Below are 144,179 nucleotides of genomic sequence, written 5' to 3'. Positions count from 1 at the left end.
CAGGAAGAAAATTCCAATAATACCTTAAAAGTTTTATTTAAAAAAAAAAATAATTCTCTGAATTTATTTGAATTCTTGTAAATATTTTCAAAAAATGAGTAAAAATCTTCCCCCAAAAAATCCTTAAAAAAATCTTAAAAATTTCCCGAACATTTTCAACATTTTGGGGAAATTTTTGAACATTTTTTTTGTTAAAAAACAAACAAAAAAAAGTTTTAAAAAAAGTTTCTTTAAGAACATTCACACAAAAAAAATCGCTGGATTTTGGTTGGTTTTTTTGTGAATGTTCTTAAAGAAAATATTAGAAGTTTTACTGATATATATGGAATCACTAGATATTTTTAGGATTTTTTTGGAAGATTTTTACTCATTTTTTGAGAATATTTAAAGAGAATTTTTTGCCAAAATTGGGGGATTTTTTAAAATAAAACTTTTAAGGGAAACTTTTAAGGAATTATTGGAATTTTCTTCCTGCAGGTTTTGTGAATTTAAAGTTTGAAAATGTGGACATCAGAAGTTTCACTGTTAAAATATATATTTTTTCCACATTTTCACACTAAAACGGGTCAGGAAAAATCCCGAACACAGTGGTTTCTGGGTGAGAAGCAGGAATAATGACATGTTCCTGGGCTACAGATCGGTTTATATATTAGCATGATATTTATGAGTGAAACTATGAGTTTATTGTTTTTTCTATTCTAAGCGGTACTTCCTTTCTTTTACACTGTTCCTGCAGATGTCGTTTGTGATAATTTGATATGCAGATAAACGAGCAGATTCCTCACTCGCTGCAGAAAGCTGCTCCTCTGCGTTACCCACAATGCATTTCCACTGTTTGCAAAAAAAAAAAAGAAGAGATAAACCCACCAGACACTGTTTTAATCACTTCTGCAGTCACTGATATCAACTCCTGCTGCTTAACGATGTCTCTATGTAATGGACTATAAGGTCTTCCTTCTCCAGGTCTTAGTCTGGATCTTTCTCTGTATTATCTGTAGACTTGTTTGTTGGTGTCTGGTGCTATCATGGTGTGTGTAGCCTGCCCCCTAGTGTCCGTTGTGTGTACAGAACCCAAACTGTGGTATGATACTTTAATATATCCACATGGAAGATAGCAAACTGGCCTTGTAAGATAGAAAAATGTTGATTTTGCAATCATGAGATATGATTTTTATGATGAGCTTCTGGTCTGGTTTGTGTTGCAGCAGAAACTAGACCTGTGAGTGGATTTTAGATGTATGGAATCATTGTCGTTGTTATTTATATACCTTCTTTATAGAGATGTAATTAACTGTTTAAACTGAACTGAACTGACTGATGCCTGTAGAAGGGACACTGCATTTTGACGCCACGTCCAGGAAAACGATCCAAATCTGAACTGATTTTAGCTGCAGCGGGGCGATGGGTAAGTTCTGGACTCCTGAGCCGAAGGTCAGAGGTTCAAACCCCCATGCGGCCGCTCTCGGGCTTTTGGCAAGGCGATTAACCCTTCTTGCTCCAGGGATGCCGCATCATTGTTGATCCAATTGGGATATGCGAAAAACAGACTCTCCCTCTGGGGGCTAATGAAAAAGTAGGATGCACATATGCACCGATTCCTGCACGTAAACAAGAGCTAGTCGAGTTTAGACGTTGACTTTCATTCCACGAAATGAAAGTTTTCTTCTTGGTAGTGACGTCAAACTGTGAGCGTCCCTTTTAAGCCGGCTGCTGTTTTGTGCTTGAAGTTGTATGACCCTATGTTAGTGGCTAACGGCTAACGCGTTCGACAGTGGAGTGGTGGAGTGAGAGAAAGAAAGAAAGAAAGAAAGAAAGCACAATGTTGAATATTATTATTATTATTATTATTCCTATGTATTTATGTGCAAAGATAAGCTGATATGTTGTGGTGGATTTTTATTTTTCTTATAAATGTAGCTTTGTATCATTCATGTTCTGCTGAAAAAGGACTCATCCTCCATGTTTTTTTGTACAACGGTGAAACTCTTCCAGTCAGAGTGTTCGTTGTTGAACGGTCTCCAGTTGTTGTATCCCAGCCATGTGACGCACCCGCTCAGTGGGAGAGGCTGTGTGTGTGCGTGTGTGTGTGTGAGTGAGTGTGAGAGGTGTGTGTGTGTGTGTGTGCGTGTGAGTGTGTGAGTGTGTGAGTGTGTGAGAGGTGTGGGTTTGGGGGAAAGCAGAGCTGTGTATTTAGCGGTACAGGTGGTGTGTAGAGCAGGTGGACGGCCAGCGTCAGCACTGGAATCCTCCCAGCTCTTTGTGAAACGTCATGTCAGATTGTTTTTGATTAACACAATAAAAATATGCAGTTACTTCATGATTTGCTGGTTGTCTTTGTTCAATGGACGACCGCCAGTTCTTCAACTTATGGGATAGACCAGGGGTGTCCAACATGAGGCCCGTGGGCCAAAAGCGGTCCTCCAGAGGGTCCAATCCGGGCTTCAAAGTGGAAAAATTCCAGAGAAGACATTAACTGCAGATTGTAAATTAGTAAAACTAGAAATTTAAAATAATTTCTAGACCATGACAAGTTGTTTGGATAAGAAAGTAAAATACTAGATTGTTCTTTGTTCTTTTTTTGTTACTTTCTAACTTTTTGCCTCTTTTTTGTCTTATTTTGTGTCGTTTGTCTCATTTTTTGTCATTTTGTGTCATGTTTTTGTCATTTTTTGTCTCGTTTTTTAATTTTTTGTCGCTTTCTCATTTTGTTTCTCATTTTTGTAAGATTTTTCGTTTTTGTTGGATTTTTTTGTCTTTTTTGTCTGACTTTTGTCGTTTCGATCATAAAGTACTTGTTCATTGTTCATTTTTTAGTCACTTTCTAATGTCTCTTTAATTTTTTGTCACTTCTTTTGTCTTTTTTCATGTCGTTTGCCTCTTTTTGTCATTTTGTGTCTCATTTTTGTAATATTTTGTCTTGTTTTTGTTTTTTGTCTGACTTTTGTCGTTTGACTCATGTTTTTGTCGTTTTGTACTTCCTTTTTGTCTAGCTTGTGTTTTTTGTCTTATTTTTGTCATTTTGTGTTTTGCTTTATTCGTTGTTTTGTGTGTCATTTGTCGTTTTGTTTTCTTTTGTCTCGCTTGTTTTTTTAATCGCTCTCGCTTTTTGTCATTTTTTGTCTTGTGTTGTTTGTCCATTTTTTGTGGTTTTCTAACTTTTTTGTTTAATTTTTTGTCTTATAGTGTTGTTTTGTGTCGTTTGTCTCATTTTTATGTCATTTTGTGTCTCATTTTTGTAAGATTTTTTATTTTTGTTGTTTTTTTGTCTTTTGTCTGACTTCTTTTGTCATTTTAATCATAAAGTAAAATACTACAGGTTGTTCTTGATGTTTAGAAAATGATAATTCCTTAAATGTGAACATTTCTGCACTGAAACAAAGGAACCATTAGGAGTTGTGGTTATTTATAGGTTGTTATGCTGTGGTTTTTCTGGTCCGATCCACTGGAGATCAGACTGAATGTGGAACCTGGACTAGGATGAGTTTGACTCTCCTGGGATAAACTAAAGAAAAGCAAGAATGAGTCACAGTAGGAACAAAGTAAAGTTCTGTGTTTAAGTGAAATTGTACAGGGGCTTTCCTTGAATATTTCTATTTCATGTGGTTTTATCCATAAATACGTCTCATGGGGAAAGTGTGTCAGTAAGTGGAATGGAATTAAAAGAACACCAAGGTACCAGCTGCTTAGTAAATTCAGATTTTATTCTTGCTGGAGCAACAAAAACTTAATGGATAGAATTTAGTGAAATATTACATGTGGCATTTATATTTTGTGCCTTATAAATAACACACGTAGGAATGTGTACAAACAATTGCATTGCTAAAGGGGCAGTGGTGGCGCAACGGCTAAGTCTCTGGACTACTAATCAGAAGGTCAGAGGTTCAAGCCCCGATGTGGCCACTGTTGGGCCCTTGAGCAAGGCCCTTAGCCCTTCCTGCTCCAGGGGGCGCTGTACCGCGGCTGACCCGTCGCTCTGACTCCCCCAATTGGGGAGAAATGCGAAAATCAGAATTTCTCCTCGTGGGATTAATAAGGGATAATAAATAAAGATGAAACTATCAATATATGAAGTTTAGCTCAACCTAGAAGCAACAGAATTAAACTGCTGTTGTTCATCCAATAATATAGTCTAATAATGATCATTCTACCGATAATAATGATAATACTAATGATAATAATGATGACAGTAATAAGAATAACCATCTGAAATGAGAATGCATGTTATAGATTTTACTGAACAGATTAAAATGGTTAATTAAAAAACTTTACTTGCATTATAAACATGTAATTGTTGATTTAAATTATATAATTTTATGCTAATGATGTTAACACATACATAATAATAACAGATCATTTTTATAAATGTGTAACAGAGACGTATCCATTCAGATCATCATCTTTTAATTAAATTTGTTCAATCCAACTTTGTTCCAGCTCTGCGTTCTAGACTCTGCAATTGGAGTTTTGACCACATGGTGGCAGTAGAACATCTACAACTCCACTGACTTTCCTGGAGGCCCCTGGGTTCATATCCAGGACTGAAGATGTTCTCTCTGGTGGTAAGAACACTTGAAAATGCAATGCTGTTTATAGTACAACTGTAGAAAGTTTAAGTAAAAAACATGTTAAATGATCTTAATAAAACGAAAAACATCGCAGGAAGTGGAGTTACTAAAAGCTGCTGAGAGCTGCTGAGAGCTGCTGATCACTGAAGGGGCCATAGACTGACATTATATGGAGCTGACCATCTGTTCAGGTAAGGAGGAAGGTGTGTGAAGGTACAAAGTTAGACAATATTTTAGTTATTGCATCATTACAGCAAAATTAACCTAAATTAATGGTGATATCGTCCTGAAGATCAGTCCTGAGATCATGTTTTGAAACTTTTATTCTCATCTCAGAACCAGAACCTTTACAACTTCTGGTTTTGACCCATCTAGAAACAAATCCTGAGTCTTTTTGTTAGAGACCAAGACTGCCATGCTTTCACTAAACTGCCTGTGTGTCGTCTAATTTCCATCATCATCACTATGATTGTTAACTTCCTGCTTTAGATGCAGCCAATAACCTGTTTACAGCTTTCACGTGGTCTTCAGGTTTTATTTTGGGATTAGTTTTGTTTACTTCCTGTTCCATATTAAAATGCCTTTCATTGTGGGTCACTTCTGTTTTTACTTCTTCCCTTTGTCTGTTTTACCTCCTTTTTTGATGTCCTGATTACTTTAATCTGAATCTGGCGTAGTTTTCTGTATGGACAGTCCATCAGTCTTCTCTGTTCTTCACCTGTTCTCCTTCTTATTCTCCTCTTTTTTCTCCTTCTTATTCTCCTCTTTATTCTCCCTCTTATTTTCCTTCTTATTCTCCTCTTTATTCTCCTTCTTATTCTCCTCTTTAATCTCCTTAGTCTCCTCTTTATTCTCCTCTTTATTCTCCTTCTTATTCTCCTCTTTATTCTCCCCTTTATTCTCCTCTTTATTCTCCTTCTTATTCTCCTTCTTATTCTCCTCTTTATTCTCCCCTTTATTCTCCTCTTTATTCTCCTTATTATTCTCCTTCTTATTCTCCCCTTTATTCTCCTCTTTATTCTCCTTTTTATTCTCCTCTTTATTCTCCTCCTTATTCTTCTCTTTATTCTCCTTCTTATTCTCCTCTTTATTCTCCTCCTTATTTTTCTCTTTATTCTCCTTCTTATTCTCCTCTTTATTCTCCTCCTTATTCTTCTCTTTATTCTCCTTCTTATTCTCCTCTTTATTCTCCTCCTTATTCTTCTCTTTATTCTCCTTCTTATTCTCCTCTTTATTCTCCTCCTTATTCTTCTCTTTATTCTCCTTCTTATTCTCCTGTTTATTCTCCTGACGTTCACCAGTCTGGTTCCTCTCTTGTTCCTAGATCTGGATTGAGTATTTCGTTTTTTGGACCTGTCTACTTCCCCTGTGATACTCCGGCATGATGTGCTCCTTGTGCTCACCAGGCTTTTTGTTTGTTTGGATTAGTTCTTTAGTATCCTCTGCTTCTATACCTGGATCATCAGTTTGTTTGCTCCCCTGCCAGTCTGTTCATCATCTTTTTGTTCAAGTTTTATTTAACTTTGTCCTTTTTTGGTTCCCTCATCCTGCCTGCCCGAGTGTCTGCATGATCACCTCCAGACAACAATTCAAAGTTTTTCTCGTATGGTTAACGCATCGTAACAAGTTACTTTTAGATATTTCACCCTCATGTTGTCTTCGGGTCTAAAATGACCCGTCACTGTGTTTAATAGCACAGAAAACCCCCCGAATGACCTTTTTTCAACTTGAAATTTGATGACTTTTCCTAAAGTGACCCAACATTAGAAAAAGTGAAACATTGTTTTTTTTTAATATTTTCTGCACATTTCTGGTGCTTTCTTCAGATCTAGAAGTACTATCTCTGGCTAAACAAGTAATGTTTACATCCATGCAGCACCTTCAGCAGCAATAACAGTGATGATAAACCTCAACTTTAGTAAAGACAACGGTTATAACGTGTGATGTCATAAAAACTAGTGGCGTCCACTGATTAAATCCAGTCTTTCTGGAAGAGGAAAAACCAGACATTCACTAAGTGTGTGATGCAGGACAGATTGTTGCTTCATGTAAAATAGATTTTTGTTTGAAAATTCAATGAAGCTGCTTTATTTTAGAGGCTCAGAGGAGACGGGTCATTTTTAACCCTGAGGATAAGAGGAGTGTTCAGGATGTTAAGAGAGCAGTCTTTCCATTTGGGACCAGTCTCTCCATTTTATGTCAGATTTTCTAATACTTTCCTCCAACCAGCCTTTTCTTGGGTGTTTGTGTTCAGATCTACTGTTCCTGTACTTCAGTTGGAGACACTCACACTTGGACTGCTTTTGTGCAACACTTCTGGGATTTGTGTTTTTGCTCGTTGACGTTGTTGAATGATCCAGTCAAAAGTTCCCACTGACATGAAGTCAGGTCTAACGTTGACCAATGAAGTCATTGCTGCCTCCCTGCTTACTTTAATTCTTAAAGTGTCTCTGTGGGGGATATTTTATTCCTCCTGGGTTCAACCCTTGAATAAGAAAACAAACACACGGCTGGGTCATCCGTAAATTCATGATTGTTAATGTGGAGAATGAAAGCACATGTTTGCGGTGGGGAACAGACCTCACTCCTCCTTCCTCCAAGGTAACTGCATTCATAGGAAACACAAACTCTTCTCCTGTTGGCTCATATTGAACAGTACTATCCATCAGGTATATGCTATCAGTAACAGCTTGTGTTAGGGTGTAATCTGGTTCGTGTTCATGGGTCCGGATTCCATGTTTGACTGGATCTGTGTTTTGCTCACAGCAGAATCAGTTAAAGATCTGATCCTAAACCCTGCTGGTTCTGGGAAACGCAGCCTAGTGGAAGAGGAAGAGGAAGCAGCTTTTAAGTGACTCACAGCTTTGTTGCTGCAGACTGAGGAGGATATTCACTCAGTCACGTCGAACACAAACACGTTTGGTTTGGCTAAAAGTCTGCAGTGAATCATTTGACAGACGACGTAAGACGACAGAGGCACAGCAAATAAAAAAAATAAAATCACACAGGGAAACATTGTTAGGATGCTTTTGAACTGTGCTATAAACTGTAAGCTAAACTTGACTCTGAGCTGAATTTTATCCCACATTTCAAAAATATAATGAAAATAGTTTTTTATCACCTTAAGAACCCGTTTCTGTCTCAGGCCCACATTACACCAGTCTTACAGTCGTTGCATCAACTCCCCGTCCACTTCGATTTTAAGGTTCCTTTGTTAGTTTTTAAGCGTCTCAATGGCCTCTTATTTATCTGATCTGCTTTTACCATATAGACCCTCACGGATCCTGAGGTCCTCCTTTTATCCAGACCAGAAGCCAGACCTAAAACCACTAGAAGACCTTTCCTGATGCCGGAGGAGAAGACAAGCAGCTTTGTACCTTTGCGGTAAGAAGACTATGGCCGTTTCTCAGTACGTAACTGTCCGGACTTACGTTCTGACGTACTCATGAAACGTCATCATCGAGACTGCATTGGACCAGACTAGTGGCATAGATATGAATGAGTTGATAGGACACGTCCATAGATATGAATGAGTTGATAGGACACATCCATAGATATGAATGAGTAGATAGGACACGTACATAGATATGAATGAGTAGATAGGACACTCCCATAGATATGAATCAGTAGATAGGACACGTCCATAGATATGAATGAGTAGATAGGCCACGCCTAGTGATGCTGATCGAGGCTTTGTTGAAGCTTCGACACTTCATTCAAAACATGGTTCATTACTCGAGGCCTCAATGACACACAGTGCTCGAGCAGGACATCTAGTGGTCAATAAAATTAAGTGCAATCAAGACGTGGTCGGTTCATGGATTGTTTTGGATTTGATTCACCAAGCACACATTCCTCTTTGACTACACTACATGATTGTATGGGTTCTAGTGGACACAAAAATAATATTACTAGTAATAATAATGACAATAACTATTGCAGAGCATGTTTCTTATTTGCCATGTTTGTCTGTAACCCTGGATACTCTTCACTTATATTCTGTGGTATGAAACATTTAAACGGTGCTGCTACATTCATGAGATGCTCTACAAATACAGACTGATGTCATTTTCACATGGGGCTGGTGCAAATAAAGATTATATGGATTGTTATGGATTTTGGCAAAGTATGTCTTGGGGTTTATTGGTAAAGAGGTCAGTAAAGAGGGTGTGTTTATGTAACTGGTTATGAGTTTTTATTGAGAAATAATTTATCAACAGTTTTGGGACTCAAGCAGTTCCTTCTTTTACTCACTATCTCCCCAGCCTTAGAAAAAAAAACCTGTTCACACGGCACAGATGAGACTGAGGTACACAGGAAATGTTTGGCTCCATTGTACAAGTTTGGGTAAACGGTTTTGTGGGTTGCCCAGTAAGCCAGTGGGTCTGCCGTTCTTTCTACAATTGCATTCGCTGTGGCGCTTTGCATTTGCCAGGCTCTACTTGCGTCTTCGTCCAATAGGCTCCACAACTGAACTGAAAAATATTGAAGATCATCATCATCATCACCAGAAATGTCAGTCATTCCCTATTCAGAAGAGAAAAAAAATACCTGTGGAAGGTGCTGCTGGTGGTGGAGGACGAGGCTGTGGTGATGCTTGTGACGTAGATGACTGCTGCTTGGTATTCTTTATGTTAATTGTTGTGCATTCTGTTATTAAACGTTCTTTCACACTGGCTGCCACTCTGATTGGTGAATCCAAAATTTTTGAACTGCAGAGCCACAAGTGTAGCAACAGTCAGTGAACTGTTTTTTTCTTTGGTTTGTAGTCTGTCAGCTAAGCACCTGACAAGGTTCTGTGCCAGGTGTTGTGTCATGGGGGTGGTGAGTTGGGAATATATATATATATATATATATATATATATATATATATATATATATATATATATATATATATATATATATATATATATATGTCTTATCTATATATAATATATCTGTCTATCTATCTATTTATCTATTCTCTACGAAATACGAAATCTGACATACTACTCTCTCAAAGCAAATTACGGCAACAACAGGAAAAAAAAAACAACCTACTCTGCGAAAAACAATTCAAATGAACGACACTAAACAGGGATCTCCTATCCCGGAACACTCGATCCCGCTGAGTGATTCACATAACAAACCGAACCAATCAGATGATTCGAAGCATTTGAGTGCGTCAAACGTCACTGAAGTGGTTCAAACGTCATGAGTCACGTGACCAAACCACGCCTCGGCACAGTGGCTCGATACGTTTGCTTCATGAGCTACAGCGCATGTGTCGAAGCCTCGGGTATCAGAGGACCATCACTAGACACGCCCCTTTGAGCTGTTACAGCGAGGCTAAGCTAGTGGGGGCAAAGTTTCAGTGCATTCCGTTGATGTAGACGGTGTGAAAACGGAAACAAGTATGCCGGCTCACTGTGCTGCATACAATTACACACTACGTCGTACGATTGAGACAAGGAAACTCGGAATGACTTTTTATAGGTAAGAATATTTTTTTGCTCTTTTTTCATTATGAAATCTTGTTGAGAGCTTCTAGTCTATGAGAGCTAACTAGTTAGCCACTAGCAAAACGCTAAGGCGAGCTAGCAGCTTGACAACCAAATACCAGACGATTTTAATGGTAGCTGTAGTATAGTTGTACAAGCAGTAGTAGTAATACTAAAAGTACAAGCAGCAGTAGTAGTATAAACAGCTGTTAGAGTCGTAGAAGTAGTATCAGCATTTGTAATAGTATTACAAGTTGTAGTAGCAGTGCCAGTATCAGCAGCAGTAGTTACTGGTCCCTTTATGCTGCTAAAACTCCTCTGACCCAGTGGTTCATCAGAACCTCTGGGGATGTCCTGTGGATTCTGTGGATCCTGTGGGTTGCAGGGTGGGTCCTACCTAGACCAGGCTGATCCTGGATCATCCCACAGATGCTCAATCAGATCTGGATGTGAGGAGTGTGGAACCCAGGTGAACAGCTTAGCTCTGTCGTGTTCCTCGGACCACTCCTGACCACTCCTCCGTTTTAGTTTGTCCTGCCGAGGCTGGCAGCTGGCATCAAGGACTGCTGTTGCCATGGAGACTAGGGGGTTGTTTGTCCTGCAGTGTTTAGGTGGTGGTACATGTCAAACATCCACATGATTGTCAAGGTTTCCCAGCAGAACGTTGCATTAGAACAAGATGATGGATGTTGTTCTCTTCAGCTGTCAGTGGTCAGAATGTTGTGGCTGATTGGTGCATCTGTCTGCCTTTATTCTGACATCCAGAGTTATATAAAAGTGGAGTATGTGTGCAGTGTAGAACAGATTTACTTTATTGGATGCAGTTTTAGTGGTTCCATCAGAGAAAATCATATCCATATACAGATTTGTATTAATTCCAGGACTTGTTCAGTAAAGATTATAATAATAACTACATCAGATAATTCTTTGTAGCAGTTGGAATTTTGCAGACTGAGAGATGGTTGAGAAGGTTCCAGTTCATGTTTTAGCAAAATATGTTATAATAGAAGATGTTTATTGTCATTGTACATGAAATTATCTGCAAACCAGCAAAGTGCATCAGTCTGAGGTATCTAAAAATAAATTAAAGAGAAATGCTTCTAAAGCCAATAATAAACAGAATATTTTGAGGGGATATTCTAAAAAGGAAAGAAAAGCTCCATTCTCACTCCTCTCAGTATAAACTGTCATTAAAATTGACTTTAAATTTAGCTTCAACACGAGATAAAAACATTTACTTTCATTACTGATGTCAAGTTTTAATAACGTTCACGCTACTTTCATAAAATGATGAATAAATAAATTGTATTTGTGTGATCTGTGTTTGATTCTGTCTTTTCTCCTGTCATCCAGATGTTCAGAGGGAGATGATGCCACATCTGGTCCAGCCGATGGAAGGTCTTGAAGTTCTCTGACTGGCCTGGACTGAAGATGGTCGTCTCACTGGATTTAAGGTTCAGATGCTCAGTAACAAACTCCACCAATGTGCCAACAGGGAAGCTTTAGGTTTATTAAATGTTGCTATGAAGGTTTCGCTGTTTTTCTTTGTGAATACAGTGAGCTCCAACTGAAACTTGAATTAGAACTTAGAAGTAAATCCTTCCACCTGAAAGCATTTAGTTGCATTAATAACCTCATAACATTCTAATTTTTATTCCAGTCTTGGTTGGAAATAGAATCTCTGTATTGATTCAGGTAAAAACTGAACTTCACAGCATGTTGGAGCAAAACAACCAGATGAAAACTGTGATGGTGTTGGATTGTCAGACTGTAATGTTGCAGCTCAAAGCAGCTTTTCTATCTCAGTTCATTCTGACATTCAGCTATGAATCAACACAGCAGATGGTGATCCATGCTGTGGAAGTCTCACATCTCCTGATTTAATGGAGCTGCTTTGCACTTTTTACACTGTTTATTCACCAACTCTTTATTTAATAAAAGTCCCATCTAGTTTTTATGAGGAATGTGATGTTTTAATTTCTCTGTGAAAAACTGCAGTCTAATGGAACAGCTGGAATTGTAACATCTGTCCTGATATTGATCATGAAGTATTGATCAGAATACTTATGGTTAGCAGTCATCCCTGAAGTTTTACATTAAAATCTTTACTTGTGTTGTGAACTTTGGTAAGAAGCAGAAACTTTAGCGTTGCCATGGATACATGAGTGTTAAATTCTGTCCATGTTTCCATTTTGGGAAATTCAGTCCAGCAGATGAGTTTGTTTTTACTGCCAGCTACCATTCAGTCTGAGATATTAAGAATAAATAAAGGTGCATAATGTGGAAATGAACAGATTTTATTTTTTTTTATTCCTACAGCAGCTGCAGGTAAAGTTTCAGAATGTGGAGGAATTTAGTCTCACAATCACAGACAATAAATATTATCTGAAAGTCGGGTTATTGTTGTTTATCAGCACAATACAAAAAGATTCATGTTAGAAATATTCCAGTTAAGACTCTAGAATATCAGGATTTATGTGAATTTACCTCAATAATATGAATGTTCAGGTTAAGATTGTGCAGTGATATTTATTATGTGAGTTTAGCTGATTAAAGTTTGACTCTGTACTACAATATTATTTATTATTTACATCATTATTATAATATTTAGGGTCAGACCCTACAGTATTGAGATTAAGAAATCAAATATTCTATAAAATGTACATACACTGAACTCATTTGGATATATTTAAGTGAGATTCTACAATATTATTTATGACACAAATCTATCTAAATCAAAATTTTAATCATTTTTACTCCAAACATTTACTGGACTGATTTAAATATTAAAATCACTCCTTTCTAATCCTCTGCTGTACGTTCAAACCTGAGGCCTTAAATAGAAACACACAAGTATCTGATTGAAGGAACTTCTGCAGAGTCCTGGTTCCAGAACATGATGATAGAATTATAGACAAACTTTAACAAAACATCCAGAATTGGAGCTCATATCTTTGGCAGCTGTAAAGTTTCTGCTCCTTCAAAGTTCACAACACAATGAATGAATTCCTAAAACACTCTCAATGCTGGAGAGCGTTTGATGCTGAAGCAGTGATCAGTTTTTCTGTTTCTTCTCTGGAGATGCACAATGAGGGACGTCTGCAGAGACTGAGAAAGAGTCTCACCACATCCTGACATGAGGAAAAAGACTTTATTGAAGACTACAATGAGAAAAACTATCAGACAGCAGACGGCTGCATTCAAGGTGAGCTCTGAACATTTGATCTGGAACAGGAATTCAATAACGGCAGCATGAGCTTCATTTCAGTCTGTAGCTGCTGAATTCATGGATGAATCATCTGGCACTAGAGAGGAAGACCATCAAACATCCACATCAGCTGATGGAGGTCCAAGAGTCTCACCCAACAAACAACCTACAGAGTGAAGACCTCCAATCTGATTGGACGGCCTCCTATTCAGCCACATGTGTGAACAAATGGCTCTAAGCTGATTTGTTTTCTAAAATAAATCTAGTTTGAGTCCTAATCTATGCCTGTGTGTTTGCTGCTTTACACCGCTGTTAACAGTTTAGGCTGTTAGATTGTTCCAGATAAGACAAGTACAAGATTCTTCAGAGCCGTTCTACCACGAGCCTGACAGGAAGAACTCCAACATCTACTGAATGTTCCTATGGTCCCCTCAAGGCTACAGGAGGAGTCCTACGAGGACGAGCCGGTCCACCTGATGGTGGCCAGTCGCTGCGGTTCAAAGCCATCACCGACTACATGGACTTCTACTGGACCACACAGAGGCCTTCAAACCGGACCAACAAGTTCAGCGACTCCCCGACTCGTGGGTCTGAGGACGCCGCCGAGCCTCGGTCCAGCCGGCCTCCTGTCTGTGGGTGTTTGAGTGCTGAGAGGTTTGTGGATGCATGTGAACGTTCTGTGTTGAAACAGCAGCTTTGGACTCAGTAACACCGGGAAAAACCAAGAGCTCCTTTATTTGTGACTTCCACTAAAAAAACTGATGAAAATAAGTTTGCCAGGGTTCTGACTGATAACAGATTATTAAATAATGAAAATAATCCTTTAAATATTCCTTTAAACAATCCATTTAGGTCTACATTTCCTTTACACTGACTTCTTGGTAAATGTACAAGTATTTTGGGTGGAATATACCATTAAGCCCAATGTTCAAGGGTTCTTCTGGGAATATACCATTAAACCAACCTTTTAGGTAAATGTTCCAGGATGTTGGGTAGAATATACCATCAGATCAACCTTTTAGGTCTACATTGGAAGATTTTAGAGTAGAATATTACTCCAAATCATCCTTTAGGGCCACAGTTAAGGTGGAATACTCCTTTACACCAAGATTCTTTGGTCTACATTGAAGGATTTTAGGTGGAATATTCCTTTGAACAAACTTTTTCAGTTCATGTTCAAGGATGTTGAGTGGAATATACCATCAGACCAACCTCCAAGGTCTACAGTAGTGAATTTTAGGTGGAATATACCATTAAACTCACCTTTTAGGTCTACATTGAAGGATTTTAGGTGGAATTTTCCTCCAAACCGTCTTTTAGTCTACATTTAAGGATGTTTAGGATGGTATATTCTTCCAAACCAACTTCTCAGGTCTACATTTCAGGTGGAATATTCCTCCATACTAACTTTTTTGGTCTACATTGAATGATTTTTTCTAAACCACCCTTTCAGGTCTATATTTGAGGTTTTAGGTGGAATATTCCTTTTAACCAGCCCCTCAGGTCTCTTTGAGGATTTTGGATGGAATACTCGTTTAAACCAACATTTTAGGTGCATGTCCAAGGATTTTTGGTGGAATGTTCCTTTAAGGTGCATGTTTGAGGACCTTGTAGATGGAATACTTCCTGAAACCAACCATTTAGGTCAGCATTCAAAGATTTAAGGTTCCTTTAAACCAACCTGAATTTCATGTATTGATTATTATTAGTCCAGACTAAATGACAGAAATCCACAACTGTAATTTTATTTCAGGACTCGGTTATTAAATGTCAAAACAATCCATGTGACTCTAAAAACTCAACAGCTTTACAAACTCTAAGATTAAACTCTCCATGAGGATCCAAAATAAGCTGGACTTCTATATGAGAGCTTTAATTATTCTTCATCTACTTCCTGAAAAGTTTGATCAATAAAAAAGACAAAAACTAATATTTTCAGCTGAACTAAAGACAGACTTTGTGATTTTTCTGCTCACATGTTGTGTTGTTGTAAACTTCCTCTTTCAAATAAATATCCTCCTAACCCCCTGGAAACCAGCGTTTGTCCTGTTTTTGTGTTGCTCCTTGGTGACCCTAGACAACCGGGTCGTAATGTTTTTTGAGCAACACACCATACTATGACGTTTTTACAATGATGGTTCTACTATGGAACCAGTTTGATATGTTCAGGCGTTCTTTGTGTGAAAACTCAGAGGTTTCAGGGATCAGAAGATGGTTTTCAACTTTCTTTGTTAACTTTCTGCTTCAACTTTAAACTACATTTCCTTGACTAAGCCAGCCCTCTGGACTTCCAGGAAGCTGTGTTCCTATTGGCTGTCCAGGTGGCAGCTTGGTGTTATCAGGAACACCTGAGCAGCTCAGCGTCTTCCTGCTTTATTTAGCTGCAGCCAAACATTTCCTCTGTTTCTCTTCACCACTGAACTGGGTTTGGCTTCGTTGCTTTGATTTGTTCTTTAGGCGTTGGCTTGCAGCTTCCAGCAGTAAAATCGTCTTTAATGTGTTTCTTGGTGTGTTTTAGGGCTTTGTACTGGATAGTTGTCTTGGTAAATGTGGTTCTTCAGCCACAGTTAGCACATGGTGCTAATGTGTGCAGTGATTAGTGGATTTGGTGCAGCTGAGTTGTGTCTTTATCTTGGCTGTATTGATTCTTCAGAGGTTTCTGGTCAGACACATTCTGTATTCTTGTTTGAGAACCAGCGTTGGTTGTCCAGAAGGTAAGAGTTCCTGTCCTGATTCTCTGTTCTCAGAGGTTCTCTGGTAGGCTGCAGGAGACTTTAGTGTTTGGGTTGTGCTAGTTTGGTTTTTGTACGGTTTCATTTGGACGACTATCTTGAGGCCCCTCCATGTGGTTTAGTGAGGTTTTCTGGAACAGTTCTACAAAGCAGCCTGCAGCAGAAGAGACTTTGAGAGTTTTTAGGAAGTTCTGGAGAGCAGACTTTAGAGCAGCAGAAACATTTGTCAGCAGTTTGAGCAGGAGAAGGTGAGCTTCAGAGTAGAAATGAGATGGAAACCTTCTTGATCCGTATGGTGAGGTCCTGTACCAAGAGTTTGAGCAGGTTGTGAAGAGTCTGTAGTTCTCTGGTCTGAAAGCACAAGAAGAGTCGACTCATTAAAGGAGAAAACAGGAGATATTGTTGGTTCTTCTGTCGCTCTGCAGCTTCCAGTTTCCTTAGACTGAATATCAAGTTTATATTTTAAATGATTTCACATGTGAGCCCAAGAAGACTTCAATAAACTCCCTCCATCCCCTGGACACAACCCATTTTATTACCATGTTAAATCTTTTTTTTTTTAAAAAACATGTTTTTGAGGTTTAATCATAGTTTTAGCATAGTTTTTTTTCTCTTTGCTTGTTTAGTTTTGTCATCTGTGTAAAAGGTGCTAAACAAATAAAGTTGAATTGATAAACTGAATAACTGACTAACTCATGATTGTGACAACAGAAGTATTTTCATTGTTATTTAAGGGTTTGTTTCATTTTTAAGGTTGGGGTTAAAATCTTCACAGAAAAAAAGATTAAAGAAATAAACTACTTTTAAAAAGCAATTAAATCAAAGGAAAAAAGCATTTAATACAATAAAACTTTAAAAGAAAATTAAACATTAAATACAATTAAATTATATTAAACAGACAAAATCTTTAATTAGGTAATTAAACAAGATATAAAACGTAATTATGAAATTAAACAAAATTTTTAAACAAATAAACATTAAAGATTAAATATTTTAAATAATTAAACATTGAAAAAATACAATTAAACAAGAAGAATATTAAACATTCAAAAAATATTAAACATTTAATTAGATTATTAAACATTTAAAGGACAAAGCATTTAATTGAAAAATTAAATCTTTAATTAGAAAATTAAATGTTAAAGACAATAAAACTTCGAATAGGAATTAAACAGAAAATACAATGAAGTATTTAAAAGAAAATTAAACATTAAAAGGTGGTAAAACATTTAAAAAGAAACACCTCAAAGATTTAATCGAAAAATTAAACATTGGGAAAGAATAGGAAATTTTTCAAACAAGCCGATAAAACATTTAAAAAAACAATGAAACATTAAAAGGACAAAACATTTTGAAATCAAATCAGACATTAGAAAAGAATAAAAGGTGAGAAAAGAGCAAAACTAAACATTTAAGAAGAATCAAACTAAAGACAAAAGATTTGAAAAGACACCAGTTAAACTTTAGAAGATCAAATTAAACAGAAGAGACAATAAAAGGATCAAAAAGAGCAAAAACAGATAAAGGTCTTGAAGCGTTTTCTAGTCTGAAATGAAAACATCAAGATCTTTCTTCAAACATTTCCTCTTTCTATGTTCTTGGTTTGATTGTGGACAGATTTACTAAGAACTCATTTCAGAAAACTGATTTCCAGATAAAGTCTACTAGTAGTTGAAGGCAATGATCAAACTAATGTTACCTTTCGATCTCCACAAATCTTACTGTTCAGTGAAGAGAATCAAAGTTTGTTGAGGATTTCTAAAGAACCCACAGGTGAAGGTCTGAGAAGAACTCAGATGGATGATCTAAATGTGAAATCAAGATTCATGGTCACAAGTTTTAAGGCTTCTGTTAACCACAAAGTTCAAACTAACAGAGAAGTACTGAGAAACTTTTAAAACTTCAGTCCTCAGAGTGTCTGAAGGTTCAAACTAACAGAGAAGTACTGAGAAACTTTTAAAACTTCAGTCCTCAGACTGTCTGAAGGTTCAAACTAACAGAGATCTACTCAGGAACTTGGAAGATATCAGTCCTTGGACTGTCTGAAAGTTCAATCTAACAGAGAACTACTGTGGGACTTGGAAAATTTCAGCCCTCAGACTGTGTGAAAGCTCAGGTCCTGAGGACTCGGGAGGTGTGGAGGCTTGAAAAGTCTTGGAACTGAGGGTTCCACCCTCCAGCACAAAGGCTGAAGTCCAACCTCCTGAGAAAAACGGTCGAGTCGAGACTCGAGTTAAAAAAAAACTCGAAAACGACAAAAAATAGATGATAAATGCGCAAAAACCAGAAGATTTAGTATCTGAGCGAGTAGCTCAGGGGGATAAGAGATGGGCTACCAAGTGGAAGGTCGCCGGTTCAAGACCCGCCACCGGCCTTTTTCTTTCTTTGTCTTTGTCAGAATTTTGAGAAAACTTAAGAAGGGTCTGGTCTTGAACCAGCGACCTGCAGCTCCACAGGCAAATCCTTAACTCACTGAGCTACAGATCAGATGAAAAGAAATAATTTCGTCGTCCCTTTGGCATCGTAGTTCCTCAAGTGACCACATGGGTGGAGCCAAGGCGGAGTCTGGGTGGAGTCAGGGCGGAGAGTAGGCGGGGAGGTGGGTGGCGGCCTCCCCCCTCTACTCCCCCACCGCCCACCACACCTTCCCCCGCCCCACGAGTTCTTCGAGTCTCCACGAGTTCTTCGAGTCTTCACAGGTTTTCCCCAGTTTCTGGACTTTCCACCAGGTCTGATGCAGAACAACTTGTCATGAAGAGGTGTTGAAGTCGGCCAGGATGGACTGACTTTTTACAGCGACTAGAAGGAAGACGACTAGAAGAGCAGGTCTTTAACTACCTTCCATAAAATCCATGGAGTCGCTCCAGAGAAATGAAGGGAGGTCAACTTTTATCAACCTCCATCCACATGTTCAACTTCATATCTTTACTTGGACATTTTTAGCACCACAAACCTTTAGTATCACACTTTATTATCATTTATTAGGACTTTCATGGAATCCACCACCAGATTTACTTTTTCTTGACAAACTTTATTCTTGTCGTCGTGGGACTGCAGTATTTAAAACTCTTCCTTCTATTTGACCTCATGTTTATTAGTTTTAGTGGAGAAACTTATTTTAATTGTCCATTAGTCTCTTAAAAACCAAATAATAAATTGGATTAGTCAAGAGCTTTAAATTTCTTACTTTGTCATATTTTAAATATGACAAAAAAATATAAAAATAAAGCATCTTGAGACTATTTGACCTGTAATTGGCGTTATATCAATAAAATTGAATTAAAATTGGATGTATCTTGTAATGTTGGAGTAATTCAGCCATATATGTTGGAAAACACATTTTCTTTCTCCATTAATCTGTTGATTGTTTTCTCCACTAATTCATTTCTTGTTTTGCTTTATAAAATGTCAAACCCAAATATATTCAGTTTACTGTCATAAAAACCAAAAAGATTTAAATTCATGATGCAGGTATCAGGCAGTTTTTCACTTTTTATCTTAGTTTAGTCAGAAAGATAGTTGATAATGTGTGAATTGTTGCAGCTTGTGAGCCGTGAAAGGTTTTAATCTTTGGGGCAGAGTGTCAGAAAACATTTAGAAACCAACATCAACAAAACACTCAACAAAGATTTGAACATCATTAAAGAGAAATCCAACTTTTGCATGACAACGTCTAATTAAAGGACATTTATTTCCAACGTAAATGTGTGATATTCATCCTCTGGAGCTTTCTCTTCACATCGTCTTCCACCTGGACTGGTTTGGTCGGGAGAATGTGCAACAAACATTTGAAAAACTGCACTTTAACATCAATGAATGACACTGAAGTTTAATCTCTACATAAATGAGACTGAGTCTGGATGTGCTGCTCTGTCATTAACTCCTAAGTTTAGGGAAAGTTCAAACAAAAGAGGACAGTTCAGATCAGACTTGAGAATGAGCTTATTCTGAACAAACATCTCAGACTTTCTGAGCTTCAGCACCTCTAGCAAGATATTTTAACAACAAGCAACTCAAGAGATCCACAAGTTGGAGAGAGTTAGCTTTAGCTGAGCCAAAGAACATGTGGGACGCTAACCTAGCAAACATTTCAGACTTTTCTCTGTGAATTCTGAGAAATAATTTTCTATTTAATGACAGAGCTACACATCTTAACTCAGTCTCATTAAAACAGACTCTAATTCAGTGTCATCCATCCATATTAAAGTGCAGTTACCCAAAATGTTTGTTGCATGAGCTCCAACAAAACCTGTCCAGGTAGAAGTCCACTTTGACAAACAGGAAGTGGACGATTCCAAGCAGATTGATAGAAGGGGGAACCGGACTGTACTAAGTGTGGTCGAGTATAGAGGGGTGTTTTGTGGGTTTTTAAGGCTGATAATGATTATTAGTGAGACATTTGGAGTAGATATTCATTTGCAGTAAATGAAGGTATTTAAAATCTTGGAGTTAAACTTAGAAGAACACAAACTCTAACAGAAAACTTTGTTGATATGTTTTTGTTTTGTTTACAGATGTTAAGTTAAAGGAGTTTTATTCGTGACTTATAACCAATCAAATCACTCCAGAAGACAGAGCGACCACAGGTAGATAAAGGTTCAGAGCCAAAGTAGCACCATTTTTAAATGTATTTATTACCGTAAATCAGTAAAAAATAAAATACTGATAATCAGTAAATCAGTCAGCCCACAATTACTACAATTCTACAGTGGATGTGTCTTTTATACAGTATATTATGTGTACACTATGTTTATTTCTTCCTCTGTTGTTTTCTGGATTGTACTCAGCTTCATGCCTTCGTCCATCCGGCCTCCGTTGACTCGTCCCGCCTGCCGTCTCTGGAGCTGAAGCTGGATTGGAACAGACCAAAGTACAGTCCAATCACGATGCCAGCTGCCTCTCAAAAGGCTCCTTCATCTGGCAGGTGGTTGCACTTCTTCTGAGGGGAAGCTGAGCTGGCCCGGTAGAACTTTGGAGATGTGTTCCAGTGGTTGGTGGATGTGTGGGGAGATAGAGAGGGACCTTTGAATTGTTCACAAAGGAAAACAGGAACCCATTGGTAGTTTTAGTTTAGGATGCTACTGCGGTGTGATTTTGGGTTTTAAGAGGTGAACAGGAAGAGTTTTTTTTCGTATTGATGATCTTTTACTTTGTTCCTGGTTGGAATGCCCATCAATGTCAACGTGAAGTTCACTTTTAGTTCTGTTTATTTTTATTTTACTGTCAACCATTTGCTTTTAACCCCCTCACATGTTGTGTTGTTGTAAACTTACTCTTTCAAATAAATACTCCTCTAACCCTCTGGAAACCAGCGTTTGGACTGTTTTTGTGTTGCTCCTCACCTACTTCAGACAGCCGGGACAGAACAACATTTTGTGGACTAAAGGCTAAACTATGATGTTTTTAGAGCGACATGCTATGTCGAAAAAAAATGCAATTTTTCAACATGGTGTAGGAACATACCATATGATGAAATAGTGTAAAGGAGGACGTGAAAAACACTCCAGAAAGGTTTTCTTAAAAAAAAAATCATCATGAATTTTGGTGCAAAAAAACACCATAGTATACTATGTCGAAAAAAAAATGCGATTTTTCAACATGTTGTAAAAACGTGCCATATGATGAAATAATGTAAAGGAGGCTGTGAAAAGCACTATGGTAAGGTTTTCTTTGAAAAAAAAAAAATCATGAATTTTGGCGCAAAAAAAAAACGCCATACCATACTATGTCGAAAAAAAATGCGATATTTCAACATGTAAAAACGTGCCATATGATGAAATAATGTAAAGCAGGCTGTGAAAAACACTCCAGAAAGGTTTTCTTTGACAAAAAAATCATCATGAATTTTGGCGCAAAAAAACGCCATAGTATACTATGTCGAAGAAAAAATGCGATTTTTCAAACATGTTGTAAAAACGTGCCATATGATGAAATAATGTAAAGGAGGCTTTGAAAAATACTATGGTAAGGTTTTCTTTGAAAAAAAAATCATGAATTTTGGCGCATAAAAAACGCCATAGTATACTATGTCGGAAAAAAATGCGATTTTTCAACATGTAAAAACGTGCCACATGAGTAAATAATGTAAAGGAGGCCGTGAAAAACACTCCAGAAAGGTTATCTTTAAAAAAAAAAAAATCATCATGAATTTTGGCACAAAAAAACGCCATAGTATACTATGTCGAAAAAAAATGCCATTTTTCAAGCATGTTGTAAAAACGTGCCATATGATGAACTAATGTAAAGGAGGCTGTGAAAAGCACTATGGTCAGGTTTTCTTTGAAAAAAAAAATCATGAATTTTGGCGCAAAAAAAAACGCCATACCATACTATGTCGAAAAAAAATGCGATATTTCAACATGTAAAAACGTGCCATATGATGAAATAATGTAAAGCAGGCTGTGAAAAACACTCCAGAAAGGTTTTCTTTGAAAAAAAAATCATCATGAATTTTGCCGAAAAAAAACGCCATAGTATACTATGTCAAAAAAAATTTTGATTTTTTAAGATGTTGTAAAAATGTGCCATATTATGAAATAATGTAAAGGAGGCCGTGAAAAACACTATGGTAAGGTTTTCTTTGAAAAAAAAATCATCATGAATTTTGCCGCAAAAAAACGCCATAGTATACTATTTCGAAAAAAAATGCAATTTTTCAACATGTTGTAAAAACGTGCCATATGAGGAAATAATGTAAAGGAGGCCGTGAAAAGCACTATGGTAAGGCTTTCTTTGAAAAAAAAAATCATGAATTTTGGCGCAAAAAAAACACCATAGTATATACTATGTCGAAAAAAAATGCGATTTTTCAACATGTAAAACGTGCCATATGATGAAATAATGTAAAGTAGGCCATGAAAAATACTCCAGAAAGGTTTTCTTTGAAAAAAAATCATAATGAATTTTGCTACAAAAAAACGCAATCGTATACTATGTCGAAAAAAAAATGCGATTTTTCAACATGTTGTAAAAACATGCCATATGATGAAAGAATGTAAAGGAGGCTGTGAAAAACACTCCAGAAAGGTTTTCTTTGAAAACAAAATCATCATGAATTTTGCCACAAAAAAACGCCATAGTATACTATGTCGAAAAAAAAATGCAATTTTTCAAACATGTTGTAAAAACGTGCCTTATGATGAAATAATGTAAAGGAGGCTGTGAAAAACACTATGGTAAGGTTTTCTTTGAAAAAAAATCATCATGAATTTTGGCGCAAAAAAACGCTATGGTATACTATGTCGAAAAAAAATGCGATTTTTCAACATGTTGTAAAAACGTGCCATATGAGGAAATAATGTAAAGGAGGCCGTGAAAAACACTCCAGAAAGGTTTTCTTTGAAAACAAAATCATCATGAATTTTGCCACAAAAAAACGCCATAGTATACTATGTCAAAAAAAATTTTGATTTTTTAAGATGTTGTAAAAATGTGCCATATTATGAAATAATGTAAAGGAGGCCGTGAAAAACACTATGGTAAGGTTTTCTTTGAAAAAAAAATCATCATGAATTTTGCCGCAAAAAAACGCCATAGTATACTATTTCGAAAAAAAATGCAATTTTTCAACATGTAAAAACGTGCCATATGATGAAATAATGTAAAGGAGGCCGTGAAAAACACTATGGTAAGGTTTTCTTTGAAAAAGAAATCATGCATTTTGGCGCAAAAGAAACGCCATAGTATACTATGTCGAAAAAAAAATGCGATTTTTCAACATGTTGTAAAAACGTGCCAAATAATGAAATAATGTAAAGCAGGCTGTGAAAAACACTATGGTATGGTTTTCTTTGAAAAAAAAATCATCATGAATTTTGGCACAAAAAAACGCAATCGTATACTATGTCGAAAAAAAAATGCAATTTTTCAACATGTTGTAAAAACGTGCCATATGATGAAAGAATGTAAAGGAGGCTGTGAAAAACACTCCAGAAAGGTTTTCTTTGAAAACAAAATCATCATGAATTTTGCCACAAAAAAACGCCATAGTATACTATGTCGAAAAAAAAATGCGATTTTTCAAACATGTTGTAAAAACATGCCTTATGATGAAATAATGTAAAGGAGGCTGTGAAAAACACTATGGTAAGGTTTTCTTTGAAAAAAAATCATCATGAGTTTTGCCACAAAAAAACGCCATAGTATACTATGTCGAAAAAAAAATGCGATTTTTCAAACATGCTGTAAAAACGTGCCTTATGATGAAATAATGTAAAGGAGGCTGTGAAAAACACTATGGTAAGGTTTTCTTTGAAAAAAAATCATCATGAATTTTGGCGCAAAAAAACGCTATGGTATACTATGTCGAAAAAAAAAAGCGATTTTTCAACATGTTGTAAAAACGTGCCATATGAGGAAATAATGTAAAGGAGGCCGTGAAAAGCACTATGGTAAGGCTTTCTTTGAAAAAAAAATCATGAATTTTGGCGCAAAAAAAACGCCATAGTATATACTATATCGGAAAAAAATGCGATTTTTCAACATGTAAAACGTGCCATATGATGAAATAATGTAAAGTAGGCCATGAAAAACACTCCAGAAAGGTTTTCTTTGAAAAAAAATCATCATGAATTTTGCTACAAAAAAACGCAATCGTATACTATGTCGAAAAAAAATGCGATTTTTCAACATGTTGTAAAAACGTTCCATATGAGGAAATAATGTAAAGGAGGCCGTGAAAAACACTCCAGAAAGGTTTTCTTTGAAAACAAAATCATCATGAATTTTGCTACAAAAAAACGCAATCGTATACTATGTCGAAAAAAAAAATGCGATTTTTCAACATGTTGTAAAAACGTGCCATATGAGGAAATAATGTAAAGGAGGCCGTGAAAAACACTCCAGAAAGGTTTTCTTTGAAAACAAAATCATCATGAATTTTGCCACAAAAAAACACCATAGTATACTATGTCGAAAAAAAAAATGCGATTTTTCAACATGTTGCAAAAACGTGCCTTATGATGAAATAATGTAAAGGAGGCTGTGAAAAACACTCCAGAAAGGTTTTCTTTGAAAAAAAATCATCATGAATTTTGCTACAAAAAAACGCAATCGTATACTATGTCGAAAAAAAATGCGATTTTTCAACATGTTGTAAAAACGTGCCATATGAGGAAATAATGTAAAGGAGGCCGTGAAAAACACTCCAGAAAGGTTTTCTTTGAAAACAAAATCATCATGAATTTTGCCACAAAAAAACACCATAGTATACTATGTCGAAAAAAAAATGCGATTTTTCAACATGTTGCAAAAACGTGCCATATCAGGAAATAATGTAAAGAAGGCCGTGAAAAACACTCCAGAAAGGTTTTCTTTGAAAAAAAAAATCATGAATTTTGCCACAAAAAAACGCCATAGTATACTATGTCGAAAAAAAAAAGCGATTTTTCAACATGTTGTAAAAACGTGCCATATGAGGAAATAATGTAAAGGAGGCCGTGAAAAACACTCCAGAAAGGTTTTCTTTGAAAACAAAATCATCATGAATTTTGCCACAAAAAAACGCCATAGTATACTATGTCGAAAAAAAAATGCGATTTTTCAAACATGTTGTAAAAACGTGCCATATAAGGAAATAATGTAAAGGAGGCCGTGAAAAACACTCCAGAAAGGTTTTCTTTGAAAAAAAACATCATGAATTTTGCCACAAAAAAACGCCATAGTATACTATGTCGAAAAAAAAAAGCAATTTTTCAACATGTTGTAAAAACGTGCCATATGAGGAAATAATGTAAAGGAGGCCGCGAAAAGCACTATGGTAAGGCTTTCTTTGAAAAAAAAAAGATGAATTTTGGCGCAAAAAGAACGCCATAGTATATACTATGTCGAAAAAAAAATGCGATTTTTCCACATGTTGGTAAAAAAGTGCCATATGAGGAAATAATGTAAAGGAGGCCGTGAAAAACACTCCAGAAAGGTTTTCTTTGAAAAAAAAAATCATCATGAATTTTGGCGCAAAAAAATGCCATAGTATACTATGTCGAAAAAAAAATGCGATATTTCAACATGTTGTAAAATTGTGCCATATGATGAAATAATGTAAAGGAGGCCATGAAAAACACTCCGAAAGGTTTTCTTTGAAAAAAAAATCATGAATTTTGGCGCAAAAAAAGCCATAGTATACTATGACGAAAAAAAATGCGATTTTTCAAACATGTTGTAAAAATGTGCCATATGATGAAATAATGTAAAGGAGGCTGTGAAAAACACTATGGTAAGGTTTTATTCGAAAAAAAAAATGAATTTTGGCGCAAAAAACCGCTATAGTATACTGTCGAAAAAAAAATGCGATTTTTCAACATGTTGTAAAAACGTGTCATATGATGAAATAATGTAAAGGAGGCTGTGAAAAACACTATAGTCAGGTTTTCTTTGAAAAAAAATCATGAATTTTGGCGCAAAAAAACGCTATAGCATACTATGTCGAAAAAAATGCGATTTTTCAACATGTTGTAAAAACGTGTCATATGATGAAATAATGTAAAGGAGGCCATGAAAAACACTCCAGAAAGGTTTTCTTTGAAAAAAAAAATCATCATAAATTTTGGCGCAAAAAAATGCCATAATATCCTATGTCGAAAAAAAATGCGATTTTTCAACGTTGTAAAAACGTGCCATTTGATGAAATAATGTAAAGGAGTCTTTGAAAAACACTACGGTGCCGGCATACTTGTTGTTTCCGTTTTCACACCGTCTACATCAACGGAATGCACTGAAACTTTGCCCCTCTAGCTTAGCCTCGCAGTAGCACGCAGCTCAAAGGGGCGTGTCCTATCTACTGATTCATATCTATGGGAGTGTCCTATCTACTGATTCATATCTATGGGAGTGTCCTATCTACTCATTCATATCTATGGACGTGTCCTATCTACTCATTCATATCTATGAGAGTGTCCTATCTACTGATTCATATCTATGGGAGTGTCCTATCTACTCATTCATATCTATGGTATCTATGCGAGTGTGGACTCGGGGAGCCATATAACCCAGAATGCATTTTGCGCCAACCAGCGGGAAAAGCAGAAGAGGAAACTTTCAGAGGTAACAGAAGCCACGACGACAGTCCCCGGCCACGGCGATAGTCCCCGGCCATGGTCACTCCTGGCGGTAGAAATCGCCGCAGAGCGGCAGTCACAACTCCCTCCGCAAAACCGATTCACCTCACACAGTCCGGGCTATTACAACAAATTAAAGTTTCAGACACTACGCTGGAAAATCCCCAGGTCTGCATCCCGTTTCCTTGCCTCACAGAGAGCTAACGCTACGTCTATCTCCCTCTACAGCCAGCGTGGAAAAGAAACGTGTACAGCGCAGTACAGCTGCCAGACAGGCTAGGCTAAATGTGCTACATGTACACATGTAGGCTAAAATTTTACTTACACACAGCTAAACCATTAAACCCTGGCCACACAACTTTTAAAACGTCTAAACAAGCTATATGTAACAACAGTCCACATACATTTCATGTACTGAAACACACACACTGTCTGAGATAAACAGTGCAGCAAAATTATGAATATTCACTGTGGCTAAACAGTAGCATTTCAATTTTGAACGAATTATAAATGACAGAAAAATTATATATATGAGCTTACCTATTACAACAAATAAAAGTTTCAGACACTACGCTGGAAAATCCCCAGGTCTGGATCCAGTTTCCTGGTCTCACAGAGAGCTAACGCTGCGTCTATCTCCCTCTACAGCAACACAGTCCTGCTGCCACCAAGCGTTTGTCACTGCTGCAAAATGTTGAAAATAACAACAGCTCATAATGAAAAGAAATAAATGACTTCACCTGGAATTTTATGTCTGATTACACAGTGAAATAGGAAGCTCATATCATCTTGATGACTTACTAAATGCTATTATCTACATGAAATGCTTAACATATTTAATACTTAACAAATCATACTGATTCAAATGAACTTTTAAACATGTGCAAAACATATGAAATATTTTTATAACTTTCAAGATGGTAACTTTGAGGTGTGTTACACACGTGTGGGTCTTCTCCAGGTACTCCGGTTTCCTCCAACAGTCCAAAAATATGCTGAGGTTAATTGATGATTCTAAATTGCCTGTAGGTGTGAATGCGAGTGTGATCGTTTGTATCTGTAGCCCTGCAACAGACTGTTACCTGTCCAGGTGTCCCCTGCCTTCACCCGAGTCAGCTGGGATAGACTCCAGCCCCCATGACCCTAATGAGGATTAAGTGATGTATAGATGATGGATGGATGGATGGATGTTCAGGAGATGTGTGTCCAGGTTAGACAGCTATAACCAGACGTTCAGCGCTCACTGTAGCTGCCGAGAGCAGCCGGCAAGACTTTCTGAAATCTGCCGCTGGCTCTGATGGTTCTACAGCTGTTAAACGGGGATTGAATTGCATGAAGTTTGGTTAACACCTGTGCAAACTACTGTTAAATCTACTTGCCTCCTAAATTCATGTCCAAAGCGTGAAGACCTGAGAAGTGAAAATGTGCTAATTAATGCTAACTATCACAGCTAATAGTGAACTGTGTTATCTTTAGCTAAACCAGATGGACAGTTGGGTTATCCACGTTTTTGTTCCAAATTAATTTACTGAACATTTCAGTTACTTTTCAACTACTTAAACTGAAGTTGAGCAGAATTAAGTAAATAATATATTTTTCCTGATATGTTTGACAGACAATGATACAGGGAGGAGACACAGAGCACTTTTTCATGAATAGAAGTCAGTAGGACAGAGCAGGACAGAGCAGGACAGACTGACAGCTCCAGAGAGGACCAGGATCAGTCTGAATGCAGCCAGGGACCATCATGTGTTGTTGAGCCAAACATCCAGGACCAGAGCAGCAACCATCAAGCTCCAGGTGAAAATACAGACATGAGAAAAGCCATGCACTTGTATTTATACCATACACTATTATTTATTTTTTCTGTCAAAAATCACCTGTGCACCACCATGAACAATGACAGACTGAGTGACCTTGGGGTGCTCAGTGTGGAATCCAACAGAGCCAAGGCCTTGGATATGGATGAGTTCATCTGGTTGTTTACTAGCCCACATGGAAATCACAAAATACAGTTGTGTTGAAGTGGTTTTGCCTCTAAAAAAAAGAGAATTTGAAGTTGCACTAGACTAAAATGCTTAAGAACCAGAGCTGAGCATGAGGTACTTATTAAGACTAAATAATGTTGCTCACTGTGAAAGATTAAGAGCAGCTTTGTCTGATTTCTATGCAGAACACTGATTGCTGAGCTGTGCACTATTAAATGACTTAAGAATATGGAATATTGTTAGTTTATTATTGTTCTCAGGTTTATTGTTAAATGTATAGAGAGTTGCTTACTGTATTTTATTGTATTTGATTTAAGAATATAGAAAATTGTTAGTTTATTATTGTTCTCAGGTTTACTATTAAATGCATAGAGTGTAACTTACTGTATTCTATTGTATTTTAAAATTTACATTACTGCACAGAACATTTCAGATTATTTTACCACAGATCAAGGGAACAGATTGTTATTGTTCACTGTGTAGTGGGTAGTTCTCATTCTGATTTAGACTGATTAGCATACAGAACCCTGTGATGTTTATGGTTTACAGCTGAGAACTGGTTGCTAAAAGTACAGAATATTATTTCTTGTTTTATGTGTGATAACTGGCAGTAAACATTCTAAGAAGTGGAAATTGACAGGGTTGTAATAGTGCTGTTCTTGCACAATATTTGTCACTTAATTGCCCTCAGGATGCTGTCGTTGAGCTACTAGTTTTACAGAACAGTCAGATGTTGCAGCTAAAGATGCTGTAATTCACATAAACAAGGAAACAAGTCCATCATAATTTGAATGTTAACAGTCCAAAATGAAAAGGTCATATACAGCTTTCCTATTGGGTTAAAGAGCCAAAAACAACCCACATGAAAAATACTTTGTAAAAGCGAGAGGTCGGTAGCAGATTTCATTTTTTAATAAAACTTTTCGGTGTCCCCCCAAAAACATCTGTTGTAGCCCCCTGTGCCCTCCCACTAAAATTAATCTGGATCTGCCCCTGCCACAAAAAAGACCACAAAAAGATACAAAACCACAACAAAAACACATAAAACTACCACAAAAGATACAAAATCACAACAAAAACACACAAAATTACCACAAAAGATACAAAAATGATGACAAAAACACACAGAACTACCACAGAAAGATACAAAAACACACAAAGCTACCACAGAAAGATACAAAATGGTGACAAAAACAGAAAACTACCACAAAAGATACAAAGTGATGAAAAACACACAAAACAACCACAAAAAGATACAAAATGACAAAAACATACAAAACTACCACAAAAAGATAAAAAAAATCACAACAAAACCACAAAACTATCATAGAAAGATACAAAATCACAGAAACACACAAAACTACCACAAAAGATACAAAATGATGAAAAAAACTCAAAACTACCACAGAAAGATGCAAAAGTACAGCAAAGACAAAACGTTCACAGTCCTAATATTTTCATCTGTTTTCATGACGTACAACTGAGCTGTGTGTGTGTGTCTGTGTGTGTGTGTAGGTGTGTATTTATTATATATGGAAGGTGGAGTTTTTCTCAGGTTTTCTCTTTTTCTTGTAATGTTTTTAACTCTTTGCACTTAGCACTTTGTTGCATTTTAGTCATATGAGAAGTCCGACATAAATAAAGTTTGATTGATTTATAACCAAACAGGGAATCATTGTTGGAAGACTTTTGTATTGTGCTATAAACTGTAAGAAGTCCAACATGAAGTCCGTCTTGTTCAGTAGAATCCCAGATATTTTTTTCTTGTTCTTTGCCGTTAGGAGCCTCATCCTTCATCCTAACATCCTCCTTAGCTGCCGTCACACACACATTCCTCTACACGTGTAAAACATTCACATATGTTCAAATATTCACCGACACACACAAAGCAGCATGCAGTCACCAGTCATAAACACATGGAAATGAAATTGGATCCATATTACTCAAACTGGCAACCCATTAGTTCCCAGTGGTTTCAGTGTGTTGTAGAGCGGCTCTGCTGAGGTCCACGGGGTCCTAATTCAGAGCTCATTTCCGGGAACTGGTTTTACTGGGTACCACTCACCATAGTGTGTGTTTTTTGGACTTTCTGGAGCTTTGTGAGGACTGACTTTTAGACCTTAAGAGTGAGGACATTGGAGAAAAATGTACAGTTTCTCACTTTTGGCCTTTCCAAAGAGCATTAAAGGGTTAAAGCAGGGGTTTCAAACTATCTTAGTCCAGGTTCCACATTCATCCAGTCTGATCTCCAGTGGACTGGACCAGTAAAACCACAGCATAATAACCTATAAATAACCACAAGTCCTAATTAGAATCACAGCTTTCTGGAACTGAACAATCTAGGATTTTACTTTATGATTAAAACGACAAAAGTCAGACAAAGACAGAAAAATAACACCAAAAACAACACAAAATATTACAGAAACGAGACACAAAACGACAAAGACAAGAAAAAAAAATAAAATATGAGACAAACGACTCAAAACAAAAAAGAGACAAAAAAACTTGAAAAAGTTAAAAAGCGACAAAAAATGGGCAAGTGACAAAAAAATTACACAAATGACAAAAAGGACAAAAAATGACAAGTGAGAAAAAAATGACAAAAAAGTAAAACACAAGTGAGACAAAAAAACATGAGAAAAACAATACACAAACAAGCAAGACATAAAATGACAATAAGACAAAAAACAAACGAGACAAAAAGGAAACACAAAATGACAAAAATGAAACGACAAAAGTCAGACAAAAAAACCCAAAACTAAATATTACAAAAAGACAAAATAACAAAAAAATGAGACAAATGACATGAAACAAAACAAAAAAGAGACAAAAAGTATCAAAGCGACAAAAACATGGACAAATGACAAAAATGAGACAAAAAAACACAATCCAGACAAAAAGGAAACACAAAACGACAAAAACATGAGAGAAACAATAAAAGTCAGACAAAAAAAAACAACAAAAACAGGCAAAATATTACAAAAACGAGACAAAACGAAAATAGAACAAAGAGCAATCTAGTATTTTACTTTCTGATCAAACAACTTGTCATGGTCTACAAATGATTTTAAATTTATAGTTTTACTAATTTACAATCTGCAGTTAATGTCTTCTCTGGAATTTTTACACTTTGAGGACCGGATTGGACCCTCTGGAGGACCACTTTTGGCCCACGGGCCTCATGTTGGACACCCCTGGGTTAATATGTGGATTAAGCAGAGGAAGGATGGAGGCACAAACACTAAGTGACTCGTACTTTGAGTCTTGTGCAGCAGTTTGCAGTACATCTGTGGTGATATAAATGTGTGTATTTTCAGTGTGTGTTTTCTTTGTGCATCTTCATCCAGGTACAGATTTGTGTGTGTCTTTCAGGCAGGTGACTCTTTTTCTGTCTTCACTGGAGCAAAACATTTCCATATATAGTCCAGGGTATCAGAGTGAAAGCTGATATCACCCCAACACACACTAACGCACTCTTTACCCAGCAGCATGTTTATATTCGATTTGTCGCAGCACTAAATAGAATTGAGGCTTTTAAAGTCCCTCCCAGGACATTCAGTACCACCTTAAACAGACTTTTATGGAACGAGTCGAGTCCAGTGCTTCACTGAGCTCATAGTTCAAACTTTAGAAAACCAGAAAGCTATTCTGACCTAAAAATAATTCAACTGATGGAATTAGGAGCACAGATTATGAGTAGTGTGAGAAATATTTTGGAATTCCTCCTGAATGAGCTCAGATCAGATCATTTCTAAGACAAACATTTCATATAATCTCATATCAGCAGAGGGATTTTACTCCAGTATTATAAATACCTAAAAACACACTCAGTGTTTAGCAGGTTTTAGATGTTAGGAACCATCCACACTGCAGTAAATATGATTTTAGGATCCTCTTTATTGCTTTTATGAGAAAAAGTCGCTAATAATGTTAACTCAGACTTTATTAAATTAAATTTTATTGCTTCTTTTTATGGTCTTCTTAACAAAAAAAAACAAAACTTTATTACCATCTGTTCTTGTGACTTAATGAAAATGAAAAGAGAATTATTTGTTCAGAGTGATGTGGAGGTTTTAGTCCTTCAACACCATTATAAATCTTATTGTAGTAACTACTGTGAAATCATTTCATCTTCAGACATTAATGGCTTCTCTAATATATTATATTATATTAGGGAGGATTATAATAAGTGTAAATAAAGTTTTTGAGGGTGTTTTTTTATCTACATTAACTAGATAAATCACTGAACTGGCTGCAGTTGAAGCATGGAGAGCCTGTACATGGGTCAGAGTAGAATCTACAGGGGTTTAAATTCCATGTCTCTAGAAAAATGCTTTGAAAATGACCACAAAACCCAAAAGAGTCTATTTTACATGTATTACATATTCATGAAACCTTCTATACTATCCCACAAGAAAACAAAGCCTGGTAAAAAGTTGAAAAGCCTTTGAAGAAGAAGAGCTGTGTTACTTTCTCTTCAATAAAAAGATTTTATGGATCTAGTTATGTTTATGACACAACATCAGAATGCTGCAACAACTGGACATTGAAGGAAAGTATTCCATCAACACACCAGAATTATATGTTTTTCTAAACTGTTGTGAGCCTGTAAGTCACATGGATTCATTATGTATTATTAAAAAGTGTGTTTAGAGTCTAAACTGTAGAAAGGTTCCAACTGCATGTACTTCATTTAATGAGGATTAATACTATTTGTGCTATTTCTAATGGGGGTTTATAAATGAGAAACAGGTATGTGTTAGGCATTTGTTGTCTTGCACAATGAATTTGTTGCAATTTCAATAAACCATTAGAATTTGTGAATCAGTGATATCATGCAACTGATTCTAAAGCTGTAGTAGTTAATGAACTTATTGAGCTGTAGGGGATAAATCACTGTAGAATAAAGAGAATACACTCATTGTCCACAACATTAAAACCACCTGCCTGAAACTGTGCAGGTTTGTGCTGCCAGGTAAATATATAACTGAGGGACTTTTTGTATCATAGTCGACATTTTTGCTGTTTTCAGGCCTAAAAACCAACCAAACACCACGTGGCATTTTAGAGAAAGATTCTTCTAAATATTATATATACAACTGATTTCTAAAGATATTGTAGTAAACCTGTTGACTACTTTATATTAAATAAGTCAGAAAGCCTTGGAGTCTGGCCAGTCTTTTCTTCAGGAGGAAATGACATCATATGGAGCAGGTCATGTGATCTGGAATTAACACACTTCCTGGAGAGGTGTTTTTGTAATGAGGAACTTAGTGGAAAGGGATTTAAATTGTTATTTTCCATATAAAATTTGACAAAAAGGAAATATGTGTCATGATTATCTCAACTTAATAAAAGAACACAATCCAAACTATTTCTAAATCAGCTCATTTTATTATTGTTTAGCTCATTAGAAGGTAGTTGGTATTAAATTCAGACGGTTATTTAGTTGACATTTTAGTGATATCCAGTCAATTTTTATTAATAAGTGATTATTTCCATGATAAATAATTATGGAATTTGTAAAGACATGATCATAATGAACATAAAAACATTAGTTTAACTTTTAATAAATATAATCCATGGACTTCAGTAGTCCCTCAGTTATAGATTGACCTAGCCAAAACAGCATGTGTAAGGTCTGCTGTAATGATTATGGAGGTGATTTTTAAGTAACATCCACATAAATGCTGTGGTTCTTCAAAGGAATGTTGCACTGTAATGAGATAATCAATGATACACTTCATCTGTCATCGCATTAAAGCTGCTGTTACCGAAATCAAACAGTGAACCATTTCTGTACAGTTAAAGACATACAATACAATAACTTTATTAATCCCCGAGGGAAATTCAATTGTCTGGGTTCTCATCTGTTGAATAGTTTACTGACTTTTCCAATAACTTAAATAAGTTTAAATGTTACTCTAAGAATTTTTTGTGTATAAACAGAATCTCAACCAGAGAGAATAAACCAATCAGTATCAATTGCCTTAACTGCTAAATCATTGGTTTTGTCCAGTGGCATTGGATGAAATTTCTGTGATTCTTGGAACATTTACGACAAAAATTTTCTGCTTTTATTTTAATTGAGGCAAAATGTCTCGTTTCATGTAAAATCTCTGTATCTCATAACTAAATATCATAAGGTTGCTGATGCTTCTGTCTAGTGTTCAGTCTGACTCAATAAAAGCCATTTGGTCATTTGTAATTTCTCAACACAAACACTACAAAATAGTTGACAATCGCATAAATAACATAAAATGAACTCTAGCTTGCCCATCTTCCAATATACACCACGCAGCCAAAACATTAAAACCAACCAGCTAATGTTGCATCAGTCCCACTTCCTGTTGCCATCGGAGCATGGACCTCAGGAGGTGCTCTGTGATTTCTGATACGAGGACGTCAGCATCAGATCCTTTGGTTCTTCTGGTTCTAAGTTAGAGCTTCCATGGACTGGGATGTTCTGCTGGGATTCTGGACTCTTTGGGTGCTTTGTTTATGTTCCTCCAGCTGTTCCTGAGAGTTCACCGTGTAGAAAACCACATCATCCAACTGGTGGATGCTGCTGGTGTCAGTGTGTATCATGCTGGGCCTGAATCTGTGTTTAGGTGGATGAAAAGTAACATCCACACAAATACCAGGACCCAAGGATTCAAGATGATCCACGCTGCTCCCTTCACCTCTCAGTGGTTTTAATGTTTTGGCTGATCAGTGTATATTTATAGTGAACACCCCCCCCCCCCCCCCCCCCCCACACACACACACACACACACACACACACACACACACACACACACACACACACACACACACACACACACACAGAAACAGCCTGACAGGTCTAATGATTAATGAGCCTAATTAAGAGTAATTACCCCGGTGATTAGCCTCAGCAGGGTGACATAAAGGAGACAGAGCTCCACCAACCGACCAGAGGAACTCATTCAAACAAACACAGACCTGCAGGATCTGTGGTGATGGAAACCCAACAACTTAACAACAAACACGCAGGGAATGGTTTCCATAGAACACAAGTTTAGACATGAGAGAGAAAAAACAAAACATTAAGTTGAAAAAAAAAGGACATGCATATTTAGAAACCAGAATCTTTCACCAAGACCAATGCCTTGTCTCACAGTTTTTACATTTCTGTTAAAGTGAATAAAAACAACTAAACTTAACGGGTTCTTCCTTCAGCCGCCTCCAACGTTCATGAAATCCAGCTCGGTAGAATTTGCATAATCTTGCTGACAAGCAAATAAAACCCAAGATCCACCTGTTGCTTCAGATATGTGCTGAAGTTTAACGGGTTCTCCGTGTGTTCCATCTCTGAAAGCATCCATCAGCCTTTACAGAGGAATAAAAGAATTAAAACCAATTACAAACAGCTTCTCCAAAAGCTTGCGTGATGGAACGTGCAGAGAAAGTCCACCAACAGTTTATTGATCTCCAGTTATTACAGCCCAGTCCGTGTTATCAGTGTGTGCACGTAGAGAGCAAACTGCTTTAATATAAAAGGTTTGCAGACTAAAAGTGTGCATGTTTGTAGAAGTGAAGAGTCCCCTGAACAACATCAGGTCATTCTATAGCAACGACGGGCTGCTGCGTCCCTAAATCACACCTCATCTGATTGAGTTTTTACAGAGAAATCGGGGATTAAGCGAAACGTCCCTGCCTCATTCCTAAGTGATGAAATAGGTGATTCATAAGTGCTTCTAACATCGACATATGGCCACACAATAGTTCCAAAATGACTCCCCTGCCTCTGTACTCATGAAAAACATGAGCTTTTATAGCTACCTGGTTGGCGATGGTTAAAAGAAACCACTGGTGTTTGTTGGAAAGAGGCAGAATGCAAACTGGATGTCTGTAGTCGGGCACTTTGGGATGTTGCTGTGCTAAAATAGTATAAAACAGAAGTATTAACACTCCTCTGCAATATTACTGAAATGCCAATTGATTCAGTTCTGATTCCTTACAGTAGCTGAATCCCTTCAATTAAACCAGCAGGGTATTTGCTCTTCTGAAGACAGTTCAGATTTACTGTATTAAAAATACAGGCACTAAAGTAAGAACTCAGAAATGACTTTTGTTGCCAAACAACTCAGACTGAAGGTTTCAGCAGCTCTGTCTGGTGCTAAAGTAGCTCCTTCTAATTAAAATACCAGGAAAAGAAAGCAGAAGACGGTCTCTCTCTGGTCGGCAACACCTTCCCTCCCTTTTATCCCCATCACTCAGCCACTAGATGGCTTAACTCAAAAAGAACAGAAAATAAGGGGAAAACAATAATCCTGGCTCCTATAATGTATATTATTACCCAGCCTCCATCCTGATTTCAAACACTAAACTGTCCTTCTGCAGGAAGGATCCGTAATCAACCAACTATTCCATGTTCAATATCAGACTCTTTCCTAATAGACTCAATCTGGATCATCACAGTTCAAGTGCAATATTTCTGGTGAAATACATCCGTTTACTTAGTCCATTTTCTGTTAATCTTTCTTATTAGTCTACAGTTTACATCTTGTACTTGTGTTAATTTTTGTTATTTTTAGAATTTTTTCGAGACACTTGACAAACACACTTTACATTTTGTACTTTGCATTCTTTATTTCTATTTTACTACTAACCTCTAATCTGCATTTTCCACTAACCTGTTTGTTTTGTACTCTGAAATAATTTTATCTTAACTGACGTCAGAGCTGAGTGTTTGTTTGTGATGTTTTTAAACGGAATGAAAAGGAACACATGTTGCTCCACATGTTGCTAGGAAACGATGCATCACCAGTTTAATTAGTTTGATTAGCAGCTCCCTGGATCAGTCCCTGTTTACGGTGTTACAGAGTTTATTCCTCTCCTGAAAACTACCAAAGCAGCAAACATCTGTAAACCCTGAGCAGATATTTGACTGAATATACAAACAACTCGACTTACATGGAATAAATAACCACAACAACGAGCTCCCTTTCACCAACAGATAAACTTGTTTTCTGCACCAGCTATGTCTGGCATGTGTTTATTTGTGGGTGGCAGGACGAAGACGCACATAAACGTCATTAATTCTGCTCTGAACTATGTGTAAGTCCCTCAGGAAAGTCTGTAGATGTGCAGACTCACAAAAAGAGTCAGAATATTCATCAGGACGACTCTCAGGGCATGAATCTGTATGTTGGACTGGACTAAACACTTGCAGGCTGCATGACTTCCTGCTGATCACGGAACTCCGTTAGGAAGGAAGAAGCCGAGCGACCAGCGGAACAACACACATGAAGAATCAGTTAACCCCGTCTGCACAACATGAGTATCTCACATCACAATTCCAAAAAGACATTTTCCCCCCACGTTGCAGCTGTTTATGCTGGGAGGCTTCAGAAAGAAAAAAACGTAGTTGATTGAATCACATCATGGGTGTGGAATGGAAACTACAAGAGGCAAATAAATGGAGCCTGATGGGGTGAAAGAAGGTGCAGCCTGAAATACACACCTGGTGGACTTTATCCTTACTGCAATATTTTCCATGCATTTATTGGATTAAATGGAGTTTTTTGTCTGCATGCTTGTAAATTCTTTACATTTGTGCTTCAGCAACATGTTTCTGATCAAAATGTCATTCTACTAAAGTTTCATTGAAGTGCCTAACAGAGAGAAGAGAGTTGAATCGACGCTTTTACAGCTTTAGCTGTGTTGTAGGGTGTGTTTGAAAAGGTTTGGTCTCAGGTGGGCCGTTCCAGAGGTGCCACATCTGTTCCAGCTGCTGCAGCCGTCACATAAAAACACTCCGTCCGTCCTCTCAGACTCATGGAATAATCAAGACAATCTGGATCAGCAGCAAAACACAACTACAGCACTGATCTGAACCCTGAAGAGACCAGGAGGTGAAGCAGGGCTGAAGGTATATTAACCACAGGGAGGTTTAAGGTCCTAATCCTGGTTAGGGTTTGATATGTTTTCAAAAAATGACCCATGCATAGGTTTAAATGGTACTCCTGGTTAGGGTTAGGTAAGAATTTAAGCCCAGGTTCACAGTAGACAACCGTAGCAGCGAGGTGCAGGCAAGGTGAATAACTATATAGGAGTTCCCCCTAAAGGCCTCTACACACTGTGTGATTTTACCAATCCTGTAAGTTCCCACTTTGCTCTGCTGTACAACATGAATCTAATAATCTTTGGGCACGATGTGAAGTTTGCTCTGTGCTGATTAACGATGAAAACGCAGCTGAATCTCAACCTACGATGTACGTGAGTCGACGTGAACGAAGAATAAAACATCATCAGCGTGTGCCATCCATCCATGAAAAATAAACAACTGAAGCATAAACGGAGCTCCTACAATCACAGGGAAACTAGCCAAACATGAACCCTACAATCACGGGGAAACTAGCCAAACATGAGCCCTACAATCACAGGGAAACTAGCCAAACACGAGCTCTAAAATCACAGGGAAACTAGCCAAACACGAACCCTACAATCACAGGGAAACTAGCCAAACATGAACCCTACAATCACAGGGAAACTAGCCAAACATGAACCCTACAATCACAGGGAAACTAGCCAAACATGAACCCTACAATCACAGGGAAACTAGCCAAACATGAACAGATTTAATTATTTATTTGATATCATAAACCAAGTACTGTGGTCGCTATTTACAGCGGTGTTTGTGTATTTTTGCTAGCTGCTAATGCTAGCTTACTAACTTGGGATCCATCTCCTTCCATGCTTGGTCCTTTTTGTCCAGTTGTGGTCTGAGCTGGAGGACACGTCTAAAAGGCTTCTGCTGCCACAACTCTACTAGTCTGTCTTCTCTGTTTAAATCCCACATCCTTGTTTTGATGCATTTTGTCTCCATAAATCAACTATCTGGGTTTATTGATCAGTACGTCATTTCATCCTGCATTTCTATTGGTTAGTTGTCGTAGACCTCGTGCCGTTGCAACGTTTGTGCCTACGATAAGGCCTTCATCTGGCTACAGTACGCTGTATTCTAGCTCTGTCTGGAGCTGCTTCTGTTGATCAGACTTCCCAGCAATGATCGATTAACATTTGGCATGCAGTTTACTTCCTCCTTCATATAACCAGGTGTTTGTTCCGTGTTTATTCCGCTGTGAGTTAGAAACGTCATTCCTTTGTCTAACAGTCCATCAGCTTCTAATACCTGAGGGATGACTCAGACACATGTGGTGCTGCTCAGCGTCGCAGCAAACATCTGCTTAGCGGTCAGATAATGTTCCTGTATTTGTTGAAAAGGATGCTGCTAATGCCAGGAAATGAAAACGGCCCAAACATCAGCTGCTTCTCCTGATGTCAGGCTTCATCAACGCTCTGCTGCCAGCAGTGAATCACTGCTGGAGGATCAGGAGGGGACATGAATACACTCAGCCTGGATTCTGGACAATCATCTGAACTGCGTTAAGATGTGACCCTCCGGTTTTAGAATAAAAAGCAGCTAGAATGTTAATATCAGGGTTTTCATCATTTAAATACCTGCAAAATAGATGCAGGAGGTCTCATTGATCCATGGCTCCTGTGTTTGGCAGGGAGGATGTAAAACCTCATTTTCCTGATTCGTATTTCACTCTAACTTTGGTCGTATCTGTGGCGTAGCCAGGTTCCAACTGTTCCTTTGGTGGTTTCTGCTGTAAAAACTTTTCTTGCTTTAGTTCGTTAATAACAATAATACAGGTTATGAGCTAGGCTCCACTCATGAGTCAAACAGTTGCTTTCTTTTCTTCCTCTTTTATTTTGCAATGATTGCAAGGTCATGGAATACAACGATGGCAACTTAGGTGATAGGTTTAGTTGATAGGGTAAGTTGATAGGTTTAGGTGAAAAACCTTTAAACAAAACACAAAAGAAAAATGTTCACAATATTGCATTAGGCAGATAGTAACAGCCATTCCCCATGTACAATTTCACCTCGTTAGTAAATGCCACTCAATTTCCCTGCATTTTAAAGAGTTGATTTTAATCACATTTTAACAAATTTTACTCAACATTTCTATCAGACTTTTTAAACTATTTTTATACTTTTTAATTCATATTTTTAAAATTATTTAAAGTGCATAAAGTGACTTTTAAAGTGCATTCCTTTCCAGATACAATAAATAAACAAATAAAATAAAGTGCATAGTACAAACTCACCATTACAAACAGAATGAATTAACTGGTCTTTTAACCTTAGCTGGAAAACCTCTAATTAGCACCAATTAGCCTGCAGTCTTATTTTCAACTGAGCAATTACAAACACACAGCAGTTATCGGCATCCAGACAGAAAGTTAACAACCCGCCGCTCCGTGGCTAATGCTAATGCTAACACGTTCTGCAGCGGCTCACATCGGCAGGTTAAACAGTCTCCCAGATCTTTCATGATTCTGCTCTTACCGGCTGCTACCCAGATTTCTGTAGATGAAGCAGTCCTGCACAGTTTGCCGCAGATCCTCACGCTCACAGCCACTTTGTTTGAGGAGGTCATTCATTCGCCTTCCTTGTCAGTGCTGCGTGTGTCCCTTTTTATGCTGCAGGTAGCAAACCTGCAGCCGCAGATTGGTTCCGCCCCAGCTGAGTGGAGCACCTGTGTGAATGCTTCTTCTTTCTATCAGACTTCAGCTTCTTCTTTCTATGAGGTTTCAGCTTCTCCCAGTTTGACTTGACAGTACTGGTTCTGTTTCTCCCGAATGAGTAACACCCCTTAGATACAGAAAACAGAAGTTCCGCAGATTTTCCCTTTTCATAGGGAGGAGGTCACATTTGGGACACAGCTGTTAAATAGAGGTGATTTTGCTTCTGTGTGCTAACAGTTATTAATGACAGTCTTGAAGTTCTGCACTGGGGCTTGATAAGCCAGAAGTCTGGATTTAATAATCAGCTGCTGCTAATAGAAGCCTTCTTTAAAATGGGAGCTTCTGATTAAAAAGTGTGAAGTCACTGAGATGCATTTTGGAATAGTTCATTTAGGGGATTAAGGGAGTTCGATTAACACCCAAAGCTAGAACACACAGCTGCATCAACATCAGCAGGAACATCTCCGGAGACTTCAGATCTTATTTTTCACCTCCGAAAGTTTTCCCTGGGAAGTTCCAGAACGGTTTCTCAGTCAGATTTAAGTATTAGGAAAAAGCTGAATAATGACTTTTTCATCATTTGTTGGTTGCAAAAGATGAAAATATTTAACATTTTGAAGCTGTACCTGCAATCACACATCTTTCCTCACAAAAACGTGGTTATGAGATTATTCAATCATTAAATGTTTTCCCAAACATAGCAGGCTGCCATAAAAGACCTGGACTATTTTCAGATGGTTTACAATCAACTATGTGTTGTGGTTTTCTTGTTACCACATGAAAGAAAACACAGAATGATTTACAGGAAAAAATTTACCAAAGTTCTCCATTAATGGAATCCAGAAACAGATCAGATTGAACAAACCCAGTTCATCCTCAGCACAGAAAACCATCCAGAGTGGATTCCATTCAAACGCCACATGATATACGCCATAATATCAGAGGACAGTGGGTTCTGCAGTTTGGTTCAGATGATTTGAGCCATTTTGCTTTTATTCGACGGTCAGCGGAGAAAGTAAACATGTAGAGAAAGAAAACGGGAATAAATTCAGTAAAAAGCTGGCAGTCCCTGAAACCTATAGACTCTGGGTAGATTCCTGATTTTTAATATGCATTTATCCTGCTCTCTAATATTAAGAGCTTATAAGACCCCGGTGCTTCTTTAAACCAATAAGAATTATTCTTGGATGTGATGGAAAAAACTAAACAAGCAGTTTTTTGGATACGAATTCTGTCAAACATGAAACATCTGTGCAATTAAAATGTGTTTTTCCAACTACAATTCCATTAATGAGAGAGTATTTGATGGAAGCCGTGTTTCTGTTCAGGTTTAGAGCCAACAAATACTTCTTATTTATCATTTCAAAGTGAAGTTTAATGTTTCTGGACAACCGATGACTGATTACTACATTAGCAAAATTATAATTAATATCACGTGTTTCTATCATTAAGGTTAAAGTGGGTTTTCCCTTTTTTTCTTCACTTCTCACTTGGGATTAAGGTCATTATTTGACTAAACTACATTCATCATTAAGTAGAAAATCATTCTGCTGTTCACTTTTCCAGCCAAGTATTTTCCTCCTAGATGTTTATGTAACGCCAGAGTAAAGCCAGATTATTCTGTTATGAACTTTGGAGCTGAACTCTTATTTTCATTGGGAAAATCTGAGGACTCCCTCTAATCGCTCCTCCCTCCCTTCCACTGGTAAAGTCATGTCTTCATGGATTTAAACAGTTTCCACACCATTTTAATTTAGCATCATTTCCAGCTGAAGCCAGGAATTCCTCTGTGGTTTCAGTGAAGAAAACATGACAGACGGAATGCATTCATTCCTTCAACATGAGCAGGACTGAGGTTTCTGTGGTTGTGGGAACATCAAGGAGGGGCAGTGAGTGATGAACGACGCCGGTTTGAACAGTGAAAGATGGATAATATACGATCCCATTGAAAGACTGTGTCCGGAGAGATTGTGCTGTAATGACACTAATGAATAATGTGTTGTTTTATTGAGAGGCTGCAGCAACAATAGTTCAGACTCCTAACAGGTTGTGACACCAAGAAATTCTTCTTTATTTCTTTTCTCCCCCCCAGAGGACGACCAGGACTGAACATTAAAAGACTGATGCTCGGACTTTGTTTCCCCACGAGGTCTTCATCCACCTCCAGTCACTTTTTCATTTCCTCGGCTTCCTCTCAGTTTATCGTCACTTTCCTCCACATTTTGCCAGCCTTTGTGCCATCTTAGTCTACCCTCCCATCCTCCTCCTAATTACTTCCATCTCTTTTCCATCCTCAGAGCCTTCAGGACTTCCATCCCTCTCCTCCTCCATTCTTATGTTTCCCACTCTATAGATAGAAACTGCTGTGTGAAGCAAAATACATTTATTATTGTCAAGTTAATTATAATACCAGAGTAGAATTTCCATAAACAAATGCTGCATCCATCATCTTAAAGTCTCACTGGTCATTGATTAAACCCCTAAAAGCTTATCTGTTTGTCAAAGTTACATATTTTGCAAGCGTTTCCATCAAAATATTAATTTCATTTAAAATTGCTCACATGTAACTCCAAATTAGTCAGAACTGAAGAAGCCTCTTGGTGGAAGGTAAAACATCTTCAAGAACCTATAAGAGAAGTCCAGATGATTTCTACTGAAGCTCTTTTGACCTGGATGACTGAGAATCTACACAGACATCTTGTGCCCTGGCATTTATGTGACTGTGCTTTGACTCGTACCACCCACCATCAGACAGGTGCTACAGAAGTGTGAAATCAGACGGACAGAATCCACGACATCTTCACCCTCAGCACCAGCTCTCCTCCAGAGCTCCTTCAGAAGTTTTTCTTGCATGGTGACTCAACTGAAGCAAATTTTACACATGTGCCATATTCCTTCCACCCCTTGATAGGTTTCATTTTACTCCAAGGGATATTCAGTGACTTGGACAGTCTCTTGTATTCATCCCCTGAATTAACTTTAACACCCTTTTCACAGAGTTGCTTAGTGCGTTTGTCTTCATGGTGTGGTTCTATGCAGGAGTGACGGGACCTTCCAGATACAGGCGTCTTTATACTACAGTCACTAAGACTCATTCACTGACCTCATAAACTCCATTTTACCAACTGTGAGACTTAGAGCACCAACTGGCTGCACTTGTGTTGAGCTACAAAAAGAGTCACTGTCAAAAACCAAACAAGTATGCATCAGCCTACAAATACACAAAGGTTTTCAGACTTGATTTTTTAAAGTGCTGCTGACTGAACTCCCCCAGGACAACCTGCTGTAACTGTTGATCGTGGATATTTTCCTTTTGGAGAGAAAGTTTTACAGAAAAGCAGAACGTTCTAAAGTGAGATGTCACTTCATCTCCACATGAATCCTCATCAGTCATAATGGAGCCTCACATCAGTAGCCAGCTCCCTGTGGATTGCTCAGGTATGCCTGTTTCTTAAACATACACCGTTTCTGCTTAGATTTGACTGGTAATGGTTAACTTCTAAAACTCAAAAGATCCTCTGAACAACCTGCAATCACATATATTTAAGTCAGAAACACTGCAGCCAGATTGCTGTTTGTTCACTGTGAAGTTGGGATGTTTTACATAAATCCTGAAATAAAATACGGGTCTCCAAAGAGCTACAGAGCTTCGATTACTGATAGTTTGTAGAAGTGGAATAATCTGGTGCCAGACGCAGGCCTGAAATAACAGCTCGTCTAAACAGATAATCATGAAAGAGAGCAGAGAATGAGAGGAAGTTATCTACAAATGCAGCAGAAAGCATAATTTGATGAAATGGTTTGATCTGTCACGCTGTGTGGACAGAGAAATGATGAAATATTCAACCTGGTTCATAACAGTCAACAAATACGATACAAAAAACATACCTTCTCCCTGTAGATGAGGATTATTCCTACAGTCTCTGCCCAGATCCAGTCCTGTTGGACAGTTTCAGAGTGACAACAGATAAACAAGGTCATCCTCACTAACAAACAAACCAAAGATTTAATGTGGGTTGAATAATTAGACCTCTGTAGTGGAAACAGCAACCCAAGGCGAGGCATGGTCTGCAGTCAGAGGCTGATGCTTTCCAGCTCACAGACATTAAAGGAAAACCTGAAGCCTCTAATCAGGATCAATGAGCTCCAACTGCTGCAGTGGATCAGAAACAGAATAAAAATAAACTGAAGAGGAAACGTGTTTGTAGTCCAGCAGACGGACAAAAGGCCAACATGTTGAAGGAAAACTACCTCAGACCCATAATGCTGTTTAGAGCCGCTGTAATAAACCTAAATCAGGTTAGAAAGCTGCTTTCTCCAACAACTTTGAGGGTAAAATGCATTTAAACTGACAGTGGTACACAGGATTGTGGCTTCATGCATCCTGGGAAAGCAACAGGAGCGCAGCATAGTTCTGGTTAAAGGAAACAGAAACGAGGTGAACCACTACCAAGATAATATAACCTTATTCCAGACGTGCAGCAGCTGGAGCAGGAAAACAACCATGTTCAGTGTTTCCTGCTCACTTTTAAAAGATGTTTATTGTCCTGGGAACTGCAAATTTTCAGCAGCAACCTTACCAGTGAATGTTAAACACATTTTTATGTATTTAAACATAGTTGCTGTCATTGTAAAAACAATTCTTTATTTTTGTTGTCTGGCTTTTTATTGGCAAGAGTCCCACTTAGCATTAGCAGCTAAACATGGCATTATTAGAGTAATAACAGCCATTATGTCTATTACATGTGTCCAAATCAACTAATTTAATGCCATTAAACCTATAAATGAGTTATTCTGATGCATTTTTGGCAAGTTTAAGATCTAGTGACTAAACCGAGAAACCATATGGAAGCATTAGACGGTATACATCTATGAAGAAAACCTGGAATGAAGTGCAGCTGATAAAGCTTTGGATTTTCTAATAACCCAACTGTTTAATAGAAAGAAAACTTGGCTGCCATCCATACAAGTGATAAAGCAAAATGAGTAGATTTAATCATGAATTTTAGCATTCTGACAATAAAAGTACATGAGTGATGGGAGAAAGGAAGCAACCATCACCGAAGGAAAAACTGTAGAGTGTTGGATTTTCATGAGTTTGTGCATAAACTAAAGATGTTTTACAAGGTTGAGGATGGCCCTATCTTTGTGTCTGCCAGCTGGAGACTGTAGTAGCCGTGGAAGTTAATTTTACTCCTGAAACACGAAAGATGTGTCTACACTCTTGGTACCAATGGATGGGATGTTATTTTCTTTTAGGAATAAAGAGTCTGAACTGGAAGAATTTTATGAAAAGGAATAAACATAACTGCTCTAGCCAAAAAGACTAAAATGGCAGCCTGGTGTTTGACTAGAAACCATTTGAGAACAGGTTACAGATTTCAATAGCTGTGGAGCTAAAATGAACAGTTTCTGCAGAAATTATGCACAACTATTTATTCTATTAAAAGAGATAAAGCCTTTTTGACAGAAGAACCCAGAAGTGAACCCGTCAGACACCTGCTTTGGTTTGCTGCTGCCTAATGAAGTGTGACTGGACACACAACACACCAATTATTCGGACTAAGAGGGTTCTGCTTTGGCACATTTCACAGATACAGACCTGAAACCAGCTGCTGCTTTAGTTAGTCCAGTTCAGGTCGCTGACTGGAGGAACTGGAAAGAACATAGAGTCCTGCTGCAGCAACAACTTAACGGTTCCGTCAGTGGATAGAACACTTCATGACTGATTGGATTGGAGGAATCCAATCAGCTCCACCTCCAACACCTGAACTCACCGACTGAACCAGGCAACCAAGAGTCTTTCATTCAAAACAACTCTAATCCTAGAAGTAAAACTCTTTTTACTTTGTTTCATGACTTGTTGCACATGTGAAGAGTTCAGTGTTTACATTTAAGAAAACCTGCAGTGAACCTCATGAAAACCTTCATGTTTCACCTCCTGTTGGTTTTCTTTGCTTTTGATTTCTACACATCAGTAGTTTCAATGAAGTCTCCAACCGAGGCCACTTTCATCCCTGCACACATCGCAGATTGACATCAGTATTTGACATTTTGAGGTTTAATCCGTCTTTGTGCTTCTCAGCTGTGTGTGAAGGAAACCCGTGCAAACATTCCCTCTGCATTTGTGTGTTTAGCGGCTGCAGTAATTGACGGGGTGTGAAGTCGTTTAGTGGGTTCGGTTGCAGCTCCGGGTTTTATGGGATGGTCTGTTTGCCGGAGCGACAGGCAGCCATTGTTACCCCACGTTCCCACAGATGTTGCAACCCAATTACCCCAATTACCCTCCAATCACACGCATGGCCAGACGGAGCAACTGGGTAATGTAACCGTGGCCACCGAGGCCAGGTCTGTAAATCTAAAACCACCTGCACACATGTCCTGCTGTTATGGAGACTTATGAGCGTGTGCACAAACAAAGACTGCAGATACCACCAGAACTTCTGCATTGAAATGTATGTGATATTAATGCAGTGTTTTCCACCCACAAGATCGGTTTGTAGACAAGCCTACAAGTTTTCAAATTTAAACTGCCCTTAAAGCCCAGAAACAAGGTAAAATGACAGCAGGCCTGGGAAATCCAGCCTCTTCTGCCCTGACTTTAAGCAGCAGCTGGCCTTGCTGCAGGTGTGCAGTCTGCACGTTGTTGATTCAGCATTAAATAGAGCATATCTGGGTTTCAGTGCAGTAAACGCTATGGTTTACAAGAGCGGTTTGTTTCAGCGAACCCATGTTTGTCTCTGTCACTGGCGCCATTAGTCTCATTCTGCCAAAACACAATCTTTTCCCCTCAAACAGAGTCTTCAGTAAAACACCCAGTCAGGGATCATCTTCATGTTAAAAATCATCAACTTTTAATGATGTTAAATGGTGTACAGGGTTTATAGCATGCACAGTAGAAAGACACTTTAATAAATACACATTTAAATTAGGCTCTTTTTGTCAGAGAACCACAACCAGCACACACTTTTACAACGTAATGAAGATTCTTGCACGTTTCAGTCAGAATTGTCTGAAGTTCAGCTGAAGGGTTTGGAAGTAGTCTAGTCTAACCGACTTTATTAGTTTTTAAGAAAAATGGGTTCAAACTTTTGGGTTTTCAAGAATGGTCTAACATTGGAAGCGCTGCTGTAACACTGTATCTGGAGTGAACCACTCTCCCAGAAGTCATACTAAACTCAGTCTGGGCATTTTAGGGTTTATTCCACCCTGCTTCAAACTCATTTCTGCTAGTTGAACCCTTCAGGATGAAAATATTCTGCATCAGCCAGACTGTTGACAAGTTTCTGGGCCTTACAGTCACAGATAAATCCCAACTAACTCAATTACAACCTTCTCTTTGCTGTTCTCCCAGTGACTGGCGCTCCAGTTGGGTTTATATAGACTAGCTGCAGTGAAACCAGCAGTGTTTAAATGAAAGACCAGATCCATCAGGGAGCTCATCAGACGCTACAGCTGGCGCTCTGAATCCAAAAAGACAAACTGATCATGAGCTACAGGAAGTCATAAGATTAAGTAGAAAATATAAAAAGCCACATGCAAAACCACAACACTGTGCAGCTGTACACAACTAAAGATGCATTCAGTGGATTTACATTATCTGTGAACGTGCACACTCACGGCAGATTTCTGTCTGCAGCTACTAATTCCACGTGTTAAATTAAACAAATTACATGTCAAGCAAGAAAAAAAAAACCAAAAATGTCAGTGTTTTCTCTGGCGGTTCCATCTTATGATGTTTTTATTGTAAAATGGAAGCTTGTATGTTCAGATATTCACACATTAAACCGTTTTATTCACAACCTGGAGAAGAAGCAGACAAACGATTCCGCTAAATTTAATTATTTATGCAACATAAAAATATAAAATGCTCAGAAAAACATACTTTATGCAGGTTTATTATTTAGTTTTCAGTTTTGTTACCCTGCCATCCCATCATGTTCTCTTAGTTAACAACACATTAGAAGCAATATTTTTAGAGAAATCATCACGAGTACAGCCTATTAGCCAATCTCACGCTCTCCAAACTGAAAATAAACTACAAGTTAAACATGTGCTGAAGTGTGCTGCACTAATAGGGATTAAACTGTCTGATTATGTATACAGGGTGATGAAGGGTGGAAAAATCTGTTTATTAGGGATTTTAAAATGCAGCCTTCATAGGATGCTTCCAGTAGAATGTAAAAAGAACTTCACTCCTCTGGTTTCATTTCTCCTCTGGGAAACTTTCACATGCCATGAAGGTCAAAAAGGGCTGCAGAGTTCATCGGCGTTATTGTTGCTTCCCGACTGATTCTGAACAATGAAAGGAATCCCGGAATAGAAACACCATTCAGGAGGTAAGTTATTCATAGAATGTCCTCCATATTTTAGCAGGAACAGCTGCTGTTTTGGTGGATTTAATGTAGGAATTATTATTACAGTTCTAAGTGGAACTATCTAGAACAGGGGTGTCAAACATACGGCCTGCGGGCCAAAACTGGCCCTCCAGAAGGTCCAATCCGGCCCTCAGAATGACTTTGCAAAGTTTAAAATACAGTTAAATTTGAAATATTTTCCAGACCTTGATATAGTATTTTATTTTATAATCATAGAGTAAAATGTGACTAAATGTTGTGTTCCTTTCTAGACACTCTGTGATCTGTAATGTGGAAATGATAAACTGAGGCTGAATGTTGCTGAAATTTATTTTTCTTAAGAAAATGCAGGATGCTCAGAGTGTTTTGTAAAAAGATAGTCCATTAAATGTGAGCATTTTTTGCACTAAAACAAACGGAAACATTCAGAGTTGTGATTATTATGCTGTGATTTTACTGATGCGGCCCACTGGAGATCAGACTGGACTGAATTTGGGCTGAACTAAACAAACTAAGATGAGTTTGACTCCCCCGGTCTAGACTTCATGATTTTTTGCTGTAAAACACGATGACTTTACCAGGAATGAAATGTTCTATATACACTGAATAAAAATATAAATGCAGCATGTAACATTTTATTGAATTTGAGTCCTTCTTTTTAATGTAGGGCAGTAAGTATTTCTGCTACCAACACATCTCTACAGCAGAACAGACATCATGAATCAACCAATCAGGAGCAGACTGAAGGTGGGATCATCGACCTTAAATCTAAAGTCAGTAACGAATCACACATCTGCAACACATGGAGTTAATGAGGTCGTCAAAGCTGTTGTCCAACGCTTCCTGAAGGACTTGGTGAAGTTAGAGGACGCTGGAGACAAGACGATGTTGTTGGACACATGACAGATTATCTGTAGTACCAGGATGTATGAAAGGATTTTTTATATGACAAATGCAGTTTTTGTAGAATATTAATGTGCATCAGGCAGGCCATCAGATTGTTCTCATCTCTATCGTTTCATTTGAATAAAGCTGCATTTTTAAGGTGGACTTTTTATCATACTGGAGTATCTTTGTTCTGGTCACACTATCAGATCATTGTCCTTTAAAGCCACATCTGACTGGGCTGTAGATTCACCAGTTGAATGACTCAAAATTTTTATCCTTCTTGGTTAAATTGAACCCTTTTCTAACCAAAACAACACAAATTACATTTAGAACTTTTTCTCCAAGTTAGAAAAGATGAGTATTTGGATGCTGCATTTATGTTTTTCCTCAATGTAAATGTAAATCCTGATGCCAAACTTTCGTCATTCATTCGAAATGTAACATGCAATGTTTTGAAAGAATCGGTCTAGAATAAATCAAACTGTATTGACACTTCTGCTGACAAGTTTTTAATCTCTTTTGTTCCAGAACTGCCAAAGATGTTGGTCTAATGCACATGCAGCCCTCAGGGAAAATGAAACTCTGCATTACTTCTCATTGTACAGTTCCTGTTTTTCATTTTTTAAGGTTTTTGAGTCAAGAAAAAGAGGTCAGTTATTTTAACAAACTGTCCAAAAACGTGTTTACGTTGAAGTAACTGTGTTCTAATGACCTTAGTGATTATGACGGTGGTCTGATGGCGCCAATTGGAGGACTAATGAGTGTGGAGTATTTGGACAACAACGTTGATTTCTCATTTTATTCCAATAGTCAACATTTGTTTATATACTTTAACCATTTAATTTCTATCTAACCATTTATTGTTGTAAAAACGATGATGAAAATCACTCAAACTAGTCTTTCTCTGCAGCACACTAAGATGTTTAGTTCTTGAATCTGATCAAACTTTAACAACAGCAGTGTGGAATCAGTAAACTGATTTATTTATTAACAGATCTGGTGCAACTCTGTGGTGTCCTGCTGGTAGATGTGTCGTTCTATAGGACTTATTATTTTTATATAACGTGGAGAATGTGTTACTTTTTCTCCCATCTGAACCCAGTTTATCCTCCATGTACGATCCTCTCACAGTTTATTTTTCATTTCCAGCCCCTCTACTGCTGACATATGTCCTCCATCTCTCCTCTCTTCTTTTTTTCCACCTGTTCATTTGGAAGAGAACGTTTTTCCAAAACCATAAAAGTAATATTTCTACAACAAAGCTGGAGACAATAACCGTGTGGATTATACTGCGTTCAGAGCATAAACCATCTCAGAACTAGTATTTACAGAGCACAGAGCCGGCCATTACACTCTACCCTTCTATTGTTCTCTTATTATCGCTGGAACGCTTCGGCTCACAGAGGAACTGTGGGAAAATGAGTTTAGTGGATGATTAAAGTGTGAGGTGAGGTCACCAGAAAGAGGGCGGCTTGTAGAATTTCTTCTTGTGGCTGTTTTTTAGATCAATGCTGGGAAAGAAAACAAGAATTTGTAAATGTGTCCTTGGACTCTGGTAACTTTTGACTGTTTTCTGGCACTTTAAAGACTAAACAATAACCTGAGTGATTAAAATAAGTGTGAAAAATTAACTAATCATGAAAATGTTGATTTTTCTCGGTGGATTGGCTTTAATGTCACTTTGTCAGATGTAGATTCTAAGTCACCTGTCAGGGGTGTCCAACATGAGGTCCGCGGGCCAAAAGCGGTCCTCCAGAGGGTCCAATCCGGCCCTCAAAGTGTAAAAATTCCAGAGAAGACATTAACTGCAGATTGTAAATTAGTAAAACTATAAATTTAAAATCATTCCTAGACCATGACAAGTTGTTTGGATCAGAAAGTTAAATACTAGATTGTTCATTGTTCTTTAGTTGTCTTGTGTCTCATTTTTGTAATATTTTGTCTCGTTTTTTTTGTTTTGTCTGATTTTTGTCATTTGTCTCATGTTTTTGTCATTTTGTGTTTCCTTTTTGTCTCATTTGTTTTTGTCTTTGTCATTTTGTGTTTCACTTTATGTGGTGCTTTGTGAATCATTTGTGTCATTTTGTTGTTTTTTTTGTCTCGCTTGCATTATTTGTCTCATTTTTTAGTTGTTTTGTTTCTCATTTTTGTGATATTTTGTCTTGTTTTTGTTGGTTTTTGTCTTTTGTCTGAATTTTGTTGTTTTGATCCTCCAGTAAATCCTCTCTGGTTCAGTTCCAGATGACTAAATGTTGTGTTCCTTTGTAGACACTCTGTGATCTGGAAGTTGTAATGTGGAAATGATAAACTGAGGCTGAATGTTGGTGAACTTATTTTTCTTAAGAAATTTCAAGTTGAGGGGCTGCACAGTGGTGTAGTGGTTAGCACTTTCACCTTGCAGCTAGAAGGTCCCTGGTTCGCGTCCCGGCTTTCCCGGTATCTTTCTGCATGGAGTTTGCATGTTCTCCCTGTGCATGCGTGGGTTTTCTCCGGGTACTCCGGCTTCCTCCCACAGTCCAAAAATATGCTGAGGTTAATTGATCATTCTAAATTGCCCGTAGGTGTGAATGTGAGAGTGATTGTTTGTCTCTGTATGTAGCCCTGTGACAGACTGGTGACCTGTCTAGGGTGTCCCCTGCCTTCACCTGAGTCAGCTGGGATAGACTCCAGCCCCCCCATGACCCTAGTGAGGATTAAGCAGTGTATAGATAATGGATGGATGGATAATGGAAATTTCAAGTTGTTCGTGATGTTTTGTAAAAAGATAATTCCTTAACTGTGAACATTTTTAGAATGTTCTTTTTTGCACTAAAACAAAGGAAACACTGGGCTGAATGTGGAACCTGAACTAAGATGAGTTTGACACCCCTGATCTAGGACAAGAAAGTCCCAACAGCTTCTTCAGAAGACAACTGGACCAAAAAGTGAAGTCCACTTTCCTTCTACTGAAGCTCTCTGGGTTCCTCAAGAAGGTAAATACTGGAGATCGTCTGTAACCAAAAGCATTAAAAACAAGCCATTGTGAAATATCCCTTCTAAGGACTGGATAGAAGGGATTTCTAGCTGGTGTTTAATGGAAAGTTCAGCCCACTGGGGTAAAAATAAAGCAGTTTAATCTGTTGAACCATCAACAGTCGTCTCATTGTGAGTCCAGTTAGAGCTAGCTTATGTAAGAGCCTGTATGTCAATGTATAATGGAAAGATCAGTGTCTAAACCTGTGTGCTTCACTGGTTCCTCTCATAAATACGCTGCAAAGTCAGTGATGAGCTGCAGTCAAATGTGAACATTTCATAATAAATCCAAGCTAAGAGACACGGACCATTAAAGGCAAAGTGGGAAGGAAATGAGTCCAGTGATTGCAGTGAAATGCATCCAAAGAAGTCATGGAAATAAGTGTGTGAACAAGTCAAAGAAGACAGAACATTGTGATGTATGAGTCTGCTGTCAGTAAAAATCAGCCGACGGGTGTTTCTGTTTCTGTGAGGGTCGCTCAGTGAAGAATGACTCGAGAAATGAAAGTAACTTCTGTCTTTTCAGTGATAATAGAACTATACAAGCACAGAAGTGTGAGAGAGGAAGGAGTCCTTGGTAATCAGGATTTTAGAAAGCATCCTCTTCTATTGATCAGTCATCCTGTCTGCAGCGACCTGTTCAGTTCAGCAGTCTCTTGTTGCATTTGTCTTTCCAGACATATGAACACATCTGTCTTTTTCAGGGCCGACAGCTTGAACCTCGATCTGCATACATCAACTTTATACACCAGCTTAATAAAAACTTAAACCCCTACATTCTGTCTGCGGTGACACTAAGTGAAACAGCATTCAGGAGAGTTTTAAATCAAGTTGTGCTTTCCTCAAGAGTGTTTTTTAGAACTTTATACACTAAAATTGATCCTGTTAAATGGTCAAAACATCTACTTTGTTCTTAGAGATCTGAGTAAGAAGGTTTCAACCACTACAAAGCTCTTTCATGCCGGCCCTTTGAGCTTTTCCTGAACCATATTCTTTGTCTCTTTTTCCACTTTCAGTTCTTTTTGTTCCACCTCCTCTCTTCAGTAGCCCTCCTGTGCTCGTAGATCTCGTGGCGTCCGGTTGCGTTCTCCAGAGCTCTTGCTTCGAGCCTTCCTGGCACCCTCCTGGGCCTGCCGGTATTTCTCCAGCATGCTCTTGTGCTTCCTCCTCAGCTTGTCGTTGCACCACATCCTCTCGCAGTAATCCTCCACGAGGGGCAGGTTGGACGGTCCGATCAGCTGGATGACGTCCTTGAACCACGAACGCGACTGGCTCATCTGGCTCGATGAAGCGCCCCTGCTGTATGAGCTGCACGGCATCCAGGCCCGGTAGTTTCCTCCAGACCGGTCTTTAAACGAGTCCGAGAGGCCTGCGTTGTCTCGGGCCATGAGCTCGTCCACCGTCTCCCCTGGGAGGACTTGGAGGGTGAGGCGGGCCAGGGTTTGGGTGAAGCCGTGCTCTCTGGAGTGGCAGATGTAAATGCCTTCATCCTGATGGAAGAGACGACGGAACAGAAGACCCTGGTCTGTAGACATCACACGATCATCCAGCTTCACCTGGCAAAGAGAGAGCATATGTATTTGTAGTTTAGCTTCATATTTGATGCAACAACATACTGGTGTCCTGACAGGATTTGGAAACAGATGTGGCTGAAAGGCAAAGAAAACTTTAAGACTCTCTGGAAACATTGAGTAATTAACCCTTATCGACTTCCACTTGAGTTTATTCCTAAAAAAACAACATGTATTTTTGTTTCGGACTGAGATTTATCTAGTCAAAGGACACAAACAAGACACTGTTGGAAGCATGCATAGTTGTAAACAAAAGATTAAATACACCAAAATTGATAGTTCAGGTTGCTGTATGTATATTTTTGATCCAGTAGATTTTGTCAGTTTTCAGAAAAAAATCTACAACAAATCTACAAAACAACCTAAATCCGTGATTTCTTTTTTTGACAGATGTGTTTCACTCATTACATCATAGAAAATTAAGAGCTGTAGTTGTCATCGGAAACTGAAGACTGCTGTGATTTATAAAGTTTTTACAAGTGTATGTAAATTTTTTACATTAAAACCTAAACAAAATCAAGTACAAGTTCATTTTTAGATGTAAAAATGGCTGCATGTGCAACTCAGTAATGTCCTTTGTAGAACTCCACATGCACAAATTTTAAGACGTTAAAAGCATAAATTCAAAATGTATCTACAATTTTTAACCCTTCATAAATTTTTTTCCAAATATCTGTAAAATAACGATATTTTCTGCAGATTTAAGGACAATAACAACCTGTTAAATTTTTTTTTTAAAAATACAGATTACTGTTTTGGATGCGGACATTATTTACAGGCTTGATCTGGGGTTTTTTGTAAATTAATACTCTGTTCTGTGAATTTTCAATTGTTCACCGCACTTCAACAAAACTGTGAAAATCTGTAAAATAACAGTTAAAAATATGCACATTTTTTCTCAGATAACAGCAAACATCCTGAAAGCAGTGATATTTTTGCTTAGTTAAATACAGTTAAAAACAGTCAGTTTACAGTCAAACAGTGTAAAAGAACAAATTAGGATCTGTAAAGATGCATTTTTTGATGTAATTTACACATTCACACAGTTTTAACATAAAAATTAATATTTTTTTCTGTGATTTTATAGGATATCATCTGTAATTTCTTCAAACAGGTAAAATTAGTGAAATGCCTCTAATTTTTGAGGAACATCAAATCAAATCTATGACCTAAATCTGCATTCTGCCACCTCGGCAGCTTCTAACATCTCTAGTCTTTGGTTCCTCATCCTTTAGCTGAAACACTCTTTGGTGTATTTGTCACCTCCTACCTGGACTACAGTATCAGAGTCTCTTCTGGACTCTAATAAAGTCCTGGACAGGCTGAAACATGTCCAAAACTCTTCTGTCAGGGTTCTCATCTACACTAATTCCCATCAACTCCAGATTCATTCACAAATACTGGACCCAATATAGTCCCTTCACAGAGATGTCCTTTGATACCTCTTTGACCTCCATCACCTCTACACCCTGTCACGAAATGTTCACCCCTCAGTTCCCATCTCCAGGTTGTAGACTCAAGGGTCAAACAGTCTGGAAAGCTTTGGACATCCAAAACGTAGAGGCCCTTTGTGTACTCTGTTTTATCTATTTTTCTGCTTTCCTTAGGCACCTCCATAAAAAATAAGTTGTTACTACTAAATTTGAAAGAAAAATACAGATATGCATGCTTATTGCTTTCTGTTTGTTCAAAAGTTGCCCTACATATGAAGAAACCTCCAGTTGTGACCATGCTTTGACCTGAATTAGTGCATGTTTCTTTAGACTAAACACCACAAGCGCTTTCTTTTAAACATTCCCGTGTCTGGAGAAAAAAACACCGAAGACCTCCCAACAGAGTGTAAACAAAGTAGAAAGAAATCAGGAGAATTTGTCCAAAAGCATGTAATCTCCCCTTCCCAGCATGAGAACAGAAAGAAGCTGTTGTATTGTTTTCTCAGCTTGAATATAGCGTGAAACCAAGTTACTGTTGGTTTGTATTCTTTTTCTCACGTTTTCTTTCTTTCCTCACCAGCCTCCACTCTACAACCTCTGTTCATTTACACCCTGTTCCTACATCAACCCCTCTATAGAGTCGACCCTTCAGCTCCTCTAACTATCCTTCAGTGCCAACACAAACATGGCAGGCTTGTTGGCCAGAGTGGCAGCCAGATGTTTATTTGCAGGGAAACGGGAGAGGGGTGGTAATGCTTTAATGCTTACATGGCTGACTGAGGCCCTCAGTGAAAGTCAGAGGAACGTAAACCTCCACCAGATGAATGATTGCTGTGGGGTGTGGGCACCAACGGAGACATCGTTTTCGAAGTAGCGCTTTAGAGTGACTTGGCAACTCAAGTCGCAGCGGTGAGTCGACGCTGAGCGACAGCTACAGTGGCATGTGGTCAAGGCTTGTAAAGAATTCACTGTTTATCCAAGAGAAAGGCCAATTGTGCATTTTGCTTTGAAATGGAACCGCTTAATTCCAGCCATATATCAAATGGTTGTCAAATGTGTCAACCACGTGCCAAATTCACACTCAGATCTGACTTTTAAAGGCAGTTCCACGGGCTAGATGTTTCATTTGACCCAACCCAACGGTCACCCAAAGGGAAAACAAGGCCTTTTATCAGCTCACCTCTTCCTTGCGGTCGTCGCGTTGGACCAACCAGGAGACAGAAGCTTGAGGAGACCGAGGAACACACTCCAGGAAGGTGCTGTTGTTCTCAGTCCCGTAGACCATCTTGTCCTCAGTCACATCCAGGTCTTCTTGGTGAAAGGGAAAGGAACAGAAAGGTTGTGAAAGAATGAAAATGAAGATCCAGTCCATAAAGCCCTGCTGAGGTAAAGGCCTTAACTTTCCCTGACTGATATCAACCAACAAAACTCACTGGCATCCCATAATTTTCACCCCTTGTCTCTGTTTCCACCTCCAGGTTGTCGATTCAAGGCTCCAACACTCTGGAACACTTCTGGCATTCAAAATGTAGAAGTGCATTGTTGTTTTATGCACTATTTGTTTATTCTGTCTATGTTATTGGGCACCTTAAGTACCTTGAAAGACGCTTCTAAAAAGTTAAAGTAATTACAAATAAATTTGAAAAGGAAAATCTGAAATCGTTTGATGAAATCTGAAATCAGTTGTTCTCAGTCCTGTAAACCATCTTGTCCTCGGTCTTATTGTGAAAGGGAAAGGAACAGAAAGGTTGTAAAAGAATGAAAATGATGAACACAAAACAACAAAAGCGAGAAACAAAATGACAAAAAACATGAGACAAACAACAAAAGTCAGACAAAAAAAGACCAAAAATAAGGAAAAATATTACAAAAACTAAACACAAAATGACAAAATAAACAATGAACAATCTAGTATTTTACTTTATGATCAAAACAACTTGTCATGGTCTAGAAATGATTTTAAATTTATAGTTTTACTAATTTACAATGTGCAGTTAATGTCTTCTCTGGAATTTTTACACTTTGAGGGCCGGATTGGACCCTCTGGAGGACCACTTTTGGCCCACGGGCCACATGGTGGACACCCCTGGGTTAACCTTTATGCTCCAGTTTTGAGTATAAACTATCTTTAAGGATCCATCTCTGGAGACTAGGTTTGACTCCACTCAGCAAAGTGTTCATTAATCATCTGAGTACTCATTTAGAATAAATAATGTCTGAATTTAGGATGAAATTTCAGTCAAATGCTTCTTGAATTCTCACTGACACGTCGACACAAAGGACCTCTGTGGAGCCGAGGTTCACCCAGAGGCTCTGAGGAGAACGTCTTTCATCACTTCAGCTCCAAGCATCCATTCAGGTGAGCAAACACACACTCACACACTCCTTCTGTCCTGCCTCTGAACTACCTAATTTCTCTTTTTCTTGTCTGTCTGTCACCACTGTTCATTTCTCCCCTTCATTTGTCTTCTTCTGGCTTGTACTGGAAGTTGGAGCTTATTTGTCGACTCTTCCTTGAGGCCAAATGCCTCTAGATGTCCAGACCAGTGAGAGATGAGCTCCAGGTTGTGTTCTACTTCTGCTGTATGTTCTGTATGTAAACAGACACGTATTTCTGTTCTAATATACGGTAAAACATCTGTCGCATACGGCTTCAGATAAACGGACTGGCCTCCTCACATAAACAGTCTGTAGCTTTCATCTGAGGAAAAACCTCACAGACTAACAGACACATTTATACAATCCTCCTCTAATAACAGCCGTCTTTGAACTGCAGATTTCTACAGAAGAATCATGGTCCGATCTGCAGCTAAATGTTTGGAGCTGATGTTTAGAGTGAGGAGGACTCCACCAGGAGGAAACCTCATCTCCAGCCTCCTTTCAGGGATGGAGAAAGACCTACAGATACTACAAAGTTTAAAACATGACCTTAAAACCACACTGTGGAAAAAAAAAATATATATTTTTATGCCATTTTCTTTTATATTTTACAAATACTTTTACCTTATTTTTGAAATATAGAAAAATATTCACAAGTTTACAAATAAAATGTCAATTTACATGTAAAATTGTAATGTTTAACATGAAAAACCATTAAATTTTAGCTTAAAAGGTAAGTAAATGTGGAATTATAGGTGAACCTGCTTGATATTTGTACTTTTAGACACAGATTATGACAATTATGAGAAAAATAATTATTGGTTTCTATAATTTTAAATAGATAAAGTAAAGAGATATGATTCTGTTTTCATCAGAGTATAATATGTATGTAAGATGGTTTCAGCTGATTTATTATTATAAATTGCAGATGATTTGCTTTTACACACATAAATTATCTTCATTAAACTTTAAAAAGCCAAAAAAATGTACATGGTGTTTAAGACTGAACCTTACGAAAAATTTAAATGTCTTTATTTTTGTGCTATTTTACTGTGTAATTTAGGTCCCCAGCTGCTTGAACATCAGCCACTTTAAACCTTTTATCCCCCCAGGCTTCTATAAAGAAGTCTCTACAAAGTGTATTTCATCCAGATGCAGAATGAGGAACCTTTCCAGAACCAAGTCACTTTTTAGATGACATTAGTCTTCAACTCTTTCTTTCCCTTCTCATTTTAGTGCAGCAGTTGGAACGTCCTTACCTGAATCTTCTCACCAATAAAACATTTGTAGCTCATTATATCTCCAAATGTTGCTACTAGCACTGATTAAAATGTTATAAATAATATATTTGATCTGTGCAAAAACAAACAATAAAACACCCAGTAAAGAAGGGGAGCTGTGCTGCGGCTGTGAGGTTACCAGACAAGAAAAAATAAACAGAATTAATTCAGTCAGACAGTCCTTACCGCTGAGATTCTGATCCACACACTGCAGCGCCGGGTTTCCATGTCGGATGTCTTGTCTGCGGAAGCGGCGTTTGCTGTTGGGAACGTATCTGGAGCAGGACGATCCGTCCCAGGCGCAGTACGGATCTCTGGCCAGGCAGCACTCAGCGCAGGCTTTACCGTACATCTCACAGCGATGCAGCTTCACCTGAGCAACACCTGCTGGAGAGCCCACGTACAGGGCTTGCTGTTTGGATGCATTAAAGAGAACGTGAGACATGATGAAGAGAAGTTTATATTCACACTGAGACCATTAAAGTTAGTACAGCAGGTCCTCCACTTACGTCTGTTCCTACAGATAGATGTACGTCGCTTTTCACCGTAAGTCGGAACTCCGGTGAAAATGTAACCAAATCCGTTCCGTGCATCACGATATCGATCAGTTCTTCATAAAGTCATGAATACCAACGACTTTCATGCATGTATGAATCATTTTACTAGAAGATAACAGAACATTGTAGCTGACTGATATTGTTGAGGTTTCAATGTTTATTGTTCAGTTCCAGATTTACCTAATGTCAGTGAACGTGCCATGTTTAGTTAGCTCACCTCTGATTGGCTGAGAGTCAGCAGTAGAGAGAGCTGGGAACGGCGGCTAATTCTGGAGCTAAGTTATGGGGTTTTTCTGGTTATTCTGCCGTTGCCTACGGTCCACAGTAGCCTGTGTGAAGGTTCAATAAACCAGCAGAGAACCAGATAAAGTCTCACTCATTCATCACAGAGGGTCGCTACAATATGTTGACCTGTTTTTACAACTTGACCCATGTTGGTCGGTGTTTCCTCCTGTTCCCAGCGTTTTATTCTATCTAATTTCACTTCCATGGAGATGCTTTCCTTTTCTTCCAAGCATCAGAAGAGTCTGACTTACTCTGGGAGCCATAATGAAGGACAAAAAGTTAGTGAATGTAGCACAATCCAAGGTGGAGTACAACCAGAGAATGGAAACAAAGCCATCTGATAGCACCACGTGACGACTTATTCATCCACTCCACTCATCAACTAGTTCCATGTAACCAGTTCTGATGTAACGATGAAACGCTGTAGGTCGAGGACGCCGTAAACCGAGGACCTCCTGTAATTACATTCAGTTCATCTCACCCTTTTTACGGATATGTCCATTGATGTAATTGGAGTTGGAACCTGCAACAATGGAAATGATTGAAGTTATTCAGAGTGTTTCATGATCTGTGAAAAGACTTACAATGAAAACTCCCCAACATATGAAGAAAGGCAAAGAGAATTATGAATGTGATAAGGTTCTGAAACAGCTTCTTAAAATACTTTATGACTCTACATCGGGTTCTTCTCTGTTGACTCCAAAGATGCTTAAAGAGACACAGTGAAGGAAATGTTATCTCTAATGATGATTGGTCTGCTGCGTCAGAGAAGGAAGCTGAAAGTTGAATATCTGGTGGAATAAACTCACCTTAAAGACTTGCAGCTCCTCCAGTGTGACCTCTTCTGTCTCCAGACTGTTTCCACTGTGCAGAGCGATGACCTTCAGTATGGTACCCACATCTGGAAGACAAGCAGACATTTACTATGAAGGAAACAAGAAGAAGAATTATGCTTTTGCTTTTACCCCTGTGTGTTCAGTTTGTCCGCTGGACTGGATGTAAAGGAAGTTTTATCACTTATTTTACAAAAACAACTGGGCAGTCGACCAACAGATAAAGCTGGGATTGTGTTTTGGAAATGCAGTTATCTAAGTCCGGAAAGGAATGGATCCACATGTCCTCACCTGTGCCAATGAACATGACATCATACTGCCCGTCCTCCGCCTCCACCCGGTCCACCACGATCTGCTTCAGCTTGTAAGGAATGTTGGCTTTGACGAGCACAGGTTGGCGCAGGGCGGGAAACACCGGCCGCCACATCAGCGGGTGGCTCCGAGCAAACTGCAGCACCGAATCAGGGAAGTCCTTGGTGCTACCGAACTCCTTCCCCGGCTGGTTGGTGATTTTACTGGGACACTGTGGAGTGACGAAGGACACAACTGATATTTATCAGATTAAATCCTTGGTCTGGATAAGGGAAATGGAAGAAAGCAGTAACAGAAGCAAACAGAAGGAAGAGTTTCTAGAAGAAATCTGGCCATTTTCCACACTGACTCCACATTCCCACCATTTTCCACCAAACCCAGAAAGCACTGTGGCCTAATTATGGTATTTAAACCTCCTCAAAGAACTCTCATTAGCAGTTTTATTGTGCCTGAAAACTTTGGATGGAAGTTCACAACCAGTTTTACTGTTTTTTGCCTGGAAACATCTTTATAGAAGCTTGGATGGTAGGAAAAAAACCTGAGAGCCTGAGATGTGGTAGAAGTGGGCTGAGATGTTTAACCTACAGAACTGAGAGGACTGAACAGAGGCCAGATGAACATTATGACCTTGAAGGTTCATGATTCAGAGCTGTGATTCTTCATGAAGCAGCCAAAGTGTTTGTCACGGAAAACTACTTTTTCACAAATCTGCAGCGCAACTGTTTCACACATTTAACACGACTGTGGGTCAGAAAACTGGAGAATGATGGAAGCCAAAACCACAGGAGTCATGACTTGTTTGATTCTTCCTCCAAAGCAGCCAGATTTATGATTCTTTTGCCTTCCAGATGCAACCTGCAGTGCATATTATAGATTGAATGGAGCAAAATGAGGAATGAGGGTCAAACTGTATCTTTACGGAGCTCCAGGTCTGGTATTAATATGCAAACTGACACCAAAAGCAACAAAAAAAGGAGCTTCTGGGACTGATTTGTCGAGCTTGACTTGGAAATATGCTGTGAACCCTGCAAGAGAGCAAGACTAGATTAAATCTGAGGAGCAAAAATGGGTGGAACTGTGAGTTTTATGAAAATTTCACACAAACCCAGAAACCTAAGCAACTAAAACTGAATTTCATGGAACTTGTGGTCGGTATGTTGAAGACATTTAAATGAAGGAAACACCTTCAGTAAAGAAAAATCTAAGACTAAAATGAAAGATGCCAAAAATCATGAATTAAGGATGAGAAATGGAAAGAAATTCAACTGAGATAGATGCTCTTAGACAAAAAAGATCCATCAGAGAACAGTTGTTGTCATTTGAAGGTGTTTATAACTCCTACAGGCTGATGTTGCTGTTCCAGACTCTATTTCCAGATGTTAGTGGTGGAGAAACTTCACTCTTAGTCCTTGTTAGTTTGCTGTAGTGGATGTTTATTGGTATTCTAACACAGAGTTTGAGTCTGTGAAGGTAAACGGACCCAGAACGTGTGGGACATCCACATTTTAAACCAGGGGTGTCCAACATGAGGCCCGTGGGCCAAAAGTGGTCCTCCAGAGGGTCCAATCCGGTCCTCAAAGTGTAAAAATTCCAGAGAAGACATTAACTGCAGATTGTAAATTAGTAAAACTATAAATATAATAATTTCTAGACCATGACAAGTTGTTTGGATCATGAAGTAAAATACTAGATTGTTTATAGTTCTTTTGTTGTTTTTTGAATAGTTTTTTTTGTACTATTTTGTCTTGTTTTTTTCTTGTTTTTTTTGTCTGATTTCTGTCGTTTGTCTCATTTTTTGTCGTTTTGTTTCTCGTTTTTGTCGTTTTGTGTTTCATTTTTTTGTCTCGCTTGTGTTTTTTGTCTTATTTTTGTCATTTGTGTTTTGCTTTTATCATTTTTGGACTCATTTGTGTAATTTTTTGCCTCATTTTTGTCATTTGTCCCTTTTTTGGTTGCTTTGTAACTTATTTGTCTAATTTTTAGTCTCTTTTTTGCTTTGTTTCGTGTTGTTTGTCTCATTTTTTGTCGTTTTACGTCTCATTTTTGTAATATTTTGTCTTGTTTTTGTTGTTTGTCTTTTTTGTCTGACTCTCTGATCATAAAGTAAAACACTATATCATTCAGTTCCAGATACCTGTGATGAAATGTTTTGTGTCTTTGCAGATAAACTGTCATCTGGAAGTTGTAATGTAGAAATGATAAACTGAGGCCGAATGTTGATGAAACTCAACTTATTTTTCTTAAAAAATTTCAGGCTGTTCATGATGTTTAGTAAAAAGATAATTCCTTAAATGGGAACATTTTCAGAATGTAAGTTCTTGCACTAAACAAAGGAACCATTAGGAGTTGTGGTTATTTATAGGTTATCATGCTGTGGTTTTACTGGTTTCACTGGTCCGGTCCACTGGAGATCAGACTGGGGTGGATGTGGAACCTGGACTAAGATGAGTTTGACAGCGCTGATTTATAGGGATGGTCAGAGAGTAAGGAGGGGACCGTCAGTAAATATAAGGTGAATAGAGGTTAATTTGGTTGCTAATCAGTAACAGAATACAACAAAGAACAAAAGGTGGGAGAATCAGGGGGTCTGGCAGACAACAAAAGGTAAGAGGAGGTCAGACAAACAGTAATAAATGATGAAAGATAAGAGAATTGTGGATAACCGTGGAAAATGGAAAGAAGGCGTAACAATAGAAGGTATCTGTAGCAGAAGGTGCTATTTTCTTCATCATTACAGATGCTGTTACTTCTGCTTATCAGAACAGAAACTGATCCACACAACAATCCTACCACGTCTGGATTCAATTTCAGAGGGGGATCTGAGCTGTGCAGGGAGGTTCCTCTCTAAAACTACTGATGTATAATCACACATTCCTCTGAGTATGTTTAATAAATGGCATTACGTATAATTTACTGCAGAGTGGAATGTTTCAGCTCTCCTCTCCAACTCACTGCCTTGAAATGTTTCCCAAAGCATTAAATTAGTTTAAAGTCAGTGTGTGTTTCATGATAAGTTTGGCAAGAAAGCTTTTAAAACTCACCAGCTTGTGTAAATGTACTGGTGGAACAGATAGCAACCTGTTTTTATTGCATGTGTTACACACTGGCTTATCATAGCTGTTCAACCGCCAATATTTATCCTTGACATGTCAAGCTGCTGCTCAATAAATCAGCCGTCTGTTAAAGTGGAACAGTGTGTTCTCACCGGAGCTCTGTTGCAGCAGGTCGACTGATTTCAGCCTCCAGATGAGAGCCAAGAGGAATTAATGACAGGCTGAAGTATGGAAGAGATCATTAAATTCCATTATTACATGCATGAGCTCAATATACATACAATATCTTAGATCTTATCAAGATTTAGGGTATATCATATATATATATATATATATATATATATATATATATATATATATATATATATATATATGATATATGATATATATATATATATATATATATATATAATATATATATATATATATATATATATATAACCCAATCTGAACTGTAGCCGGGAGGCAGGAAGATATGTTGATGCTGCTCTAATTTTAGAAATGACAGCTTAATAAAGATAAATTCATGTAAAACATTCCACAGAAGTGATTTTTCTTGTCAAAAGTTAGTCCTCAATTTTGGAGAAACAGTCAGGTAGCTGAACTTATGGTACCAGATTAAAGATAAAAATAAAAGATGAGGTTTCTGAATCCAAAATGAGGCTTTTACTGTTTAAATGGATGTGAGTCGATGACATCCAGATAAATCCACTCAGCTCACATCTTTATTAAACTCCATCCTGGGTTCCAGGTGGGATTAGGACTAAAGCTCTGCTAAATCTGCAATACAACCAGAAGCCATCATTCTGTCTGACAGATTTAAATCGTGTTCAGAAACATTTCAATCTACGGTAAATATCTGGGAGGATAAATCCACTAAACCTGCCTTACATTCACTCTGACTGGACTTTTATTTTCCAAAGAGATGATGATGAGTGTCACTAAATAGCACAATTAAATCTTATTTTAAGATTTTTGTAGACGGTAAAAACTGAAATGGATTTCTGCAAAGTTTTACAGTTTTTAGCTTCTTTAAATACTTTATTTAAATACTTTAAATGAGCACAGAAGCAGATGTGGACCGTACAGATTGCAGAATGTCTTCCTGATACTCATCTACCAGATGGATTAGCAATAACTAATGATAGTTGTGTAGTTTTAATAAACACAATCCAACTCTCCATCTTTTCAGAAACTGGTCCTGTTGCAGTTTGACAGAAAAACTAAATCTTTCCATCAAAGATAAAGTCACTCCAATCATCTGTTGTGGGCATTTCTGGCTTTTTCTGGACCAAAAAGTTAATAGAAATAATTAATATTAAAGACTTCCTAATCTTAAATGGAAAATCCAAATAAAACAGTTTGTGCAAAATTTCATAAACCTCCTGCCAGTAAAAATAATAATAATAGACTAAAATATTGAGTCATGATTAGCCTCAGAAAGCCCACAGTGTCACTGGAACTTTGCACATCTTTTCAACAGTCTACAACTCATAAATTTCCCTTTCTATGCTTCTTTATTATCATTTATTATCTTATTTTATCTTACCTACTTTGGAAGTGTATTTGAGTGTCTTGAAAAGCACTATATAAGTGTTATGTATTATTATTATTATTATTATTATTACCATTGTGAGTGATGAATTATCTTATGAGGTTTTTTCCAAAACTCTCTCCATGAAGCTGAACTTGAAGTTTTGCATTATAGCAAAAATAAATCAGTTACAGAGAAAAATCCATGAAAAGTATTTCATATTCCAACATCTCAGGTGCAATATTTTAGGTTTATGTGTAATAATTTAATTTCTTTTGTAATATTTTGCTTTCATGTACAACATTTGTCAGTGTGATGTGTAATATTTCACGTTCAGGTGTGACGCTACTTGAAGATCTTACTTCATCTCACACACATTTTCTATAAAAAGCTCATTCCATTCATCTCCTGAAACATATTCTGAAGACATTGCTCTGTTAGACCTGCTTCCATATCTGCATCTTTGAAAAGAAATCAGGGAAAAAGCAAAACCTGAGAGTAAATTTCACTCCAGTCCAGTCCAACGTCAAATTAAAGACCATTTTAGTTTCATTCTTACCTTATTACTACTATTTGATATTACTTCTGTATAATTACCAGAATGAACTTCTACTGCTCTTTTCTAGCCTTATTTGAGTTTATTTATACATTTTCTGTACTTATATCTTATTGCTTTACTACTTTTCAGGCATTGCATTTCTTCTATTGTGTCATTTTATGTTCCTTCAGGATGAATAAAGTTTTATCTTCTAATGAACGGGATTTTAAGCTTCTGTTTGCTCCACAGAGACAGATGTGGGTTGTTGGTGATCTGACAGTTTAATAACCGGTCAGAGTGAATATTTTAGCTTTAAAACTGCAGGGAAAGAATGTGAGCCTCCTCAGCAGCTTCCACTGAATCATCTCCTCTTTATTCTTCCTTTATTTCCTCCTTCTTCCCTCTTTCTCTCTCTCTGTCTTCTTTCAGTCTGAGGCCCAAACATTCCAGTTAATCAGAGCATCAGTGGAGTGAAACCTCAGAGGTGTCTGCTCTGTTCTCACATTGTTCCTGCTGTTCCTGCTGCCTCCATAGACTCCTGTTCTCTCTGGTAATGAGCTGGAATCACAGCCTGGTTGTAATCGTGCATGTATGTTGCTGAAACACGCGTGTTTGTGTGTTTAACAGGACTGAATGCAGTGATGTGGTTGAGAGAAGATGACGGAGCTCCGCTGAGAGTCGGGATGTAAACCAGGAGAAGGTCTGAGCTGCTTACAGCCTCCACATCTGGACCAGAGGTTTACTTTCTACACCTTGTCTTTAATGCTTTTAGAGATTCAGGGATTTTTACAGTTTTCATTCATTCATTCTTTTTTTGATCATGGATTTAAATTGATCAACAGATAAAGCTGGACCAAAGGTTGGAAACCTTCTACACCTCATCTTTAATGCTTTTATAGCTTTCCGTTTCATTTAATATGTTTCCTGCTTTGTTTTTGTACAACTCGTGGGCTCCACTGTGGTGGAGATCATCACATTATTCAACAGAATCAGTCCTAAAACAAAGCTGCCTTATAGCGCCATGTGACGCCGTATTCATCCGCTCCACTCATCACCTAGTTCCAGTAACCAGTTCTGACATAACGATGAACGCTGTAAGTCGAGGACGTGGTAAACCGAGCACCTCCTGTAGTTAGTAAACAGTGACTCACCACGCCTGGCCTCGGATAAGGAACTCGGCCTTCATAAGCTCCCCACTGGTAGTCAGGACCTTCCTTATGAGCAAACGGTCCGTTGAAGGCTTCTCTGATGTCGGCCATGCGGTAAACACACACAGCAAAGCCCTGGAACACGTTACTGAGGACAACAGAAGGGAAATATAAATGTCTCATCATGCTGGATTAACTCACCATGAAGATCACCTTTACATCCGTTCAGCAGGGCGGGAAGTTAAACCACCGGATGTTAACAAGAAATTAGATTTTAAGATGGCACTGGTTTAGATGTAATGATTGATAATTCTCTAGAAATATCAAAAAATCATGCAGTTAATTAAATATAAGCAGCATATAAGCAGCTCTGGGAGTCAGGATGGAACATTTTAGCTAGAAGCTCAACTAAACACCTAAAAATACCAAGGAGAAGCTTCTGAAACCATCATTAGACCACTGGGACCAGTTTCCTGCCTCTTCTGTTGCAGTTTTTGGTGAAGACACAGCTTGTATATTTTTTGTTGATTCTTTTGCTGTAACTGTCTTCATCATCTTGTATTTCTCATGTTTTAGGCATCGTTGAATGATAATTTAATCTGGATTATCTGTAGACTTTATATATATACAGCTGATGCACCAGACAGTGGTGACTCAGAGAATGCTGTCATCAATCTGGTGTGAATTCTGGCATTTTTGCAGTTTCCGTTCATCATATTTCTTGTATGTATTGAACTATAATTAGACTTTTTCATGTCTGATGCTGTAACTATTTATCCCTCTTATTACCTTCAAATTTATCCCTGGGGTCAGTTTGACTCCAGCAATTAAAACCTCCAGAAAATTATTAGAACTAAAATTGTTCCCCAGGTTTGTGTGTCGGGTTCTTTATGTCTTTTTGTTGACTACTGAGTAAATAACACCACTCCCATCCAGTCCCCTCATACATCCACAATACCAGAAATGTGCAGATCACAATAAAATCCCAACCGAAAATTACAGCGAGATCTCTTTTTGGTGTTTTAATGACTTTGTATTACTTCAAAGCACAAGTTTTTGTTCTCTATAACATCTGGAATGAAAAACGATTTCTGTTATCAAGAATAGAAACATAAATTATGGTGAATCCAGGAAAAACCAACACAATTTCAAAAAGTTCAGGGCCTTAAAGGTTTTTGAAGATAATAAAATTGCATGTCATAGTGACTTCAGTATCATCCAACACAACCAGAACCAAGCTGTGTAAACCAGGAATGTCCAACATGAGGTCCGTGGGCCAAAAGTGGTCCTCCAGAGGGTCCAATCCGGCCCTCAAAGTGTAAAAATTCCAGAGAAGACATTAACTGCAGATTGTAAATTAGTAAAACTATAAATATAATAATTTCTAGACCATGACAAGTTGTTTTGATCATAAAGTAAAATCCTAGATTGTTCAGTTCCAGATAGCTGTGATTATAATGTGGAGTTGTGGTTATTTCTAGGTTATTATGCTGTGGTTTTACTGGTCCGGTCCACTGGAGATCAAACTGGACTGAATGTGGAAAATGAGTTTGACACCCCTGGTGTAAAATGTTGATATTTCTTATATGTTTTAGAGCTAAAAGCCTCAAAGAACTGTGATACATACAACGTGTACAGGACGTTGAAAACATATCATCATGTTAATTTTAGTTTTACCCAGCTGTGCCCATTAAATTAGGAAAAGTCATTAAACTAAATCATCAGCGTTGAAGGCCTGTTGGTTAGTAATTAAAACAACTGCTGGTCGAATAATTATTGATTAACCCTCCTGTTGTCCTCATTTACAGGCACCAAAAAATATTGTTTCCTTGTCTGAAAAAAAATCCCAAAAATTCAGCAAAAAAATTCCCCAAATTTCTGAAAATTTGCAAAACCTTCAGGAAGAAAATTCCAATAATTCCTTAAAAGTTTCCCTTAAAAGTTTTATTTTAAAAAATCCCACAAATTTGGCAAAAAATTCTTGTAAATATTTTCAAAAAATGAGTAAAAATCTTCAAAAAAAATCCTAAAAATATCTAAAGTGATTCCATATATATCAGTAAAACTTCTAATATTTTCTTTAAGAACATTCACATGAAAATCAACCAAAATCCAGCGAAACTCGCTGGATTTTGGTTGATTTTTTTGTGAATGCTCTTAAGAAACATTTTTAACATTTCTTTTTTTCCACCAAAAAATGTTCAAAGATTTCCGAAAAATGGTGAAATTGTGGACATCAGAAGTTTCACTGTGAAAATAGATTTTTTTTCCCACGTTTTCAAACTGTAAACCGGGTCATTTTGACCCACAGGACGACATGAGGGTTAAATCAGATTATAACACATTAAGCTTCCTGTTTTCACCTGATGGTGCTGAAGATGGCGTAGACGTCTGGGTTCCTCTCATCTTTGGTCCTCAGCAGGAAGACGTCCTCTGTTGGACATGGAGACGATGCTGGTTAGCGTCTTTGTTAAATGGCGTTCTTAATGTTTGTGTGTCGTTTTGTGTCTCACCCAGCTGGTTGAAGTGTGTGTCGATGCCGTGAGGTCCGGCTACAGAACACACTAGCCTGGCTTTGATGAAGGTGCTCCACTTGTTGACCAGAACTCTCTGGCCTCCAACGTCATTCTGAGAGAAAATATAGAAATAAGAACTATTAAAAAAAATCTGTAAAACACAGCTGCATGTTTATTTCCAAACACTAATCATTCATAGTTTTGGCTCTAAGCTGCATCTGGAATGAAACGACACCGACTGACTCCGAGATTTAACGCATTTCTGTCGATATGGGGTCAAACACAGCAGGACTGTGGGCCTTATTTTATTCATGGTTCCCCAGTTTTAGGACGATAAAGACAGACAGTGATCCTAAACATACAAACAAAGTATTCAGTGTGTTTGTGGAGCCGAACGGTGGAATTAGTTGGTTAAAGTTATAGAAAACAGGCTCAAAGTGAAGTCAGATGTAGTGAGAGTTAGTAAGGTATCAAGTGTCTGCTGATGAACAAGATATTTCAGAAATAAATCAGAATTACATCAGAATCAGAAATATTTCCCTGGTTGTTTGCATTACAGTTCCCCCCGTTCAAAGTCTTAGAAATAGAAGCAGTACAAAAAAATATATACATAAACATGAGTAGAAAAATAAGTCCTAAAACTACAAACAAAAGCAGAAAAAGTTTAAACATGAAGTGTAAAATGTTCATAGTTTTTAGAAAATAGAAATGTAAGAATTCAGTGTAATAAATAGTGATGGAGTTCTACTTGCGTTATATATAAATATTAATATAATTATAGGGACTTTTTTAGGTTTATCCTAACTTTACTACCTGTTCTGAAATTCCTACACTGGTGTAAAATATGAAGATAAACCTTTAAGTTAATCCCATCAGTGTGTTTGAGTGTCGTGTTGTTTTTACAAAATGTGTAAAACTGCAGCATTTCTGAGCTAAAATCTGTTTTAAAAAAAAGAGTGATTTATTTGATTGTGAACTTTCCAGCTCATTTGTGGTTTCTGTCCCTTCATTCTGCATGTTTTAGTTTAAAGATTTAACCAAAAATAAACGGCATGCTCCAACTGGATTCTTTAAAAAACAAAACAAAACTTCACTCCATTCGTAACTCAGCTGCAACCAATGATCTAGTGGCAAGAATTCAAAGATTTTTGGAAGGCAAACTGCAGGCTGTGAAAAAAGAAAGTAAATAATTAAATATCTGTAGAGTCACCTTTATTTCCAGTGTTGGTAACACCTGGAAGCTTGTGGAATAACGTACATGCTGACTCCAGGTTTTTCTGTAATGCTGGTAATCAAAGAAAATCAGCTTTCAGATGTTGTCTTTCTACTTCTAGTCGTGGTTGTTTCCATGGAGCTGCAGGTCTTTATTAGACACTATAAATAGGGAAACTGTAGACGGTCCCTGGTGTTTTGCAGAATAAGTGGTGTGTTTGGATGTAATGAGGATCTGTGGTGATAATTGACTTGTTGGCAGGCGGATCCATGGGAGAAGTGATGACAGGTATTCATATCAGCCTGAGGAGAAAACGAGGAGGAGATGCTGCAACACTAGTTAGAGGAGAGAAGGAAGAGCAGCAGAGATACGAAAGATGATGCAAGGTTCAAGATTTTCTCTGAGAAGCTTGAGAAACTTTTCTGGCTCCGTCTCCAAGGAAACCCATGTGTGTTTATGTGCACTCTTTTATAGATATCTACTCCAAGGAACGGCAGAGATATGTGACGAGGACATCTTCAAGAGAAGTTTTCTCTTGAAGGTTCTTCAAGAAACGTCTTGAAGAACCAAGTGCAGTTGAATAATCCTGTTTCTCTACACAACCTCCAGTTTTGTTTCCTCTAAAAATCACTTTTTTACTCTGCGAAAGAACCCAACAGAGTAATGTGATGATCACCGTCTGTCTGTCTGTCTGTCTGTCTGTCTGTCTGTCTGTCTGTCTGTCTGTCTGTCTGTCTGTCTGTCTGTCTGTCTGTCTGTCTGTCTGTCTGTCTGTCTGTCTGTCTGTCTGTCTGTCAGCAACATTTCTCTAAAATAGACTAACAGATTTGGATGAAATTTCCATTGAAGGTCAGAAATCACTCAAGGACCAAGTGATTAGATTTTAGCAGTGATGCAGCTTATAGTCTGGATCCACGGATTGGTTAAAGATTTCTGTATCATTGCCAGATAGCGGCACGACTTCACTGTAACCATGACAACCAGTGAACACTACGTCAGCTGATTGTGATCCTACTACAAATCCACCGCTGAGGACCACCAATGATTTATAAAACTGTGAATAATTCCAATGTTGTAAAGAAAATTCTAATAGTTTGAAGACACTTTAAAGTCATTTTGGCCATTGTTTGGCCTCAGAGAGGTTCAATATGTGGATCAGCTACCATCTGGCTTCAGCCACAACAGAAAACCCTTCAATCTGTCTATCTGCGTATAACGGAGGTCTTTGGGGTAAGTAGGACATTGTTTTTTGTTATTGAGCTTTTAAAATCTAATCTGTCAATGTTTAGTGCTTTATTCTTGTAGATCTCAGTGGGGGACATCTCAGAAGATGATCTGGAAGGCTGGATAGCAGCGAGACAGAGTCAACTGTTAATCCTCATGTCGTCCTGTGGGTCAAACTGACCCGTTTTAAAGTTCGAAAATGTGGGAAAAAAACATATTTTCACAGTGAAACTTATGATGTCAACATTTTCAACATTTTGGGGAAATCTTTGAACACTTTTTGGTGGAAAAAAGAAATGTTAAAAATGTTTCTTAAGAATAGTCACAAAAAAATCAACCAAAATCCAGCGAATTTCGCTGGATTTTGGTTGATTTTTATGTGAATGTTCTTAAAGAAAATATTGGAAGTTTTACTGATATATATGGAATCACTTTAGATATTTTTAGGATTTTTTTTTGAAGATTTTTACTCATTTTTTGAAAATATTTACAATAATTTTCTTGCCAAATTTGGCGGATTTTTTTAAAATTAAAACTTTTAAGGGAAACATTTAAGGAATTATTGGAATTTTCTTCCTGAAAGTTTTGCAAATTTTCAGAAATTTGGGGAATTTTTTTGCTGAATTTTTGGATTTTTTCAGACAAGGAAACAATATTTTTTGGTGCCTGTAAATGAGGACAACAGGAGGATTAATAGAACGTCATCATTTACGAGGCCAAAAACTAAAAGTTGTGGAGTTTCTCACCGCACACACTCGTCCCACCCGGGTGTGAATAGCTCCCTCCCGGTCTCCCGCCTCGGTGGCTTTCTCCGTGAAGAAGAAATAGACTTTATCGTTGTCTCGGTCGTCGTTGTCTGGGATGAGGTGGGCGGCGATGAACTTGGGGTCTGCAGGAGGAAGAGGAAGGATGATTGATTGATTGATTTACTAACTGGGTGAGCACACCTCAGGTGTTCAGGAAATTTGTTCCACAGGTGAGGAGATAAGAAGATTTTTAAACCCAGCAGAAGGTTTCCAGGTTCAGTGAGTAACTCTCAGTGGTAGAACTGACAAAAAAACACTCTGAGAACCAAGGATGGAGTTGAGATCTTCTTGTTTCTGTGTTTGGATATTCAGTGAATCAGTACCATGAAGGAGCTTCTGGTCCGTCTCCGTCCTCATGGTGGAACGTTCTCCCATACTCCTGAAGATCACCGAGTCTCTGCCCAGGAAATCTGCTGTCAGTCCGGTATACAGCTCACCACCTGCAGAATTAAAATACGATTAAATACTGTGAGGAAGGAAGGAAAAGAACGGAGAGGGCTGTGAGGAACAGAAGCAATGAATGAAAAGAGATTTGGGAAAATAAAGAAAGTTTGGCTCAGAGGAGCATTATGGTCCTATGGTTTGGGCAAATAAGGGAACAGGAAGAGCAGAAAAGAGGAAACTGGACAAATCCAATAGAGAACTCAGTGGGAGAGCAATCTGAAACCCAACTCTACTCAGCCCCTCCTCCAAAGAGATTTTCAATTTAACAACTCAGAAAAATCCTTAGAGTAGAAATAAGATCCCCAAAGTTTCCTTCACTAGTTTCTCACATGATATTTGTTTCAAAAACTCTCTTAGATATAGGAGTTATCCCTCAGCTGACCTGGGAACAGTTTGAGTGAAAAGAATCACAGCTGATGAGTAATAATAATAACAAGCAGATTTATTTTCTAAATCTCATGTGTTTTTCATTTTTACCAGCTATTATAGAAACCCAGCCTGGTCTCCGATGTTCTCCTGTGGGTGAAAATTAATTCCTCTTATTTGATTTGGCTGCTATAATGGTATTATTAACACACACACACATCCTCTATTACATTACACACACACACACACACACACACGCCTACAGTCATCTTATATGGCATCCCATAATCTCACAAGCAAACATAAACAGACAGAAATCAGTAATACGTGTCGGCAGGAGCCTGTGGAGGTGAACTGACAGTGTTCTGGGAGAAAATCTTGAGAAAATTAAAAAAGAAAACTGATAACTGATGAACTTTCATCCAGTTTTATGGTTTCATTATCGTCATTTTTTATTCTCTTTCTTTCTGTTTCTTGCGCTGATCTGAACACACGTCTCTGAAAAGTCACTTTTATTTGTTCACCACTTTAAAAATGAATTAAAATTAAAAATGAATGAATTCTAAATTAGATGAATGTATGCAAAGATTAGTGAGAATCTTTGGTTTGATCAGTTTCTGATGTTGGAAATCTGCACAATCTAATGGACCTGGAAGAAGCCAAAATATCTGCTGAACCAGTTATTAAATCTCATCACGATACGGCTTTAGAAAGTGTAAAAATTCCAGACTGCAGACTGTAAATTAGTAAAACTATAAATTTAAAATCATTTCTAGACCATGACAAGTTGTTGTGTGTCTCATTTTTGTCATGTTTTTGTTGTTTTTTGTCTGACTTTTGTCGTTTGTCTCAAGTTTTAGTCGTTTTGTGTTTCCTTTTTGTCTCACTTGTGATTTTTGTCTTATTTTTGACATTTTGTGTTTTGCTTTATTTGTTGTTTTGTGTGCCGTTTTTGTCTTTTTGTGGGTTTTTTTGTCTCATTTGTGTTCATTTTTTGTTGCTTTGTAACACTTTAAATTTTTAGTCTCTTTTTTGTTTCATTGCTTTTGTCTCATTTTTTTCATTTTGTTTCTTTTTTGTGATTTTTTGTCTTGTTCATGTCCATTTTTTGTCACTGTAATTTTTAGTCAAATTTTTTGTCTCTTTTTGTTTTATTTAATGTCATTTGGTCTCATTTTGTCTTGTTTTTGTTGGTTTTTTTGTCTTTTTTGTATGACTTTTGTCATTTTGATCATAAAGTAAAATATTACATCATTCAGTTCCAGATACCTGTAACATAAAAGTTTTGTGCCTTTTCGTAGACATCAGTGATCTGGAAGTTGTAATGTGGAAATGATAAACTGAGGCTGAATATTCCTGTCCTGTATGTTCTGCTCCAGATCTGCCACTCTGTTTTATAATTTACAGATTCCCGTGTTGTTCTGCCTCCATCAGACCGCCGGGTATCGCTGCTAACGTCCAAACTACTAAACATTTGGCTCCAGTTTAAACGTTTCCTGCCAAACACAACACATCGTGGGATCATTTCTGATACTGAAAGCGGCCAGCTGCAGAGAAAAGGAGGTTTAAACACACGTGCACGCTCATACGTGCACACACAGACCTCCACCCTCAGTGGCTCCTAGGATTTATCTGTCAGCGGCGTAAATCACCGGCTGCAGTAAACAGCCAACGACATTCAGGGAGAAACAGCCAGAAGTGTTGAAGGTGCTCAGCACAGGTCCTCGGTGTGAATTTATGAGCCACACGGAGCCAAAGAACGTTTCTCTGAGTCGCTGTTTTCAGAGTTATTATCATGTCAGAATATAACAGAGAGGAGAGGGGAGGTAAAAACTAATCTGGTGTTTCTGACAGTCAGATAGAGGAAGCAGAACTACACAAAAGGAGACGCTAATAGGACAGATTAGTCAGGGAAAGCTATAAAAGGGATATTTTATTGTAAAACACTGAGTTAAAAGAGGAAACGCCTTCTATGTCCCTAAATTTCTGAGTTGAATGAATGAATGTATTGTTCTAATTAATCAAAACATTATTTTTACACAGAAACCATTTTTGAAATAACATAATGATGCATTTGTTCAATAAACAACCATATACAGCAATAGTAAGTATTACCTCCCTTTTGTTGCTTTTCAACATGAAATTGTGGCCAATTTAATTCGGCTTTTTGGACAAAAATTTACAAAAAAAGATTCATTTATGTCAACGTGAAAACAGATTTCTCTGAAGTAATGCCAATTAAATAAATATATGAAACAGAAAAAGTGTATCTACTATTTAGTAGATGCATTTTGGCTGCAACTACAGTACAGTAGGAATTAATAACACTATTTTTAGACAGAAACCATGTTAGAAATAAGACAACAGAACATTTATTCAATAAGCAACCACACACTGCGATTAAAAGAAAAATATATTACCGCCCATGAAGTTGTGCTCTTTTGCTGCTTTTCAACACTGAATCATGGCCAATTTAATTTGGAATTTTTGAAAAAAAAAAAAACTACAATCAAAGACTCTTTCATGTCAAAGTGAAAACCGATTTCTACGAAGCAATGCTAATTAAATAAAAAAATTTTTTAAAGTGTATTTAGTATTTACTAGATGTGCTTTGTAGAAACCTGATTTCATTTTGACATTACAGAGTATTTTGTAAGTAAACTGCTAATGCAGTAAACTGATATTTTATTATGAAAAGCTGAGTTAAAAGACCAACCTTTCTGGGTCTTTAAATCTTTCTGTTTGAATTTTTTGTTTCTTCTTGTTCATTTTTCTCTAAGTTTTCCATCTTTGGCATTTACCAGTATTACTGATATTTGCCAAACCCTCTGTGGAAACAGAATCTGGCCAGATTAGCTCCATAAACCATTTAAAACCAGTTTAGAGACGGAGACCTGGACGTACCACTGAAGGTGCTGGCGAAGGGGAAGCTGGGATCATGAGGAACCTTCCCTCGTCCGTTCTCCACGTTCAGAGGGTCCATGGTGAAGACATGCTGGGAAGGAAATCAGACGTCATTAAATCCAACAGGTGGGTTTTCTAAGACAGAATTCATCAACTTAGTGTTCATCTCTTCTCCAGCAACAGCAGAAACCCTCGACTTGAGTTCAAAAAAGTCCCTCAACCTTCTGCTTTCTGCTTCACAAACACCTGAGATGAATGATCTGCTGCAGACCAGCCCAGATGTTTTGTTGGGGTTAATTTCTCAAACCCAGAGCTCTTTCTTTGTCCACCCAGATAAATAGAACAGCCTCTAGTTTCAGTTTCACCGCATTGTTTCCCATTAATTTGTCCTTTCACCGAACTCTGCGTCCGTCTGAGACCAGCAGAGTTCGTCTGCGATGAGATGAAATGCAGGATCAGTGGAGCTGCCAGAGTCCGGCTGTTTCCCACCAGATTCCCAGAAAAAAACAGTTCCCTTTAAGGCTGAGGAGCGAGGAGGGGAATAAAGAAACGCAGAGTTCACAACACGCTTATCAAATAAAAACCGCCCTGGAAATCTTATCCACAATAAAAGACACTGACAGTTGCAGATTTCTGGACTCCGGAGGCCATAAAATCAATGGACGCACTGCAGCTGCTGATAAAATATAAAGAGATATTCCACAACGGTTACATGGGAACCTTTCCTCTTTCTCTGTGGCCAAGTGATAAACAGAACCAACACTGGATTCATGAAATGTTTTTGATTTAACCCTCATGTCGTCCTGCGGGTCAAACTGACCCGTTTTAAAGTTTGAAAATGTGGAAAAAATATATATTTTCACAATGAAACTTCTGATGTCCACATTTTAAACATTTTTGGGAAATCTTTGAACATTTTTTGGTGGAAAAAAAGAAATGTTAAAAAAAAACATTCACAAAAAACCCCAACCAAAATCCAGTGAATTTCGCTGGATTTTGGTTGATTTTTATGTGAATGTTCTTAAAGAAAATATTAGCAGTTTTACTGATATATATGGAATCACTTTAGATATTTTTAGGATTTTTTTGGAAGATTTTTACTCATTTTTTGAAAATATTTACAGGAATTTTCTTGCCAAATTTGGGGGGTTTTTTTCTTTTTTTTAAAACAAAATTTTTAAGGGAAACTTTTAAGGAATTATTGGAATTTTCTTCCTGAAGGTTTTGCAAATTTTCAGAAATTTGGGGATTTTTTTGCTGAATTTTTGGATTTTTTTCAGACAAGGAAACAATATTTTTTGGTGCCCATTAATGAAGACAACGGGAGGATTAAACTGGAGTCTTTTCTTTCCGACTGTAAAAGTAAGGAAGTAATTAAAGCAGCAGATTCTTGATTCGTCCTTCGGTTTCTTGACAAACTTTGGCAGACACATCCTTGGATTGTGTGATCTGTCAGGTGGATGTGGACAGAAGTCCTTTTGTTTTCAGTCCTTCTTCAGTCAACTCCTTCTTCAGAAGGAATAGAAGGTGACTAGACCTCCGGTGGATTCTGGATTGGATGCGTGTTACCGATTTAAACGCCCTCACAGTGAACTCTCTGTTCCTCTAATAGACAATGGAGTATTGTTAGGAGGTGGGCGAGTCTTTGAACGTTGATCACAGGGGAGATGATGACATGGAAGTCAGCCGGATAAAAATACTGCTGTGGAAATCATGAACACACTGGGTTCTACAGCAACACTCCTGCATTTATACGAGCTGATTAAAGCTGTGTGTACGCTGGAATATTCTATAGATCCCAGGAAATAACCAGAGACAACTGACTTTTTAAAAAAATGTGATCCACATGTAGCTTCTGGAAGGTCTTCTACAGGTGTTAGAGTGGACGTCTAACTGGGTTAATATAAAACTGTGGGACTTTTTGTATCATAGTTGACATTTTAGACTGAAAATGGCCACAAAAGGGCGCAGAATGACCACAGAAAAACACAAAATGATCACAAAATACCTAAAACTACCACAAACAGACTGAAAATGGCCACAAAGGGGTGCAAAATGACTAGAAAAATGCACAAAATGACCACAAAAAGACCTAAAATGCCCACAAAACAGACTGAAAATGGCCACAAAAGGGCACAAAATGACCACAGAAAAACACAAAATGATTAAATGAGACAGATAATTCTCATATAAAGACACAAAATGATGAGAGACACACAAAACAACTACAAAAAGTTAAAAATGACCACAGACACACAAAATTACCACAAAACACCTAAAATTACCATAAACAGACTGAAAACAGCCACAAAGGAATACAAAATAAGCACAAAAAGACCTAAAATGCCCACAAAATGGACTGAAGATGACCAAAAAACAAACAAAATGAGCACAAAGACACACAAAACAACCACAAAAAGACCCAAAACGCCCACAAAACAGTCTGAAAATGACCAAAAATGGAACAAAATGAGCACAAAGACACACAAAACAACCACAAAAAAACACAACATGACTACAAAAACACATAAAATGACAAAAAATGCCACAAAATGACCACAGAAAAACACAAAATGACTCATTAAAACTGATAATTCTCATATAAAGACTCAAAATGACGAGACACAAAATAACTACAAAAATTTGTAAAATGACTACAAAAACACCTAAAATTACCACAAACAGACTGAAAATGGCCACAAAAATGTACAAAACAACCACAAAAATGCACGACTCAACTCCATTTGCACTTCTAATTAGATGCTAAACTGCATTTTATTGTCTTGTACTCGGTGCAACGTCAGTAAAGTTGAATCTAATCTATATTTAAAGTATTACAGATCTACATAGGAAAAAAAAACAAAGCTGTTTTTTCTTCCAGTCCTGATCAGTGTGATTTATTAGGATTTCATGTGGAATTTTCACCAGATTTTATGATTATAAATTTTTTCACCGATAAATTACTTTTTTTAAACAACTTTTGTTCAATAATAAACATCTTAATCAAGATGTCTAAGATTTGATGGATATTTTCAGTAAATGTGTTTTTATTCACTGTGTCTCCTGGTAAATCTGTCTTTCCTCATCTATTACATCACTTCCATCCTGTCTCTGTCTCGTATTTCTGCTCTCCATCTCCGTCTCTTTCAGCTCTCGTTCCTCATCCTCTTTTTCCAGCTCCTCTCTGGTTGCAGAACTTAACATCACGAAGCCCTGCTGAGGTTTTCTGTGGAGGTTTTCTGTGGAGGTTTTCTGTGGAGGTTTTCTGCTGAGGTTTTCTGTGGAGGTTTTCTGTGGTTTTCTGTGGAGGTTTTCTGCTGAGGTTTTCTGTGGAGGTTTTCTGTGGAGGTTTTCTGCTGAGGTTTTCTGTGGAGGTTTTCTGTGGAGGTTTTCTGCTGAGGTTTTCTGTGGAGGTTTTCTGTGGAGGTTTTCTGCTGAGGTTTTCTGTGGAGGTTTTCTGTGGAGGTTTTCTGTGGAGGTTTTCTGTGGAGGTTTTCTGCTGAGGTTTTCTGTGGAGGCTTCAGAGCGTCTGCGTTATCTCAGGGTGATCAGGAGGAACTGTGCAGCTGATTATTCTGTCAGAGTCACTGCAGCCAAACTGTGCCAGAACAAATACACAGCAGAGCAGCGAAACCCCGAGAAACACCCTGAGACACCAGGCCAAGGAAAATACAGCAGACCCCCAGTACTGGACCTCAGAAACACACACATTTGTGTCATTTAAGCTGTAAAAAGCTGCTTTGTTTAGTGGTTAACCTCTGTCTGATCCATTACTTAACCTTCCACCCCGCCAAAATAAAACCTAATGGAATCCAGCGTTCAGTTTAAATCAGCAGACACACAGACAAATTAGATTTTGACAGAAGAATTATTATTTTCTGTCTCTGAAAATGAACCACTGGATCCACTGTTCTTACAGTATTAATGTTGGTTTGTTCCTAATAACACAACAAGGAAGAGATAACCCTTTAATGTAAGGATTTTATTGTGGATTTTCAACAGAACTAAACGTTCCTGGAGTCTCTTCCTGAAACTCTACCTGCATCTTTGGGCTTCTACTTATTATTTTACATTTTATATGATATTTTAATGTTTTAAGAGGTATATAATAAATTAAGAAATTAACTACCAGAGGTAAACATGCACTTTAAAAAAAAAGTAATTTTAATAGATTTTTTTTGTCTTTAATTTGACAGATTTCTTTCCAGATTACTTTACTAGCTTTTAATCACTTTTTAAGGATTTTATTGTGTATTTTTTTTAAAAAATTGAACTGAATGTTCCTGGAGTCTCTTCCTGAAACTGTACCTGCATCTTTGGACTTCGATTTATTATTTCACATTTTACATGATTTAAAAAATATGTTTTAAGAGGCATATAACAAATTAAGAATTACCTATTCGAGGTGAAGTGCACTCATAAGAAAATTGTCATTTTAATTTTTTTTTCCAGATTTTTTCCAGATTATTTTACTAACTTTTAACAGCTTTTTAAGGATTTTATTGTGGATTTTAAAACAGTACTGAAGGTTTCTGGTGCATCTTTGGGTTTCTGCTTTTTATGTGACATTTTAATTTATTTTTTGTATGTTAAAAAGGCGCTCAATAAATTAAGAATTTAACTACCAGAGGTAAACGTGCACTGTGAAAAAAAGTATTATTTTTTATTTTATTTACAGAATTTTTTTTCAGAATTGTACTCATCATAAAATAAAATCAACAAAAATTACAAAAATAGAAAATAGGTTGTTTTACATTAGACATGTAAACTCTCAATAAACCCATAACTGTAAATAATAATAAAAAATCTATTTATGTAAAGAAAATTAACAAAAGACAGTTAAAATAAACTTGCAAAAGTATCATTATTTTATTTTTTCAATAGAGAAAACTCTTCCATTAAAGTTTAATATTGTAAATGTCTAAAATTAGATAAAACTAGTGAGAATTAACTGAAAAAATAAGTCTTAATTCTGTAAGTTTACAGACATTTGTTTGTTAAATTAGAGATATTAAATTAGAGATGCATTCATCCTTTTACACGTCAATAAGCTGAGGTTCATAAAAATGAAACTTTTTTTTTTTAACTGAAATTCACTTGGGCTGCACAGTGGTGTAGTGGTTAGTACTTTCGCCTTGCAGCTAGAAGGTCCCTGGTTCACGTCCCGGCTTTCCCGGGATCTTTCTGCATGGAGTTTGCATGTTCTCCCTGTGCATGCGTGGGTTTTCTCCGGGTACTCCGGCTTCCTCCCACAGTCCAAAAATATGCTGAGGTTAATTGATCATTCTAAATTGCCCGTAGGTGTGAATGTGAGAGTGATTGTTTGTCTCTGTATGTAGCCCTGTGACAGACTGGTGACCTGTCTAGGGTGTCCCCTGCCTTCACCTGAGTCAGCTGGGATAGACTCCAGCCCCCCCATGACCCTAGTGAGGATTAAGCGGTGTATAGATAATGGATGGATGGATGAAATTCACTTCTGACTGAAGCAGGAAACTATTTGTCATCAGTTTAAGAAAACAACACGGAGCATTTAAGACAAAGAGGAGCAAACAGACTTTCAGTTTAAATCCGATAAACTGCTCCACTGGTTTAAACTAAGCAAACATCCATTTTCTGCTCTTTGCTCTTCCTCTCTTGTCCAGTCCTGTTGAAATGTTCTGATGAAATGCAGGTCGACGCCTCAGGAGGGAATAAAATGTAGAAAATGAACCAGAAATGTGATTATTTAAATCATCTGTCTGAGCTCCTGCATTTCAAATGCATATTTCTTCTTTATTTGTAACCAAATACAAGCTAGCGACAGATTCAGTCTCGTTCTTCTACATATAAAAGTCAAAATCTGCAGTTTGGATTCACTTCAGTCGACTTAAAGCTAATTTGGACGAGCAGCAGAGCCACTGACTGGATGTTGGACTTTTCCCTCCGTCTATTTAAATAATGACTGGCCTCATTCATTCTGCTCTAGTCAAAGCATCTTTTATCATCTGTCTCTGTTCATCATTCTCTGATTTATATTTTCTTTTGTTGTTTAAATCCCATTTTTTATCTTTATTCCCATCGCTAATTAATTTCTTCTTGCTAAATATTGTGAAAACTTTCTCAGCAAAAGAAAAGATGGACAGAGATGAGAAAATAGTGGAAAGGAAAAAATGACTCTGAGGGATTATGGTAACAATTATGGAGAAAAACTGAGAGCAAATGCCAAATAAAATGAGTAGAAACAAGGCAGTAGAAGAAGCCGAAGCCTGAACAGACATCATTCATGTCCAGTCTGGGTTAGGGTTTCCATCCAAACACGCACCGGATGAATAAATCAACGGCTTATGAGCAATTAATTGTGAATATTCTGTCAGCCTCTTGTGTCCACATTAAAGCTGCTCTGCTGAGGAGATTTATTCACTGCTGGACTCAAACAACGGCTCAATCTGTGCCTCCAGCGGTTTTCATGAACATCTACCATCACTGGGAGGCTTCGCACTAAGCAAGGAATAGTTCTTTTACCTGAAAAGAACTTTAAAAGTTCCAATATGCAGCTCTGATTCCACCTTTTTGCTGCTGTTAGGGGCTCGTATCTGCTTCCTTCTGCATCAGTCGCTGTCTATATATCTGTCTTTATGTTTGGCTGTTGGTGTCTCTCATTGTGTTTGTGTTTCTGTCTGTGTCTCTATGTATTTGTATGTTCTAGTTGGTGTCATGTGTTTGGTTTGACTGAATGTGTGCGTGTGGTCTCGTCTTCTTCACGTCGTCGGTTTATTTTCACATCTACGATGCTGTTAAAGCAACGAGTCATTCACTGAAGGGACAGAAGTTTATAGATGTGGACAGATGGATGAGAGAGACGGAATTAGACCAAAAGATTGTAGGTTCATGAAGGGCGGAACTTTCAAGGATGGTGAATGTTTTTTATAAACGCTGCAATGTGAGTACTTTCTGATTGGCCAGATGAAATTCAACTTGATTGCAAACCAGTCTGAAAATGCTTTTGGTGGTTTTGGAAAAATGTTTGAAAATGTTCAGATATGAAAATGAATGACTCTGCTTTTCATCTGGAGGAAACAGCAGGTGGTTGGTAAAGCAGGAAGCATAGTTTGGATTAATTAACACTAAAGACCGATAACAAGAAGTCCAATGTCAATAAATTTATCAAAACTTTAATGGTAGAAGAGTTTCTCCACATTTAGAAGATGACGAAACTGAAACAAAGACAGACAGAAGAGACAGGGTGGTATGGAAGAGATAGGAGGACTGTCTGCCCCTAACGGAGATGAAACACCTAGAAGGTCAGAGATCATCCCACCCAGAGTCCAGCGTTCGGTCTCAGTCTGGAGAGGTCAGACAAACAGAGGTTTCACCACCAGCTAACTACTGCTTCAATAAATGGAGGAGCTCCATTCAATCAGACAGACTTTCTGACCAGCAGTTGGTGCAACTGAGCTGAGTTTTAACACAAATACAGCTGATATAACCTGTTCCAGTCATTTTAAACACACTCAGATACACTCACACACACACACACACACACACACACACACACACACACACACACACACACACACACAATCTGTCATAAACATATTATAAACACACACAGATGGGGCAAATTAAACAAATATTAGTTAAACTGGTTTAACACGAGGAGACAGAGACGTTGTTCATGATGTGCTTTAAAGCCAGAAACCACAGTGAGGATGAGGGATTGAGATGGAAACAGAACATGGCAGCATGTAGGAGAACACCCATGCTGCTGAGCTCTAGATCCATGAGAGAACCTGAAATAGTGCAGTGTATTCCTTGTACTACTCTGTCCTTTCTATGCACACTCTCTCTGAACAGTTGGCTCTCTACCTTCCTACTGTTTCATTTCCTCCAGTCGGTGCCAACCTCCAGCCTTCCCTCCCTCTCCTCATGCCCGGTTTGACCCCCCCCCCCCCCCGCTGGGCACCGCCGGGCCGTAAAACCCGGAGCTGGAGTCCGTCTTAATGGCTCCATTCATCAATTTGTGTCTTCTAAACGGCTCCAAGTGTGAACCTCAGCAGAGGGTCCCAGTGAGCTGAAAAGAAGCATAGAGGCTCTAAAGCTGAAGCTGAGCTGCTCCACAGAAGAACCGAAGCCAGAGCTGCCTGTTGAGACTTAACCTTAAACCCTGGAGATCTGTGCACGGACCTGAGACGGTCTGAGCTGCTGGCTTTAATGGAAAAGCAAACTGGCAGCGAGCATGTTTGTTCCATTAGACTGGTTTCCTCCACAGAGTCCTATCATCAGATCAGCTCTTATATGCAGCATTTATGATGAAAGCTGATACTTTATGTTCCTACAATGCACCAATAATTCAGTATAGAAGGCAGAAACACCAACCTTAGAGTTTTTATCATAGTTTCAGGACTCTGCTTGGACCAGCGGCTATATTCAAAGTAATTTCATTATCTGAATCTAGACAGGATAAGACTTTCAGTTTTTTATATAAGCTCTCATGTCAAGGAAAATATGGTAGTGTATTAGGAAAAGTGCTATATATTTACATGTACTTAATCGTAGCAGAAATATTATTTTATAACTGTTAGGGAGATTGTCTATGATTTTTTATGACTTAGCAACTTAAAAAAATATATTTTTTAATATATATATATATATATATATATATATATATATACATACATATATATATATATATATATATATATTCTTTGTGCTTTTAGGGAAATAAATATCATTGTTTTATTGAGTCAAGCATAGCAGACTACTGACAGACTTGTTTCCACCTTTTGACCACAGCTTTAAATATTTTAAAGGAAAAGCAAATTACTCTGTGCAAAAAGAATTTATAATTGTTTGTACAAAGTGGGATGTAAGTTGGACACAATTTCGAAATTTGCTGTAATTTTTAAAACGAGATTACTAGAAGAGGCTTTATTAACAGAGAAATGACTACCAGGATGAAAAAGGGAACTTGTGCTGTTAATTCTGATGTGCAGTCTGTTGTGATATAAGGAGAACTTTGTGATTTATTCATGCAAAAATTGGTGAAAAAATTATTAGCGATATTACTTTGCATACGTTTCTTTTGTGTTTGTGATGTGATTACTTCTTTAGAAAGCGTTCTGTATCTATGCAAGGACAAGATCATGGGTGATTCAAACAATAATGAAGTGAAAAAAAATGGGTAAATCTGATATATATTCACAATAACAATTTTTGCTGAGTCTTCGTAGAAGAAACAAGAAACTAGCAGTGCTGGAAAAGTCAAATCGTGGAGTTTCATTTGATTTGTGCTGCACTTTACTACAGTTAATACTTTGTGAGCAATTTAACTAAGAAGGAATGTCCATTTGGACGCAAAGTGTGTTTGTTGGGCTCCAAAGGTTAACAGAACCTGTCTGATTAACACTTTATGGGTCACTGAGCAACATATGTGAAGTCATAATTCTCAATCTAATAGGAAATAATTCATTGTAAAGCCGATATTTAACGTGTTGTAACCCAGTGTTTTGGAGCCCTCCCAGCATGAAAAGGAGGAAGATTTAACAGCTAACTACATGGTGGTTTAACCCAGAATCATTTCAGAACCAAGAGACCAAACCAGAGCTAAAATGTGAGTAAATACACATTGCTCCATGTCTGTTGGATATATAAGTAACTTTAAAAGTTATTGGTGAACGCTGTTAGTAAAGTGTTTGTTTTACAGTAAGATGCAGCAGTGAGAAGTGTAGCTCTAAAGACCTTTTTTCCTGCATCTTTCCAAACTCAAATAATGTGATTAGGCAGCTGTGTAGAGTTTTACATTGTCAGCTAAAATTTATATAGTTTCCAACAGTAACTAAAGGTAAAAAAAACCCTGCCAAGACTGAATATTCAGCTCCACAGTACTAAAAAAACTGCAAATAATTTACAGTTTCCAAATATTTCCAATAGGAAATAGAGCAGCTCAGTGTACAGACACTAAAATACGGGTCTGGTGCAACAGTGACGGCTGAAAACCACAGAGTTTTCCTTAAAAACACCAAATGAATGTTGGTTTTTGCCAACACAGACAATATGAGTGTTTGCCTGTGTGTGTCTTTGTGGGTGTGTTTGGGTATTTGACTGTCTAAATGTGTGGTTTGATGGATGACTGATGCATGGAGAGGCATCGTAGGCCCACAGCCATTATTTACCCCTCTTACCTCTCCTCTGTGGCCCACAGAGATGAAGGCACACATGGGCTGGAAGGCTCCGGTACCGCAGGCCAGGAGGTGAGTTCGGTTGTAGGGCTGCAGGAGGCGAACAAAGTTGGCGCATTCGGTCTGCAAAACACACAAACAGACAGATTCAAACTCTAGAAAGGTCAACAAATCAGTCAAACAGTCACTGGAACAGCTCTTTTGTAGCGTCTACTCTCATTAAAAACCTATTTTATCAGTGCAGCAGTGAGATTAAAGTGTCTAAATCCAGAATGCTGCCCTGAATGCAGATATGACACATTAACCCTCCTGTTGTCCTCATTTACAGGCACCAAAAAATATTGTTTCCTTGTCTGAAAAAAATCCAAAAATTCTGCAAAAAAATTCCCCAAATTTCTGAAAATTTGCAAAACCTTCAGGAAGAAAATTCCAATAATTCCTTAAAAGTTTCCCTTGAAAATTTTATTTCAAAAAAATAAATAAATTCCCCAAATTTGGCAGGAAAATTTGTGTAAATATTTTCAAAAAACGAGTAAAAATCTTCCAAAAAAATCCTAAAAATATCTAAAGTGATTCCATATATATCAGTAAAATTTCTGATATTTTCTTTAAGAACATTCACATAAAAATCAACCAAAATCCAGTGAAATTCACTGGATTTTGGTTGATTTTTATATGAATGTTCTTAAGACACATTTTTAACATTTCTTTTTTTCCACCAAAAATGTTCAAAGATTTCCCAAAAATGTTGAAAATGTGGACATCAGAAGTTTCACTGGGAATTTTTTTCCCCCACATTTTCAAACTTTAAAACGGGTCAATTCTGACCTACAGGACGACATGAGGGTTAAACACATGCAAACTGCTATTAAAAAGCCACATCATAGCAGAAGGCCCTTAAATAAATCCAGTCTTTCAGATAAGTTGATTTTCGGGGCACTGAACAGAACCAAAATGATTTCTTAACTGGGTTTATTGATCCCACATGTTGTCATGAGGGCCAAGTCAAGAGTTTTATTAGCTGGTGTGTGATAAGCCTGATCAGGACTCCTATCTCCAATCTTCTGGATGTTGGCCAAAGAAACACGATGATGTTCAACAAGTTTCTTCATTTTAGGGCCAAAGGAATTCCTGATAACTTCAGGGTTTTGATTTGAAGTCTTTGTTTGGTGGAGAAGACAAGGAGGTGATTAAGACACCAGCAATAAATCTGAATTTAACTCTGAGCTGTTGCAATGAGAAAGCCATGAAATGGAGAATTGGAGAAAGAAAAACGAGACGGATCCAGTTCAAGAAGAGAAAATAAAAACTTCTAACCACCTGAACCTTCTAAAACAATAGCCGCTCAGAACGCAGCGATTCTTTTTTCATTTGGTCCTGAAACCAAGATGTAAAACACACACAAGCACAAATACTGCAATATGCATATGAAGATTTATAATAAATGTAGAAATAGAGGATAAAAAAACAGGTTGAATCCAGTTCAAAAATGTCATATAAAAGTTCGAAAACACAGACATCAGTGATACATAATTAGATTTAATTAAAAGGACAATCAGCCCATTACACAGGTTCAGAATAAAACAACAGCATCTGAAGTACTAATTAACTAAAAATTAAAAGTACTCACAAGTTAAAAGCAAAAACAGGTTGATTTAAGATGAGAACATAAAGATGACCTGAAGTCATAATGAATTTGTACTAAAATGATCAAACTTCTCTGAAATGACATGAAAAAGGTTTAATATAGAGACCTGCTGTACATTAAACATAAACTGGAGACAGAAAAACTGTCTGGTTCAAGTGTTTAATATAAAAGATCCTCAATGACACAATAGAAAGAGAACAGAAGGTGGGACTGAGGAAGTATCAAGACTTTTGTATACGACACAGAGGAGGTCGACAGGAAGCTGAGGGCATGACTACTTCCTGCTTCCTGTCTGCAACAACAGCAGCTGGAAAAGGGACCGGAAGGAAGGGATGGAAGTGGTCGGATCACATTAACCAGGTCAAAGTCATAGCAGTGCCTGGAGGGGGGGACAAGAGGAATTCTGAATCTGAATCCTGCTGGATTTAAAAAGCTGGAGTAGATTTAAGAGTGTTGTTGTGTTTCTTTGCCTTGGTTTGCATGTTTGTCGTCTCATCTTGATGTCTTTGTGGTTTCATAAGCTCATGCATGTAATAAATCAGCTGTTGTGTGTGTGGCCTGCGTCCCTCTAAACATCGCTTCAGACACTCAACGTTGTTGATCGTTTCCTCGAGTGTCTCTGCAGAGCTGATTTAAACCAGGTCTTTACATCAACTCCTCTCTGCACCCAAACAAAACCAGAAATTTGTCTTAGCTATGAGTCCAATAAATCTACATCTACTGCTAATTGTTCAGTTTACAAGCACATGAGGCTCAAATGTGTGGAAGAAATGAAGTCTGGCTGGTTTTAAAGGATTTCTGACAGGCTGTTCCCCACTAATTAATTAGCATTAGATGATTTTAATGGTGACAAGAGCAGAAAAACAAGATCAAATCATTTCCTAGAAGGATCAGACTAAATGCTGGACTTCACTTTGTGTCTTTAAGTTGGTAAAAAAGACGTATAGCAGAGCCTGAGTCTGTCTTCCTGGTGTTTCCGTTCTATTACTGAGGGAGTCATCTTTGCAGATCTGTGCTGTAAAATGAAATGCTGAAACGAGGAAACACACCTCGGCTCTCCCACTCTGGGGGTTTGGGGTTTTACAGTTCTGTGTGGTCTCTCTGAGATTAAGTGGCAATAAAGGGAGTGGAGTTAAACACAAAACCAAGTGGTTTGATTACTAAATGTGGGCGTCTCGCTGGGAGATCCCAGGGAGTAGATTTAACATCTCGACAGTAGAAAATCGCTGCGTAAACAAGCAGAACGAGGGTAAACCGGAGAAGACAACGTTCATCTATTAACCTCTGATTACTGGAGGAAGGTTGGTTCACCACAAATACTGTTTCCCAGCAGCACCATTCACTGGGTTTAGCCTTGAAGTTCCCGGCAAAAACCACAAATTATGCGTCTTGAGACTTTAGAGAAGGTATGTTTAACATTTTTAATATAAAATATGACTCCTCCGCTCTGAGACACATGCATCATTAACATAAATAAACCAGAACGCTGCCAAAGACAGCAACCATGAAACCATCGCAGCCGGCTACTGGTGGAGGACTCGTATGAAGTTAAATGGATTTCCTAAAGTTTTATTTGACATATAACTACTGGGAGGACAAATCCGAGGGCTTTTCCAACAAGAGAATAAAATTAAAGTGCAAAAACTTGGGCTGAAGAACAGAGAAGAAGTGGAGATAAATGTCCTTCTCTTGACTGAAAGAACTTAGAATTTATGATGAGATGAAACTGAACCCCAGGCTGCAGATACTTTAAATCAGAGTTGGATTTTTTATATCTGAACTCTCTCTTGCTCACATTGTTGATTGTTCTTTGTTGATATTTTCAGGAACTTAAGGATGTTTGCAACCAAAACTGTTACCAGGAACCAACAGTTCTATTATTCCCAAAGACCAATCCCGCTGTCCAGTCGGGTTGTAGCCGCCTGTTGGTGCTCAGAGGAATTTATTCTGTGGTCAATACATGGTTAATTAACAATATTCTTGGAGAACAGCCAAACCATGCATTTTTATGAGGGTTTGTGCCCACAGAAATGCTGAGTAAACACTAATCTGACACCATTAATATACAGTAGAAAACGTGTTAAACGTGTACTGCTTTAATGATCCCTGACAGTGGATCTATCTGTCTGTACTTCCTGTTGATTTTCAACACATTTCCTGTTGTTCTGCCTTTAAACTCAGTGCCGAAGCTTTGGGTTGGTCCTGCAGGTCACTGATCCCTTAACCTGAACATTTAGAGCAGAGTTCCATATATTTCTGCTTCTCATAACTAAAATCCCAAAGAGAAACTCAGCATGAAGAGTTGGGAAAGAAGAGAACATGTTGTTGCTCAGTACAAGCTTCATACTAGCAGTAAAACTTCTTTCTCAGTTTTCAGTAAGGGGAGCAGTTTCCAGACTTTCGGGCCTTTTTTTTCACATTTCTGCACAGATTGTTCCAGAATCAAACCAACAGAAACTTTTAAAGCCTCAAAACTCTGCAACATCACAACAAAACCTTTATGCCTTTTGCTTCCTTAACTTCTCTCTCATATCAGATGTGATCTTTTACACTTCTTTGAACACACAGTACATCAGATTGATGCACTGTCGGTGACGTTTCCAGTATTTTGGGTCTTTCAACATCACACAGCATCCCCCAGGTGACTCATGTGGCTCTACACCACCCACAGGTATCTACTACAGAACATACTGACACACAGGATCTGTTCCACTCAGAGAGATCTGAAACATGTCCAGTTAATGTCTGAAACTATGATGTTGATCAGGTTTCACTGACAGTAATTCTGGATTCTACAGAAACATTAAAACACCTCAAAACAGCTGCTGTGTTTCATATTATTTCCTTTAACAAAAACCTGCACTTCTACACAGCAGCAGAAACAATAAGAGTTTCTTTAAATAGAGATTTGCATAAAGCTTCCATACACTTGTTAAGACTATCATTCAGAAGTTTGGGGTCACCCAGATAATTTCATATTTTCCATGAAAACTCCCACTTTTATCCATGTGCTAACATCACTACACACGGGTTTTCTAATCATCAATGAGCCTGGTGACAAAAATGTCCATCCAGCTGCTTGAATTATCAGCCTTGGTGATGTAGAAAGTTGTGTTAATTAAATTTTCTTAGTGGCATGGCCTCTTACCTTCTCATTAGTCAGTTACAGTCGACTACAGCTGGTGACTCCTCTTAGGACTGACTTTAAACATTCATTAGACTAAAACACTAAAGTGGGAAACTCAGCAAAGACCTGGACAACAAACCACTGACCAACCAGTCAGGAAGTCACTTTAAAGCAGCTACAGACCATGATACGTTTGGTCTTTACGAGTTTACGGAAACTTTTGTTCATGACACAGCAGCAGTTACTTCATTGATCCAGCATTTGATGGCAAATTATGCTCCGAGTTCCTCCTCACACCTGATAGATCACCTGTTCCACACTGATTCCAGGTTTATAAGGGCAAATTATTGGCATTAAAGCGTCTCTGGATGAATCCTTTTTACAAGGACAATCCTGTTATTATGCTCCAAATTACATGTCAGTGTTCTTATTGTGTTTTCAGCGTCTCAGATAAACCTGGCCTTCCAGCCCCGATGTCAGGCTGAAGATTACACCCTTCGCTAGCAGCTATTAAAGCCCCGGCAGCCAAACATGTTTTATGACGACTGACCCGGGACAGGGAGCGGCCGGTTTGGACATAGGGAGCAGTTTCCAGAATAAACAGCAGTAAGATTCTGTAATACTAACAGGAAACAAGGCCAACACACATAGACACACACACATGCACATAGACACACATAGACACACACACATGCACATAGACACACAGAGACACACACACACACATAGACACACACAGAGACACACACATATGCAACTTAACCCAAACACAATCACACATAAACATGATGAAGCCGGTTCAAAGCCAGACAGCCGGATCAACCGCTCCGTCCAAGTCTTTGGTCTCAGCTGCTGTTAGATCCTCAAAGAAACATTTTTATTTTCTCTTGACTGATTTCCAGACTGAAAACATTCAGTCATGGCAAGAAGCTCTGGCCAAACTGTATGAGATGGTTTTTCCTAATATCTACCAATTACTGCCACCATGAAGGGAATCAAGCTTTAGAATAAAAAAACACAGGAACCTCCTCAGCTTCCTGGAAGAGCTGCAGTGATCATTTAGCAACGTTTACAGCTTCTTTCTGTCATTAATACTGAACAGTGGCTCAGAAATGACTTGAAATCTGTCCAAAATGACTTTAAATGACTCAGTTAGTGGTAAAGAAACAGTAAAGGAACAGTTCTATCGGGCTAGAATGAAGGTTCTAGACTGGTCTCCCCAAAGTCCTGACTGAAACCCATCAAAAACCTGAGGACTGATGAAGTAACAAGTCTGAGTCTGTTCAGTTGATAGTAGAATGATACCGCCACCTCCATGCTTGACGGTAGGGTTAGTGTCAGGAGGAATCCAAGATCAACCACTGAATACACTGAATTATGAAACAGCTGCAAAGTCACTGTTAGCCCAGAAATATAGTAAGTAGACTTTCAGATTTTGCAAATTACAGATTTTTCGACTTGAAACACAAACATTTGATGAACTGGAATGATGTGCAAGTCGTCACTAGGGGGAATTTCATGTTTGCAAAGTCAATGGCTCAGTAACTCAAGGAATCTTATTGAAGTACTCCAGTAAAGTCCTTTACTGTGTTGCACTGTGGCACAGAATGCAAATAAAATGAAGTTGAACAGCGCTTGGAATGAGGCTCTACCATGAGGAAGGTTGGATTACTAACTGTCAGGTCTGCCATGAAAGAACACAGCTCAGAACTCACTGCAGGAATCCATGTATGGAAACCCAGCACAGAATTTAAACAGATTTTCTAAAAGGCCCTCACTGAACTCGTCTAACCTGCCGCTGCTGATCCCAGATCGGATAATAAATCCAGTGTCAGCCAGGAGATGGAGATGGATGGAGCAGAAAAATGTGTTAACAGCCAGAGCAAGACGCTGCATGTTGAGCTGAAGTCACCTCCTTCTGGATGGTATTTATTTATCTGAGCTGTGATTAATGATGGTGGAGGTCAGGAGGTTGAGACTCTATCAGCAGAAACAGCTGAAGCTGGTGGACAAGTTGTCAGGAGGAGACTGGAGGCAGACTTTCATTCAGGAGAGACAGAAACTGGACATCTGACCAGGTGGAAGTATCTTAGTAGACTCAACATCCAATTGATATTGTTTCTAGTATAAATAGATCTACACTGTAAAAAAAAAAAAAAGTGGGGTTTTTTGGTTTTTTTTTTTTTTTACATTTTTAACGTTATTCTACAAATTTTCCCCTTTTTCAATAACTTAGAGATAAAAACTAGTAAAATCACAGAAAAAAAGTCATGGTGATTTGTTCTTTTGCAATAAGAAACCATAAAATTACATAATGTAAACAAACATTTTAATTTGAAAAGCCAAAAATTCTGTATATTAAGAACTGAAAGATGGTAAATAATTTAAATAATTTTTAAACTGTTATCTTTCCAACTTTGCTTGTTTTATTAAATTATAAATAATAATTAATGAAATTTCATAAAAAAATGATAAATGACATGTTGACTGTAAAAAAAAACCGACTAAAATCACAATGTTCATATAAAAAAATCTGTATTTTAAATACTTTCTTCTTTATAATGTGTGAAAATTAGATCATTTTACTTTATTTCAATCAGCTAAAATGCTTTTTTTGTTGTTTTTTATTTTGTTTTTCAGATATTTGCTGATACTTTCGGCAGGTTTCACTGTTTGTAAATGTTACAGTATTTCTTAGTTTTTTGTGAGATTTTATTTCCTTCTCTTGTGTTATTTTCACAGTGTAGAGTTTTGTTGGGATGATGTTTTGACTTGATTAATAATAATGCATATCAGGGGTCAGATTTACATGTAGAACATTTGGTTTTGAATTTGTCAGGGGATTTCAGCAGTGAATCCTCTGGATTTATTCATTTCTCACTGACCTTAAAGGCATTTACATGTTGAAGACAGTACTGCAGCTGCAGTGTGTTTAGAAGGACAAATGCATGCTTTGTTGTTTGTTTTTTTGTTTGTTTTTACTCCAACAGCATAAATTATTCTAAATACCTTAAGTTAGTTTAAGTGGAGTTTTCAGTCTCTATGTTTCATATGTATGAGACACCAAACACACAAAAGTCCTGCTCAAATATGCGAGGACCTTTCACCTTCAGCTTCCACCACTTTTGTCAGACTGTGCTTAAAGACAGCAAACATGAGAGCTAACGTGTGTGTTTGGTTTGTAGATGGATGCAGCAGTAATCCATCTCCTCTGACACCAGCAGAAAACGAGATACGTGAAGGCATGCAGGAAGACGTCTGGAGCTGAACTAACGCTGACCAACATCTCAATCTATTCTGCAGAAACACACACTCTTTATGGCTGCTCTGGTTCTAGAGGGTAGAGTTACATCCAGCAGAATAAAGCATGGAGACTCCTCAACTGTATGGACAGTACAGGAGCAGAGAGCAGCACAGATACTACTGTTGACTTTTGAACAGAAGTGTATTCTTCTCATTTTGGACAAATTCAAGGAACTCTGGACATAAATTTGGAGTCATTTTAAACAGATTTTTAGTCTAAATATCCAAAAACTGGAACCTTGTCTGGTCAAACTTTAACACATCAGATTCTACTGATGTTAGAGCCTCAAAGGTTGGTGAAATGTGGACCAAAGACTGGATTTTAGGAGAAATATGGATCCATCCATCCATAGATATATAATTACAGGAACTTTATGGAGACACCAAACCAGCCTGGATTCAATGTTTTGTACTTTTCCCCCATTTTCAAGAGCTCATGATTATGTACAGTAACGTTCAAAAGATTGGGGTCATCCAGACAATTCCATGTTTTCCATGAAAATTCCCACTTTTATCCATGTGCTAACATAACTGCACAAGGGTTTTCTAATCATCAATGAGCCTTTCAACACCATTAGCTAACACAATGTAGCATTAGAACACAGGAGTGATGGTTGCTGGAAATGTTCCTCTGTGCGTTTTGCAGAAATCAAAACCTTTTTAACTGGTTTCTGTACTCGTGTCGGTCCTACACAGCCTGCAGTTCAGCCTAGTTGTGTAGAAGAGTCCATGATGTTTTGTCACTGTTGGTCTCAGGTGAGTCACTGATGGCTTCATGGTTCTACTGGAGCAGAATGTTAAGTTTTTTAGGTGTGGACGTTTCATTTTAGAGGGTGGATTTTAAATGTAGGATGAAGTCATTTTGATGAAATATCTTAATTTAAGGCTTTGGATTTGGACTCAAGAAACAGATGAGTGGTTCAAGGATGGTCAGAAAGTAGAAAATCCAGCAAGCCTTTCTGTTTTTACAGTTTCTGGTTCTGATAAATGATTTCTTCAGAGCTACATGCCTTTTAAAGTTGCCAGCAGCATTGGTCTGCAGAGGTTTAAAGACAAAGAGAATAAACAGTGTTCTGCCAAACAAAGTTCAGGTTCACGTAGAACACTTATTATCCTGCAGTGTTCTTTGTGCAGAGCTTTGAGCAGCTGCAGCTTCTGGAATAAAAGGCTGTTCCTGAGGGTTCAGTCAGTGTTTGAATCACACAGAGACGCTGCTACACTAATTATTTGATTGTCCTCCGACCCAGTTGATGCAATGGTTGAGTGTTTTTGTAGATCTGAAAACTTTTTCAGAGACTTTTCCCATCTTAGCTAAAGCGCATTTTATTTTATCAATCATGAATGACTCCAGGGGAACCACTACTAAAGCAGAATATTACTGAAATAAAGCAAAGATTCTAATTAAAGACCACTTTAATTTGTGAACGTCGCCTCATGAATCCTGTTTGTTCAGCTCTAAGTCCTCTCAGCATTCTCCTCTCAGCTCATTCATGACTCTCAAGTGGATTCTCCCCTCAAACCTTTTCATTTGTGCTCGTCTTCGTATTTGTTCATCCCTAATAAAAAGCAGAAGAAGGAAGCAAGCAATCAAAGTGTAAAAGGAATGGGAGGAAGGAACAAAGAGGAGAAATCTTTGATTGTTAGATTTGGTCCTGTTGGAGCAGCAGCTCTCAGGATGCTTCAACTAATCACTGGTTTACACACAATAAATGCACACTGCAGTCAGAAATGTAGAAGGAACTGTTATTTTTAGTGCTCATAGTCATCTGCCAGCCTCGTCCATCTGGAACAGGTTAGACTGAGTGGAGGTTTTCTCAGTGTTTGAAGTGGCAGGTGTGTATCAGGTGTCTGATATCAGGTTTATTAGCTGCTTCCTACCGTTCAAAAGTTTGGGCAAAACACACATTCACAGAAATGTAACTTCAGATTTATGTATTTTTAACTTTATGAAACTCTATAGAAGATATTTTTGAGTTCAGATTTATAAACACTACCGTTCAAACATTTGGGGTCACTTAGAAACGTCCTTATTTTTAAAAGAAAAGCAGTTTTTTCCAATGTAGATCACATGAAATGAATGATAAATCCAGTGTAGACATAGTTAATGTGGTAAATGACTATTGTAGCTGGAAACAGCTGATTTTTAATGGAATATCTCCATAGGAAACATGAAACTGCCTGGGTGACCCCAAACTTCTGAATGGTAGTGTATTTTTAACTTTATTATAGTCTACAGAAGATATTTTCGAGTTCTCTCTACTTTCCATTGAGGTGCAGGACTTCATATTCCAGCCAGCAGTGATGTAATCGCAACAAAAAACACCCAGAAACTGCTTGGAGTTCAGTGGGTTGTTAAGAATATAATGTTTTTAACTGTTTTAAGTTAGTTTCATGTACGCTGCGTGTTAGAGAAGAGCTACATACATGTCTGTGGTGTGTTTCTGTTAATACATATCTTTGAGGTGGAAAATAACTCAAAGTTCTGACACATTTATGCTCTTTGAAACTGAAGCTTTCTTGTGTTTGCTTCTTGAGACTATTCGACCCTGAAGCTTTAATTAGATGAACTCTGTCCATCCAGTGTTTTTCTCTCATTGTGTTTGTTCTACACCTCCCCTTCTCCTTTAATTGTCCTTCCCTGTCCTCCTTCCTCTCAGTGTTTCTGAACCTTCATCCAGTCCTCCCTCCATTCCCTCTATTACTGAACCAACACAAGTCTTCATTAGAGCTCCAAATGAAACTCTGTCTCTAGTGGAAGTCATTAATGAGAAGTTTACTGCACCTGGAACCGTCCAAAAGATGCAATTGTGGACTTTCTTGTTTCTAGTTGGTTGTTGTTTTTTAAAATGATCATTCAAACTAACTGGAAGCAGAATAAATAAGATGTTAAAGGTAAAAGTACACCTTTCATCAGAGGACTAATTAGAGCAGAGCCCAGTGAGGATACTGGGTGGACTGGGAGGCAGCCAGAACTCTATTCATTCCCAGGAAGCAACTTGACAAGCTGGTGTCTGGAGAAAGTCTGTTTCCCTACGGAGGCGTTCTAGAGGCAAGTAGAGAGCAGTCAGTGGAATAATGAAGAACTAAGTTAGTTTTTGGCGACATCGTTCAGTTAGAGTTCAGGAAACAGAAAAGAGACGCCAGGCTGGTAGAGGAAGAAAAACAGAGGGAGTTTCTGACGGTCCCTGAACTACTAAACCTATGCTTAAATGTGATATTTCATTAAATGACTCTGTTCTAAATGTTCATTTATACATTTGCTAAACCTCCATTTGTTCTGAACCAAGTTCTGCTCCTGAACCTGAAGCCGTTAGAGACTCAGCTACAATCAACAGACAAACTTCAGGGATGTTTCAGCTGGACTAGGATGAACTGCAGGAAGTGTTTACACAGAGCAGATAGCAGAAAAGTAAGGAAACACTTTAAAAATGGAAGGAGTGACCTCTTGGAGAATGGGAAATTTAAAACTCAGTACCGCACATCAAATAAAGACTTCTACAAATATTTACAGGTCAGGCACTTTGTGTATATGAAGAACAATTCATTGGAAATCCCAAATGATTCCCATCCATTAAATACATTTTTTTTAATCAACTATACACAACAGAAACACTTCATATTCAGATTCTATTCTGAGATATCAAACTTTGAACCTGAGTAAACTTTTATGGAGTACATTCCTCAAATGTGTCATCGATGATAATGGGTGGGATGAGAAACTGTGGCTGCCTTCCAGAATCTCGATTTGCAGCAGGTGTAAAGAGCTACAAGATGATATTTTGCATCATGTTTACATATCTCCACATATCTATAATAAGTGTAGAATGGGAACCTCACCAAATTGTCCCAAATGTAAATCTTGCATCAGCACCAGGCTGCACTGTTTGTGGGAATGAAAAACAAATCCAAACGTTCTGGAAGGCAGAATGCTTCAATATTAGTAAAGCATCAAATCTGTAGACCCACTTTATTATTATTTTTTTGTTAGTATTTTAAAAATGTGTCCTAAGCTAATAAGATGTATTTGCTTTTTCTTCTGTTTCAGCATCAAGTCTCTCCACAGATGTTTGTTCTTTATTCATCTTTCCAGGTGTCAGATTCACGGTTTCGTTTAATGGATGAAAACTGACAGTAAAGTGCAGGAAACAAGCAGATGGAGTGACGGGAAGAAGATCTAGTCATTTCTCAAAATAAAAAACCTTGTGGACTCCGCAGGAACTAAAATAAAAACCCTTTGATTCTCTGTGCAGCCCGGTGGTTGGGGACCACTGATTTTAGAGGACTTATTTGGCAGGACAGGGTATGAAAATATCACCAACAGAAACATGATACCTCTGAGTGTCTAAACTGACTATGAAGTAAATTTAAAAGCAACAGCAGAGGAAACAACGCTAATGAGAACACATTAGTGATCATACAAAGGAGCATAACTGAGCTGGAGTTGCACCAGTTCAGGATGGATCTGTGATGTTTCATCTCTATCAGCTTTTATTTTATCATATTATTATTATAAACGGGGGTACTTTCATTCATGGAATACTCTATTATTGATGTAAATATGTGAAAATCCCATGTTTACCTGCGGTTCCTTCCCTGTCTGGATGCAGTCCTCTCTGTTTCCAGGTAGCGGAGGCCAGTAGATCTGTTCAGGAAGAGAATAAAGGGGAAACAGAAAAGATGATGATTAATGAGCTAATGTAGGAAATAACACAGACAGCCTCTTTATTCTGTCAAAGTGTAATTTCTTCATGGGAGCCACAGCAGTTTAGTGAAAGTCTGTAAATGCAATCAGAACAACATTCAGCCTCTGTGTCATTAAATGGGAATTATTTAGCAAACAAATCCAAGATTGTAGCAGTTGGAGCTGAGCAGATCCTCCGAAAGAAAGATGATGAAATGAAGCAAAGGGCGGCCAAAGATTCTAGGAGTTTACTTTTGGCTTGTAAAGCAGAAGACAGGATGATAAATCGCTCAGAACACCAGCAGAAAGTCTCTGGGTCACAAAAATTACTGACAAAGAAGCAGATTTTCCCACTGAGCTCTAACCAAGCAGATCCTTTTGGTTTTGTTCATGGCAGTGAATAGATAAATAAATATGAATTATGTAACGCTCTGAGCCCTACAGACATCACTTTCAGCTTTTATTTTGGTAATTTGAGTCGAGAATAGAATCCTAACGTTTGTGTTTATGGTTGATTCGTCCACAAACCAAAACATTTTCTCACACATTTGATTAATCGTTTGCTTTCAGAATCCCTGATATGGAAGTCTTCTATCTGGAGAAGTCTTTGGGAGACTCTTAGACAGTTTGCATTAAATAAGAAACCAAACTGAAACACAGCAACTCGTTGTGATGCTATGAAGTCGCTTCAAGACCATCTGGAGCTTTAAAAGGAAAAGAAAATATCAATATATAAAACTGTCTTCAATTTTCAAGTCAAGTTCTCCCAGTATAAATCCAAGATGTGCTGATTAGAACAGCGCCAGTCCTCCTCTCGTCCTGCCAGTAGATGAGGTGAATCTCAGATAAGCATGAAATGAAATCTGGACCCAAACAATGGAGCTAATTTTCACACTGCCCTCTGCAAAATGAAAAATGAAATCAAACTGAAGCCCAACTCAGTCTCAGCAGAGCTTCAGACTACAGGAGGGTTTCTCTGGACAATAAGTCTTTGTCTGGTCTGGTTGTTTTGGCTAACGGAGGGAATAGAAAGCAGAAGGAGAAACAAAGGACTGGTTTTACTGTGTGTTAGTGATCAGTGCATCTACGGAAAACATGTAAATGAAGAAACAGAAACGGAGAAACGACGTAAATGAAGTCAAGAGGACAAATGAGAGTCTGTTTCTGCTGCTGTGGCTCAAACCCGAACCACAATTAGAATCACAAAGAGGTTTTTATATGAGCAGAAAAATCTGGAGACAGATCTGGAGTCATCACAGATAAAACAGACTCAGAGTAAATTACTGAAACCTGACTGACTGACAGTCATCTTCATTTAAAGGGTTGTGACTGTATGTTGTTGTATTCTGCTGTTTTTCTCCTTATCTGTGTCTGAAATCATCCACTCATTCCCTCCTTCCTATCTAAGGAATACTATGTAATGGATTACATAGGGAGCTGCTTGGTAAAACTAATATTTTAGGACACTATTCATGTCTCAGCTCTACTAATTACATCCCTGCTGTCGCTCAATTAAAACATATCAGATCAATTACGGCTATGGCAGCGCCCCGACCGCTATTGTTGAGACTAATTCATACTATACTAAATGTAGATTTCAAAATCAATGAGTGAAATAACTGATTTCCTTGTTTGTGTTGTGCTGCTTCCATTAGATGTATTAAAACAAATGATTATTTGTAAATTTCAGTACAGGGAGTTTAAAGTCAGAGTTCCGTTCCTACAGATCTACGTAAGTCCATTTTCACTGTAAGTTGGAACTCCAACGAAAATGTAACCAAAGCCGTTCTATGCATCACGATATCGATCAGTTCTTCATAAAGTCATGAATACCAACGACTTTCATGCATGTATGAATCATTTTACTAGAAGATAACAGAATATTGTAACAGACTGATATTGTTGTTGATGTTGAGGTTTCAATGTTTATTGTTCAGTTCCAGATTTACCTAATGTCAGTGAACGTGCCATGTTTAGTTAGCTCACCTCTGATTGGCTGAGAGTCAGCAGTAGAGAGAGCTGGGAACGGTGGCTAATTCTGGAGCTAAGTTATGGGGTTTTTCTAGTTATTCTGGCGTTGGCTACGGTCCACAGTAGCCTGTATGAAGGTTCAATAAACCAGCAGAGAACCAGATAAAGTCTCACTCATTCATCACAGAGGGTCGCTACAATATGTTGACCTGTTTTTACAACTTGACCCATGTTGGTCGGTGTTTCCTCCTGTTCCCAGCATTTTATTCTATCTAATTTCACTTCCTTTTCTTCCAAGCATCAGAAGAGTCTGACTTACTCTGGGAGCCATAATGAAGGACAAAAAGTTAGTGAATGTAGCACAATCCAAGGTGGAGTACAACCAGAGAATGGAAACAAAGCCGTCTGATAGCACCATGACGACGAATTCATCCGCTCCACTCATCAACTAGTTCCACATAACCAGTTCTGATGTAACGATGAAACGCTGTAGGTCGAGGACGCCATAAACCGAGGACCTGCTGTACTTTTGTGCCATAACTAATGGATTTGTGTCGTGCCTGTAGTCATTTTGATGAGCTACACATATAGAAAAGATACATTCCCTAGAAGATACGTCGAAATATCTGTCAGAAATCTCAACTGACTCTCGTCCGTCTGCACATAACGAAGATGTTGCTGGTTAGTGACCATCAGCTGTCTATAGCTGCTATACAGGGGATAACAACTGTAACTTAACATTCAGACAGCACTACAAAATGGCAAACACCCTATATAATGCAGTATAAAACATATAGTGACTGATTTTGAACACAATCCTGCCCTCTCTGCTCCGTCTCCTCACCTGCTCTCCATCCACTAATCAGCTGTTACTGATCCAGAAATCACTCCTCCACAATGTAAAAGTTACCCCAGAACTGTTTCCAGCTGCTGTTTAGCCGCTCTTTTTGTTTTCTTCTTTCTAGTTTAGCAGATAAAAACTTGTCCTGTGTTCCAAATCACATGCTTTCCCATTCCTTCTACTATCATGTACTACAGCTAAACTACCTCCTGTATCCTGCAGTATGAAGACATTTGGGATTTATCTCTTCGTCATAATAATGAGCCTTCAGCTGTGACCGCTGTAGTCTGTAATGTGAAAGGATCTGTCATCTGTCCTAGCTTTAAGCTTGTTTTTATTCGCCTGAGATGCTGTGACACATGTGATGTAACGGAGCATGGGATTGTGGGCCAGAAAGAAAAACACGCTGGTTTGGAAACTGCAGGATCTGGCTGGATGTAGGAGGACATCGGGGTTTTTTGGGGTACTGCTTTTGACAAACTGTGTTCTGGGACACACTAAAACTTTTTCTGGCAAACTATGGATATTGGAATAAACCCTCTGATTTGAAGCTTTTAAAAGCTTCCCGTCTCCTGTGATTGGGTGGTTTACTGAACCGCAACAGCGACAATAAAGAGCTTTCATTTTATATTACATTATACATAATATTCTGTGAAATCAACCATGGTTAAAACGTGTCCGACAACGGTTTGGCGTCAGTACTTTCCAGATCTCCATCCAGAGCTTCCCTCCATGCCTTAGGAACCACGGCTGACCTCTTCCAGTGGTCCTCGTCCTGCCTTTATCTAACACTTCATCACTGACTCATCTCTTCAAAGCTCTCTTTAATCTGGAGTCCAGCCTCGAACATAACTCAGATTTGTTATTGCTTTGATCTTTGAACTTAGAACAAAGTGGGTTTGAAACGAAACGTCAATCCAAAGCTGGAAACGAGTGACAGTCACGACTAAAGGCCGTCTTTTAACTTCAAACTGAAACTTTTGAAACAAACAGGATCCCAGAAGGAAGAGTGGCGCCAGAGACAATACTTCTTCCAGAATCATGGACAGATAGAAATCATCAAAAAGGGTTTTAAAGTTGAAAGAAGATAAAAATCATTTGGTATAGTTCAAATATTGCTTGAGGAACGACAATAGACAGCTGCTAGCACTTTGATTTGGCTCCAAGCACAGAAAATACTGCAAATAAATAACAAATAAATGCATTTCTTTTATCCTAATTTCAACAAGATTTCCACATATCTTCTGGATATCAGTGTAACAATGAAACACACTTTCCCTTTAGTTTTTATGGCTTATGTGCATTGAATCATGATGCATTTCCATTGTGATCAACTCCATCCCATTTTATGGACAAAATTAACTTCCCTGCATCAAGACAGAATTGTTTGATTATAAATACTGGACTAAGACATTTCTAAGAACCTCAGCAGAGAGAAAAACTAACTCCTAGAGAGGATTACGTTGCAACACCAGAATTTAACGGATTTCTCTGGAGTTTAGCAACACTTCGTCAGGCTGGATGCCATCTCCACAAACACCGAAAGAACTAGATCCACCAAGGAACCAAACACTGAGGAAAACACACCAGTTAGAAGTCTGAACCTGCTGAAACATGACAGCATCTTTGACCGTGAGCCAAAGAAACAAGCCTGAACGTCACATATACAGTAACCAAATATCAATCAATAGTGTTTATCTGTAGGCATGGAGCATATTTATCAGCCATATGAAACATCTACATGCACTGGATCTGGATTTGTTTTCATTTTTCCTGGGTAATTAACATTAAGGGGATTTTTTCTTTCCATTGCCCAGATTTGATTCAGCAGGTATTGGGTCCAGTTCTGGGCAGCATGGATGGAGTTTAAACCGTCTGAGTCGTGTTCAGCTGAAGCCTTGTGCTTAGAACTACATCTACCTCCCATTACCACACTGTCGGTCAGATTTATAGTGCAGAGGGTGGCAAACTAGGTTTTTAAGTCAAGCAAATATTGTAAGTTTTTGTGGGCAGAGTTTGAGCTGAAAAACCACAACTTGGAGCAACAGATTTCCCAACAGTTGGCTCTGATGTTCTAGTTATTAAACTTCTTTACATGGACAGTAAAAGCCAAGAAACTGATGAGTCAGAAGAGTGATGCAGATGAAAGAAGTTTCACTTATTTGCTTGGCAGTGATTTAATTTCTGGTGTGATGCAGTCAGAATGTATCACATTTGTGTTTATGTATATTATCAAGCGCTTCGTTTTTGTTAATATTAACCCTATAAGACCCAAATATAGAAAAGCAAGAGCTAAAATATAATGGAAAATTTAAAAATAAAATAATTTTATATATATATATATATATATATATATATATATATATATATATATATATATATATATATATATATATATATATATATATATATATATATACATACACATATATATATATATATATATATATATATATATATACATATATATATACATGCAGCTGATGAGAGGAAGAAGGCTGGATATGCAGACTGAGCAGAGGGGATGGAGAACCAGAGTTGGTCCAGTAGAGGTGGGCTGTAGGGGCTTTGTCGCAGATGTTTCACTTTGGAGGGAGCTGGGAGTGCAGGGGGAGTCTGAGGAGGACGGCGAGGGATGTGGCAGATGAAGCTGCTAGATCTAGTCAGTGGAGATGGATTAGGAGAAATAATAATAGTTGTGAGTGAAATAGAGGCGGTGAGGGAGTAGCCCTCTCCTTCACTCTGCTGGCCCCAACTAACTTCATTCCTGTGAACCTTTTACATGTGTTTTCCAAAAAGATGCTGAACCAAAAATGTTTTTGTTGCTGTGGCCGCAAACTCTGGGACCCGTAACACAAGCACAAGAATTTTGCTCAGTTCCTCAGTTGCCATATGATGTGTATGTATGTTCTTATGCATTCATGTTTGTGTTGATGTCAACTTAAAAACATGGTGTTTGTGTTAAATTTGAAAAAAGTCTCAGTGCTACAGTTCAGTATGAGAGGACATAGGGGTGAGCTATGGATTTAAAAACTTATTTTCACTTTTTAAAAAAATAAGATCAGAGTGCATGAATGCATGAGATGACTCCAGTTCTGTAAGTAATGAAGCGTCATAAAAGCGTTGAGTTTCCTCTAATCTCACACTTCAAACTGATTCTCCAAAATGTTGGGCTGAAACCACAGAGATCCTGGTGTTGGGATTTTTACTAAATGATGCAGAGATCAGCGGTGGGACTCACTGGTTGTCATGACAACATCAACATCAGCATGCATTCTCCTAGATAATCCATTTTGGAGCATTTGGCAGATGTGCACCATCTTTTAAACCTTTCTTTTACTGAACTGAATGGCCGACAGAATCCTCAAACAGCTGAGGTTTCAGCACTCAGCATCACGTCTGATCACCGGCCAAGAAACAGGAGAATTAAAGGAGAATGAAGAGGTGGATCTATAGAGGCTTAGTTTGCTGCCGATACTCTGGTGTTTGTGTCTCCAGTTTGTTTAGAAACACTACATCTGCTATCCATTTGTTCAGTAAGCGTGGTTAATTACTGCATTTGGCTAGCTGTAAATATGTTGATTTTATTTCTAGTAGTGAAATATCTAACATTCATGTTTATAGCAATATTTAACGGTAAAACTGGTAAAAATTTGAGAAAGACTGTCATGTTTTAATACAGAAAACTGAGGGTTGAGCATTTTATAGCCATCTATCCACCCTAACCTCCTCCTAGCGCTGTTCAGAAATGTGGTATTTTAGTCATTACTCCGCCAAGGAGTTATGTGATGATCACCCTCCGTCTGTCTGTCTGTCTGTCTGTCTGTCTGTCTGTCTGTCTGTCTGTCTGTCTGTCTGTCTGTCTGTCTGTCTGTCTGTCTGTCTGTCTGTCTGTGTCTGTCTGTGTCTGTCTGTGTCTGTCTGTGTCTGTCTGTCTGTCTGTCTGTCTGTCTGTCTGTCTGTCTGTCTGTGATTGTGGACAATTTTATGTCTGTTTGTACAAATTCTGCATCACTTTCAAGAATTTTCAGCTGATTTTTGTCAAACTCTCCCAATCTTCTTATTCTACGTTGCTGTGATTTCTGATCATCAATAACTAATAAACAAATACTGCATTTCTGACATATGGGGGAATGAGCAGCCTTGGAGGAGGACTGAGTCTAGCGAGTGATTAAACTGCATCTAAACATAACTGGGAAAACGCTGTAGAAGCCATGAGAGCTGGTTTTCATCAACATTAACGGCAAACATGCTTTCCTAAAGAGATAGTCTATTTTATAAAGACAAAATTCATTTCATTTCTTGAGTTTTTGGCAGATGTGCTCCATCTTTTCAACCTTTCTTTTACTGAACTCCAACAGCAGACTGGGCTCCAGCATCATCTCTGATCATCGGCCAAGAACCAGGCTGAGATGAAGGAGCATTAAGAGGTGGATGAGGTGGGTGAAATCTGGCGCTCTGTGAGCTTTAAACTCCCCGTTCAGCCGTTCACTGTGTGTCATCGCCGTCATTCTGACCTCTGTATGAACACAAACACACACATTCACCGCCACACACTCTGCTGCTCGTAGCTGAAGTGCTCGAACACACCAGAGACTTCAGGGAGAATTATTTCTGCTGTTCTGCTGGAAACCAGTTAAATGGAACACTGGAAAGTAAAATCTGAATATAAGCAGGAAGTTTTCCCCTGAAACCTTTTTCGTGCATGTAGATGAAATGAAATCCTGTTTTTAATTTAAACTCATTTCCCTGGTGGCAAAGTCCTCCAATAAAAACTCTCATAAGATAAAACTCAAAGGTAGAAAAGCTCCAAAACTCCACAAATCAGAGCAGAAGGTCATCAAGGTCTCCTGTTCAGTGGAATAAATTACATTAAATATGGATCAGATTCTAAAATGAGAGAGATTTTCTCTATAATTGTTAACTTAATATATCTGGACTGAAATCAAGGTGTCAAAGCAACATGTTACAGCGACAGAAAATCAGTGATTCTTTATATAAACTATTAATCAAAAACAACATCTGATATAAAAAGACATCTTTTAATCATGAATTGAGCAGTGTAGCATTCTTTCTGCCTCCCTGTTTGTGTTTGATAAGACTGTAAATGTGGATCATAAATCATCTTTCACGTCTACTGCTTCTACAAAGTGTCCCACAGTGTTTAACGAGCTCAATAACGAGTTCAGTTCACAGGTCGCTGCACTTTTACAGGTGTTTCTCCCACAGGAAGGGTCCAGATGTTTCAGAGAAGGAAGAGAGACGTAAACTTTGAAGTTTAGATTAGAGGGAGCTTCCGTACGAAGCAAGAACCAGAGCTGCAGACAGATACTGTAATCAGGACATGTACAGACCAGAAACTACTGGTCAGGAGAAAGCAAGTGTGGGATCTTTTTTTTCTTTTTTAGTCCTTCAAAACTGTGTTTTCATAACTATTTCCTGCTATTATTTCACTTGTGATGCAGCAACGTAAATTCAGTCTGTCCCGGTTTGAGTATTTACGGCTGATTTATAACAGTCAGTGCTTTAACAGATGTTCTGCAAAGAAGGAATTCTGGGGGAAAAAAAACACAAAATCCTTCACTTATCTCTTCACGTCGTAAATCATCATCACTGCTGGCAACTTAAATCAAAATACAAGGATGAATGTGGGCTGTGTAGTAAATAATCTTCTAGGATACGTAAACCCCAGCAGCTCTGTGCGGTTCCATTTTATCCCATATATTACTGAGTGTGTGCAGAAGCCGTCCTTCACCTCTCTGGACTCGCTGCTGGTGGGTCCCAGCAGCAGAGAGTACAGGACGTCTTTCCCTCCCAGGAAGAGTCGGTCGCGGTACTCGTCCAGGAAGACGGCGGTCAGAGACAGCTGGCCGTGATGTCCGCTGAAGATGGACGACCGGTTGGTGGACAGCAGGTCTGCAGAGAGAAGGAAGAAACGGTTGAGCAGCGGCATCCGAAACGCATCGTTACAAGCAGAAATAAAGGCTGGGATGTATTTAGATGTCTGCATGCTGCATCAGTCAGCACGTAGACTTTGCATTACTTTTCCTCTGTTTTCCCACATGGTATGGAGCACTAGAACATCACTCCTTGTATCTATTTCTCTGTCTGTCCCTTTGTTCGCTGAAATAAAGATTTCTAGATGTTTTGTGGAGACTAGAACACTACAGATGACTTCTGTTTTGCTGGATTTGCCTCCAAAAATCCTCCTTTTGCTGCTGTTAAGACATAACTCTAGAAAGGTACAAAACAAGAAAAGGAAATGTTAAAAATTAGGGATCAGTCTGGCCGATTATTGCAGCTGATATTTGGCATATTTATCGATATCTGTTAAACAAAGACTGTGGAAACTGAACAAGAAACATAAGTTGGAAATTAGCTTCTTTCACAGTGGCTACGGCTATGCTAACGGCTGGCGGCCAAGTTACAAGATTAACCTGACCCACCATCGGGAAAACAATAATTTATTTGGGATCTGGAGCTTAGTAGGTAATAAAAGTTATAGAACAGAGAAAGATTAAGAAAACAGAAAGAAACCTGCAGGAGACAAACTGATTGATATCAGTGGATCCCACAGAAACAGATGAATGTCCTAATTTAATCACTCTTATGTTTATTTTACATATTCAGTTTTAGAAGTCTAGCTATGAATGACAGGTTCTCTGCTGTCACATGCTGTTAAAACATTGCATCAAATGTATATCTGCCTTGTTTGATTATGAATATTCTGCATCAACTCTGGTCGATCCCTATTAAAAATGGTTTGGGGTAATTGAGGTGAACTAGAATGTCGCAATAATCCACACTCCTAAAGGTAAAAACCCACAGAGATCTGGCAGCAGCTTCAGAGTCAGAGGTTGATGCAACGACTCTGCAGTAGTTCACAGATGGGGTTGAATTCTAGTTCAGCTCGTCGCAGGTCGTCTCTCCTTTCTCTTTTAGACACACAAATCTCCACTGCCTCTCAGCGTCTTTTTTCCACCATCTCAAACACTTCTCCTTATTTCTGTCTCTCCTGGTTTCTCTCCTCACACCGTCTCCTTCTTCGTCACCCAGATTCCTGTCGGGGTAACAAGCCGAGGACAGAAAGGAGGAATCATCGGTTGGTTTTCCATCCATCTCTCATCACTCGTCTGTCACTCCTGTTATTCCTCTCGCTCTTTTTTTCCACCCAACACTAACATTCACATGTACCAGCGGTGAGAAAGAAGTCCGAGTCACTCAGTGAAGGTATCGACTGAGATGAAGGAACTCGTGCAGCTCTGACACCCTGTCCATCACTGAGGCCTCCAGACACACAAATACACACACAAATACACACAGATACACACAGAAATACACACAGATACACACACAAATACACACAGATACACACACAAATACACACAGATACACACACAAATACACACAGATACACACACAAATACACACAGATACACACACAAATACACACAGATACACACACAAATACACACAGATACACACACAAATACACACAGATACACACAGAAATACACACAGATACACACACAAATACACACGGATACACACACAAATACACACAGATACACACAGATACACACACAAATACACACAGATACACACACAAATACACACAGATACACACCGTTCATCAGGACAAACCTCTGGTTCTCACAGCCTTCCACGTCTGCATGCATACTTTGGATTATTTACTTTATTCGTTAACTAATGTCTGTTTAAACCACTGATTTATTGCTTAGAGAAACTGACAGATTCCACTCTGGACTCTAAACTTGAATATTACAAACATGAACAGCTAAAACATCCGACAGTGGGATCTAAACCATAATATTAATATTATCTGCAGCTGTATTTTTCTCACCAGTTTGTGTAAAATCAGATTCTGTTTCATGTGCAGCACTCATTGTGCTAACCATATCTTTCTCTATGTCCATCCTTCACATCCACTGACAAGTACCAGTTCAACTCTTTCTGATTTCAACAAAGCCATATTTAAACTGTGAAGGCAAAAAAAGTTAGAATTATTGAGATTTCCAGTGTGTCCAGACTTAGGGACACCCTGTATAATCAGCTACGTTCAACCTCCTCACCCTCATGTAGCACAGAAAAAACTTCAACAGTGAAAATCTTTTTAACAGTTAAAACTTCATGTTTTGCTGCAGATATATTCTCTAATACGGTCCTTACAGCAGTCAAATGGAAACCAGGGTGAACTGACAACTCTGGAGAAACACTTCCCTCCACTGAGGCTCGCCGACGTCCAATATTATTACAAAAAAACACAAAAATCCTCTGAAGACAGCGATGAGAGAGAGAGTTTTGTAAGGAAGACCGAATCTAAAAGTTTAAAGCTGCTGGCGAGAGATTAACAAGCAGATAGATCAGTAGGAAGACATCAGGGATTTACTGCAGGGAGAGAGGGAGGCAGGCAAAGTTAGAGAAAGAAAGATAAAGTTTTAAAGCAAAGGGAGGAGGCGCTGTGGCTTCTAGCAGATGGTAAAAGTCACAAAATAATGAGCAGGAAGAGAAAGCCACAAGACACAAAGAGTGGACTGAAGTCTGATGTGGAGGGAAGAAATCACAGAAATGATGGAAAGACAGATCTATAGGTTGTCCTCCCTCTGTTTTACATTACATGCTGGAGATATAAACGAACCTCCAAACCAAACGTGGTGCTTTCTCAGCATACTTTGAATATTCTCACTGTTGTGGTGTCTGAAAAGCATTTTTGAATAAAAGCTGGTAAAGCTGGAATATCACCCATCAACCCCGGGTTCAGTGTGAGGTCAGTAATGTGAGCAGGAAGGTGTGAGCAGTGGTTTTATCAGCAGAACACCTCTGCACATCTTCAGCCGACAGTCTCCACAGCTTCAGCTTTTTCCAAGTAGCTTTAAGCCCCGAGACGACCTCCGACTGCAGAGTGATGAAAAATGACCGCTCACGGTGGGAGTCTTCACATGCTGAGACCTTCAGCTGATAGTGTCAGTACCGGGTCGAGATCTAATGTTCACGGCACACCTCTTTGTTTTGACAGTACAGATTGTGGAGGATGGATGCTGTCTGCTGACTGGGGCAGCGATGTCTAACCAGCATGCTTTAAACTGAAAAATTATGCTTAAAAACTATTTAAAAGTGAGCAAGAGAAAGTCCTAATCAAGTCCTTTGCAACTTTTAAAATTGGACAGATGTAGCCTCCAGATCTGAAAACTAAAATGAATGCAGAAGAGGCTGAAACCTGCGTTCTTACTAACAGCCAGCAGGGGGCGACTCCTCAGGAAGTTCGAATGTAGAAATCAATGAGTAAATGATCCTACTTCTCACTTGATTTGATACCACAATAGACATTTTTTAAATTAATTTATGGTCTCATTAGCTAGATTTAAGCTTCTTTTAATGCAGCATGGTGTTGATTTTGTAAGTTATGGTCCCATTTAGAGTAAAATAGAAGATAAACCATGGTGAGTTTCAGGTGTGGCTACTTTGTGATACTGTGCAGGCTGTCTAAGTGACATACGCCATCCACTCGTAAAGCTCAGCTTCAAAACACCAAAAGGATGATGGACAAATGCCAAACTAGGAGTCCATCAAACTATCATCTATAGTGTATACACAGTCTGTCGTTTCTTGAAACGTCTTCCAGAGAAGTCCAGCTGGTTTCTCCTGAAACACCTGTGACTAAAATGACGTGTAGAAAGAATGTTCTCACATCAGCTCTGGTTGGAGGAATAAATATTGCCAAGTAAAATGTTGAAACGTTCTAAAAGCTGAAAAAAATCTCAGCTTTTCAGTCACTGTCTCCTGCAATTTCATTGCAACAAATACACTAAAAACATTGCAACTTACATCACAATTTTTTAGAAAAGCTGCTGCGAATTCAGACATTTTAGGGACGCAACAATCTGGAAAAACGCCACGAAATCCTGGAGGGACTGATAGATTCCTGTTTTGTGTCTCCTTCTCTTCTGTCTGCCTTTACATCTCATAAATCCTTAACTAAAATCTGTTAGCACATAAATACTTCAGCACACAGACGCTGTCGCACAGCGACAGAGGAAAAGGTGAACTAACAGCTTCCATCTGCAGCTTGTTATCACTCGCTGTGAAATCACACCAGAGTGTCACCAACCTCTCCGTCCTGCTGTCTATCCATCTGCACCTCTCCTCCATCTATCTGTTTAACCTCCTGCTTCCATCCTGCTCTATCCATCTCTAACTTCCTCTTTACTTTCATCTCTCTGTCCGTCCATCTGTCTGTGTCCACTTCTTGCTACTCGATCTTTCGAACCCGTTTCCTTTTTATCCGTCTCGTTTCTGTGGATCATATATATCCATAAACTCCTGACAGCATCCACAGTGAGACATCTGTCTTCAATGTGCGTTATTTCCCTGAAGGAGACCGACTTATTCCGCGTCGACAAACGAGTTGTTCCAAACCGAAGCGACACGAAGCAGCATCTGGTTCCACTGTCAAACCTCAGCATCCAGCTCAGTATGAAGACGTCTAGAAGATAATTCATCCTCTCATTGTTTACTCTGTCGCTGCTCAGTCAGGATGGTGTCTGTCACATTTAATAGTCAGAGTTTGCAGTGTAATTCGCTGCAGCCATTTTTTGGGGGGGTTTTTGGTTTTGGCATATTTTGGTTTGATCTGGGAGCTTACATGCTCCTTTCATCACCCGAAGAAAAGAACTAACATGATGAAACGATGCAGATGTTCTGCAGGAATACATTTTATGTTTAATCCCAACTAGATCATATAAAATAGGTTTTTGTTGTCCCCAGTTACGGCCTTTCTGTGTAGAGTTCGGACAATTTCTCTTCTGATTTCAACCGGCCTTCTAAAACATGCTATTGAGGGTATCTGGTGAATGAAAAGTGCACGAGGAAGTGAAACTCCGAGCGTGCCAGATGATTAATGAAGGGTTAATCCACCAGAACAACCAGCAGAGGCTCAAAAAAATCAGCTACCGGGAGAAAAAAGGTCATTTTTCTGTTTACAGATGTAATTAGGACAATACAAACTGGTGCTGGGAGGCATCAAACTCACAGATAAAAAGCCTGTAATTGTATTGTCTAAAATATCAAACTACAAAATATCTTACATAGTTAGTTAGCTTTACATGCTCCTCAGAATTTCCTATGAGATGCTAAAATCTGTTGCAAAAACCCTCACTTCAGGTTGGAGCAGGAAATGATGAATACAGCTGAATAAGCAACAATAACAGGAGTTTTCCTGTAAATACATACATGTGGACCCTGTTACTTTTTACAGCAGAATTACTTAAAGTCCACAGATAATAGTTTGTAATGTTTTGGCAGCTTCTGTGTCTCACATGAGTGTAAATATGTCTCTGTGTCAGCAGTTTTCAGACAACATTCTAACATTTAAGTAGAAAACCACGTGTGTTGAAAGAATGATGCATTTCTGAATGTTTTATGCCATCCAACACACATCATCATCATCTATGGACCTCTGGAGGTAAAGAACTAAGAGACAAATCCTAGATTTAAACGTTGCATTTTTATTTCCAACATCGACTCCTCAGTATCTAATGTTGCTCTGTATATGAGGACTTCTAGAAAGTATCGCCATGTTGTAGAAAACTACACGACAGGAGGTCCTCGGTTTACGACGTCCTCGACCTACAGCGTTTCATCGTTACATCAGAACTGGTTACATGGAACTAGTTGATGAGTGGAGTGGATGAATACATTGTCACATGGTGCTATCAGACGGCTTTGTTTCCATTCTCTGGTTGTACACCACCTTGGATTGTGCTACATTCACTAACTTTTTGTCCTTCATTATGGCTCCCAGAGTAAGTCAGACTCTTCTGATGCTTGGAAGAAAAGGAAAGCATCTCCATGGAAGTGAAATTAGATAGAATAAAATGCTGGGAACAGGAGGAAACACCGACCAACATGGGTCAAGTAGTAAAAACAGGTCAACATATTGTAGTGACCCTCTGTGATGAATGAGTGAGACTTTATCTGGTTCTCTGCTGGTTTATTGAACCTTCATACAGGCTACTGTGGACCGTAGCCAACGCCAGAATAACTAGAAAAACCCCATAACTTAGCTCCAGAATCAGCCGCTGTTCCCAGCTCTCTCTACTGCTGACTCTCAGCCAATCAGAGGTGAGCTAACTAAACATGGTACGTTCACTGACATTAGGTAAATCTGGAACTGAACGATAAACATTGAAACCTCAACATCAACAACAATATCAGTCCGTTACAATATTCTGTTATCTTCTAGTAAAATGATTTAATGATTGCTGTGGTATTGTTTCAGCATCAGTATTAATATATTTAGGCAGTTGAAATGTGGACCTCTAGCTGTCATTTTCATGGCTGTGATTAGAAAAAATGTCATTGGAGTAAATAATTTAACAGGAAACTAAAGTGCAAGTGGCTTGAAGCAGAAAATGAGAAGAAAAACATTTACTGACAGGCTGACTGCCTCTAAAAAAAGTTCTAATCTCATGCTGACATCTCTAATGTACAAATTGGTCCCATCCAGAGTGTAGCTGCAGACTGGTATGGATATGAGTCGGCTCTTATACATACATGATGGTATCGTGTTATTTTTGGCTCAGTGGACACATCTGAAGCTTATTAGACCCCCTGAGCTCCAAAACGCAGACCAGAAACACAACATCATCCTGAATCAATGAGTCTGTGGTTCAGTCACATCTGAGCTAACAAAACCCACGTCCTTCTTCAAATATTACTCTTTTACATTTTTATTTTCTCGAACTCCAACACACAAACACTCCCCAGCAGAGGCTCATTAGACTCATTACAGCGCTGACATGCTTCCCAGGATATCATCAGATCTGGGATGTGTATTATTGCAGAGCTGAAATATTCCAGGAATCTGCTGCATGAACAGAAAGTCACCTCACATTTCTCCTCCTCCTCTCCTGAGGCTCGTATTTCCTCTCATCCTTTACGTTTGGCTTCTTTGTGAGGTGTTTGTGAGGAGGAGGGCTGGAAAACTGGTTAAATTATGGACCTCCTTCTGACCTGAATGTCCTCATTTTTAAATTTCTCCACATATACTGAATGTGAAAAGAGAAAATTGTGCACAGAGTATTTTTAGAGAGATTTATTAATTATGTTCAGTATGTGACGATTCATTGAACATATTAGGTCATGTCAAGACAAGTAGAATATTAACCCTCCTGTTGTCTTCATTTATGGGCACCAAAAAATATTGTTTCCTTGTCTGAAAAAAAATCCAAAAAATCAGCCAAAAAATTCCCTAAATTTCTGAAAATTTGCAAAACCTTTTCGAAATTAAAAGTGTTGCTTCTCTTCCTCTCTAAAGGAAGACCAGCTGCAGCCGCTCAGCACAAAGTCATCGTGACAGAAATCCAAAGTTCAGATTCACATAAAATTATTGATGTCATGGATGTTAAACATTCGCTGCAGAAAGATTGGAACCTTAATGGAGTTAATCTGAGTGCTTTTGAATCCAAACTGCGAGTTCTTGAGGCCACAACATGCACTGGTTTTTCATAATTTGTGCATTTTGTATTTTCTGCTGTCAGGACTCCATTGCAAAAGAGGTTCTTAATTGCAGTGGGATTTCTCTCGGTTAAATAAAGGTTAATAATAATAAAATAAAACTCTTTTGGGTTCCTTCTTATCAGGTCTCATGACTCTGAAGACGAGTTACAGTGAAATATTCTGTTGCAGTCAGTGAAGCTGCAGAAGGCGTATTAGTTGAGATTGTTTCCCTGCAGATGTGTGCCGTCTTTGTTTAAACTCTCTGGGAGTTTCACCAGCAGGTCGGAGAACTCATGACAGAATAAATCCTGGGATTTCCTGCAAACCTGTTCCTGCTCCTCACTGGATGTCATCTCATCCACACTGCTGACCTCAGCGGTACCACTTTAAATCATATCTTTCTCTTTGTTTTTCCTTTAATTTTTACAGACTTTCTGTCATTTTTCTCTTCCATCTCTTCGTCTCTCTCACCACATCTCCTCCCTCCGTCGTCTCAGGATGCCTGTCGGCGTTCCTGTTACCCGATCTCCCCTCCTGGGCCAATCAAAACACGGCGCGGGGTGTTACCTCATCACCCTCGATCCTCATCAACCCTCACCCACCTCCCCTCATTTCATCATCATCTTCCCCCCTCCCTTGCTTTCTCTCCATCCATCTTTGGTCCACTTTCATCTCCCGTGTTTAATCCACTCTGAAAACATTACTCATCTCCACCACACGCCTCTGTTTTCTTATGGAGACAAACTCCTCCTCAGCTCTCCTGCTTCCTTTTAATCATTACTGCTTCTCTCCTTTCCTTTTTCATAGAAATCTGTTATCAGCCTACCTCACGTCTCCATCTTTACTTCATATACACACTGTGTCACTTAGAAATGTCCTTATTGTTGAAAGAAAAGATTTTTTTTCAATGAAGATGCCATTAAATGAATGATACATCCAGTGTAGACATTGTTAATGTGGTAAATGACTATTGTAGCTGGAAACAGCTGATTTTTAATGGAATATCTCCATAGAGGTACAGAGGAACATTTCCAGCAACCATCACTCCTGTGTTCTAATGCTACATTGTGTTAGCTAATGGTGTTGAAAGGCTCATTGATGATTAGAAAACCCTTGTGCAGTTATGTTAGCACATGGATAAAAGTGGGAGTTTTCATGGAAAACATGGAATTATCTGGACGACCCCAAACTGTTGATCAGTGGTGTATAAATTCTCTCAGATGAAACACTGATGCATCTTCTCTCCCTTGGACTTCAGCCTTTAAATTCATACTTTTTCCTCTCATCTTCTACTCTCTTGTTCTCTCCTGAATCCTCTAACTCTCAGTAAAATTCTCCGTCTCATTGCGTTTTTCAGCACAAACAGTTCAGATAAATCACTGCTGGCGTCATTCGGTTCCACATCTTACCTCCTCTTTCTTCAGTTTAGTCAATCCATTGATTAAACGAGTATAAGATTGTTGTGTTTTCATTTTTCTGCTCTGTTATTCTGTGTAATTGTTCCACATTAAACTTCATAAACGCGGTACTGATGACGATATATGGTTTCTGCATGACAGATTTGAGATAAACTGGTCACATTCAGTGTATAAATCTGTGCAAAAAAAGCCAAAAATCCATCTAAAAACATTAAAAAGTCAAGAAAGAAGTTGATTTGTTTCGTTCAAACCCAAAAGATCTGGTTTTAATTATACAGCTCGATGCTCGTGTGCCAGTTGTAGCAACAAACACAGAGACTGAATCACATCTTCAGCTTTTTTCCTCCGGTATCATTTGGATGTTTGTGGGCTGCTGTGTAATTGAAACGTCAGTGAACAGAGGAGTTCTTGTGCTCGGCGGCTCCAGTGGAACTAATCGATTGCTACGAGGGAGGGAGTGTTTGTTTCAGCGGTGTGTGTTTGACGTGTAATGTTCCCCCATCCTGCTCTAAAGAGTTTTCCCATCACCTCTGGCCTGTTTTTCCGTCACTTTGCATTGGTTCTGAGCCAAAACACCAAATGGTAGGACCCTGTACCGACACGAGGAGATGAGAAAAGCCCTCTTTGTCTTTGTAATATAAGGGTTTGTGTATATTTCTTTCCTTCTGCTTCACTTGGAGTGAAGTGCGTTTGATTTCTGCAGGAAGGTCCGACTGCTGGACGTGGAACGGCCGGTAATCCTTTAACGTCTCCGGCTAATGTTGTTCATCTGTCTCAGCCAGAGAAACATATCAGTGGAGGGATGTTTCTGTCTCATGTTGGAACAGCGAGACTCGCCATAAAACAAAACCCTGGCAGAGTATCTGTCCTTTCAACACGGTGAGGACTCTGGACGTACGAGGAGCCAAACTCAACATTAGTCCAGCATATCACAAAGTTTTCACTGTGATTTGTTTAAAGCATTAAAAGCTTTGGGCGGACATGTTCTTGGGACTTTCATTTTATTGCTAAATTCATGCAGGTTTGAGAAAATGAAGCAAAGACAGAATTATTTTTCAATCCGGGGGCCACATCAGGGTGTTTGCAGAACTGGCAGCGTTAAATTTTGCAACAAATTGTCGCTAATAAAATGCAGATTGATTTTCTAAGACCCACAGGATCGCTGCAGAGAATTTGCTTGTTGGAAATTGCAGATTTGGTGGAATTGCTCAAGTTTAGCATTGCATTTCCTTCAAAATAAAATGTCAAGAAACCTGAGGCATTCCACTAAAACTTGCAAAGATTTATTTCTGTTGAACAAAATATACTGAACAGTTTTCAAATATCTTTACTCCTGGATGGTTTTCTGGGAAAGTTTTGGTGATAAATCCTGATAACCTAAATTATTTTTCCTCTGGTAAAAAGTCCAGGACCTGCCTAAGGCAGTCTGAAACCAGTCCTCAAAAAGTCTTAAACCAGGACCAAAATCAGATCTTAACTAGTCCTAAAAACATCCAAGACATTGTAAAACCAGTCCTAAACAGGTCTAAAACCTGGACCAAAACCAAACCTAGGCGGTGTATGTAAAGTCCAATACAATAAACAGCCCATGAAACACTACCAAAATCCCTCCTGTTTGAACTTCCATAAAAGGCCTCCTTCACTGTTTCTTCTGGCCAAATACAAACAAAACCAGAGAGATTCAACTTAATAACAGCTAAAAGTTGAAGCTTGATGAAAACAGAACATATCATTGTCATCAAGATGGTACCATTTTATTGGTCATTGACTAAGGAAAGAGATGATCTGGGTCCTACATTCGCATGGATGTTCCTTTGACATCCCTTGAACCATTGATGCACCACCTTCATGGTCGTGGTTCTCTGTGGTGAAGCAGCCTCTTTCAGCAGGATAATTCTCCAAAAACTGTTCAAGAATGCTTTGAGGAAGTTCAAGTTCTTGACCTGGCCTCTGAATTCCACCGATCCAAGTACCTGAAAGGATCTGCTGCTTATGTCTTAGTGTCTGACATCACAAGACACCATCAGGAGTCCTATGAAGTCCTAAGAGCTGTTTTAGGGGGACCTGCACCATAACATGCATGTGGTTTTAATGTTGTGACTTTGATATACAGCACAGCTCACAGACTCTCTATTTTACAGAGTATTCAGCATCTTCAGCTCCTGCAAATAAGAAGCTCTCAACAGCTTTAAGTGCTGCTTTGGCAAACAAGTGAAGAAATTCAAGAGTGTTCTTAAAAATGCTGTTGGAAAACGTCGTAACTCCTGAGACGGATTTGCTGCGTGTCTTCGGTCTTCAAAGATCAGATAAATAGTTTTTCAGGACTTGAACCCCCTCTGGAGCGGGTGTACTGCTGTGATTTGTAACGCTCATGTTAAAACGACCTCCAGCGCTGAGGACCCCGAGGTTGGTTTTGGCTAAAACCTTAGAACACACATGTATGTTCTCTTTCTGTAGTCAAACAATAGCAAAGATCCCACAGAGGACAGAGATACAAGATACTCCCTCACAGGTCTCCCATAACTCTGGCTGTAAGTGGACTACTTAGTAATCTACATGACAGATGGTCAAAGCCACATTGTTGGGACTTGAACCCTCAACCTTTGGCTGTCAAAGAGCCCAGTGTCTCCTAGCCTCCAGGCTAGCTCCTCTCTTCTTTTATCCATCCATCTGTCATTCCTCCACCGCTCTCATTTTTCTCCTCACTCTTTCAACCTCCCGTCTTTTCCTGTTTCTTTTCATTTTCGTCGCCCCTCTCATCCATTTATCTCTCTCCACCACCATGACCTCCTCTTTATCTGCCCTCCTCTGGTATTTCCTCTAATGTTTCTCTTCGTCATGGATCCGTCGTTTGCTTTCCCTCCACATTCATGAGTCCTTCATTCATTCCCTCCTTCTTTCTCCTCTCTGTTCTCAGCGCTTCATTGATGTTTCCTCTCTTTACTTCATCTTTCAGCGGGGTGAATGCTGCCAGCTTCGGGGCCACATGTTCTGATTCAGAGAGCAGCCTGGTAGGACCCGACCTGTCAGGCATCAATGCAGCGTTTATCTGGATGTGTTTAGCAGCAACGCTAAGCCTTTCAACCCAGCAGGGTTTAGCAGCCGAGCCCTGGACTTTAGGGATGTGTCGGGGTGTCGGGGATTTATCTCCCCGTAGGTGTTTATCACAGGAAGTCCAGCCTTAAGATGTATAGACAGAGCAAAGCTGGTTCTGAAAGACGTACAACATAAATCTGAGCTTTTTAAGGGAACAGGATCGGACTCATTTTTTTCCAATTATTCTATAGGTTTTTTTTTTTTTTTACTTTGGTCAACAGATTTAATGAAAAGTTCAAAACCAAGAAAGTCCTAGTTGTGCCTTGTTTTTGTAATATTTTGTCTTGTTTTGCCTGACTTTTGTTGTTTTGTGTTTCCTTTTTGTCTCGCTTGTGATGTTTGTCTGCTTTTTTGTTGTTTTGTTTCTTGCTTTTGTCATTTTTTGTCTCATTTTTGTCATTTGTCCATTTTATTGTTGCTTTATAACTTTTTTCTCAAATTGTTTTCTCTTTTTCATTTTGTTTTGTGTTGTTTGTCTTTTTTTGCCATTTTGTGCGTCATTTTTGTAATATTTTGTCTTGATTTTTTTGCTTTTTTGTCTGACTTTTTTGTTTGTCTCATTTTTTGTTGTTTTGTTCCAGATTTTCGTCATCTTGTGTTTCCTTTTTTTGTCTTATTTTTGTCATTTCATGTTTTGCTTTACTCGTTTGTGTAGTGTTCATGTTGATTTGTGGGTTTTTTGGTCTCGTTTGTGTTTTTTTTGCTTTTTTGTCATTGTGTCTCTCGCTTTTGTCATTTTTGGTCTTGTTTTTGTTGTTTGTCCATTTTATTATTGCTTTCTAACTTTTGTTGTCTCATTTTTTGTCTCATTTTTGTTTTGTTTCATGTCTTTTGTCTCATGTTTTTGTCATTTTGTTTCTCATTTTTGTCGTTTTGTGTTTCCTTTTTGTCTTACTTGTGTTCTTTGTCTTATTTTTGTCATTTTGTGTTTTGCTTTATTGGTTGTTTTGTGTATCATTTGTGGGGGTTTTTGTCTCGCTTGTGTTGTTTGTCTCATTTTTTGTCTGTTTTTTGTTTTGTTTCATGTTTATCTCATTTTTTGTCATTTTGTTTCTTGTTTTTGTCATTTATGGTCTCATTTTTATAATATTTTGTCTTGTTTTACAAGTATGAAAACCAGTGTAAGTAAAACATCAGTAGGTACACATTGATTCCGTTATTTTTCAACTTCTTTCTATATCTAGTTGTAGGTGTGCTGTTTCCACAGACTGCAGGACTTTATAGTGCAGTGAAAAATGAGCCCACAGTGAGTAAAAATGTGACGGGAGCAGAAAAAAAACTGAAAAACCTCAGTTTTTGAGGGTTAGCAACAATTCTTTATAATTTCTGTTGATGGAAATAAAACACCTGAACTAGCAGCCTGTTCACGGTTCATTTAAAGTCTGATCTGCCCAGTAATGAGTCTCATTTATTTCCTTCATAAATGAAAACCAGTCAGCAGAGATGGTTCTTTATCTGAATGACAAGTTGAGGTTCAATCGTGACAGAAACAATCAAAGATGGGTTTATTTTCAGACGGGATGTCTCACTCTGGTCTTTTCTTATCAGGAGTCTTCTTCTGGTGGCGTCTTTTATTTCTTCATTTCTGTTTTTCTCTCTTTCATTCATCCTTTATCTCTTCCCTCTAACTTCCCAGATACCTTCCTTCCTCTCACACGGCTTCTTTTCCATCTGTCCTCGTCTTTATCTGCAGCTCCTCGTCTCTCTCACACTTATTGTGGGTTTCTGCTCCTAATTCCTCCATCTGTGTGTCGGCTGTGATGCTGCCAGGTCTCCATGTGAAACGCTGTTGACACGACGCACAACGACGCACAACAACGCACGACGCACAACGACACCTCCACACTCACAGATGTCCACGTCGGACGCAGTCGCTCTCTCTTTGTGACTCTCACACTCAGCTACAAACACACACTCAGCTCAGTTCCAAACACACACACTCAGCTCCAAACACACACTCAGCTCCAAACACACACTCAGCTCCAAACACACACACACTCAGCTCCAAACACACACTCAGCTCCAAACACACACTCAGCTCCAAACACACACTCAGCTCCAAACAAACACACTCAGCTACAAACACACACTCAGCTCCAAACACACACTCAGCTCCAAACACACACACACTCAGCTACAAACACACACTCAGCTCCAAACACACACTCAGCTCCAAACACACACACACTCAGCTACAAACACACACTCAGCTCCAAACACGCATATTGCAGCTGAATGCCCACAAACGTCTCCATCAGAGGCAACGCGTCTGTTTGTGTTGCATACAATCACTGACAAACCCTCTGAAACGCCGACACACCAACACCTCGGCACACATCTGCATCCAACATCCAGTTTGTGAGTCCTCCCTTCATGTCCGTGGTGTCAGAAACATGTAGCGTGTTTCTTCTGTCAGCAGATCCACATACCAGACAGAAAGTCTCTCATGGTGTCGCCTCCAAACTAAATATGGATGATTTTCATGTCTGGAACAAAGAACTTTGGTGTGTTCTACATAAAAGCAGTGAATAAAAACATCTAACCTTTTCAGTATATGGTTGGCCTTACAAAAATGAAATTCTGAACAACAAAAACTGTATATTTTGGTCATGAACGATGAACTAACGCTGCAGTTCTCCAAACGAGGAACAATAAAAGCTTCACCAGCGATCAAAACGTACAATTTTGAGATAATTTACTTGGCTATTTCAATTTTATGATGCTTTCTATTTCTACTTCACTACATTACAGGGAGGAATATTCCACTTTCTACTCCACTACATTTATCTGACAGCTATTGTTTTGTGCTTTATTGTGGCCACATGCTGAACTAATGTGCGCTACTGGATTTTATTTAGATCTTTGTGAGTCATGGAACCATCTTGACAGCTGAAAGCGTTTAAACTACCGTCCTCAGTGAAGAGGATTTTACCTCAGAGCTGCACGGATGTGAACCTGAACGTGAATCTGGTTGGAAGCAAACGTTGGTGTCTGCTCATAGTTTTAAATTAGTGCTCCGTTACTAAACTGTGGGTTAAGAATTAGAGAACTTTAAACTCAGCCTGATGAACCTGGTCTGTTTAGTTAGGTACATTTCATATCAGTCAAAATCAATAATTATTGATTTTATTTACCTACTTTAAAAAAATAAGAGGAAAAACTTTCATTTAGTCAATTGACTTTGTTCCCATAAATAATTCCAGAACACAAACTTACATAAACGTGTCATTAACATTAAAAATCCCCTCCATCCTAATCTGAAAGCTTAAAGAGCTTCTTTAAAGTCACAGCTAGAGTGGATTTTACAGCTGAAATCAATAAAGGATCACAACTTTCACCCAGATCAGGAATTTCTCTCCAAACTGTTTCCATTCCTACATTGTTCTTTCTTCTCTGAAACTCTTTGGACTGTTGTTTGTGGATTGTAAACTCTGAATTTTGGCAATCAAGCCTGCAGGCTGAAAAGCTCCTCGGCTGAATGTCAGGATTTTACACCAACATTTCACATTTAAACACGTGTCATCCATTACTGGAACATTAAAACCTCTGAAGGCTTCTCTGCTTCCCGATATTTCTCACAACTCAGCTCATATACATTCTAGTAGAATAATAAAAAATAATGTCTGACCACTCAGTTGGCTTTACTGCTCAACCTTTCAGTTTCTCTCTTCTGAACCCAAAACTCCAGAATTAGTAACAACGTCTGAATACGAAATCCTTCATTTACAAATAAAATAAGACACAGCACAGATATTTTCTACAGACACTCGCTGTACTTTAAGATCGTGTGTTTTATCCCAGACGCTGATTTAAAGTATTTATTGATAAAAGTGTACAATTTTTCCCTGAACCATCGATCTATTTTACAAAAGTTGGAGAAACCTGGAATCAACATTTTTCTCGCATGTGTTGCCAATATGGGAAAAAATGGTGACCTTACACACGGTAGATGATATTCTACTCACATGTTTAAACACTGCCTGCAGTTCAACTGAAAAGTTCCTGATTTCTGAATGAGTCTCTGATGGCTTCATGGTTGCAAAGATTTTTGGGTTTTCTCACAAAGTCTGGGACAAATGTTTTATTACTCAACCAAGGAACGCGGCGGAATTATGTGAAGACCAGCATTGGTTTGTCTATCTTTCTGTGCACAACATTATTCTAAAACGGACTAAAAGACTTAGATGAAATTTTCAGGGAAGGTCAGAAATGACACAAGGACCAAGTGATCAGATTCTGGCAGTGATGCAGCTTATAGTCCGGATCCACAGATTGGTTAAAAATTTCTGTATCATTGCCAGATAGCGGCACACTGTAACCATGACAACCAGTGAACACTACATCAGCTGATTGTGATCCTACTACAGATCCACCACTGAGGACTTATCAGGACTTATCCATCAGAAATGATCCAAGGAACAACTGATTAAATTTTGGGGGTGTTTCTGAGTCCCATCAATTCCCCCCGCCTGCTACATATTTAGGTCACGTGATCCGGTATCTGTACATAACGTACACATGCAGAACACACACCTGTACTCAGAGCAGGTCATTGTGTTTGTGGGTACATCTGTATTAAATGGAGCCATGATTTCTGATCATCAGTAACTAATAAATAAATTCTGCATTTCTGACATATGGGGGAATGAGCAGCCTTGGAGGAGGACTGTGCTCTCTGAGGGCTTTTCTAGTTCAGAAATATTTTAACTTTGCAACAGAGTCTAGCGAGCGATTACATTGTGGAAAAACGGTTTAGTGGTGTAGAAACATTTTTAAATAACTTTAACGATAAATCAACTACTGCGGACTTATCCGCTGGAAATCCTACAAGGACTGAGCAGCCTTGGAGGAGGACTGTGCTCTCTGAGTGCTGTTCTTATCTTCTTTTTGTTTTGCTGGGTTTTAGATCAGGTCAGCGGCTCAGAGAACTTCAGCTTAACTTGAGAAAAGCACGAGAAGAAGAAGATCGCAATGAATGAGCAATTACACGAGGCAGTGGAGGAGAGATGGATGGATGAAAGAAAGGAGATGACAGGATGAGAGACGCCCTACATTCCATCATCTCTGGAGTCTGGATCTGTCTCTCGGTGACAGATTACCCAGCTCCGCCTAAAAACAACCAGCAGCCAGCGGGACGTAAGCATCTGGGCGATGCCAAGTGGAAAAACAAACATGTTCATTCACAGGATGGAAGCAAAAACAAACAGAACGCTTCACTCTGAGAACCAATCTGACCAACATAGACGTTCTTCAGAGCCCCCACACCCCCAGCCTCATCAACACAGACTGAAGACTGTAGCAGAGAGTGTGTGTGTCTAAAGTCACTGTGTGTTGCTGTGTGTGAGAACACAAAGAGGCAAAGCTGAAGGAAGTGGAGGTCAAATAAAAGACCAACGGGGACAGCAGGAGAAAGACGGAGAGAGATGCATGATGGGAAGTTTGTTTAGATGCTTGGCAGAGGTCTGGGAGTCCAGCCAAGAACACACTACATCCACACAATGTCACCTCAACACACACACACACTACATCCACACAATGTCACCTCAACACACACACCAACACACACATTTTACTGTCAGTAAATAGTGTGTAAAACAGACCATCCTGTTGAACACAACGGTCTGCAGCTCACCATCATTCTGCTTCAATGGGAAAAGACAACAGCTCTGGCTTGTTTGTGTTTCTTTAAACCAATCAGAGCTAACCAAAAGATGCAACTTAGATTTCCCCAAAAATACTGATTTGGAATTGTTTTTTGGTGGAACATTTGCACACAATTATTAAAATGGAAAACCCACTGGTGATGTTAATGATGAGATTATTAGTGGCACAAAATGGAATCAAAAAGACAGAAGACGAAGGACATGTCAGAAAACATTTTGTAGATTAGCTGGATCAATCTAGAACTGAGGGACTTCTGAAGTCCATGGGATATATCTGCATATTATAAAACTAATGTTTTTATGTTCATTATGATCATGTCTTTATAAATTCCATAATTATTTATTATGGAAACAATCACTTAATATAAAATGACTGGATATGACTAAATTGTCAACTAAATAACCGAAAAAAGAAAAAAGAGCAAAAAATATACATACATACATACATACATACGATGTGGTTTTGCATCAGTGGGTTTTACGGGTTAAAATATCTCCTGCAGATCATTAAATCTGTTCACTAAGTCAGTAAGGGGAGCGGAGAGAAGTACTTTAATAGTTGGTCTGAGGTAAAAATGGCCTTCTTCCTGCTGAACTTCTACCCACTAATTGATTGAAATGAGATAATCACAGCTTTTCCTGTCGACTAATTACCTCGACGTCCTCCTGGGAATACAAACACCCTCTGGGCTTCTGCTGAGGGAAGAAGCCGACACACAGGAGGAAAGAAAGGAGAAAGAAATGAGACTAAAGAGAGAGAAGATGAGACATTTGGTGGGGTGAGGAGACATTTACTGGTAAAAGAGATAAAGGATGAAGGAAGACTTGAGTCAGAGGGGTAAACTATGTAAAGAGGGTAAACTGGGGTCAGATCTGAGGTCATGAGGCAGGAAGCAAAGACCTGCTGGTCTCTAATGAGAATCTGATCAGCAGAGTTCTTCCCACACTCCTCTAGATGCTACAAAATGAGACCTGAGTGCTTTCTAATGAAGAAAAAATGGTTTTACAGCTTTAGTGACGTTTGTTGATCTACCAAAGACTTGAAAAAGAGGCTTTAATCGCAGTGACTCAGCCTCATGGGCTCTGCTCTTTCTTTTGTTGTGTTTGCTCAGGGCTTGACTTTCTTTAATCATAGAAGTTCCACTGTTCTGCCTCTACAGCTCAAATTTAAAGAAGAATTTCCTTTATAGTGCAAAAATACAACTTCTGCAAGGTTGTAAATGTGCTCAGCTCATAAACTGTTGGAGAATAAAGGTGTTCAGATGAGTTCAGGGGATTTTTTTCAATGGATTTTCACATTTCCTGAGCACAGATGGAAAATTTTGGACTTTTTCCTGCTAAATGAAAGATTTTTTTCCACACTACTGCTATGTGTAATATTGTTCTTTCCATCCAGAGGAATTTCGATAATCTCACATGCTACTTCTGTATATTTTTAGTTTACTTTTTCATCTTTCAGCTGATATTAAAGTATAGAATGTCTGCATAATACATCCTTTTACTGTTTTAATGCAGATCTCCCCACTGTGGGTTTAACTCTCCTGTTGTCTTCATTTACGGCCGCCAAAAAATGTTTTTCCTTGTCTGAAAATTCAGCAACAAAATCCCCCAAATTTCAGAAAATTTGCAAAAACTTCAGGAAAAAAACTTTTATTCAAAAAAATCCCCAAATTTGGCAAGAAAATTCTTGTAAATATTTTTTTAAAAATGATGGGTTGTAATAGTGACAGAAGAAAAAGAAAAGATTAAACGCAACCAAAATATGAGGTGTAATACTCTTGAATTTGTAGGAGAATTTCCTCCAACATCTTTAAGCACAGATGTGAGCAACATATAAAGAAATGTGAAGTTTAAAAGCAGAAGTGTGAGAAAGAAATCCACATATTCACCCTGTTTCTTGTTGCTCTTTTCTGTCGTGCTATGGCCTAAATATCCAGATATCCCCTCCATTAATGCTGTACTGGTTTCCCTCTCCTTCTCTTCCCCCTCTGAGCTGGTTTCTGTATTTATTTCCAGTCCAGCCAACAGGAAGACCAGTAAGCTCAGACGGTGACTTTTCTCTGAACAGGAGGAAATCCTGTGTGATATCTAGAGGCGATGATGATGATGATGATGATGATGATGATGATGATGATGATGATGATGATGATTGCAGAACTGTTTTAGCCTGAGTGAAGCCAAACAATGAGCACAGCCACTGAAACACACACTCTCACACACACTTTACTGGCTTATTATCATTGAAGTTGAGTGAGTCATGGCCAACAACAGCGTTCTAGATGAGAGAGGGAAACACCCTGTATATGGTCAGGTTTCAGTTCTGTTAAGATATGAAGTCATGAAGCAGGAAATCACACTTTAGAGCAGCAGAGTCAAACTCATCTTAGTCCAGGTTCTACATTCAGTCCAGTTTGATCTCAAGTGGAAAAAAAAAAATCACAGCATAATAACCTATAAATAACCACAACTCCTCATTATGATCACAGCTATCTGGAACTGAACAATCTAGTATTTTACTTTATGATTGAAATGACAAAAGTCAGACAATAAAGACAAAAAAACACTAAAAACAACACAAAATATTACAGAAACAAGACAGAAAACAACAAAAGTGACCAAAAAAACGACAAAATATGAGACAAACGACTCAAAACAAAACAAAAAAGAGACAAAAATCTGAAAAAAGCGACAAAAAAATGGGCAAATGACATAAGCGACACAAAAAACACAAAATGATAAAAAATGATGCACAAAAGAACAAATAAAGCAAAACACAAAATGACAAAAATGAGACGCAAAATGACAAAACAAAAAAAAGACAAAAAATTCAATGAAAAGGTTACAAAGTGGCAAAAATGAGACAAAAAAGTACACAAATGACACAAACAAGACAAAAAAATGACAAAAATGAGAAACAAAATGACAACAAAATAGACAAACAACACAAGTGAGATAAAAAGGAAACACAAAACGACAAAAAACTGAAACAAAACAACAAAAAACAGGAAAAAATGACAAAAATCTGACAAAAAACTACAAAAACGAGACAAAATATTACAAAAAATGAGACACAAAACAGAACAATGAACAACGTGGTATTTTACTTTCTGATCAGAACAACTTGTCACGGTCTAGAAATGATTTTAAATTTCTAGTTTTACTAATTTACAATCTGCAGTTAATGTCTTCTCTGGAATTTTTACTCTTTGAGGGCCGGATTGGAGCCTCTGGAGAACCGCTTTTGACCCACGGGCCTCATGTTGGACATCCCTGAATAAAACATGAAGATCTTTATAACCTAAACGAGCATTGTGGACCCTGAGAAACGCACAGAATCCTCCTCAGCCGCTCAGCTCTGTCTGCATGAGTCCGGAGTGGATGTAATTGTGGTGTTAGTTCTAATAAACTCCTGGAACCAGAGGATCACACTCCGGTGGATGCGAACCGCAGAGAGATGAACCTCCGCCAGAAGCTCCTCTGGCTGCTGCACCCCGCCTGGAAAACGCACAAATTAACGTATGTGCGCCTCCTGAAGCACATAAAGCCCAGAAACAGAAGCCAAACACCGAGCTGGAATTAACGCTTCCAGCTCCGACCACCGCGAATACAAGAAAAAAAAGTTCAATTATTTACAGAAGAAAACAAATAAATGCTTCACACATGAACTCCAATTTGATGCCATCTGCAGACAGACAGGCAGACAGATAGACAGATATTTAATTACCTTTATAGGAGAGTCTCAGTCGCGGTACATTTAACTTGGTGGCAGACGCGGTGGCCAACAGTAGCGCAGGAATGATGACGCTGAAATAAGGTGTAAATCCCTCCATTCTGGACCGATGTCCTCCCGCTTTTACAAGATGCTGACTTTCAAAATAACACAATATTCCCGGAGATTTTAGTGGGGAAACTGCTCGATCCTCCTCCTCACGATGCCAGCATTTCCAGGTAATCTCCTCCTTCCGTGCGTAAAAACACCGAGCACCTGGTGTCCGGATCCGCGGAGGGACTGCCGCGCTCTGAGCAGATCCTCAGCTGCCCAGCACAAGTCTGTCTCACCCAGGAGGACAGGGAGAGAGGGAGGGAGAGAGAGACACCACGCCTTTACAGCAGAGAGAGAGAGAGAGAGAGAGAGAGAGAGAGAGAGAGAGAGAGAGAGAGAGAGAGAGAGAGAGAGAGAGAGAGAGAGAGCAGCTCCAGCGTCCGGCTCCTCCTCTAGACTCTCCAGACGCACCTGGTTCTCACCGCTGATAATCATCCTCATCATCAAGTTAAATGAATTCAGCTGCTTACAGCGCAGGTGGAAAACAGCTTTTCTAATGCTGCTTGGAATTCAGATCATGTTTCTGTTTAAACTGCGTGTTTAAACACCGTGATGGAAAACGATGTTTGTGTTTTTCTTCATTCAAACACGTTTGAAAAGATTTTTCCTGTCGGCGTTCTTCTAGTTTTATGTTCCCAGAAACATTATCTTCACTGCGAGCTGGTTCTGTGCCAAAAAGCAACACAGCAGATTATATATCTAACAATACACACAGTGGTATATAATAAAATAAATAAATAAATATGGGGATAGTGCATAAAAGGCTGATGTGGAGGCTTCCAGTGATGTGACTGTGGTTTTTGACATTAATATGAAATGGGTTTGATCCAAAACAAGACAGATGGGGATGTTTATAAAATCATATTTCATTCAAAAAAATACTACAAAAAGACATAAACTGATATATTGTGTGCTTAGCAGCAGCTGAGAGGAACTTTTATAGAATAACTCTTCTTTAATCCTCCTCTTATATCACTGGTACAAAAACACCGTTAAAATTTCTCACAGTCTCAAATAATATCATAAAATATTTGTGGAAAAATCAATTTTTGTGTTTCTAAAGGTGTGGCTGTATTAGACACACACAAAAACATACACACAATGTTCATTTTGTTTATTGTTTACAAGAAAAACTAACAAAACTCTACCAAAACAACCCAATATTCAAAATGTCTTATTTTTATGGAATCAATCAGTTAGAATTTTTTAATGGCTTAAAAAGAAATTAAATTTGAAGACCTAACAGTGATTATTAATGCAATACATGCAAATGTATGGGTTGTTCGAAAACTTTTTTCCACTGCTGTACATCAGAAATACAATAAACAACACATTACAGTGCAGTTGTAAGCAGATAAAATGATTTTAATGTGTTAATTAATGTATATTAGGTTCAAATATTACAACTTCTCCTTTGCAGACACATTTTTTACACTGTGAGTGTGAAATGTTGATTTATTGCTTAGAAACACAAGAATTTTAGCTCCTAAACCAAATTCTGGTTAGAAAAGAATCCATAAAACATACTGAAAGGCGTTAAAAGTCTTAATTAGACAGTGGTGATGGGTTTGAGGTGAATACATGATGAACAGTAGAACACTCCCTAATCGAAAACAAGCTTTCAGTTATAAAACCCACTGTAGCTGAATGCAGCCCTTTAAAGACGCTCTAAGTGTCGGAGCAATGAGGCAATAAATGAAAACAACTCTCATCTCTGTTTCCACAGTTCTCTCCCCTGCAGAACTTTTTGTGCCTGTAACCTCCTTTAACCCCTTCAGAGTCTTTTGTAACATGTTCAGCAGTTTAATTAAGTTGAGGGGCACCTTCCTGAATACCCCACCACTCCCAGGGGCATCTATTCACCAACACCAGGGGTCACATCTGGGCTGGGAAGGAGCCATTCAAGGTGTCAGTGTTTCTATGGAGAATTCCTGTTTTCTCTCATCCATCGTTCCTACGGGCTGAGAGGCAGGAGAGGAGCTTCAAGTGCTGCTCGGCGACTCGTTTTGGAGCAGCTGAGGATTCATTTCTCTACAGATCTGACAAGTTCTCAAAACATCAACGAGCACAACTTAAAGAGTCACACATGAGTCAATCGTTGGCTCAGAATCAGTGTTCCACTGCATGGCATCTAGGAAATCTAACTTTTGGCTCATCCTTAGTATTCTGCAGAATCCCACATGAGTAAATAGAGCTTCATCTAATACAGGGGTGTCCAACATGAGGCCCGTGGGCCAAAGTGGTCCTCCAGAGGGTCCAATCCGGCCCTCAAAGTGTAAAAATTCCAGAGAAGACATTAACTGCAGATTGTAAATTAGTAAAACTATGAATTTAAAATCATTTCTAGACCATGACAAGTTGTTTGGATAAGAAAGTAAAATATTAGATTGTTCATTGTTCTTTTGTCATTTTGTGCCTCTTTTTTGTAATATTTTGTCTTATTTTTGTTTTTTGTCTTCTTTTGTCTGATTTTTGTTGTTTGTCTCATGTTTTTGTCATTTTGTTTCTCATTTTTGTCGTTTTGTATTTCCTTTTTGTCTCGCTTGCGTCGTTTGTCTATTTTTTGTTGCTTTGTTTCGCTCTGTTGTCGTTTTGTGTCTCGCTTTTGTAAAATTTTGTCTTGTTTTTGTTGTTTTTGTCTTTTTTTGTCTGACTGTTGTAGTTTCTCTCATGTCTTTGTCATTTTGTTTCTCATTTTTGTCGTCTTGTTTCCTTTTTGTGTTGATTGTGTTTTTTGTCATTTTGTGTTTTGCTTTATTTGCTGTTTTGTGTGTCATTTTGCGTTTTTTTGTTTCACTTGTGTTGTCCATTTTTTGTTGCTTTGAAACTTTTTGGTCTATTTTTTGTCTCTTTTTGTTTTGTTTCATGTCTGTCTCATTTTTTGTCATTTTGTTTTTCGTTTTTTCCATTTTGTGTCTCATTTTTGTAATATTTTGTCTTCTTTTTGTCATTTTGATCATAAAGTAAAATCCTCTGTGGTTCAGTTCCAGGTGACTAAATGTTGTGTTCCTTTGTCGACACTCTGTGATCTGGAAGTTGTAATGTGGAAATGATAAACTGAGGCTGAATGTTGCTGAAACTGAACTTATTTTTCATGAGAAATTTCAGGTTGTTCGTAATATTTTTGCAGAAAGATAATTCCTTAAATGTGAAGATTTTCAGAATGTATTTTTTTGCACTAAACCAAAGTAACCATTAGGAGTTGTGGTTATTTATAGGTTATTATGCTGTGGTTTTACTGGTTTTACAGGAGATCAGACTGGACTGAAGGCAGAACCTGGACTAAGATGAGTTTGACTCCTGGTTTAGAGTAAGATACCTCATGTCTCTGATGGAAACATGCATATTTTATCACACATCCAGGTGCATCCATGTACAGCACCTCAAACAGCCAAATAGAAAAGTGTGTTTTCTCTCAGGAATCAAAGTGAAATCTGATCAAACCGTGATTAAAATCATTTTGTGTTGCTGTGAGCTACTGTGAACCAGCAGGACAAACACACTCAGTGTCGCATGAATTAATGTCAGCATTAATGATCACTGAGAAAATCACCAAAATAATAGTCTAACTGCTGCAGACAGATGAGACCACAGCGCTGCCAACAGCTAACCTCCATCTCATTCCAGTGGCATCCTGCTCCTTCAAATTAAGATCATGTTTTGGGTAAACACTGATGGAAAAAAGATGTTGCTGCTCGTCCTCCTCTTCGGGCGATTCTGTTGGCATCTTTAGAGGCCAAACATCATTTTTCCTTCTGACGTTCTTCTGGTTTTATGTTACCAGGAACAATATCTTCGCTGTTTGCTGGTTTCGTTCCATAAAACAACCCAGCAGATATGGTTTCTAACTAAATCAGGCACGCTGGTACGTAATAAAAATGCATAAAAATCTTCTGTGGAAGCTGCCAGCGACAGTGATGTGATTGTTTATGTTTTTCTTGCGTTTTAACATTATTATTTCATCACTTTAATGCTGTAAGTTATGGTTGAAGGAGATGTTTAGACAATCTGATTTCATTTAATAAATGAAATATAGGAAAAATACAAAAATAAAAAAACAAAGAAATGATTCTCACTTCAGCTCTGAAGTTCAAAAGTTTAGCCTAAACATCCACGGCCTGCTGCCTCTGTTCTTTCTTTATTAATGACATTTTATTAACTACATGAAAAATGGCTTTTTTCTTGCATCAATGATGAACATGTTGGAAAACTAAAACCATCATTTTCTCATTTTTCTCAGTAATTTGAACCAAGTGGTCAATTCAAACTCTGCACGTTGTTTGCAGCATCAGAAAATAAGTGTAAAATCTCAGATTATACATATTAAAACAGTAAACTGACTGTTTTTGGCGGCTGCTGACCCTCAAAACAAGCATTAGTTTAACCAAAGAGATTCCAGGTTTTCATTACAGCCTCTGATTGGTGAACACCTGTGATTGAAGTCGCTCTGATTCGGAGCTTTTGTTGGACTGAAGAGCTCTCAGAACCTCAGACTGGACAACACTCGTCTGAATGCAGCTTCTCTGTGGAGGACAAACGGACGTGGGAAAGCAGCAGAAGAGGCCACGAGCAGAGCGGCAGTTCAAGAGCTGAATTAATTAAACTGCAAAAGCCAGCAGCCGCCTCAGCATCCAGAGACTTCCTGGATCCGTCAAAGGAAGAGCTGACTGGAGATGTCAGGAGGAGAAACGCTTCCTTTACCCTCCTGTTGTTCTCAGTTACCAAAAAATATTGTGTCCTTGTCTGAAAAAAATCCAAAAATTCAGCAAAGAAAATTCCCCAAATGTCTGAAAATTTGCAACACCTTCAGGAAGAAAATTCCAATAATTCCTTACAAGTTTCCCTTAAAAGTTTTAGAAAGATTTTTTATTTTTTAATCCCCCAAATTTGGCAAGAAAATTTGTCTAAAAATTTTCAAGAAATGAGTAAAAATATTCAAAAAAAATCCTAAAATATCTAAAGTGATCCCATATATATCAGTAAAACTTGTAATATTTTATTTAAGAACATTCACATAAAAATCAACATTGTTTTTTTTGTGAATGTTCTTCAGAAACATTTCTTCAACAGTTCTTTCATTGCCACCAAAAAATGTTCAAAAATTCCCCAAAATGTAGAAAATGTGGACATCAGCAGTTTGACTGTGAAAATTCTTTTTTCTCCACATTTCAAACTCTAAATCTGACCGTCAGGACGACTCCAGGGTGAACCTCAGACTGTTGGAGGAACATGAGGAGCTGCCATGATTAAACTAAATGAGGTTCATTTGCTGCTCTTCTCTTCTGTAAATTCCTTTGTGTCATTACCAATCACAACTGACTCTCACATGGTTTTCAGACATGTTGTTTGCTCCTTAAGGATCCTCTTGTGTCTTCATCTCTTAAACAACATGATTCCCTCTGAAAGCTCTGCCGTTCTTCTCTGGATCACCTCTCTGTAGGAGCTCACCAAACCCTCCCAGGGCCACATTATGCTCTTCAAGCTGTCAGCAGAGGTGAAACATGAGACCGTTCAGCAGCACCTTGACATGGCGTCACTTTGACAAACCGGGCCGCTGCTCCTGGAGCGGTGATTGGGAATGGCAGGGAAAGAAGTTCATGAATTCACAATGTGGGAGGCAGGAGGCAGGGAGACAGCTGGAGAGTTTGTGTACGAGCCTCAGGGTTCATAAATGTTTTAACTTTCCTGGCAATAAGAGGTTCAACCCACATAATGCAGCCGACAGGAGGGGAGATGAAGTAAAGGACAAAGAGACTCAGGAAAGGAAGAGTAAGAAAGAACCAACAGAGACGGAGAGAGAATGTTGAACATGATGTCAAACTATTAGCATTAAGAAAGGAAGCTTTAACACACGGCACTGGCAGAAATAACAACGCTTTGATACCAAATCATGCTGTACAGTGAGGTTGGATGTAATAATAATAACAATAGGACATTTATTTATATAGCAGCCTTTAGAGCAGCGTTCACACAGAGCTTTGACCAGGGGTGTCCAATATGAGGCCCGTGGGGCCAAAAGCGGTCCTCCAGAGAGTCCAATCCGGCCCTCAAAGTGTAAAAATTCCAGAGAAGACATTACCTGCAGATTCTAAATTAGTAAAACTATAAATTTAAAATCATTTCTAGACCATGACAAGTTGTTTGGATCATAAAGTAAAATACTAGATTGTTCATTGTTTTGTAGTTTTGTTTCTTTTTTGTAATATTTTTTCTTGTTTTTTGTCAGATTTTTGTTGTTTGTCTCATTTTTCTCATTTTGTGCTTTGTTTTGTTCGTTGTTTGTCATTTTATTTCTTGTTTTTGTCGTTTTGTGTTTCCTTTTTGTCTCGGTTGTTTTTTGTCTTTTTTTCGTTTTGTTTTGCTTTATTGTATTTTTTGTGTATTGTTTTTCGTCTTTTTGTGGGGTTTTTTGTCTCACTTCTGTTATTTGTCTATTTGTTGTTTGTTTTTTTTCCCACTTTTGTCATTTTTGTCTTGCTTTTGGCGTTTGCTCATTTTTTGTCACTTTGTAACTTTTTTGTCTCATTTTTTGTCTCTTTTTGATTGAAAATGGAGCATAAGATGGCAGTAATTCTGGTGTTGTACTAAACCACTGTGGTGAAGAAGGAGCTGAGCCAGAAGGCAAAGCTCAGTCTTCATCCTAAACCTCATCTATGGTCATGAGCTCTGGGTAGGAACCAGAAGAAAGAGATATGAGTGACCTAAATGAGTTTTTCTGTAGGGTGGCTGGGTTCACCCTCACAGACAGGATCGTTAGCTTTAGTAAAATCTCTGCTCCTTTGACCAAGGTGGTTCAGGTATCCAGTAAGTACTCCTCCTAGGTTCCTTTAGAGGTTCTCTGGGCACGTCCAACTTGGAGAAGATCCCAGGTCAGACCCAGAACTCCTTGGAGGGATTATATATCTTATCTGGCCTGGGAACACTTTAAGATCCCGCAGAAGGAAGTGGAAACATTGCCAGGTATCAGGATGTCTGGAATGCCGTGTTCAGCCTGCTGCCAACAGAACCCGACCCCGGATAAACGGAGGGAAATAGACGTTTACATTCCCCATCCGTTTTCCAGAACTGAATGAAGTCAGCCACCATTAACTTTATTATTTGCACCTGTGCAAAAATATCTTCTGCAGAAAAGTGCAACAGTTAGAAGAGCAGGAAATCTGTTTTCTAGTGACCTACAGAGACTCAATTCTGGTTAAACCTGTGCAGGAGTCTTTAGGATCAGATCAACATTAGCAATCACTATGGAGGCGTTTGCTTTGTATCAGGGGTGTCAAATTCATCTCAGTCCAGGTTCCACATTCAGTCCAGTCTGATCTCCAGTGGACCAGACAAGTAAAACCACAGCAGAATAACCTATAACAGTTTAAAACAAGCCTAAAACATGAGACAAACGACAAATGTCAGGCAAAAAACAAGACAAACAAGACAAACGCGTGACACAAAACAACGAAAAAGAAAAAATATGAGACAAATGACTTGAAACAAAATAAAAAAGAGACAAAAAATTAGAAATAGCAGTTACAAAGCGACAGACAAATGAACAAATGACAAAAATCAGACAAACAATTATACAAATGACACAAACAGGACAAAAAATGACAAAAATGAGAAACAAAATGACAACAAAATAGACAAACAACACAAGCGAGATTAAAAGGAAACACAAAACAACAAAAAACTGAAACAAAACAACAAAAACCAGGAACAAAATGACAAAAATCTGACAAAAAACTACAAAAACGAGACAAAATATTACAAAAAATGAAACACAAAACAACAAAAGAACAAAGAACAATCTAGTATTTTACTTTCTGATCCAAACAACTTGTCATGGTCTAGAAATGATTTTAAATTTATAGTTTTACTAATTTACAATCTGCAGTTAATGTCTTCTCTGGAATTTTTACACTTTGAGGACCGGATTGGACCCTCTGGAGGACCGCTTTTGGCCCACGGGCCTCATGTTGGACACTCCTGCTTTATGTGCTCACATTTTATGTCACAAACCTGACTTGGAGCAGATTAACACAGACCTGTATAACTCTAGACCAGGACTGCACTTTGTTTAACCGTTCTTCAGTGTTTTTCAGCTGACTGGGAATGAGTTGCGTGAAAGCTTTTGCAAAAAGGGAGCACTTTACTTTAGCGAGAACGAAGGGCGATCAGGCACAGAGTGCTTTCCATCGGCAGAGAGGAAAGAAATCAAATGAGAAAAAGACTTTTGTAACAGCTGCTGCATGTGTGAGCAGAGGGAACACTGACCCAGTTTCCACCAAGCCTTGGAGTGTGTGGCCTCATATGGAGAGAGCAGCAGTATTTTAGAGATTTTATTTGTTTGTTTGTGGTTTTAACGCTGATTTTAGTCTTCATTTACTTATCATTTCTATCTGATACCAAATATCTACATCAGGGGTGTCCAACATGAGGCCCGTGGGCCAAAAGCGGTCCTCCAGAGGATCTAATCCGGTCCTCAAACTGTAAAAATTCCACAGAAGACATTAACTGCAGATTGTAAATTAGTAAAACTATAAATATAATAATTTCTAGACCATGACAAGTTGTTTGGATCATAAAGTAAAATACTAGATTGTTCATTGTTCTTTAGTGGTTTTGGGTCTCATTTTTGTGATATTTGGTCTTGTTTTTGTTGTTTTTTTTGTCTGACTTTTGTCATTTTGTTTCTTGTTTTTGTCGTTTTGTGTTTCCTTTTTGTCCCACTTGTGTTTTTGTCTTATTTTTGTCATTTTATGTTTTTCTCGTTTTGTGTCACTTGTGTTGTTTGTCTACTTTTTTGTCGTTTTGTTTCTCACTTCTGGCATTTTTTGTCCGGTTTGTGTCATTTGTATAATTTTTTTGTCTCATTTTTGTTTTGTTTTGAGTCGTTTGTCTCATATTTTTTCATTTTTTTTCTTGGTTTTGTTGTTTTATGTCTTATTTCTGTAATACTTTGTGTTGTTTTTTGTGGGGGTTATTTTGTCTTTGGTTGTCTGACGTTTGTCATTTTGATCATAAAGTAAAATCCTAGATCGCTCAGTTCCAGATAGCTGTGATCATAATGAGGAGTTGTGGTTATTTCTAGGTTTTTCTGCTGTGGTTTTACTGGTCCACTGGAGATCAGACTGGGCTGGATGTGGAACCTGGACTAGGAGGAGTTGGACTCTCCTGGTCTACAGGGAGTGATGCCGCTTGGGTTATATTTAATTTTATTTAACCAGAAAATGTCTCACTGAGATCAAGAATATCTTTTAAGAGCATAATTTGACAGATTAACTATCATGAAATTACAAAAATGTGTTTGTCTCATGAAGTTGTGAAATCAGCTCTTTAAGATTTAAGATGACAAGTAAAGAAGTCAACATACCTAAACACGCTTTTTCACAATCCAGCACCTGTGATGATAAATTTAAACATCATATTCACTTGTGTTCTGCTCAGAAAACATCATCCTGAAGGCATGCTTTCCTTCAGCTGAGCCAGCAGTAGACAGTTATTTGGACGTAGAAGAACTCTGAGACTAACAGGCCAACAGCGATTCTGTTTTAATATTCTACCAGCAGAGTTCCACACCAGGAGGACCTACAGCCTCCATCACGTTCCTCCGTGGATTATTTGGCTTTTCAAGAACTTTATACGCTGTGAGGGACAGCTCATAAAATGTAAGAAATCCCAACACAAACACAGCTGGAATAACTTCTTTCCTCCGTCTTCCAAGTCGAGGAAATCAGACCAGAAGTCTTAATGTTAATCCAGGAAGACGTGAGAACAGGATCTTCAACCGTTACTGCCACAGAGAAGGAGAGGAGGAAGAATCAGGACTGGAAAAGGAGGAAAAGGAAGGAGGAGAAGCTGACAAGACAGCATGAGAGAGAAAAAAAAGTGGAAGAAAGTGATGAGAAGGAAGAATGGAAAGAAAGGATGAGAGGGCAGAAAGTAGAGAAGGTAGAAAAGCCAAAAGAAAAAGAAGACAGGAGTATTGGTATTACCTGTCAATTCGACAATAACAGGCCAAAAACTGCAAAGTATCAGATTACCATTAGTAAGAATACAGATGTGGGTGATATTTATGATGTCTGACTGTAAAATTACAGTTTAATTGTATTTAAAGCAGCTAAAATGTCATAACTTTACAGATATCGGCTGCTATAAAAAAAGAAAGACTATATATAATTAGGAATAAAAAATGGCAAATAAGTTTATTTTGGTTAATTTACAGATATCTAATAAAAATCACCCAAAACAGTAGTAGATCACATAGCTCATGTAATGTCCACATCAAAAATCTGGGTTTCTTAGTATCTTTGGACTTTATTATTATTATTATTATTATTATTATTATTATTATTATTATTATTATTATTATTATTATTATTATTATTATTATTACTATTATTATTAATATTATTAATAATAATAATAATAATAATAATAATAATAATAATAATAACGTTATTTCTATAGCAGCCTTAAGAACAGCGTTCACAAAGTGATTTGACAGTTAAAACCTGAAACACAGACAATCAGACAAGATATAGGAGACAAATCAGAGCAGTCAGTTAAAATAAATAGAAAAGATGACAATATATTAAATGAGTAATCAGCTAGATTAGCACGCAACTCAAACAAGGGAACTAGACAGTTTGAAAATTGAATTACCAGATTGTGGATTAAAGTTAAAAGTTAAAAAAAATTAGAGAATTAAAGAATTAGAGAGGCGACATCACACCAAAGAACCAGGCAGCTAAAAGTCAAATAAAACCAGAGAGAAGATCTAAAATAAACAGACAGAATACAGAATAAAACACTAAAAGTAATTAAAGTTGGATAAAAGTGGGTTTTAAAAAGCGGTTTAAAAGAAGTTTCTGACTCTGCAGGTCTGATCTCCTCATTCAGGAGACTTTTATGGAGTAAAAATTATTTACTGCATTTAAACAAACACATGTTTAGATTTAGAAAGTTTGGCCTCAAATTCATCCTCATCCCCTGAGTCTGTTCATTTGTCACTGATTTTTAAGGCGTGTAAATAAGACAGTCATGCAGCTGCAGCGTGTTCAGAAGAACAACTGTATGTTTGTTGTTGTCACTTCAAAAGACCAGTTACTCCTGAACAGATTCAACTTTAGTTACAATCAACAGATTTTATTTGACAGATTAGGAAGGGACAGAAAAAGAAAATCAGAGGTGGGCTTGAAGTAAAGAACGTCTTTAACCCTCCTGTTGTCCTCATTTACCGGCACCAGAAAATATTGTTTCCTTGTCTGAAAAAAATCCAAAAATTCTGCAAAAAAATTCCACAAATTTCTGAAAATTTGCAAAACTTCAGGAAGAAAATTCCAATAATTCCTTAAAAGTTTCCCTTAAAAATTTTGTTTTTAAAAAATCACCTAATTTGGCAAGAAAATTCCTGTAAATATATTCAAAAAATGAGTAAAAATCTTCCCAAAAAAATCCTAAAAATATCTAAAGTGATTCTATATATATCAGTAAAACTTCTAATATTTTCTTTAAGAACATTCAGAAAAAAATGATTTTTTGTGAATTTTCTTAAAGAAACATTTCCTTTAATATTTCTTTTTTTTCCACCAAAGAATATTCAGAAATTTCCTAAAAATGTTGAAAATGTGGATATCAGAAGCTTCACTGTGAAAATATTTTTTTTCCCACATTTTCAAACGTTAAAACGGCTCAATTTTGACCCACAGGACGACACGAGAGTTAACACATATGGCTGGTGCATGATGGGACGACATGTGGAACCTTTCTGAAAACAAAGCACACACTCAGAAACACACCTTCATGTTCCCAGGTCTCAGGTCAGATGATTAGAGTGTGACCTTAGCAGTGAACTCACACCGAGGTCTGCTGCTGACCGCTGGACACTAAACACTCCCAGACCAGCAGAACACAGCTGAGGACGCAGAAAAAATACAAAGCTCCTTGTTCTGCTCAAACTGGCTCCACTCTCTACAGCAGAGAGGATTCTGAGGTTTCCTGCTAGAATCATCTGAATCTGAAATGTTTGCACGCATACAGTCATGGAAACAATGATCAGACCACCCTTGTTTTCTTCAATTTCTTCTTCATTTTCATGCCTGCTACCACTAAAGGTCCGTTAGTTTGTATCGGTTTTTTCCATGACTGTAAATGTCTTTAGATGCTGAATTTGAGTCACTAGTCAAGAATCTCAGTTAAAAATTAATCTTTCTGTATTTCACTCTGCTAGATTTCAATGTATTAAAAATAAGTCAATAAAATATAAATCATAAAAAGTATGAAACACTTTAATTGCATTTTTTCCTACCTGTGTTTTCTCTGGACGAGTTGGGTGTTGGTGAGGTCATCGCTGCTGCAGGAGTTCCTCATGTGTGCAAGTTGTTGTTCAACATACGAGATCGAATATTAGACGAATAGCATAAAGCTGTGAAAGCAAAAACAGAATACTGTGACTGAACCGCTTTAAACTGCAGATATAATCTAAAACATCAGACATTAGACAGAATCACTGTCTGACAATAAACATTTATGGATGCATTACTGCTGCTATTAGGTGTTCAGCTGTTAACGGTCTGAATATGGAACTCTGCACACATGTGGTTTAATTCCCTGTATTAAAAACTGAACCCCTAATAGAAGGACCTACTGCTCCCTGCATGCTCAGAGACAATTACCTCTTTTTAATTTATCATTTATTC

At 38.2% G+C, this 144,179-nt stretch overlaps 2 protein-coding genes and 1 long non-coding RNA gene across 10 annotated transcripts in view; 2 read left to right on the top strand and 1 right to left on the bottom strand.

The window, feature by feature from the left end:
- The window catches only part of sema3b (sema domain, immunoglobulin domain (Ig), short basic domain, secreted, (semaphorin) 3B), a 125,097-nt gene extending 122,777 nt beyond the window's left edge, over window positions 1-2,320 (top strand). For all 3 annotated transcript variants that reach the window (XM_055012798.1, XM_055012799.1, XM_023285483.3), the window contains one exon: window positions 1-2,320. This exon is cut by the window's left edge and continues 1,942 nt beyond it. The gene's annotated coding sequence lies outside the window, so the exon portion shown is untranslated.
- A 2,114-nt stretch (window positions 2,321-4,434) lies between these two features.
- On the top strand, window positions 4,435-21,240 carry LOC118471306 (uncharacterized). Of its 5 annotated transcripts, XR_008602404.1 has the most exons (7): window positions 4,435-4,559; window positions 4,660-4,756; window positions 7,837-7,949; window positions 11,399-13,471; window positions 13,690-13,907; window positions 20,500-20,571; window positions 20,773-21,240. It is a non-coding gene; the product is annotated as an uncharacterized LOC118471306 (long non-coding RNA). The 5 variants fall into 5 exon arrangements; XR_008602403.1 differs by lacking the exons at window positions 20,500-20,571; window positions 20,773-21,240 and having other exon boundaries at window positions 13,690-15,287; XR_008602402.1 differs by lacking the exons at window positions 13,690-13,907; window positions 20,500-20,571; window positions 20,773-21,240 and adding an exon at window positions 13,573-13,674.
- A 27,182-nt stretch (window positions 21,241-48,422) lies between these two features.
- sema3bl (sema domain, immunoglobulin domain (Ig), short basic domain, secreted, (semaphorin) 3bl) lies at window positions 48,423-131,740 on the bottom strand. 2 transcript variants are annotated; one of them, XM_055012826.1, is made up of 16 exons: window positions 131,392-131,740; window positions 109,728-109,888; window positions 101,059-101,121; window positions 88,405-88,524; window positions 78,245-78,335; window positions 74,854-74,970; window positions 74,471-74,613; window positions 71,285-71,399; window positions 71,135-71,204; window positions 68,775-68,919; window positions 62,478-62,709; window positions 62,163-62,254; window positions 61,835-61,876; window positions 60,698-60,923; window positions 58,033-58,163; window positions 48,423-55,404 (listed from the first exon to the last, which is right to left on the bottom strand). In XM_055012826.1, the coding sequence occupies exons 1-16, from the start codon at window positions 131,495-131,497 to the stop codon at window positions 54,889-54,891; spliced, it is 2,370 nt and encodes a 789-aa protein (XP_054868801.1). In that variant the 5' UTR covers window positions 131,498-131,740; the 3' UTR covers window positions 48,423-54,888. The 2 variants fall into 2 exon arrangements, with proteins under 2 accessions (XP_054868801.1, XP_054868802.1); XM_055012827.1 differs by having other exon boundaries at window positions 58,033-58,160; window positions 131,392-131,738.
- Window positions 131,741-144,179: the final 12,439 nt, after the last annotated feature.

The sequence above is a fragment of the Amphiprion ocellaris genome, chromosome 8 (genome assembly GCF_022539595.1).
Source record: "Amphiprion ocellaris isolate individual 3 ecotype Okinawa chromosome 8, ASM2253959v1, whole genome shotgun sequence".
Taxonomy (NCBI): Eukaryota; Metazoa; Chordata; class Actinopteri; family Pomacentridae; genus Amphiprion; species Amphiprion ocellaris.
The sequence above is the reverse complement of the archived record's forward strand: the minus strand, read 5'-3'. Positions and strand labels throughout refer to the sequence as shown.

Excerpts from the sequence above, each read along its gene's own strand:
- sema3bl (XM_055012826.1), bottom strand. The coding sequence starts at position 131,497 with ATGGAGGGATTTACACCTTATTTCAGCGTCATCATTCCTGCGCTACTG. Across the intron at positions 74,614-74,853 it reads GGACCAGAAGCTCCTTCATG|ACCCCAAGTTCATCGCCGCC; the intron begins GTACTGATTCAC and ends TTCCTCCTGCAG. Across the intron at positions 62,710-68,774 it reads CTTATCCGAGGCCAGGCGTG|TGTCCCAGTAAAATCACCAA; the intron begins GTGAGTCACTGT and ends GTCACTCCACAG.